Here is a 135551-nt window from a genome sequence, read left to right on the forward strand (position 1 = left end):
AAACAATGATAATAGTCCTATAAACTAAATGACGTGACATGTCATCAATTTGACAATATTTTGTACAAAGGTGTTTTAACGCAATTTTTTTTTTTGACGAATGTTTTAACGCAATTTATGAATATGATGATTGACAATTTGACATGTCATCAATTCACAACCTCCCGTTCAAAAAAAAAAAAAAAAATACACAACCTAAATGTAAGTACTAAGTACAATTATAGGACAACGTTAAGGCTAAACTCAATTCCAGTTTTGGATAAAAAAATTTTGTAAAAAAAAGTACATCTAAATCATACCCTTTATGGCTTTATCCCGCCTTAACTAACAACATGACTTTGTAACTAATGATTGCATAGTAGTCTTCCAATGCAAAGCTTCAACCACAATTTCGGTGTGCAAGTAGTTGACAGCTTCACTAGTTAGCTGTTAGGAGTTCAAGAAATTTAAGTACTTTTGATTTTTTTTTTTTTGTTTTTTTTGTTTTTTTGTAAGGATCTTGTTAATGAACGTTGTTGGAACGTTGGATAACCCTATAAAATAATATAATATTAATTTGGGAATACATGTCAAAATTATGCGTCAATCGGTATAATTAATGTTTATTTCAAATTAATATTTACTTTTAATTATCTTATTCAACACCCCAAAACGTTTGTTATTAGCTTTTGCTTTTTAATGTAAAGGGCCAAATATATTCTCAATCTTAAAAACTTCTAAAGGATTGCTCAATTCATTGGTAAATGAGGGACGCTTTATTTTGATGTTGCTATTAGCTGAACTAATCAAAGCTTTAATGGACCATTAAATCATGTGAAACCTATTGTAAAAGTTAGGGCATGTTCTCTTCATCTTAATTTCAGTTCAATTCAATTCAACTCCAATCAGTTTAGTTCAGTTCAATTCAGCTCCTAATTTCCTTATCTCATAAACAGTTCATTTCAACTCTATTCAGTTCCATTCAGTTCAGCTCCATTCAGTTCAGTAAATCAGAACATGCCCTTACTTGTTTGGTTAACGTAGAAAGTGAAAATTCTCATGAATTTCTAATATATGAGAATTAAGTTCCATAATTAGATTCATGTGAGTTTTTTTAAAGTTATTTATTTAGTAATGATAGACGTAAATTTCCATAGGAATTTAACCAACCGAGGGGGACTAGGTAAATAAATTCTTATATTTCGTGGGAATTAAAAATTCCTAAAAAGTAACCAACTAGTATTTTCCCGTTTTCCCCATTTAACCAAATTTTATTCAACCAAATAGCTTACTCATTTTGCAATATCTAGGAGCTTCTAATTTCCTTGTTTTTTTTAAATGTAAACCAAACAACACCTAGTGAATTAAAATTGAAACCGTTGCTCAATAATAATGTTTAGATGGGTAAAACTGCAAGCTTGTTGCAAATAATAAAAAAAAAAGGTTGAATTTCAATTTGGACATGTTTGTTGATGAATTTTATAGTTAGTTTAGTTTCCTTAAATATATTGTTTGTACCAAATGAATATTCAAAGTTCGTTGTTTTTGGAGTAAATCTTCATAAGTTGTTAAAATTCCCAGTTTGTGAACTTTGTTTGTGTTTAACAATGGATGACATCCATATGAAGATATATGCTCCCTCCGTGTTTTTTTTAAGTGTTACAGTTTGTCCGGTACATAGTTTTAGGCAATTTAATTGACTTAAATAAAATAAGAGGTAAGTGGGGTAGTTGAAGTATTAAAAAATTGTAAAAGAATGATAGTTGGGTTAACAATTTATTGAAAAGTAATGAATATGATATGAAAGATATAATAAAAAAGCAGTGGGTTTGAGTGGGGGCATGAGAGGAGAGAGATATAATATTTTAATGTAACTTTTTGCCAAAAAAAAAGTGTAACACTTAAAAAAACATGGCCGAAAATGGGAAGTGTAACACTTAAAAAAACACTAAGGGCATGGTTGTCCATTCACAATAAATTTTGGCGATTTTGATTTTTTTTTGTTAACGGTATTTAACATCCCCAAAATAATTACTCCGCAAAAGTGATGAAAGGTAGGAAGTAGTCAATTCTCAATTACTCTATAAAGAAGACAAAATACAAAGAATTGTGATATGTGAATGATAGTTTTGATTTGCATTGAAAAACTTTCATAATAATAAATGCTTGCTTGCGTTGTATCAAACACAGTAAAAAAGAAAAAGACAACATTAATTACAAAAAGTCAAGTTAAGGCACGATATAGCCATAAAGGGGATTTTGTTCTGAAACAGAAAAATAAGCCATGGGGATTAGGCCAGGCTAATAAAAATATGTACTTGTAGTAATGAAAGGATATCTTGATTCAAAATGTTTTTTTTTTTTTTTTTTTTTTTTTTTAAAAAAAAAAAGAAGGATAGGGCAAGCCCCTAAAGAAATAAACACACAACTAAAACAAGAAAACGAAAGCTAAAACACTAGCTAACATGATGCCACAACTCACAAGGGCACATCTAACCAATCTTATTAGTAGGCACCATACGAGACAAAGCGACACCCCAAATCCTCCAATTATAGGAAAAAAAGATAATTACCACCGTGTGTATCGCACGGGCCCTAACATGAAAATTTTAAGGTTTAACCGTATGTACCTTGCTTGAAACAGACAAAAAACGCGGAAAGAATATGTAGTGTTTTGTAAAGAACATATATAACTGTTTTATAAAGAACATTCAATTTTATTTTTTTTAAGGAAAAATTGTCAAAAATAATACAAACTTTGAACGGTCCACCAAAAACAAGTCAAACTTTTATTTCTAAATAATACAAACTTTGCAAAGTATCCGCTTTAAACATGTTATTTTACTTGCAACCTAAAAAACCGGTTAATTATTTTTTTCTTTTTAATAAATTGGTTTGACAATGTAATTAACTCTTAATAACAACTTTAATTATGATTAATTAACAATTTAAATATTTTTAAAGTTTTTTAAAAAAATATTTTTAAAATTTTGGGAAAAAGTAAAAAATGCCTCCTCCACCAGCCACATACTACCGGCGCCAGCCTCCCTCCCAAGTCCCACGGCGTCGGCCGCTCTCAGTTCCCGTCGACCCCCTTTCCCTCCCCCGCGCGTCGCAGTACCCCCTTCCCTCTTCCCAGCAACCAACGAACCCCCTTCCCCGACAACCAGCGAATCCCTTTCCCCCAAAACCATTCCTCCTATGCAAAACAACCAAAAACCCATCTCCCACCCTCGAAATTTTTTTAATACTTCAATTGTAAAAGAAAGAAAGTGGTTTTTCGCTGTAGTTTAATATGTTGGGTGAATTTATTTATTTATTTTTTTTGGTTGTAATTAATTGGGAAAAATTAACTTTTTTTTTTTTTGAAGCAATGGCAAAAATTAACTTAAATGGTTGTAAGTTTGTAACCCACAATATGAGTAATGTATTTTTACCGATTATAATAGGCAAAATTTTCTTTTTTAAGTGATACATTAGTTTCTGCGTGGTGTATAAGAGTATTTTTATTAGGTGCTTAAAAAACATTAGAAAATACAATGAAAATGATAGTTTATTCGTGAGAGAAAAATGATACTTTGTACTCTTTTTTTTTTTTTTTTTTTCTTTTAATGCAACTCTGTAGTCTGTACTTCATAGGAAATAATGTACATGCATAGTTTTATTATATTTCTCGTCTCATGGTTTTTTCACTTTACTATCGCACCCCAGGAGAAGTATTGGCGCATAAATCTTATGTATTTTGCAACAAACATGATGGTAAAGTGGTAAATATTAACGTTCATATGTATAAAGTACAATAAATAAGTGAAAAGTACTATTAAAGTCATGTTTTATTTTCTTCACTTTATTTTTATCGAATTGGAATTATTTTAATATCTAAAACTGAAATTATTTTTATTGATCCTCTATAAAATAAATGTTTTCTGTAAAGTTATTGATTTTTATTGAAGTGAAATTATTTTTACTAAACTAAACTGGACTTATTTTAGTAAATTAAATTATTTTTAGTGAGCTAAAGTTATTTCTACTAGAGACTTTCTTATATTATTTTTTTTTTATTTTTTTAAGGCGAAGAGTAGAATAAGGCCTGAATGGTGTAATGTTAATGATATAGATTTTTTTTTAATTAAAACAAATAAATATGTAAGTGAAACGGTACATAAAATATTATAACGTTGTGACATATACTAGTACTAATAAGACAACCTATATTCTAATGGTATAAGATCATTTACTATCAAAAGCAATTTTCGTTCAATGAGTGGCCCCAATTTAAAAAAGTCTCATAATAAATGCCTTTTCCACTATGGGATCTCCCATTTTGAGATCCCGTAATCATTCTTCTTATAATCCCCAGCATCCATTCTCATATCACGCACGGAAGATGCCTTGCTCCCAACAACTTCTTCAAACCAATCAACTTTGACGGTTATGTTTGCAACAACTAAAAGCTCCGGCAAAAATCATCATCAGATATAGCAGCGGAGCACTCATTAAGGAATCTACGTTCAACCTCAATAACGCCAAAGTATTTATAGCAGAAGCTTCAACTCTTCATAAAAGAGTCCAACCAGCTCTTCAAAGTGGCTTTCAGATCATTTAAATTGAAAGTGATAATCTATTAGTCATCAAATCAATAAAAGACATTTAGTCAGTACCTTGGTAGACTGAGCATGTTTATCAAAGACACTCACTCTCAACTCCCCTTTCTCGATTCCTCTATTATTGGATTATATATCCAACACATCTACCGAGAGGCAAATTGCACAACAGATTGGATATCTAATATTCTAATGTAGGTCTTTTAAATTAGTATATAGTATTGTGGTTGTATGGATATTGATGTTTGAAATAACTCAAGTTTGTTTACTATTCTTTCTTCTAAAACCTTTATAGATGTCAAATTAACATGATGATACCCTCCCATACCTGACCTTGATGCATATGTGCCCAGATGCACTCTTGTACACCACTCACACTTCTTTATATTTCTCTTCTCTTAGAGCATACCCAATGGATGACCCAAAATATTTGGTCATGGATTATTATATAATTTATTTCTCTTTCCACTCATCCATGACCAACTCACATGACCAAAGACTCCCAATGGTTGCCCAAAATTACTTTGGTCATGATTTTCTCTCTCCTACTTTTACTATACCCCACCATATAATCTCTCTCTTCTATCCCACCATACAATTAAAATTGTTGTTAAAAACATAATAATTCCTATAATTGTTGCACATAATTAAAATTTAAAATGCTTAATGATAAATATAATTATACAATAATTGTAATCAATGATGTATTATTGAAGCGCAAATGTAAAATACATGGACACTTAATTTAAAAGCTCGTTAAGTAATAATAATAAACGATAGTAAGATAACACATGCATGATTAGAACACATTATTTAGCATTAGCTAAAACATACACTAAGCATAATTACTTAAATAAAATACTCTTAAAGGCTTAATAATACATCATTACTGCCTATTATAAGACTCCCCATATCTAAGCCATAAATGTTCCACTAAATCTGACTTCAAGGCTCTATGGGTAACTTCATCACGAACTCGCCATGTAAGTCTCCAAATTAGCTGGTCGGTTACTATTGTTGCTAAATTGAAATGGTCCTTGAGAGTTTCTTCTACTTGAAGACGGGGGTTCAGCTTGCTCATATTCATTTGGATCATCATACCTTGGATCATAATATCTTGCGTATGTATCTCGCTCATCCTCGACGATCATGTTGTGTAAGATGATGCAAGCTATCATAATTTTTCCAAGCATTGATACATCACGAGCCAGAGCAGGATGCCGCACAATGGAAAAACGAGCTTGTAGTACTCCAAATGCACGTTCGACATCCTTTCGCTGACCTTCTTGCTTTTTGGCGAAAAGACCCTCTTTTTCAATTTAGGGGAGAGATATTGTGGGAATGAATGCCGCCCATGTAGGATATATACCATCAGTGAGATAATATCCCATATTGTATTGGTGGCCATTAACGATATAGTTAACCGAAGGTGCACGACCTTCGAATATATCATTAAATAATGGAGACCTGTCAAGAACATTTATATCATTACATCTACCTGGCGTCCTGAAAAAAGCATGCCAGATCCAAAGGTCTTGTGATGCCACAACTTCTAAAATCATAGTGGGCTTATTAGCTCTCCCGAAAAACATGCCCTTCAATATTAAAGGACAATTCTTCCATCGCCAATGCATACAATCAATGGACCCCATCATCCCTGGAAAGCCTCGACGTTCTCCATCTCGTAGGAGTCTGGCCATATCCTCTTCATCAGGTCTTCTCAGATAGTCGTCACTAAAATAAGAGACAACTCCTTCAACAAAATGTTGTAAGGAGTCTTGCGCAAGAGATGCACTAATCCGTAAGTAGTCGTCAACGAAATCAGCAGCAGTTCCATATGCAAGTAATCTTAAAGCCACGGTGCATTTCTGCAATGCTGATGCTCCAAATCTACCAGTAGCATCTTGCCGTTGTTGAAAGAACTGATGACGTTCTTCTAAAGTATGCACAATACGGAGAAAGACTTGCTTTCTCATGCAAAATCTCCGACGGAACAAGTTTGGAGGGAACACCGGAGGATCAGCAAAATAGTCATTCCATAAACGTTTGTGTCCGTCTTCACGATCCCTTTCGACCAGCGTCCTTGGTGCCCTTGGAACTTGATTAACCATTTGAAAGAATTCAACTGGATTGGTCATTATGAATTCATCCATCATTCGATCAACAAGACGATTTGCTTGCCTCCGTCTCTCATAACGTCGGTTGTAGTCATCATCGAAATTTTGATTTGTGTTGGCAGATGAATTGGAAGAGTTAGAAGATGAGTTGGACGAATTAGAACTCTCAGACATTTTCAAAGCTAAGGAAGCTTCTTTGATGAGAGAGCTAATAGATTATTGGTTGAGTGAAACCAAATTAAAACATATAGCAATATATAGAACAATGTACGAACTTTAATAATAGTGTGTTGTTGTAATGCTATCATTCACCATAAAAAATAATGTACTGAAAAGAAGCTTCAATGTGATTTCATATCAATAGGTTGTGTGGTCATTTTTATGACTTATCAAAATCAATAATTGCTTCACTTTTTCAGAAGAGTAAGTCTTTGGTTTTTCCAGTGAACAATCACATCAAATTATACACCATCATTTATCAGAAAAATACAAATACGTAAGTTCATGTGAGCAATGCACAATTTTTGTTATTGTTACATCACATCAATGTCAGTAATGCCATTAATGCACAACTTTTTAAGAATAGTAAACTATTTAAATATGACAGTCATACATCACATAATAGTACAACTATATTAGAGCTATTTAAAAACAGCATAATGACTACACATTAATTGATAATAAATAACAACTTAAACAACATGATTATAACTTCAAGTACAAAAGCGGTTACTAAACAACAAACTAATCATTCTAGAATATAACACTACTACATTTTGAAGAAATAATTTAATTGGATGGGAATAATATCTTCACTAAATTGTTCCTTCCTTCTTGATCCTCTTCTGATAAGTATGGCTTTGCTTCAAGTAACTTGAACAATTCCAAGTTGATTTTCCTTTGCTTTCGTGCTTCTCTCTCCCTTTCTAGCTGGGCATTTTCAGCTTCTTTCTCTCTCTCGAACCTCAACTTCATCATCTCCATCTCAGTTTCAGATTGCCTTGTTATGTTCATGTTTTGAATAGTAAGCAACCATTGCTGAGAATTTTCCGTCGCCATGTTCATAACTTTGTTCTTACCTTTATTTTTGGTACAATCATCAATAGAGGGGAAGCCTGAACACCCAGCATCACCACTGGTCGGTGTATCTGGGTTTGTTGAAGACGAGTAATTACCAGCTTCATTAATTCAAGATCTCTTTGAAACACTGGACTGGGTTGCTGTCTTCTGCTTACTTGTCTCGACTGGATCTTCATTTTCGCCCATATTTGTTCATTTTTCAGAATATCCCAAGCATGCATATCTTGGAAAACTTTACTGGTATTTTTCCTAGTTTTGTCATCTCTATAAATTCTACGCGCAATCTTAATAACATCGTTGTCAGAGTGACCACTTCCTCTCCTTGATGCAGCATGTGCATACGCACCAGAAAATTTTGAACAATTAGCACTTAGCCTTTTCCACCGACATCTAAGTGGCTCCAAAGCCCTTACACTTAGCAAATCATCCTTCTTAATCTCTTCAGTACCTTGTTCAAATTGCCTCTCTCTAAATAATCTAACATTATTAAACATTGCCTCAACTTTTGCCCAGAATTTATTCCCCTTTTGGTTGGTATTTGTTTTTTTTTTATCTTTACTTACCTCAAGCCAAGCTCTCACAAGGACCTCATCTTCAGCGTGCGACCAAAAATTCCTTCGATCCGTATTGCCTCTACCTCCGCCTCCTACATCCCCACCTTCATTTTCTTCAGCTTCATCATCATTATCGTCATCAGAGTCAGCAGTTGATCTATATGACCAATTAAAGTTTGAATTTGCACCTTCACCTTCTGACATGTTAAAATGTTGCGACATAGGGAAGGATGTTTCATTTTCAGCAAATTGACGATTTTGAAAAGGTGAGTGTCCTTCAGATGGAAGAACATTTTGAGAATATGAGAAGTTAAGAACTTGTTGTGGTCGTAAAGGGAATTGTGATATAGAACTTGGATTTGTGAAATTGATGTTATTCATTCCATAATTTGGAAACTGTGGAAAAATTTGTGAGTTTGGTTCTACTTGAGAGTTGAGATCTATTTGATAATCAGAAAATGAAGGTTGAGTATTTGAATTTTTTTTCGATTTTGAAGGATTTTTTTTCCGATTGGATTTATCCATATTCAATAGTTTTTTGGATTTTGTAGATAAAAAAAAATTAATTTAAAAGGAATGAATTGAGCTAAATGAAGAAAATGAGCGAAATGAAGAAATTGAGCTAAATGAAGGAATTGAGCTTAATGAGAAGTTGTTCAAAATACCTCAATATTGGTCTCTTTTTATAGAGAAAAAAAAATAAAGACGTTGGTAAATTTTTTTTTATTTGTATTTTTTTTATTTATTACCGTTGCAAAAATTTGCAATGATAATAATCTAGCCGTTGTATGCATGTGTGGTGTCATCCAACAATATTGCCGTTGGTGTCATATGTTGCAAGTACATGCAACTTTTCCTTTTTCTTCCTCCAATTATAACATGCCACTTGTCATTTACATTTTCATAAGCACATTTCTAGTTTGGTCATCTTTAAGACCTGGTCATCACTTTTTTCCATCAATTTTTTCTTTGTTTCGTTTTTTTAATATAAAAACTCTACTATCTCTCCTCATGACCAAAGACTTGGTCATCCATTGGCCTCACTCTTATATCCAATATCCATTACTTCATCCGTCCCCGAAAGAACGACCCTTTTGGATTGATTTCGCAGTCTTAGACATATGAGATATCTGTCTAACACGCAGATTTTAAGAAAGTTAAATAAAAAGAAGTAAAAGTATATTGGAAGAATAAATTTATATGGGGTTTGTAAAAAAGTAGAGAGAGAAAGTATTAAAAGTACATGAAAATACAAAATTTTATATGAGAAAGCTAATTTTACGCAAATATTGCTGTAAATTGCTGGGTATTTAAATGCAAATGGGTCGATAATTTTGAGACTAAAATCAGGCCAAAAGACTGTTGGGGACGGAGGGAGTACTAATTAAATAAACTATTCCATCCGTCCCATAATTACAGGCAAATATATCATTTTGGGTATCCTAAAATGTTCGTCTGATTACTAAAAATAACACCCAATCATTACTTACTTTTTACCTTTTCTATACAAAATAAACACATACCTAAAAATCATTAATTACCTTTTTTTTTCATACAAAATACACACATACCTAAAAAATCATTACACGTACTTAATTTTTAACTTTTCCATATAATATTCTCTACTTTTTATTATCCCTATACAAGATTCTTTACTTTTTATCTTTTCAATACAATATTCCTCTACTTTTCCATCCTCTTTAAAACTGTATTTTTTTAGAGTTATTTGCATGTAATTATGGGATAGAGGGAGTACTCCGTACATACTTTGTACTCTATATATATTAACCACAATCTCTCTCTCTCATTATTTTTTTAATTGATTTATAATATGTAATTCCTTAACAAATCAACACAGTATTCTACTACCTCCGTTACATATGATTTGCAACGATACTACCTCCGTTACATATTATTTGCAACGGAGGTAGTAAAATGTTTATCTCAACAACCTAAATTCCGCATGTGTGAAATTGTTGCAATGTTAAAAAATAGAGACGTATAATATATTAATATGTATGCATGACTAATAAGGAACATGAAGAGAGAAAAGTTCAAATAAAGGTACATGGCGCCAAAGGAAAGAGAAATACTACCTCCGTTAATTGTTATCTGCAATTTTGGGGTATTATTTGAGAGATATAAAATATTCCAAAGTTGCAGATAACAATTAACGGGGGTAGAATAATTAAATATATATCATTAAATGTTTTTTTTTTTTTTTTTTTGACAGATCATTAAATGTTTTTAAAAAGAAAAATGCATCACTTTTAAAAGTTGGCCTACCATAGAAAGTGTGAGTAATTTTACTACAAAAGCTAAGTTGCCTAGCTAGCTTTTGCTACAATTCATGTCCAAACTTATAATTTCTCTCCTCTCTTTTGAGATTGAGCTCATACATGTTTGGGATTGAGCTCATACATGTAGTATCATTTTGTTTAGTTACACAATATCTAATCACGTATAAAATGTGGAGGTTGAAGATAGCACAAGGGACAAATGAGCCATACTTGTACAGTACCAACAACTTTATGGGGCGCCAAACTTGGGAGTTTGATCCCAACTATGGCACCCCCGAAGAGAGAGAGGAGGTTGAAAAAATTCGCAGTAACTTCTATGAAAAACGCTTTCAAATTAAGGCTTGTGGTGATCTCATTTGGCGCCATCAGGTTTGATTTTTTACTAATGAACATTATTGCAAAATATTAGGCCACATATATGTATATAACATTAATTGAATAACATTTAATTCCTACGTGAGAAAAACTTCAAGCAAACAATACCTCAAGTGAAGGTGGAGGATGGGGAGGAGATCACACTCGAAGCCGCCTCAACGACGATGAAGAGAGCTGCGCGTTACCTTATAGCTTTGCAAGCTGAGGATGGCCATTGGCCTGCTGATACTGCTTTTCCTCTATTTCACATCCCTCCTTTGGTTAGTTGTACATACGTCTTTCTTTAATAATTTTTGAAAAATTCTAACCTTTAAAAGTTTGATTATTCTTAGAACTCTAATAAAGTTTGTTCGTATTAAACTAAAAGAATTTATTCTTGCATACACGTAAGTATATAATTAACCATGAGAGAATATTTGTTGTGTGTTTTTCATTGATTAAATGTTGATATATATATATATATAAAGTATTCTAGGTTACCCTAGGTTAAAATATGAAGATATACACTAAATAATATACAAATTAAAAAATTATTTACATAATCTTTCAAATTCTTTAACATACTTAACTTTATTTTGCTATAGGTATTTTGCTTATACGTAACAGGACATCTAAATTCTATTATCTCAGCTCAACACCGAACAGAAATTTTTCGTACCATTTACAATCATCAGGTGATCATTCTTGACTTATATTCATGATCAAACTTATACGGCCAAGCGTGCTAGCTAGTCAAAGAGTTAGCTAGAATTGTTATAGAACATTTATTGGAAATGTTGGAACAAGAAAAATATATGCTCATATTATATAACAAGATTATTGTTGTTATGGCAGAATGAAGATGGAGGTTGGGGATTTCATTGTGAAGGACCTAGCACAATGTTTTGTACCGTGCTCAATTACATTTGTTTGCGGATGCTTGGTGTAGGACCTGATGAAGGTGATCACAACGCGTGCCCTAGAGCTCGCAAATGGATCCTTGACCATGGCAGCGCTACACTTATTCCTTCCTGGGGGAAAACTTGGCTCTGTGTAAGTCCTGATGGAAAAATGCGTTTTAGAGACCATAAAATTAGATTTAACAGTATATTATTATATGCTGAAATTCATTATAGAGGCTAAGCCGTGAAGGGAACTCAAGGTTATTAAAATCGGGATTCTACATTGAATTGGAAGGGCCTCTAAAATTAAATCGTAGAAGGTCATTAAAGTCGTAAGATTCTATGGATATGCAATATCAAGATGTCACATCCAAATTTAATTGAAAATATTTAAATTTAAGTTTAAAATCTAATTATTAATATAAAATAGTTGTTTATCCACGTACAAAGGAACCAATAATTGACAATAAATAATGTTGTAGGCATGTTTTGAACTTGTAAGGTGTTCGCTAGTTAAGAGAAATATGTAGAATCGTAAATCAAATCGTATGATATACGTAAATCGTAAGATTCTAAGATTTAAATCGGAATTTTAATGACAATGAGGGAACTTATTTAACTTTAGAATTATAATCCTACTAAATGATCAAGATTAAGAATATTTAATTTCTCTTAGATTTGTGTATTCTTTCAGATACTTGGTCTATATGATTGGTCCGGATGTAACCCAATGCAACCCGAGTTATTTCTTCTTCCAACCTTTCTTCCAATGCATATCGGTCGGTATACATACAGTAATTTTTTATTTTATTTATTTACTGATATTTATTTTTTCTGAAATTAATGAATCGCTTATATAACACTTTCAAATTACACATACTTAAGACTATAATATGATTTAAATGTAGGTAAAAATGTGGTGCTACACTCGAATGGTGCTAATGCCAATGTCATACTTATATGGAAAAAGGTTTGTGGGTCCAATAACACCACTAATTAAGCAACTTAAAAAAGAACTCTACAACGAACCCTTTGACCAAATTAGTTGGAGGAAAGCTCGTCATTCCTGTGCTGCGGTAAGATCCTCCTATATTTTAATTAAAGTATTTATGTGCCCTATTTATTTGCAACAATGTGGCTTACCTACTCTTTAATCAAAGGGGTGATTCATAGCTCGTGTTTATAACGAAGTAAAAAATTTACAATTTGGGTAAGAAAAATATAAGCTTAGAGAAGAACCCTTTCTACTAAACACAAACCTAAATAATATGTCGCGTAAGATCTTGTTTCATTTATTCTTATGCTTTGTTTTAATGCACACATTTAAGTACATTTATCTTTATCACGTGGCATACTCCGTATTAACTAGTATTAATGAATATGCTAGCTTGTAGCCTTGTATGCGATTGATGACAATCAACGATAATAAAGAGCGAAAACAAGTAAACAACAAAGACAAGGAAGATGAGTTATCGTGAGAACTCAGTGTCAGGAGTAAACCCATCAATCCACTATAAAGTAATTTGATGATGATGATTACAAGCTCTCAAACAACCATGAAAGTTCACACCTCTTCTAATTCTCTCTCTTAAACCCTAAGAAGATGAACTAATACAAGTTGCTTTTCTTTCTCTATAATTATCATATCATACCCTAATTAATGATATAACATGAAGTCATGAATATATATATTGTGCAAGGCATATTAAATAATCCTACGCTCATTAAGCATCCATGTCCTTTAATCGCGAATCAGGTAAAACATGGCCAAGTGGATTTGGGCGAACCCACCCTGCTTTGTGCGGGCCCTCATCTTTATTTGTATTTTCAATTTTTAACTTCTTATACATAACCCTCACTTACGAAGTAATATTCTATATTGATTGGATCCAAAAAACTAGTTCAAAATTTTAATACTACCTCCGGTTCAAATTACTCGCAACTTTGGGGTATTATTTAAGAGATATAAAATATTCCAAAGTTGCGAATAATTTTGACCGGAAGTAGTAATACTCGTACAGATTACTTCGTACGGAGTAATATTAGTTATAATTCCAAGGCCAGTAGCTATTCAGTAGTGATATAAAACCTTGATATATAATTAGGAAAAAGATATATGCAGCCCTAAGGGCTGCATATAAGAAGCTAAAAATAGAAAGGAAAAACAATAAATAACCATTTATTACACCAACTCGTGAATTGTCGATAAATTCCCAACTTAATACTAAAAAAGGAAGTATATTAAATACTTATATGCAGCCCTAAGGGCTGCATATAGCATTACCCATATAATTAATATATCCTTTGTTTATTTTTAATTGCATCGTTTTGTATGCTAAAGTATTTACATGCACCCTATATTGACTAACCTTTGGAAATTCATAATTAATATTAACACGTGGGATTTTGTTACATTATTTGTTTAAATTTGTGCTTTAATTTCATAATGAGTAACAACATTTAACTAATGGTCTGAATTTATTCATTGACAAGAATGAAAATAAAATAATTGCAATTATATAAACGTGGAAGTAAAATTAGTTTATTGCGGTACCAATTAGATATTTAATTAAATGATGATCAGTGGCGGAGCTAGGGTGGGTTCATTGAACTCACTGATTTTTTGATAAAAATTAAAAACTTTTTTTTAAAAAAAAAAAAAATCAAAATAGGTTTAAATAGAATATTTGTGTATTATATGACAACAAGTAAAGTTGTAGCCCAGTGGTTATTTTTACCTCCCATCACACAAGAGTTTGTGGGTTCAAAACCCATAACTCACACTTTTTTTTTTAATTTTGTTTCCTGAGCTTTCCCTGCTTCCAGCTTTCCTCTTCCTCATTCCCCCAAATTGCAAAACCCTAACTTCTTCCTCCTTCTCTTAATCTCTTCCCGTTCTTCCTCCTTCAGTCCTTCTCTTCCCGTTCTTCCTCCTTCTCTTCCCGGCGCAACACGGCAGCAGTCAGCAGAACGCCAGAACACGATGGCAGCGGCAGCGCACCAGCCACTCACCCAGCAGGCCAGCAGACCCACCGTCGTCCGTCACAGCACTGACAGCCTCACAGCCGTGTATCGGTGTATGTAGGTAAGTGAATTTGGGGATTTTTTTTTTGCAAATGTAATTTACTTCTCAATTTGGGGATTTTTTTTTGCTAAATCATTGAATACTTGAAATTCATATGCTAAATTGCTAATATACATTACGAATTGCCAATTTTTTGTAAATTGCTGAAGTTTGGTTATAATTATCTAATTTACTTCTCAAGTTCTCAATTTGGGGATTTTTTTTTGTTACATTGTTGAATTTCATATGCTATTTTCTGTATTTCGTTTTCTGCCTTCTAGTTTTCATAATTTCATATGCTATTTCGTTTTCTGCCGTCTAGATTTCGTTTACTAATTGAGTAATTGACTGTAATCTTTAATTACGATAGTTTTAATTTGGGTAGAAATGTTTATAAGTGTCATTGATTTACAACTCCAAGAGCTCAATAGTAGATTTGATGAAGAAAATATGGAGTTACTTATTGTGTGTCATGCTTAAACCCGATCAATTCATTTGCGGCATTTGATATGCAAAAGTTGTTGAGACTTGCTGAGTTATATCCCAAAGAGTTTCCAACTAATGATATGTCGATGACTGCACTTCGTCATGAGCTTCAATTTTATATTAATGATGTGCGCCAAGATGCAAGGTTTGGAGACTTGAAGGGTATTTCATGAGCTTTCTATGATGCTTGTTGAAACAAATAAGCATACTACTTACAACTTAGTTTACTTGCTTATAAGACTAGCATTGATCCTTCCGGTTGCAACTGCAAGCGTGGAACGAGTGTTTTCCTCAATGACATACGTAAAAAATAAGTTGCGAAATAGTATGGGTGATCAACTATTGAATGATAATTTAGTCACTTTTCTTGAAAATAAGTTTATTTTCAAGAGTTAGTGATGATGATGTATTGGAACGCTTCCAAAGTATGAAGACTCGAAGAATGCTTCTGTAGTCTTTTTTCTTTTTTTTCATTTTTCTATGTGTAATCTATTTGTAATCCATAGTTTGAACTTATTTATGTACTGAATATTTAATTATTGTATTTTTATTCCTTTGTTAATTATGATTTCAAATTTCGGAAGTTTCGAACCCACACTTCGAAAATCCTGGTGACGCCACTGATGATGATGACCATACGCAGGAAGATCTCTTTTACCCTCACCAGTTGATTCAAGATTTGATTTGGGACACATTACATTACTTTGTGGAGCCTTTCTTTACTCGGTGGCCCCTAAACCAGTTAGTTCGAAAGAGAGCTTTGGAGGTTACTATGAAGCACATTCATTACGAAGACGAAGACAGTAATTACATAACACTTGCATGTGTGGAAAAGGTAATACTAGTATTTTAAAAAATTTGCTATTGTAGAAGTGTCAATTCAGGTCATCATCAAGACATCAATTGGGTTAGGTTTAAGTTAGGTTTAGTTGGATGCGTGCCTGGGTGGAGTAATTTTGAATTTTAGTACATCTTGTTAAATGGTTGTACTTATCCAGATCATATTATATTCCAGATTGGGATATTTCGTCATTTCTTGTTTGGTAGGTTTGTTTGACTTGTTTTAAAATTAGTCAGTTTTTAAAACCTTTGCTCTAAGCTATATATATATACTTCTTCCATCCGTTTTTTTTTTTCGTTGGTACGTTTCTTTTATCGCATTCGCCTATACACAAGTTAAATGATTAAAATATCTAATTATCAACAAGTAAAATTATTTTTAAAAAAAAAGTTGATGTTAATAATATACTCTGTATATTGAGCCAGGTGGAATAATTCATTTAACCTAGGTTGGTAGATTTGAACAAGATCACGTATAACAATGTTTCATCATAGTTATAAATCACAAATGTTAGGCAAAGAAAAATTTATGAATAATTTCTTAAGATAAAGCGTGTCAACTAAAAAAGAACGAGTATTGTTTTTCAATTTCTTCGGTCTATAGAAACACTCTTAGATTTTCAAAAAGTGACATTAACAGGATTCATCATCAATTGCTCCGTATTTGTTCTTGATTTATAGTCAAACATGTCTAGCTTGGAATGAGATATAGCACGCACAAGCCACGTGCCTACGTACCCATAAGGCGAAATTTTTTGAAAATTCTTTTACTTAAAGGCAAAAGCTAATGAGCGCTCTCGGGACGTTAGATAAGAGAATTGAAGTGTAAATATTAGAGTAAAATTAACATTAATTACACTGAACGACCCGTAATTTTGCCATAAATTCCTAACTTAATACAATTTTAACCAATACAATTTATCCTTATCTAACGCCCCGGGACGGTCGTTAGCAAGATCCATACTTAAATTGCATGTACGGAGTATTTTGTACTACTTTTTCTGTCCCATAATTTCGTGCCGGTATTTTTTTAGGTGTCCCAAGATGTTGTGTCCATTTCTAAAAATTGCGCATAATTATAACTCCATTTACTTTTTATCTTTCCTATACAAAATATACGTATACCAAAAAAATATTACTTATTTTTTATATTTTTCATACAATATTCTCTATTTATCTTTCCAATAGAAATATTCCTCTATTTCCACCATTTTTCTTAATTACCATATTTCTTGAGAAATAGGCAATAAATAATGGAACGAAGGAAGTACTCCGTACCTAAGAGTGATTTTTGTACAGGTGCTATGTATGTTGGCATGTTGGGTGGAAAATCCCGAAGGAGATGATTTCAAGAAACATCTTGCTAGAATTTCGGATTATATATGGATATCCGAGGATGGATTAAAAGTGCAGGGTATTGGGAGCCAACAATGGGATTGTGGACTATCTGTCCAAGCATTGTTAGCTTCAAATCTGGGCCTTGATGAAATTGGACCTGCTTTAAACAAAGCTCACTTCTACATCAAAGAGTCACAGGTACGGTGTTACACATTTTCTTAAACGTGACTAATGATAGTTTTTCTTCACCTTATTCTTACATATTTATCTAATTACCTTATTTATATTCACATGATGCGTACGTTCAGTTCAATTTAGTTCAGCCCCAATCAATTTCGTTCAATTCAGTTATTTTCAATAAATCGGAACAAGCTCTTAGTCTCTAACGTATATTTTAATGCATGGTGTAAATTATCAAACCAAAATAGTGCTTTATTTATTAATTTATGAAAAATTAGTGGTCAACATAAATATAACACGAGTATGTTGGAAAGTAAAAAATAAAAACAATGTATCTATTGTGATTTGTGAAACATATTGTAATTTGTGATTTATATGTTGGGCCTTGTTAGATTCAATTTGATTAAGTTTATCAATATGATTAACAAAATTTGTTTATCAAATGGAAAAATTGTAAATAAATCAACAACTTTTTATTAAATATGGGTCCCACTGTTATTGATATATTTACAAAAATGTCTGGTTGACTGGGTAATTATGTTGTTTTATTTACCATTTTGCCATTTGATAAATAAATTTTGTTTATCAAATTGATTAAGTGGGGCTTCCTCGATCATAATATCAACTTTTATACTTCCTCCGTTCTATTAATATTGCAACAAGGAGGAAATTACGTATCCCAAAGCACATTTTATATGCTAAATATCTATAATTGTGTAAGAGTAAAAAATATAAAAAATTGATATTGTGAAAGTATTTTATGAGACGAATCCAATAAGATCCTACATGACTATATTTTACTTAATGTATAAATCTATATTATAAATTCAAACAAGAGTGATGAGTAGTGCAAAAAGTCCATTATTGCAATATTAATAGAACAGAGAAAGTATATTTTACTAAAATAAAATTATACTCCGTAATATAAATATTAATGGTACAATATCTGCATTGACAAGCGTGGAAATCAAATTATTATAATAATTTATTTTATTTTTTTTAAAAAAGGGGTATGTGCTCTATACTGAACAATCTTAAATTGTAGATAAAGAAAAATCCATCTGGAGACTTCAAAAGTATGTATCGTCACATCTCGAAGGGAGCTTGGGGATTCTCTGCTCCAGATCATGGTTGGCAAGTTTCTGATTGCACTGCTGAAGCTCTTAAGGTAGTCCTTTATCTTTTCATTAATGCAATTGTACCTTTTTAATTTGTTAATTATATAGTTTCCTCTAATTTTCTACTTGTATTTGTTATATCAAGTGTTGCTTAATCTTATCAACGATGCCCCCTGAAATTGTTGGAGAAAAGATGGACACTAAGCATATTTTTGATTCCGTCAATTTCTTGCTTTCTTTACAGGTACGCTATATGTAGTGTTCACATGCATGTACTCTTTTCGTGTTTGAACAAGTGTTTAATAAGTGTTACACATACTAAATGTGACCGTGTTTTAATAAGTGTTACACTATTTTTTTTAGCAAAAAAAACTACATTTTAATATTATATTTCTCTCATTTCATGGTTCCCACATAAATTCGTTACTAATTTTTTTTTTAATTTTATTATTATTATTTATTTTCTCTCACATTCATTACTTTTCAATAAATCATTAATCCTACTATCTGAAGGTGTTACTTACACAAATACACTTTATACATGAACACGGAAATACTCATACTAGTATAATACTACATATTTAACAATATTCTTAATTACCACTCCTTGATTTTATTATTGCAGAGTAAAAATGGAGGGCTTACTGCCTGGGAGCCAGCAAGAGGTTACAAATGGTTAGAAGTGAGTAAATAATTTCCATATTGTTAACAAAATTATATTAGATAGGTTAGAATTATCTTGAAAACAAAATGATTATTATTTTATACGGAGTATAAGATAAAACGACTACTACAAATGATATTTTAGACGATTGGAGTATGTTTTTAACGCAATCTCTAAATATGAACTTATGTTCTTTTGTACCATTTCAGGTTATTAACTCAACAGATTTCTTTGCCAATGTTATCGTTGAGCACGAGTGAGTGTTCAAATTTAAGTGTAAATTAACGTTAGGAAATTCAACATTTGTTATTATTTTTTTGAATGGCTAGCAATATGTACATATATAAGAAGATTGTCCCGTGATGCACATTATATATTTTAGGTACGTAGAGTGTACGAGTTCGGTAATACAAGCTCTAGTATTGTTCAAGAAGTTATATCCAAGCCATAGGAAGAAAGAGATTGAAACTCTAATCACAAAAGCTGTTGAATACCTTGAGAACTCTCAATTTTCTGATGGATCTTGGTATGTAGCTACATTTATATTATTATGTGTATTACATAAAATTGATTAATGTAGTCAATTATAATTTGAATGTTGACAAGGCAAAAATAAAAGGGTTGTGTATACCTCCTAGTTCCTACCAAGATAAAATGCACCCTTACTAAATCTAAACCAAATTACCTATATTTAGATAACGAAATTATTATTTATATAAGATATAACATTACATTGATCGATATAATACTGGGTGTAGGTACGGAAATTGGGGAATTTGCTTCACGTATGGGACATTTTTTGCTCTTAAAGGGCTAGCCGTGACAGGAAAGACATACGATAATTGTGCAGCCATTAGAAAGGGTGTTGAATTTCTTCTCGCAACACAAATGGAGGATGGTGGCTGGGGTGAGAGCTACCTTTCATGTCACAAGGAGGTAATTTAGTTCATAACTTCTTGTTATGAGAAACAAAAACTTATCATGAATTATTAACAAGAGAAAACATTACATGTTTTAGTGAGATTATTTATCCTAACTTTCTTTTTCTTTAAATTCAGTATTTTTCTAAATTTTAGTCCTTTAGCATTTTGCATACTTGTTGAAGTATAATATTTATACAATTATACTTATGTATGTATTGCTCTCATGGATATAACAAAAGAAACTTGTGCCACTTCCAAAATCCAATTTGGTCCAAACTGCGTGGGCTTTGATGGGTCTACTCCATGGTGGGCAGGTACATTCTAACTTATAGAATTATAATTCCTTTGCTTTTTTGAAGTGCTCCACTTTGAAGTTTGAACAATCTACATATCAATGCAAGATTTTTATCAGTAAGATCTTTAATAATCAATAACTATAAATTATGAAATGTAAATATTTGAAGCCATAGTTTGAAAAGATTCTAACAAATATTCACATACCATGTTTAATTAATCTTATATATAAAGCACAAATATTAGTCAAAGAGGGGAAAGTTCACATTTTGTTCTCGTTTTCTTACAAATTTTGATCTTTTTATGATTTTAAAAAATAAATAATTAAAGATTAAAGGTCTTCAATTGATAAACACCTTGTTAAAGTGATTAGAGTAAAATAAGATTAAAAAAGGAGTATTTAAAAATAAGTAAATTTACTAATGGGCCCTTGATATTACAAATATTAATGGGTTTTTATCTGTTTATCTTTGAGTGGAAGAACCATTATTATTTATTGAAATTTCAACTCTTAAAAAATCTATATACACTAAGTGGTGCAAGGTGTACCCAAGTTTTTTTTTTTTTTTTTTTTTCTTACTCGACGATTCATTGAGCAATATTCATCAAAATGAGCAAAATATAGTCTTAGATACACTTTGTATCCGAATGTATATAAAATTGTCCTAGACTCTTACTAAATTTTATATATTTATTAATCTTAATCAGGCAAATAGGGACCTTAGTCCTCTACACCGTGCAGCAAAACACACACACACACACACACACACATATATATATATATATTGATGTTTAGAGAGCCACAAGGGCGATCCCAGGACCTCCTAAGATCGGGAGGGAAGCTCTGACCACTTGAGCTATCCCTCACTCTCCCAAAACATATATATTTAATTGCTCATACTAATTAATTTATCCCACTAATTTATTTACCAATAAGTTTCAATTAGGTGACTTTATTCTCTTTTAATCAACATAATTTGTCAAATCCCACCATATTTTCTCTAATTTCATCAATTTATGATAACAAACTATTTTCACTATTTTCGTGTGAATGGTGTTCAACTTTAATCAACAATAATACCTCTACTAAACATGCTTGTCCATGAAAAATGACTTACGTAGTTTTTGGATATAAAAAAAGTAATATTCCCTCTTTATTATGTGAGGAATAAATGCTCAAAAGAGGCATTGTATTAAGGGACAGAGGGATACGGTATGTAATTTCAATCTAATATATATATATATATATATATATATATATATATATATATATATATATATATAAAGGGGAGTTTTTCCCCAAGTTTTTAGAGAGCCACGTAGGATTTAATTTTCTTAGCGCCATGTAGGATTATAAATTTAAGTGGTAGCCAATTAAATAAGAAATTATTAATTTCTTTTACAATTAAATAATTCAAATGCCACGTAAGCAAAATTGGCGAATGAGATTTTAAAGTTTAAATTAATTAAGTACAAAATATTATCTTTTGAGGTTAGGATTTTTTTTTTTTTTTTTTTTTTTTTTTTTTTTTTTGAGGAAATTAGGAATTTTATCTAATATTTTAAAACTAATATAATAACAATTTTAATCACATATATATGATTTTATTTTTTTTTAAAAAAAAATACTAACAAACCGTGCATCGCACGGGCTTCATAAGTATATATATATAAAGGGGAGTTTTTTCCCGAGTTTTTAGAGAGCCATATAGGATTTAATATTTTTTAGCGCGCCACGTAAGATAAACAGTTTTAGTGGTAGCCAATTAAATACGAGATTATTAATTTCTTTTAGAATTAAATAATTTAAATGACACGTAAGCAAAATTGGCGAATGAGGTTTTCCAGTTTAAATTAATTAAATATAAAATATTATCTTTTGATATCAGGAATTTTATCTAAATATATAAGAAATTTTAGCACATAAATATATTTATAATTTTTTTTAAAATAAAATTTAAACAAACCGTGCATCGCACGGGCTTCATCTAGTGACTTCTATTTTGAAAGTTAAATTAATTTTGTTTTTCATATGTTGTGTATCGTCAAAAATAGGAAATTACGGGAACGTCCTTGAAGACGTGCATATTAAATTATCCATTGTACAGGAATTATTTCTCATTGTGGGCACTTGCTGAATATATCAAGATTGTTCCATTACCTTCAACCAACTCTGTTTAATTATATTTTTATTTATTTCCAAGAATGCCCTTCTTTATTAATTTATGTACCTATTGTTTCAATTAATTTTTCGGGATGAAGAATATATGTAATATTCACTTCTAAATATGAAATAAAACGGCAGAGAGTTTTTCAATTGACATTATTACTTGATGCAATGTATAACATAGTTTCTCCTATCTTATGATCAAATATGTAAGACAAATAGTTTTATGAATTGATACACGTTGTTTGGGTGTCAAAATGGCTTTTATTTTGGTCCTAAAAGACTTTGGCGTCATTGGGCTTTTGATGGTTTAACTATCAGGGCCTTAATCAAATCAGCTTACCAATGCCCAATATGGCCCACGTATTATCTATTAGCTCAATGCTTTAGGCCCATCATTTGTACCTATGCCAAAGGTGTTTTTTTCGGAAAATTTGTCAAGAATAAGCCAATCTTTGCCCGGTTCGCTTAAAATAAGTCAATCTTTCGATTAATTCAGAATAATCCAACCTTTATAGGGTGTCCACTTTAAATGAGTCAAAACTTGTTGTAACCGGTTATTAAGGTTAATTGTGACACGTGTCAGAATGTGATTCGTCATTTTTCTAATAATAGTTAATTAGGAATTATCATATGATTAATTATAAAAAATCTAATAATTATAAATTTCAAAAAAAAAAAGGAAAAAAAAAACCCCAACCCCCCTCCCCTGCCAGACCGCTGCCCACGATGCCCCCCACCCAACCCCCACTTCTTCCTGTTCCCCTTTCCCACCCCGACCCCCCTGCCGGAGTCGATCCCTTCCCCATCGTCAATCGACACCCCAAAACACTTAAACCCCAATTCTGATTTTGTTAGGATTTCGTTAGGGTGGGTTTAAGGGTTTGGGGGGTGGACTGACGGTGGAGAAGGGGAGGGAGGGGTTGACTTCGGCAGGGAGACGGGGGAGGGGGGTCGTTTTCGGCAGGGGGTAAAGGGGAGTGGTGTCGTGTCGGGGTGGGGAAAGGAATGGGGAAAGGGGAAGGGGTTGGGTGGGAGCGTCGTGGGTGGGGGGAGAGGCCGTCGGTGTCGGCGCCGGGGAATTTTTTGGTCGCCGGCCACCGGCGGTCTGGCAGGGAAGGGGGGTGAGCTGGCAGGGGAGGGTGAGGGGGGTTGGGTTAAGGGATGGCAATGTGGGTCGGATGCGGATGATGGTACCTCCATACCCATACCCGCCTAAAAATCTTATACCCATCCCCGCCCCACCACCCATGGCGGGTACAATATCCACATCCATACCCGCCCCACCGGGTACAAGATAGGATCCATCCTCGCCCCATCCCACTTGGATATTCATACCCACCTTATACCCGCCCCAAAATCGTCCCGAATCCGTTGCCATGATGCTCTATTGTATCATATTAATGACGATTATATCAAATTAGGTTAAGAAAATTGGAACTTTCACTATTCAAGCTTATTGGGTCTTAGGGGTATCAAGTTTCATAAATTTTCAACTCTTCAAAAAGAAATATGATGCAGGTATAAGGTGGGTACGGGGCGAGGCGGATATGGGGCGGGTCTACTCTAAAATCCATACCCGCCCCATCACCCATGGCGGGTACACATTTTATACTCATCCCCGACCCATCACCCGCCAAACCTCCCTCCATCCCCCCCCCCCACTTGGGCGGGTCTCCCATTTAACCCGACCCAGTGCCATCCCTAGTTGGGTTGGTTTTTTTTTTTTTTTTTTTTTTTTTTTATAATTAATAGATTTTTTTAATAATTAATCATATAATAATTCCTAATTAATTATTATTAGAAAAATGACGAACCACATTCTGACACGTGTCACAATTAACATTAATAACCAGTTAATAACCGGTTGCAGGTCACTTGACTCATTTAAAGTGGATACCCTATAAAGGTTGGATTATTTTGGGTTAATTGAAAGGTTGGCTTATTTTGAGTGAATCGGACAAAGGTTGACTTATTCTTGACAAATTTTCCTTTTTTTTTATGGTTGAAAACCCTAAAGGATTATAAATTATAATCATATACGAGTACGAAGTATAAATTAGGCATTCAAAGACACCCCACAAAGAAATCTAATTCTATTACCCCGTAGCATTTATCGTATTTCCCTCTGTTCGAAGCCTATTCCTCTTTATTATATGAGTAATAAATTTTAGAAATAGACTTCTAACAAAAGGATGGAGGGAATATCTCTCATATTTTGTCCCTGAGCTAAATTAAGCATCAAGGGGGTTTTATTGAACACACCCCCGAGGTCAGCTAACTTGCTTATTTGTGTAGGTGCTCTGCCCATCAAACACAAGCCTACTAATCAAGGTTTTTTTTTTCCCACTCTAGCTAGAACCTTATTCAAGGTGATCATTTTCACATATAAACACATATACTTTTATATTGGTGGCCGATCAACTGCCAATGTATCACGCAATTTTTTTTTTTTTTTTTTTTTTTTTTTTTTTTTTTTTTTTTTTGAAACACGCCATCTCAATTTTGGAACTACCTCTCTCACCCAAACCGTTTATCATAGATTATGTTGCTCCTATATACTTCTATGATATGTTTCGCTCTGGCCAAACCTTTAAACTACTCCCTCCTTCACTTTATTAGAAGGTCAGTTTCTAATATTTATTACTCACATAATAAAGAGAAATAACTTTTAATTTAGAGACGTAAGGAGTATAATATAGGGTAATACGAAGGGCAATACTAAACATACAAAGGATACTTGTTAAATTAAATTAAATTTATACTTTATTTAGATCAAGAGTTTAAAAATAGTATGAGGAGAATCCCCGAATCCTAATCAAATTAAGCAACCGTGGTTTGAGGATGTGGGAAAAGGCGGACGGGAAGGCCGTGCTCCGGAATAGGCATGGGATTAACAATAACTTTCTCACTAGGAAGCACTTTTTCCCATTTAAACCTCTTGACAATATGGTACATGAACACCAATATCTCTAGTCTTGCATACTCTTTTCCTGGGCACATTCTTGGTCCCCCTCCAAAGGGTACGAATGTGTATGGTGCTGGCCCGGACCCATCGAACCTCGATGGGTCGAATTTCGTCGGTTCAGGGAAAAATTCTGGGTTCAAATGTGTTGTATTTGCACTCCAATATAGCTGCAAATATGTACATTTATACGTGTTAAATAACCTTTAGTTTAGTACAAGGGTCAAAACTGTGAAACATGCATGATTTAAAGTTAAACCTGGTCAAACTGACCTGACTTGTATAGAACTCGAAATAAATAATAAGAAGTCATAGTGAAATTACCTTCCAGCCCTTGGGAATTTGGAACCCGTTGTACATAAAGTCGGAAATGGCTTCTCTAAAACCACCTTGGAGTGGAGGAGCCAAACGCATCACTTCACATGCCACATTCCATGAGTATTTCATCTTTTGTATGTCCTCCCAATTTAGAAGCTCCCCTGGTTTTTTTGAATTTGCTATCTCCATTTGCTCTGCATAGTAAAATTCCAACCACCATTAGATAATAATCAAATCATTAATCTTCTACAAGATCCTCTAAATTTTACGTTTGTTCATTGACTCGTTGTTTAATTAAGGATGCATGCAACAACTTGATATGTAAATAGGGTCTGTTCTCATCAGATTATTTTCAAATTAATTCAGTTCAGTTCACTTTAGTTCAGTTCAACTGTAATAGTGTTTCTTACTATTCCTTCCGAATCTATCCTTTTTATTGTTACATTTTTACTTTGATGATCAATGTTTAAGAACTTTAATATAGTAATAATAGTGCAATACTATAAAAATCAAAATCATATTATATAGGATTTTGATAAAATCTTTAACGAAAATACACTACTTTTGTTGCCGACTGACCATAATGACATGTTGCATTATTAAAATTTCCATATAAAGATTATACTATTATAGCATGATGTCATTATCGTCCCTAGACAACACAAGTAGTACCAAGACTACCAACTACCGAGTGTGTGCGAGTTTAACGAGCGTTGAGAGTAATACGAGTAATGAAGAAAGGACAAAATCAATATTATTACTATAAGAGTATAAGTTGATAAGACCATAAATCATCAACGAGGAGTAAATGCCACAATTATCAAGAAATATTTTAATATACCTCTAGTCAACTAAATTATTGGTTTTGGTTTAGCTAGATGGCCAAGATCCATGTAATTTGGTTTCTTGATTAATTTATTAAAAAATTATTAAATTTATGATTCATACCAACTAAAAAATAAACCTATCAATCCAAAAAAACCAATATGTTTGGTAAAAAGGTGAAAACTAAAACTGATTGTGTTAGCTAATTTTAACTAATTCATAGTTATTTTGATTAACTGATTGCATCGTATTAACTGATTGTATAGAGTGTTTAGTAAATAACTTATTTTCGAAAACCTTGTTATTTAAAACAATTTCTAAAAACTTTTTTAGTATGCAGAATGAAACATTGACATATTTCATCATTATGGTAAATTCTTGAGTTAAATGAGGGTATAATTGTCATCTCACCTTAAATACTTGGATAAACTAATGAATAAGCTCTTGCATACATCTTACTAAAAATGAGCTTATTTGGTTAATTAGGCTCTTTCAATCATCTAATTTTAGTCAAATAAACTATTTCTGTTGTTTAAAAAAAAAAAAAAGCTAATTTTGTCATAGTATTACTTATGGATTTAAGACTTACCATTGTTTAGTCATAGTATTACTTAAGAATGGAGAAATGATTAGCCTTTTTATAACTTTCTATTTTCTTTTTATTCAGTCACACATTCATTAGTCTTTTACTCTTTTATATTTTTCTTTATATCTTTGTAAAAATTATTTCCTTATATAAAAAATTAAAATAAATAGATTTTTCACTCCAAAAATTAATTTTGGCATTTTCATCATAAAACACTGACTCTAACCTTCAATCATAGGAGATATGCCTGGAGTGAAAAAATCATTTCATCTAATTTAATATGGGAAAATCGAATTTATTAACTAGCAAAACGACGAATTTATAACAAGTTACTATACATTAATCCTAGAACTAATTCATGTTTAAGCAAATTAAAGTACAAGTAAAAAATAAAACCATGCACATAATTAAATCAATTAAGGTTATTAATTAGTTACCTTTGTAAACACCTTCATAGATGTGAGGAAGTTCAGCAAGAAACTTGACAATAAAGGTACAAGAAGCACTAGCAGTATCATGTCCACCAATAAGAAGTCCCAAAATTTTATTAGCAATATCCATTTCATTCATAAACTTCCCATCATCAGTAGAAGTTAACAACATATGAGATAGAATATCTTGTGTAGGTGAAGCTTTGCCATCTGCTAAGTCTAATTTCCTTTGCTTGATAATTGCACTCAACTCTTTCCTTACGATTTCAGAAGATTTGATCCCTTTGTGGAACGGTGTCCCTGGGAGATCTATTGGGATGGATATGATCCCTGCGGCTATCTCATTGAAGGGGTCCGCGAACTTGGCTACATGGACCGGGTCCTCAATGCTCAAGAAGAGCCTACAAGCCACCCAAAAGGTGTATCGCTTAGCTAATGGGAACACTTCTACCTTGTCCTTGCCCTCCCACCCGGACTCCATGTGCCTGGTGGCTATGGTGTCCATGATGGGTATGTACCTATACAAGGTAATAAAATCATACATCAGGTAAATATGTACAGTTTTAAACTTTTAATTGAGATGGTTCATTTTAAAAAGTTTGAAGATCGACTTTAAATGTTGTTACCTCACTTCCACCAAAAATAATAAAACATATCAAAGAAATAGAATTTTCACTATGCACGTATATTACTATATCTATGTACATACATATCATATTGTTAAACCATTGATCTAATTAGGTTGATTTAATCCATCATTATGAAAAAATCACATTTAGATGAGGTTGAAAATAATTGAAGTCATACATAGTAATAAATACACATAATGGTACGTATATGCATCACGTACCTTTGTAAAGATTCGGGCTTAAGGAAAAGAGGGATAAGCTTCCGCATAGTCCTAGCTTCTTCTATGGAGGAATGTTGGGTGGCAGCAGGAAAGATCTTGTCAACTGATTTAGGCCACCAAGCTTGTACTAACTTGTTCTCGTTCGAGTACAAGAATTTGTTACCTGTCGCGCCACATAAAATTGCAACCTTTTCACCAAAGATGGAAGTCTTGAACACTTGGCTAGGTTTGTACTTTTTAAGTCTATCAAAGATGAACTTCTCCGGGTATCCCTTCCAACCGGTAGAGAAAAACTCTAGGGATTCGCCCACCACGGGCCATCCCATCGATCCTGGGGGTAGCTTGTACCCCCAGGTCGAATAATGCCTATAGAATAGATAGAGAAAAGGTAGAGATAAGGAGGAAATAAGGGCTATGCTAGCCAAGAAGAAGAGCTCCATGGTTTTTTTTTTTTGGTGGTGGATGCTAATTTAGAGTTAATTTTCACTAATACTTTGAAGGTTGTGTCTATTTATATATTGATAGAGTGTGTGGTTGGATGATATGGGATTTGGGAAAAATACAATATTATAAAACCATATTACAATTAATATCATGTGCCTACATGTATGCTGATTTTATTTTATTATATATATATGTATATATATATTTTGGGTACAAAAGTAAGATAGTGAAAATTTTACTCTATTTAATACGAAGTGTATCTTTCCATGTTGCCCGCTTAATCTTTGTCTAAAAAAAACAAGCAAAAAACACGTAGTAAGTGTAAGATCTGATAAATCATTCAACGGTTAATCAGATAAATCAATGTTTTATCTAATGTTATTTTTTATCATTCAACGGTTAATCAGATAAATCAATGTTTTATCTAATGTTATTGTTGATCATTCAACGGTTAATCAGATAAATCAATTCCTTTCGAAATCATTATGTGTAAAATCTGTTTACATCACGATAACTACATCCAATTTTCTATGTAGTTAATAAAAAATGAGTTGTCTTATCTCAAATTAAAAAAATAAAGGTTGTTAATAAAGATTAATGACCTACTAGACAAATATACCGATATTCATCAAGTAAGAATTTACGCAACCTAAGTTAAATTAATAATAACAAAATAGCCAAGGTTACGGAAAGTAGTGGTAGTAATAAATTAAAGAGAAAGATCCATAAAAATATTCGTTAGTATTGAAAAACATAAATTCAATTATAAATGTTTGATTGATTGCATATAATATTCTCAAATTAAAATATTAGTTATTTGATGAATAAATGAAAAATAAGGCAAAGCAGATTTGATGACCCCAGACTTCCCACGAGGTGCTCGTGGTTAGTAGCTTGAGCAAACATTTATTTTGTCTAGTTGCAAAATTGAGTGATGAACGTCATTGTTATTAGTATTATTTTTCACACAGTAGCATTAGCAAACATATTTGTTCTCGTGGTTAGTACTTGGTAACAATAGCATTATTAGAAAACATTTTTCAAAAGGTTTCGAATGTTGCAATTAAAAAAATGGAGGAAGTAATATGGTGTGTTGTTCTCTGTCATTTTTAATTAGTTGACACATTTTAACAAATTTTAATTATTTTCACTATCTTTTGTGATTCAAAATTATGGTGAACCATATAGACAAGTGAGATCTTGTAAGAATCTTGTCAATGTATACTTTTATAAATATATATACCATTTTTTTTTTTAACAAATGCTGGTATTAGAGATATGAATGTTGAACTTGTGAATTGATAAACAGAATAAAAGAAATGTGTTAACTAAAAAATATTGGAAAAACCTAGTATAGTACTCCATATAAAGTAATACAATACTTTTATAATACCAATTTTTATTTTTAAGGACTGGTTGGTATTTTACGAACATTTTAAAATATGCTTCCCTTTTTTTTTTTTTTTTTTTTTTTTTGTAAAATCATCAATTTGATAAAACACTTAATTAGTTTTAGGACCCTCCCTTAAAAAAAAAATGGAAGGTGGGTTAAATGAACTAAATTATTATGTAAGTGGGATTTGTTGGAAAATTACAATTTAAAAGAAAAAAAATAGTGGGATAATAGTTTTTTTTACTTTCTTCAGTTTCTTAACATCTGCTCACTTTTCGATTTTATATGTTTTTGTAAATTCTACACCGTACATACTTTTACTTTGTATTATGAAAATATTTTATTCATTTTTTTTAATCAATAGCAGGTTTACAACTCTATTTTGTGTGACCTTATCATATTAAATACTTCGTAAATATCTTACTCTCTATTTATTTCCTCTTTAAAGCAAAAGTAGTCACATGCTTTCTACTTTTCCTTGCTTTCAATAGCAATGGTAAATAAGAGTCTCTTCTAATTTATTGAAGTGAGTTGAACTGAATTGTTTATGAGAGAAGCAAATTAGGAACAGAATTGAACTGAATTGAATTGAACTGAATTGAATTGAATTGAATGTAAGAAAAGAAATAAAAATCAATTTAGAAAAATGATGCATTAAAAACTTAAAAAATAAAATATGTAAGTTTGAATAAGAAAATAAAATAGTTGTCATAAATAAATAAATAAGAAAAAAAAAATAATATGAAAAAGGAGGGGTGTGAAAATGCAAAATGTTCCACGTGAGCCTCGAGCACAACTCTGCACAAGAGTCTATAATGGAAATTTTGGTCAATGAAGAGAAGTCAGTGAACATCTTAAAATACTCCGTACTGATTAAGAGCATCATATTAGTTTGAGACTAATTAAGCAATTAGCTATCAATCCAATCATTGACTTCTTTTTTTTTGTTTTTTCAAACGCAAAATCTCGTGTACACCCGATTCTAGAATCTTATGAGCATCCGATCACAAACCAAACCTACTTTGTAAAAATGTTACATTAGTATGTATAATCAACTAGCTTTTAGCCTTTTATCCCAGACGATGCCTTGATTTTTGTAGTATAATAAAAAAAAATGATAAAATAAAGTGAAATGTATTGGTGGTTTTATAGAAAAAAAATTACGGAGTATTTGTTAATCTTTGCAAATATTATTGAACATTAAAATTATTTATTTAATAATTAGTTTTGCTTTATTTGTTAAAAGAATTTTTATTCTTTAGTTGTCATAAAAAAATTAAAATTTTAAAAAAAAAATCCTTCAAATAAACATATATTGTGGTTAAAACTTAAAAGAAAAAAAAAAAATTACGGAGTATTTGTTAATCTTTGCAAATTTTACTATGTATTTTTGGATCACATATTTTAAATACGTAGTAACATAACCAATATAAATTATAAATGAGTAACTTGTCAAAAAAAAAATTATAAATGAGTAATTGAAAGTATTATAATTAATTTTGTAATTGTATTGTTGCATGTTAAAATATACACATATATGTTATAACTAGCAAACATTAGTGATCGGTAAACGCATGACATGACGCCACATGATTTGTCAAGCGATGGAGACACGTGGCGAGATTACAATTCTTGCCATTAAATTTTAATAATATTCTAGGTTTTGGGCCCGGATAATGCCCCAGGTTATTACATGGGGTGGATCATTAATATACGTTGTAATTTATGTCTCAATTTTCTTGTAATTAAATTTATTGCTCAAATTGTCACTTGCTACATATAAATATTTTGCATTCAAATAATAGCATAAAAATCACATAACTTGGTGGTAAGTGAGTTAGTTCTAAAATTAGAGGTTTTGTGTTCAAATCTTGTGGAAATATTTTTTTTTATAATTATAAGTGCAATGAAAAACAAATAAAAGGGAGAGTCGCGTGCCGTAATGAGTAGTTGAGTTGGTGACGTGACGTAGTAAGAGGGTTTACGTGACACATAGACGTTTTTAAGAACGCCTTTTAGTGTATAGATTAGCATAGATATTGATTTTGATACGGATTATTTTAATTAGGAAAAAGCTGATGAGCGCCCCCGGGGCGTTAGATAAGAGAATTAAAGTGCAAATATTAGAGTAAAATTAACATCAATTACACCGAATGACGCGCGTAATTTTGTCATGAATTCCTAACTTTATACCATTTCAACCAATATAATTTATCCTTATCTAACGCGTCGGGACACTCGTTAGCAAGATCGTTTTAATTATACAGTATTTACTTTGTGTAAATAAATCTGAATTTGAGTGAACTTTTTTTTTTCTGACGGCCCATAGGAAGGTCAAACCATCTAATGGATTTTTCTAATTTCATGGCAATAATTCCAAGGTTTTATTTATGGATCTTGCTAACGAACGTTTCTAGAGCGTTGGAAAAACATATAAAATCTTACCTAAAGTATTATTAATTTGGGAAAGCATGACAAAATTACGCGTTGATCGGTGTAATTAATGTTAGTATTAATTTAATCTTTCTACTTTTAACTAGTTTATCCAACGCCCCCGAACATTATTAGCATTTTCCTTTTATTTGTAAAAAATTGAAAATTAATTAGCTTCATTTAGACATTCGACATTCATATGAAGGAAAACTCAATCACTTAAATTGATACCCGAGCAGGCAAGAATCTTACTTTGATGCAAACAATCACATAAACAAATAATATTCGATTAGCAGTAGAAATTGAACATCCAACCATATTATTAAAAGCGAGATTTTCACACTTCGATTGTGTTTGGCTAAAAGATAAACATTGTTTTTTCTTCTAATTTAATGAAAATCAATGAAGGACACTGGAACCCCAAAGAGGAGAGGGAGGATTTGGGTGAGAAGGAAAGACAAGGATGTTGGATAAGGCATAGGCATTTCTTATTTACAAAGGAAAACATTTTGTATTTACGAAACTCATTTTTCAACTTTTTACAAACCAAACAAAGGAAAAATACAAAATTATCTTCATGTAAAATGATTTTCTTCCCATTTCATTATATTATGAGAAGGCCAGACAATACGAATATCACCGAGAAAAACACAATTCCACATACGTTTTCGTTTTTTTTTATCTTCGATAATGCAAGTTAAAATTACATTTAAAAAAAAAAAATAAAAATAAACACCTTACAGTATAGTTACAGAGGCTGAAATTCAACTTCTTTTAGACATGAATCCTCATGCAAAAATTTTACAAAACTCTTATTTCGTAGAAGTTGGCAAAACTATTAATAGAATGCAAAAAGAAAGGAAAACTGTGGTCTTTTTATTCAAAGGTTGGCCATTCTTCTCGGCCTCAATATAGCTCATATCCCAGATTCTTCTCCTCCCAACATACCAAAACCCGAAATGCACAGCTCATATCCCAGTTTCTTCTTCCACAACGCCCCAAAACCCGAAATCAACCGCCAAGTTCACACTTCGTAAAGCCAACAGAGACATCACCACCCTATCTCTCCCCTCTAAACACCTCCATAAACCCTCCAAAACCTCCCCTATTATAATTTTATTTTCGTTACGTTTATCAACCTTCTTAAATTTCGAAACCACCCCTCCTATTTTTGGCATTATATTTGTGTATCCTCTGCGTAATCTCCATGAAAGACGAAGGGGAAAGAGATTGAAGATGAAGATACAACATGAAAGACGATAAAACTAACGAATAAAAACCAAATTTAGCCGTCAACCTTTCAACCTCTGGCGTGAAAGGAAATAAATTACAAACGGCATTACTATCTATCTACCTTCACGTAAAATACATAAATATATATTCCTAAAACTGCTGATGGGCGCGCATGCATTTGCTCCGCTTGTGCGCCCACCATCCTCGTGTTCCTACCTCTTCCATATTCTATCTCTTTTAGCAATAACGGGCATAGGAACACCGGTATCAGGACTCACAGAGGATGAAGCCCTGCTAAAGTTTAAGACATCTCTCACGAATATGGATGCTATTTCCAACTGGAACCCTTCAAATGCTCCATGCTCAGATAAAAAATGGATGGGTGTCATCTGTGAACATGGCAAAATTTGGGGATTAAAGCTGGAAAATATGGGTCTAGGCGGCACCATTGATATTGATGCGATTTCTCAATTGCCTGAGCTAAGGACCCTGAGCTTTAAAAATAACAAGTTTGAGGGTCCAATCCCAGATTTTCGTCGTTTGCCTAAACTGAGATCCGTTTACCTGTCTAACAATAAATTTTCTGGTGAAATTCCTGATGATGCCTTTACTGGAATGGATGCTTTGAGGAGGATAATCCTGGCAAACAATGCCTTCACCGGCAGGATACCATCATCTCTCACCTCATTACCCATCCTCGTTGAGCTGAAACTGGATGGCAACCAATTCCAAGGCACCATCCCGGATTTTCATCAAAAAAACTTGCCAAGCATCAATATGGCTAACAACCAATTGGAGGGTCCAATACCTGCAAGACTCATGCACCTCAATCCAAAACTCTTTTCAGGTAAAACATGTACATCATAGAATTAGGCTGTAATGACAGCACAGATAATGGTAATATGTTAGTGTATAATTATATATCTCATGCTAAAGTCCATGGTAATGCAATTCTACACTCATGCAAATGTTTTTCTTCATAAATTCGCAACAAAAGAAAAGGTATTGCCATGGACATTGGAATTAAACTTTCTTAAAATACCTCCTACAAACTCATTACCACTGCGACATATATTACCACCTACCAATGGACCAATGTTTGTTGCGATACTTGGAAATGTTAAATTTATACTTTTCCTTACAAATCAATGCAGGCAACAAGGGACTGTGTGGGGCCCCTCTTAAGCCATGCAAAGGTAATACAGGGGGTGCAGTATTAAAAGACCTAACCAATTCATCAAGTAAATCCACTGTAATTGTGCTAGTTGTACTACTTGCACTAGTGATCTTGGCAGCAACAATTCTAATAGTATATAAGAAGAAACGCAAGACAAAGCTAAAGAAACTAGATAGTTTTTCATCTCAAGATGGAAACCATTTTGGGGATACACACATGACACCAAACGAGGAGCGCCCAAGGACTGTAAAGAAGCAGTCAGAACCAGGGAAGCTAGATTTCGTGAGAGATGACAGGAAAAAGTTTGATCTCTCTGAACTGTTAACTGCATCAGCAGAAGTGTTGGAGAGCGGAAATTTTGAGTCTTCCTACAAGGTGGAGGTATTTGCAGGAGAGCTCTTGGTGGTGAAGAGGTTTAGGCAGATGAGCAGAGTGGGAAGGGATGAATTTCATGAGCACATTTGGAAAATGGGCAAATTAAGACATCCAAATGTGCTGTCTTTAGTTGCATGTTACTATAGAAAAGAAGAGAAGCTTCTTATCTTTGATTTTGTTGACAATGGAAGCTTGGCTAGTCATCTTCATGGTAAGTAACCTCTCTATTTCTTTGAGAGACATAAATTCAACTGTTATATGGAGTATTGTTAAAACAAATCCCAAATGGTCAATATATATTGCTTCTTCTAGAGCCTGAATTGCTTCCTTTCATTACTATTCCAAGAAGAGGAAACATTAATGCATAAAGAAGATTTTTTAAACATAATGTAGTGAGACTTAATCTGTTTCAGGTAAACATAGTACGAAGGATGAAATTTTTGATTGGCCAATGCGGTTGAAGATTATCAAAGGGATAGCAAGAGGGTTGGCTTACCTTTACAGTGAGCTCCCAAGCTTAATAGTGCCCCATGGATATCTCAAATCATCGAACGTACTTCTTGATTATTCTTATGAACCCCTTCTCATGGACTATGCCTTGAAACCATTGATCAACACAGAGCATGCTAAACAGCTCATGGTTGCCTACAAGTCGCCAGAATATGCTCACCTTGGCCGTCTTACAAAGAAAACTGATGTTTGGAGCCTTGGCATTCTCATACTGGAAGTGCTAACTGGGAAATTCCCGACCAACTTCCTTGCTGTCGGAAATGTCAAGGGTGAAAATCTAGTGGCCTGGGTAAATGATATAGTTAATGAAGAGGAAAAGGGAGAAGATGTGTTTGATAAAGGGATGGGAGGTACTCATTACAGCAAGGTTGAAATGAACAAACTTTTGAAGGTTGGGTTTGGTTGTTGCCATGAGAATATAGATGTAAGATGGAGTATAAGAGAGGCTGTTGAAAAGATTGAAGAGATCAAAGAGACAGACGAGCTCATTTAAAATCCTAATAATTTAGCTTTCCCGTCAATTTTCAATTAGAGAATGTATCAAAGGTCACTTTTTTTTTAACTAGGCATTTTAAACTTAGACAATCATAAAACTTCTATAAATTCTTGCACTTGTTTCTAAATTCTTTTTTTGATTTACTCTTCAAATTTATTTCAGTATTTCACCAAAGAGATTTTTTAAACACCCCCCCCCCCTTTCATCTTACTTTAGGAAGGAACCTCATTAGAGATATTGAAAGTTTTCAAAATTATGGCACGATAACCACCCCATAAAACCAGGAGAAAAAACGATAGAGAATAATGAGACACCTACTAAATATATAGGGTAGCAATCAAATCAAAAGGAAAAAAAGTTCTCACGGCAAGACTATCAATGAGCAATTCATTCTGCCTTTCAATTGTAGCAAACTAGACCCAAAACCTCATGGAATTACACCACCTTCAATATATGATCAAATGTCCACCAACGAAAGGGCCCTACATTGGTAATTCATATTCATTATACCTGTGAAAAATTTATATCTAGCCTCTATGCATAATTCCACACACCTCGTACAGATTTACAATTTATCAATTTCCTTGAAGTTTGATAGTCATCATAATTCATAATTGTCTCTGCTCATATCAAGGCTGGACAATATTTGTATTTAAATTTAAAAAAAAAATAAAAAAAAAAATTCAAATTACCAGTCATTTTCCATGATCCGGATAAGATTTGGATAAAAAATCGATATTGCAGTTAATTAGTTACACAATCAATACAAGTCCCAGACCAATTTGCTAGTATTTTTTTAGCATGGCAAGACTTTCTTTTCTCATTAATATTGTTTGACCTCAAAAGACAAAAAATACAAGTAATATGCAGCTTCAGCCATTCTTTATAGCTTGCAACAATTTCACGCTTGTCAATGCACAAATTTGAAAATTAGTATATGACGTTATGTTTTGAAATAAATTGGAAACCTATACTAACCAATTCTTCCAACTTAGCCAACTATTTATTATTAAAAAAATAGATTCATTGCAATATTAGACAATGAAAATACATTTTAACTAAATTAACTAACTATTCATAATAAAATAATCCTTGTATTTTCTCTTCCTCTAAACAAATTCTTGTATATAAATGCATGTAGAATAGTCCTTATGAATAATAAAAAATCAATCTTTAACATGTACCGGAATACAAACATTAATAACATGGAAAATAATATCAGAGTTTACAATAATATTACTAAATATTTTCAAATTTCTCTTCTTATGTTTGACTTTTTGGAATTACCCCCTTTTATCATGGGATAAAGTAGATTTTAGCTAAATATAAGCACAACATATATGGGTGGGAAAAATTGGATGCCCAAGAAAGCAAAAAAATAAAAGAAATAAGGGAAAAGAAAAAGATGAAGCACATTGACTCGAGGAAATTAAGGTGGATAATTTTCTCTTTCATTTCTTTCTCAAAAATAATGTAGAGAATTAGAAAACAACCAGGAATAACATGAGGCCAAATTTGAGTTTAGATCATTATGCATGCATTTGCATGCATAAGATTAATTAACAGAGAAAGAAAAGGAGGTGAAAAGGGGGAAAAAAAAAAAAAAAAAAAAAAAAGATATAGAAAGGAGGAACGTTTTGCAATGTGGGGATCAAAAGTGAATGCTGGAAAGAAAGCAGAGGACCGCGGGCTGGTGGCTGTGGCAATAGACAAGGATAAAGGCAGCCAATATGCCATCAGATGGGCCACTGACCACCTTCTTGGTCGAGGTCGGCCGGTTGTCCTGATACACGTTTCCGCTGATTCTTCTTATGCAGGTTCCATCCCCAACCCCTTCTCTTCATTTCCATTTACTTGTATTATGACATATATAACTAATGATAATTATTTCAAGATTAGGCCATGGAATTCTGCCTTTTAGCTTGTGCTTAAGATAAGGAGTCAAATCATTGTAGATAATTTGAAGAATTTACACGAAGTTAAATTTGTTAATTTTTAAAAATCTTTTTATACTTGTGAAATAACAATAAGCCAACCAAAAATTACTCTCCGTCCATTCATTTGAAAATTTTAAGCTTTTCTCCAGTATTTCAAGATAGATTATATTGATGACTATGTTTTAATCAAAGAGAGTTTTTTTTTTAAAAAAAAATAATATTCTTGTACAATTTTTATAAATCTTTTTAGCTAGTCAGCTAGTGGGAATTTTTTCTTAAATGAATTAAATAGTTACATAAATTTTCAGCAAAATTTTCAAAACTCAGATCATATTAAATTCAAATGCAACTGTGCATCCATACCAAAGTGTAAATAAAAGAAAAACTATGTCCAAGTAACAATATGTCTTGGTATAACATGCAATGTTGATTACGTTAACATAATAAAAATAAGGCTTTGCACACTTTTATTTTCATGACCATCTGATCCAGATACAATATCCTTCCAAAAATAAATAAATAAAACTACTATATGTATGCAGAATTATTCACCGGATTTTCATAAGCAGCAAGAATTTTATTATTATGAGTATGAACCTTCAGCCTGATATTATATAAATAACAACCAATTACAGCATGAACAAATTGGTAGTAAGCTTACCATTAATCTATAGTAAAGTCCTTCTGATGATAAGCTAGCTCTCTCAATGGTTGGAAATGGGGTGATAAGTGGCAGAGTCATGTGATGAGCCATTCAGCCACACCTTTTGAATAGATGATATAAGTTCCTGTAAGCTTCAATAGAAAAATGAGAAAAGGTTAAACAAAGTAATGAGCCACTAGAAGGCAAACGATACAGGAGAAAATGGCAACAAACATAGGCCATAAAACTAAGTTGTAGTAGATCATAGAAATTATCACCAAAATGATCATAAGTTACACTTTGCTGTATTTTGAATTAAAAGACAGAACCCTACGCAAATAGGCCTTTTCTCATTTGCAATTGCAAACAATAAATATCACCAAGATGTAATCATAATTTCTTTGTTGCTTGCAGCGGGCAGTTCTGCTATTGTATCAACATCAAGTCCAGGCACATCACCAAACTATCAACAAGTTGACAGGAAGACTAAGGACCTGTTCCTCACATTTCGCTGCTTTTGTACTCGCAAGGATGTATGTTTTCTTAACCATACTATTACCATGTAACACTTAATTACACTAGCTAGAATTAACCACACTAGATAAGTCAGCAAGATCTAGACAAAAGAAGTGTAAAGATCAATTATCTAGGTGGTGGAGCAATATCAGCTAACAAGTACAAGTTGATCTCTTACATCTTGACAGGATCTATGAACAAAACCTGAAAACACATAAGCTAGTTGTCATAATTATATCATTATTAGTCTTTTTGCCTTTTGGTATTTGTTAAAGTGCTTACTAATCTGGCTTCTTTTCTGCACTTGGTCAGATACGCTGCATAGATGTCACACTCAAAGATAACGATGTAGGCAGGGCTCTAATAGAATACACAAATTATGCTGCAATTGAGAATTTGGTTCTTGGTGCTTCAAAAGGTGGATTTATCAGGTGATAGCTCCAGACAATGCCCTTTGATAAGTACCAATTCACATTAGCTTATCTATTCACTTATCACAAACAAGAATGGATCAGATGTAAGTATGTATGACAGCTAACTTCACAGATATTGCAGTAAATAGTGCTCTATGAGAACCACTCAGTAAAATGTTTCAGGCAGATGACAATATGACATGTCAAAATGGAATAAATTGTATAGACAAAAAGAGCAATTCCCTGATCTTGTTGACTTTTACCCACCAGTAATAGAAATATAGTTGAAACCTTTTTAATTTGTCATCACATATAATCAAAGCAAGCATTAAGAATTATTTGAAGAAAAATATTTGTCTGATAGACATTGATTACTAAACATTTATTTTATGATGACACAGAAAATTCAAGAGTGCAGATATACCAACAATGGTGTCAAGAGGAGCACCTGATTTCTGCACTGTTTATGTAATCTCCAAGGCAAAGATGTCAAGTGTACGCAATGCATCACGACCAGTTCCACACATGTCCCCTCTTCAGAGCTACATAGAAAACATAGTCAAAGACAAACCTAATGTCTCCACACCTGTTTCAACACCGCCACGACGTAGTATGAGCATTAGAGGTTTCTTTATTTCCATTGTCTTGATATATTACTTAACGCTTCTTCAACTCAAAATAATAATACCTGAATTCTGTAGCAGGGGATAGGCCTTCATTCACACGTACACCTCCAAGAGAAGAAAAAGACTTGAGGTACATCCACTAGCAGGGGAAGCTCAATTTCTATTTGTCAACAGTAGTGTCAATAATCTCAATAATCCTTAATTACTAGATACTGGTATTTTCTTTAAATAAAAGCTTATATATGATGAAACATGAGGCAAAAAAATCATGTTTCACAGACTTCAAAGGTAGAATATAAGCATACAAAAATGCGATCAGGTTTCTAATACTAATTAAATCTCAGTATCCGTATCCAATATTCTCATCCATTCAACAGTACAGAATTATTTTGATGATATTAATTCATGTTTAACAAATATTGTATCAGGTTAGACAGATGGAATGAAAGGCTGATGTTGAGTGAATTTCCAGAAAGTGAAACAGATATATCCTTCGTGAGCTCTGACAGAACAAGTGTTGACCGCCTTTCTATGCAATACGACTACATGGATATAACACGTACACCAAGATTTTCTTCTACTTTAGATTACAGTTATGGGTCTTCTAGGGGTGGACAAAGGATATATGATACTAACCTAAGGCCTGAAATTTCATACACATCACAAGACAGTGGATGGACTTCAGTTTCTTCACAGCATAGTGTAAGTATTTTTTTACTTCAATTGACATATCAATGGACAGCGTCTCCAATTGCAGCAAAACATGAAGTACTTTCACTTAATATCAAATAGTGTATTATCATAAATATATTTTACACAAATAGCGAATATTACCATATATACCTATGCGTTAATCTCCAACAGCTGCCCACCAGGGAACCTAGAAATATTGTCAATAGTATTTGTGAAAAGAAAATATGTATAAAGTAATCTGCCAACAAAGTTTTTTTGTTTTTTTGAAAGGTGAATCTTTTGGTAGAAAAAAGAGCATGTGCAAAAATGCAACTGATAAAATAACAAGGTTGTTTTGTTCTAAAATATCCTTCCATATTCTTTTTCTAACAGAGGCAGCAGACTTTTATGTATCTTGCAAGTATTGTTAACCGGTTTCTCCACTCATGTAGAGAATACAAACCATGTGCCAATGACTTCTATAGTTCTATGCTTATTTGCTTTTTTTTTTTTTGGAAAATCATGTTTGCAATAATATGAATTCTGTTCACGTAAACACAGGAAGATACAGATGCTGAGATGAGGAGGTTAAAGCTTGAGCTAAAGCAAACCATGCAGATGTATGGTGAAGCCTGCAAAGAAGCAGTTTTTGCGAAAGAGAGAGAAAGACAACAAGTACGTTTTATACTAACACACAGACCCCCATCCCCTTTGTCCCAAAATAAAGTTATGTTCTCAAGGATCATTTTACAAATATTTCCACATATCTGGCATTTGATAGTTAGAATGTCAAACAAGTGCAGGCAATGGAGCTCCACCGATGGAGGCTAGAAGAAGACAAAAAATTGAAAGAAGCAGGAACTCCTGAGGAAGTTGCAATGGTGCTTGCTGAGAGAAAAAGAGCAGAAAGGGCAGCAGCACTGCAGGAAGAAAGAAAACTAAGTGCAGGAAACACAGAATACAGACCAACTCATAGTGCCTTAAGTTACAAGAGGTACAACATTGAAGAAATTGAAACAGCAACGGATAATTTCTCTGCATCCCTTAAGGTTGGAGAAGGAGGCTATGGACCTGTATTTAAGTGTTATCTTGATCATACAAGAGTTGCAGTGAAAGTTCTACGTCCAGATGCCTCTCAAGGAAGATCGCAATTCCAGCAGGAGGTAATACATATAGAAGTATTTGTTACTTCAGTAAAATATGAGTCCCTATATCAGAGGCTAGTGTTGTGCAATCTTCCATTTAGTGTTGTAGACAAAAAAAATTAGAATCACCTGTGACAACCTAATCGCACTTGCACCAGATCGATTTCAACCAATGCTGGGGAGAAAATCATGGATAACCATCTTAGTACACTTTATCACCTGAGAATGACTTAATTTGTTTACTGATAATTGTGGAAAAGGATTATGATGACAATGATGCTTGCTTCCTTTACTTCAAAAATAAGCCTCAACTCCAACTGAAATTGATATTATTTTATCTAAGACAAATGTTTTTAAAGAACTGGGTGTACAGTAATTTACTGTGTGGCATTCTAAAGAAAATAAATATGGGTAACTTTTGATAGTTTAAGGGTAATTTTGTTAGAATAAAAGTAAATGGGCAATATGAGTAACTTTTGACAGTTTAAGGGTAATTTTGTTAGAATAAAAAGTAAATGGGTAATGTGGGTAACTTTTGATAGTTTAAGGGTAATTATGTGAGAAAAAAAGTAACTGAGTAATAAGGGTAACTTTTATGGAATTAAGGGTAAATATGGGTAACTTTTGGTATACAATAACCGGATGTAAATTAAATTTACTGTACACCTGATGCATGCAAAAACTTATGTTTATCTAAACGTTTTCCTTCTTTGGATGTCCAACTGATATACCATCAGTACATGTCAAGAGAGTCAAAAGAGTCATTTTTTTGACAATTTTTAGCATTTATACATCAACTTCTACACCTAACATATCATTGCCCCAATGCCTTATTTGGGCATGTAAAAGGGTGAGATAATGTATATAATATATATTCTGGCCCCCCTAAAGTAACTAATAAATAGCAAATATTAACCCTATATATCAAGTTGTTAGTGATAGCCTAGTTAGTTGTTGGAGCTTTTCATGGTGAGGGAGGTCTCAAGTTCGACTCCCCACTATGAGATTTTTTTTTTTTTTTTGGGTTAACTTAATCGTTTTTTGGCCCCCTTAGATTTTTATTCCTGGCTTTGCCCCTGCATGGTCTCATCATAGAAATGAGTAATGTTACTGCTTTAAAGGCTTCATAATATCATAGATGTCTAGAATGAAAAGATGAGAAAAATGTAGCTTGCAAAGACTTTTACAAGGCAGAGACAAAACATTTTGTGCTTAAGAGAAATTATGATCAGAAGCTGAAAAGATGTTGATAGATTTGTGTTTTAGTTTTTAAACTACATATAATGTGGAACATTATAAATTTGTCAAAGGAAAAAACCGCCCTTGAATAGAACATTTAAATATAATTTCAATCGCATGGGAAAAAAAAATTACTAAAGCCTTAAAAAAAACACTAGTTCTCTTCTGTCTACTAAATTCAGTGGAACGCATTTCCCTATCTCACAAGCACATGAAGAGTTCAGTTATCCAAACCAAACTTAAATTGAACTTTTGTAACACCAAATGCAAGAGTTTTAAAATTTATAAACCCATTTAAATGTTAAATCCAGCACATCATTTTTATTTACCTTGAATACGTTGCAGGTTGAAGTACTGAGCTGCATCAGGCACCCCAATATGGTTCTTCTCCTAGGTGCATGCCCAGAATATGGTTGCATTGTTTATGAATACATGGCCAACGGTAGTTTAGATGACCGTCTGTTTCGTCGAGGGAAAACCCAACCCCTTACTTGGCAAGTTAGGTTCCGAATTGCAGCAGACATTGCAACAGGACTGAATTTCCTCCATCAGACAAAGCCAGAACCGCTAGTTCATCGTGACCTAAAACCAGGGAATATACTTCTGGATAGGTATTATGTTGCTAAGATTGGAGATGTTGGATTGGCAAGGCTGGTGCCCCCGTCCGTTGCTGATCACATAACACAATATTGCAAGACATCAGCTGCTGGGACTTTCTGCTACATCGATCCAGAGTATCAGCAAAGTGGCATGCTTGGCGTTAAATCTGACGTCTATTCACTAGGGATTGTGCTTCTCCAACTACTAACTGCTAAGCCACCAATGGGTTTGGCTCACCAAGTGGAACATTACATTGAGAAGGGAACATTTGCTGATATACTGGATCAGTCGGTACCTGATTGGCCGGTGGAGGAAGCCTTAAGTCTGGCAAAGGTTGCTATTCAATGTGCTGAGTTGAGGAGGAAAGATCGACCAGATCTTGAGAGAGTTGTCTTGCCAGAGTTAGAGAGGTTGAGAGACTTTGCTGACGAAAGAACACATCATTTCATGTTTGTTGCCACACCAGAACCTTCCCCTGTCCACAGCCAGACATCCATGTCACAGGTCAGCATTAAGGAAACTTTTTCAGTTTTAATAGCATGAATGCCGAAAGCCTGAAACAATTACATAAATAATATGGCTTCTAGAAGTAAAACTGTCAAGGCCTTCCTAGAAGCTACAACATGATCAGAAAAGGAATAATAGTTCCCCCCCCCCCCCAAACAAAATGCAGTAATAGTAAGCACGCAACTGAGTAAATTTGACTGAGAAAACCAAAATATTAATGATACAAATTGAACTATATACATTCTTCCACAAATTCTCTCAGAGAAACTTGTTCAGTGGAGACAAGCCTCAGAGCATATTACAGTCGTTTATATTTGAAATGTTCATTTTATAGATAGCATATGTTTCATTGTCCATCTCTATTTAACTAGCTGCAAATTGAAACTAGAATTTTAGATAGGACATCACCCCAATATTATGTGTCAGGTGAACTGAGTAAATATATATGTCCCACTTACTACTTACCACATCATAGCTTCTCAATGCCTCTTAAACCCACCCTTGGCAGAATAATATGATCAGATATACACACGTAACCCTTAGACAATCAAGAAGCTAAATATCATCTTCCTTTTATCTGAAATTTAATGGTTGTGTGCTACTTTAAAATCACTTGGACATACATGCAGTTTAAAAACCTATTTTATTTAGTCTTTCATACTCCTTCCAATTTTCTGAGTTCTACTTAGCTACCGCAGGTCCGTAGCTACAAAGACCAGGGAAAAGTAAAAATGGAGACCATGCATGTTGGTACTTTTGCTTTAATGAGAAGTGAGATATAGAGTAAGGGATTTACTAAATACAATTGGGTCCCACAAAGTAGGGTTGTAGATATTAAAAAACTAATAAAAGATTACCATATTAGGAATAAAGTAAAGAGTAGAGATTAGAAAACAGGGTGAAAATGGAAAATGAGTAGAACTTGGGACAACGGTGAAAGTAATTCAAAACTCAAAAGTCTTATATGTTGAATCCTCCACAGGAAAGGGACATTTTATAAGTGCTATTGACTTATGTTCTTGTGAATGTGATGTTAACAAATATTCTAACAAAAAAAAGTTAAAAAATTGCAGAGCGAAGCCTCTAATTCAATTCCGAGCAGCACAAAGGCCCCCTCATCTACAACATCATCAAGAGGTAGATAATAAAAAACATATGTTCTTCAAATCTTGCAACAGCAACAAATTCATTATTTTAAGGTGTTCTCCTCTAAACCTTTACCTTCTTTTATTAACAGCAAATGCAGATGAAACAGAATAAAGAAAAGAGATGACTTACAAGTTTTTGACAACATGTTGAGCTACCCCCAATCAGTTTAGCCAACTTATCTCATACAACATGTCAAAACTGTCAATTGCTGAAGCCTGTTAATAAGCGTAACTAAAGAGCTGATGTTTAGCATGTGCTATAGTTACCTGGAAACATAGATTTAAAGGGAAAAAAAGGAGGGGGGGGGGGATAAACGAAGGATGGATCTCAAGCAATGAAATGTGGCCATTCTGTAATGGATTTTGAAGCTACCATTCTGCAAAATCCTGTTCCAAATACCATGGTAATAATTTCATATATCTTGTGGTGTCAACTGATACATAACAGTAACTCACCATGTTAGAACATATTTCCCGTGATGTATGTTCTTTTGTCAAAAATATTTTATAAATAAATTGTACAGTTCATCAAACAAGCTGTTTTACATAATTATTCTTACATTAGATTAAGAAGGAAAAAAAAAACCACACATACATTGGTATAGGTTTATTTTTATCCTGGTTGGTAAAGGAATGTTTCTAAAACTAAAAAATTGTAAATGAAGCTAAAACCCATTGATGTAACTATTTTGAAAAACTTCACGCCACTTTGACGGTGATCAGTTCAATTCATCTGCCATAAGCCGCTTCTGCGGCAACCCGATCATTACTGCGATTAGTTTTCCATGGTCTCAAGCCCTTAGAGAGCTAAAGACTTCCTTCGAAGTGATTGCAGCTTTAAAAGTATTGAAAGGCATCTAAATGATGACCTAGATTAGTTTTCACCGCTGAGGCTAACAGTGTATCGTGTAATATCATTAACTAGATAGCATTATTTACAAGCCTGTAATGATGTAAATTTCCAAAAGAAGACGAAGCATCTAACCCTATTCCAGTGCTTGTAGATGTGTGTACATAATTCCCCAATATAAAGACAAGAAAGTGTACTCTTTTCCTTGCAATTAATATAACACAATGCTGATCAATATTCATCCCTCTCTGTAAGAAAACCTCCACTACTGCTAACATCGTTCCAAATCTTATTTGCAACTTCTACTCTTGAAATCTTAACAATCTTTATCCCGACCAACCAGATTTCACAATATCAACCGCTACCCACCGAAAATGGTTTAGAAATTTTCGTCATTCTACTCACCTAAAATTATATTTGGTGGACCACAACACCACACATAGGAAAGGTGTAGTCAGAATTTAGAGCTAGGGCAAGGCTAGGTTTGTTATAGCCATAGTTCCCATCAACCCAATTGCAAGAAGACAATTATACTCTAAATAGATATTACTACTAATGCAACAACCAAGCAACCAAGGTTGCTCAATTGAGACTTAGGGAACACCCTCAGTGCCAAGGATCTCGGCCCGGATTCGATACCTAATTACCTACCCCCTCCCCAGTTGCTATAGTGCAGGATTGTATGCTATTGCTTATCTATAAAAACAATACGGTATACTAATAATAGTAATACAAGAACAACATAACCCAGTTTGGATACAAGTAGTACTGGGGTTTGAGAAGATCAACACTTTCTCACTCTAACTACTATGAAATTAAGTGGTACCTAGAAAACAAATTTAGTGGACTAATTCAAAGTAAAAAAAAAATAGCAAAATTGTGGGTAAATTCACATGCAAATTCGATGTTTGTGTTAAAAAATTTAGCAGCATCATATAAAAATTATCTACTAAAAATTGATTAAATTGGGGTGTAATTAATAAATTAAATTTTGCAAAATTTAAAAAAATGAAGGAAGTATTTTGCTAAACTAACAGGCATGAAGAATCTGGGCAAACACAAGAATGCATTGATAGTTGCAATAATTTTGCAATTTACAGTAAAATCAGTTAAATTCATAGCATATGATTGCTAACTGTTATGCATGCAATCCCAATCAAACTTTAATTAAGAACTGGGTTACCTGCAAATTTCCCAATTTCTGAGTTGAACAGTCGAAGTTGAATCCTAATTTTCTCAGTTTTGAAAGATGAACATTGTTTCAGGATTTTGGTGATTTTTCTAAGGGCGGGAGTTCTTTTTTTTTTTTTTTTTTTTTTTTTTTTTTTTTTTTTTTTGTGCAGAGTTGACGAGGTTGAGACTTTCAGTACTCCGTTTTTTTTTTTAATTAAGGGCCTCTTTGGTGGTAGCGTTTTGAGTAGCGGGTAGCGTTTTGAGTAGCGGGTAGCGTTTTGACTAGGTCAAAACACTAGTAGGTATAATTAGTAGTGTTTGGCAACGCAGCGGTGTAAGTAGCGGGTAGCGGTAGAGGTAGTGGTTGGATAGATTTTCACAAACGTTAGGATAACAAGCGTTTTATCCCACAAAAGTAGCGGTGTAGGCAAATTTCTGACTTTTTCTTATTTATCACGTCAAACAACTTTTTGAATTTATCATCCAAATTCCTCCATCATCAAAGTTCCATCTCCTATCAAATTCCTCCATCATCAAAGTTCTCTTGATCACCAATTATCAATTTATCATTGTTCAAGTAAGAGTTCTCTCCTTAAATATATCCCTTTTTTTTTGGATTTTTTTTTTATTCTGATTTTTTTTTTTTTTTGAATTGATGATATGATTTTGTATTCTTTAATTCATCTTTTGGGTATCTAATTGTTATTCTGTGATCACTAATTGAAATTGGTTAAGTGTTCGTTGATGGTTTTCATACTATGCTTATGAATCAAACTGAAACCATGGTGTAAACTGATGTTTACGTTCTTTTTATATATTTTTATTATCAATTATCAATATACATTGTTGTCAACATAATTAAATTGATTGAGCGCATGTAAGTGTAGTTACGTTGACTATGATTCATACATTAGTATTTCGTATTTTAATACGAGTAATTAAGAGCATTTCTTAAATAATTGCGTGTATGTGTGTGTTTTACACAAGATGATAAATTAGAGCCTTTGGTGAAATTTTGATAGAATTTATTCCCGTAGTTTCGAGTGTTATAATTATTACTTCGTATTAGATTTGTTTTTGCCACTACCAATTATTCAAGATTATGCTAATTTTTTTTTTCAATATATGGTCTTTGTAATTATTGATTTGTCAGTCATAGCTCTTTAAGGTTTTAGAAGTGATTATACTAATGGTTGATTTACTCCTATGTTCTGACCTTAGCTTGTATCTTATAATTTATGGTCAAACAAGGCAAGCTTGTAATGTCTATTATTCTTATATGCTAGGCCTTACCTATAAATTGAAATCAGAGTTGCAAAAATCAGAAAGTATTAAATATTTGTTATTGAACTTAAAATATGTGGTGTATGTGCTATTTTGTTAATACTTTGTTGAATTGATGATTTTATGTGCTTGGTGGTTAGATGGCCTCATCATCGAGTAAAAAAAAATAACAAAGGAAACACGGGGCGGTGAAACACGAGGCAGTGGCGGTAGTTTTAAGTGGAGTGACGAGGATTCAATCACCCTATGTGATGTTTGTCTTGCATTTATAAAGGAAAATGGGAAGGCACAATTTTTTAGGTGGAAGGAAATTCAAACGGATGTCGAACAAAAAATTGGTCGTGAATTAAGTAATTCAAATACTTGCAAGAACAAATATGACACAATGAGAAAAGATTGGCGTCTTTGGAAAAACTTAAAACAATCAGAGACGGGTATAGGATGGGATCCAAAGTCGGGAAAAATTGACGCTACAAATGAATGGTGGCAAAGAAAAATCAAGGTGTGTAAAATTCACAATTTAATCTATTATATAATCTTCATTTTAACAATTATAGTATGAAATTATTTTTAATAAAATTTTAATTTTTATAATAATTTAATGTAGGAAAATTCAGATTTCCAAAGGTTTCGACTAAGGGGTGTAAACTTGGAGCTTGAACAAAAGTGGGAACAATTGTTTGGAGATTCTTATGCAACAGGAGAGAATGTTTATGTGCCCTCAATAGACCCCATTGAAGATCTTACTATACAAAATGAAAATTTAGAGGAAGAGAATATTGATAATGATGGTGGTGATAACTATTTTCCAAGTGACCAATATGCTCAAGATTTACTTAATGATGAGGGGAATTTTTTTCAACATTTTATAGAGCAAGCACGTAATGATGCTAACTTAGGTAGTTCGGGAAGTAGGTCATCACAAGTGACTAGTGAAGCTGTAAACAATGACACTCGTCCTTCTAATAAGATTCAAAAGCATCTTCCATTAAAGTCTAATAGTGGTCAAGTGAAACGTACAAGAAGACAATCAGCGGGATCTGCAATGATATCTAAGGGAATTATTGAAATGACAGAATGTGTTAAACGAATTAGTCAAAGCAGTACATCAAATGTGTCCACGATTTCCACAGCAATGAATACCATATGTCGTATGGTGGAAAATGAGTATTTGGAGAAACATAGTGAGTTTTGGTGCTTTGCTACTACTGTCATTGGAGATGCAACTAAAAGAGAGATTTTTTTGAGTATGGAGGATGATGATAGCAGAGCTAAGTGGTTAGCATATCTATATATTAAGGGTAATAACTAGTATTAGTTTAGAAAAAAAAATGTTTTTTTGTTTTCTCTAGTGGTAAAATAAAAATTTAGATTTGTTCTATGTGAAATACTTGGATTATTTGTGTTATGTATGTTTTTCCTAGAGAAATTTTTCAGTACTTTTTATGATAGTTTTATTCATGACTTATTTTTATAATTGGCAGGTTTGTTATTAATATGGATATTGATGAGGAAAGAATGCGCAAACTTTGGATTGCAATTGCATTTACAATATATTTGATGTCTACATATTTTTATAAATACATATATAAAGAACCATGCATGACTTCAATTCTAACAGGAGAGATGTGGGTAAAAGAAATGTTGATTGGCAATCCTATTCGATGTGTCAATGCATTTAGAATGGAGCCACAATTATTTTTAAGATTGTGTAATGATCTATCATCTAAATATGGACTGAAATCTAGTTGTAATATGTCTATTCACGAGAAAGTTGGCATTTTTTTATATGCAGTTGCTCAAGGTGCCTCAAATAGAGTTCTTGGTGAGCGCTTTCAACGTTCCGGTGAAACTATAAGTAGGGCATTTCATGATGTCCTCAATTCAATTTCTTGTCGAAAATCCAAGGGGCTTGCATATGATATTATAAGACCATATGATCCAACTTTTACACAAGTGCCGGCAAAAATAACAACAGATGCAAGGTATATGCCTTATTTTAAGGTAATCTTTTTCCTTTTTTTTTTTGTAGTGTTGTCATTAGATTATGTCATTAGATTATAGTTTTGATATGAAAGACTAATATTGATTGTATTTCAGGATTGTATTGGATGTATTGATGGTACACATATAGAGGCATGTATACCGGAGGCTCTACAAATGCCTTATAGAGGAAGAAAAAGGAATTCCTACATTTAATGTATTAGCTGCATGTGATTTTGATACGTGTTTCACGTTTGTATCAGCGGGTTGGGAAGGTTCCGCGCATGATACTCGTGTATTTCTTCATGCAATTGAATCTCCAGCTTTTAAGTTTCCTAAACCGCCTGAAGGTTATGTTAATATCATTTATATTGTGAATTTGTGATAGGTAAGTACTATTTGGCCGACAAAGGGTATCCAGATCGAAAAGGTTATCTTGTACCATATCCGAAGACAAGATACCATAAGTCACAATTTGAAAACGAGCCTCCAAAAAATGAGCGTGAAACTTTTAATCGTTGGCACTCATCTCTTCGAAGTTGCATTGAGAGATGTTTCGGAGTTTTGAAGCAAAGGTGGAAGATACTAAGAAGTATGCCACAATTTAGCATTGAGACACAAATACGGATTGTGGTTGCAACATTTGCACTACATAACTACATTCGAATAAATTCTCCAAAAGATCCCCTTTTTCGAGTGTTAGAGGATTATCCTAATTTTATACCATCATGTGAGCTTCCTGATGTCCGTGTTACTCCCCAAGGTCAAAATTGCACAGAAAGTTGCACTGAAATGAAAATCATTCGTGACAAAATAGCAGCTGCTTTATGGAAGGCGAGAAATGAGAGATGCGATTATTATAAGAAACACCAGTAGTCTCTTTTATCGAATTGCTTTGTTTATTATTATTATTATTATTATTATTATTATTATTATTATTTATTATTATTATTATTGTTGTTGTTGTTATTATTAGTATTGTTTTTTTATGAGGATAAATGTATTTTTTTTATACTAGTACCTATGTAATTATTATAATTATTATTATTATTATTATTATTATTATTATTATTAGGGCCTTTATTATTTATGACTTTTATTTACCGATTTTATAATATAGTAACTATTTAATTTGTAAATTTTATTATTTTTACATAATCCAACCGCTAAATTTACCAAACACTCATACTATCAACAACTACTTTGACAGCTAACCTTCACCCGCTACTTGTTGACAGCTACCCGCTACTCAACAGCTACCCGCTACCCTCTACAGCTACTTTTGCCAAACATGACCTAAGTACTCCGTAAAAATTAGGTACATTTTATGAATTTTCAAAAATTAAATATGGAGTAAAGAGTCACCAATTTACCATGCCATTGAGAATTTTTCTTAATTAATTACTCTATTTATGAATATAATTAAAGTTAGAATGTGTATTAAAATGAATCTGATCATAGTTTATACCTTATCATTAATCATTATAGACATCCTTGTAAAAAAAATATCATTAGAGACATTCTATGATTTATGTACTTGACCAATATAAACTTGGTTCAGTGGCAAAGTTTGGGATCAAACCCTACTAGTGTTACTTTGAGGTAGGGATTATCTTACCATCCCCCCCCCCTCCACTTTTAAAGTGTCTAGGCTGTTAACCCGTATCGGGAGGACTTGTGAGAGATTTTGACCTGATAGGGCCCTTCTCCTTACCAACAAAAAAACAATAATGGGCACTTGAGGAGTTGAGGGTAAGTTTGTCACTAGTCTTGAAAAAAATCTTTGATAATTGAACAAAGTATTAAGCTGAGTTTTGCTCTGGTAAGACCCTCGTCAAATGGGGAAAGTAAAAAGTGGGAAAAACAAATAATTCAAGATAAAGTTTAAAATTAGAGACGGTTGTAGGGTTCGAATAATAAAAAGTGGGTTAAAGTTAGAAGAAAACTAATACGGAGTATTGTCGAGTCCAAAGTAATGCTCGTCAAAAGGGTTCAAACCCAGCTCTATGCATGTCCAACATGGAACACAGGAGAGGGTCCTCTAAAAAATGGGGGATCCAAATTAAATGCTTGATATCTAATAAGGGATAATTGGTGTAGTATTGTAACATGTTTCCGGTAGAGCCCTAGCGGTTGGCACACGTGAAATCAAAGACTATATGGTTAGGCTTGGGTTGAGCTTTGTTACTGCTTCGATTTCATGGAGTACAAAAAATTACGGCAAAATCTTGAATAATTAATGGCTGTCTACAGCTACTATCACCTAACTAAAAAAACACTACCTTAACTCCTACACTGGACTCTAACTTTCATCTCCCAGCACAGATGGAACTAGAGCGAAATACCCTGTACAAATAGGCTGCATTTGTCAACAATTTTGTCTCCTTCACACCATTACAGTCCCAACTTCCTGCTTACTGAGGAAAAAACGAAGGAGCCTACGTGTACATTAAAGAAATCGATTATCTATAATAATCATCGGAAACCTCATCTACAGATACAGATACACCAATATCTTCATCAACTACAACTTTATCTTTGGGTTTCAATGCTTTAGCTGAAGGCTTTGCCTTCTTCACAGGTTTCTTCACCATCTCTGCCTGTGACTCCAAGACCTTCTCAGAGGGTTTCCGCTTCCTTTTCAAACGTCCACTTGTGTCTTCTGCAGGAGAATTGTCTATACCTGCAAAACAAAATGGCATTCATATCAAAATCATTGACAAGTAATTCTTATAGCATGAACTAGCATTAATATACTTGGCAGTGTCATCGCACTTTCAAGTCACGAGTTCAGCCAGGTCAGTAACGAGTTCAGCAAAAATCGGTTTTAGATACAGTTTTGATCTTACATTTTAAAGTTGGTTGCAGGTTATCTCAGATTAAGTTCTGATCAGGCTTTTTTGGGTCGAGTAAATTTATGCCAGCCCAGCCAAATAGACAGCTCAGAATTGCTATTGATTGATCTATCACATAGTAACATATTAGATGTCATTTAAGTCCTTGCATGCAATTTTAGCATAATATACTTAAATTATCAAGAATTTCAAGTCAATTAGAAAAAATAAACAGATGAATCTAGCGCATTTTGGACTTCATAGTCTTCATTTGTAATCAGTGAATCAGTGATACTCCATATTGTAATTGGGTCTACAATCTCTACATTAAGAAAAAACCTTAAACTGCTGGCTAGTAATTGTTGTGGACTTGTGGGATAGGATAACTTATTTAGTTCCATTGTGAGCTAGGGTGGAAGGAGAATTTAAGAGTTACTAAGATTTGTTCATCAAAATTGGGCTAATATTAAATCTGTTTTTGACTGTTACGAGGGCAACTTGTCCTCTCTTTCTGTTCTTACTGCTATTTGCTCATTCATACAGAGTAATATATGTTCTTTTTTGTTTTTGTTTTTTTCAAAGTAATTGAACACATAGGCTAAACACATCCATTTAAGTTGTATTCCCTCAGTCCCTTTTTGATTTCTCCACAGGGCAAAGTTCACTTGATGAAAAAGTGAGGCAAATTTGAGCGTATGGGTTTGCAAATGGGGTTGGTGTGTGTGTGCGTGTGTTTGTGAGAGAGAGAGAGAAAGAGAGAGAGAGAGAGGAGAGAGAGAGAGAGAGAGAGCAAGTGGGAAAGTTACCAAGGCAATGGAGCAATCTCAAAGGGACACCCCAAAGAGGAACACGGAGCACCAAAAAGGGACGGAGGAATACTTAAGAATTTGAACTGAAACAATACAACAGCATTTTTCAGTAAGTTTGTTTAGTTGCATAAATGCATGAAGTACTTTCAGGTTACTTATAGTAATTCCCACCAAAAGGAGATAATCTAACATAAGTAAGACGCATCAGGCCTTCCAGTCACTTTTAAGTTTTAACCATGAAATACGGCTGCATTGTTTCAGTTCGGCGATATTGTTAAACCAAAAGTCTATTTCAGTATAGGGTGTTTCAAAAACCCGTGATCTCATCCAAATCAAGCAATTCAAAACCCTGATTAGCCCAGCATTGGATGCTGAATCATTTGTTACTTGCTACCCCGTACTTAGAGATGCAATGAAAAGATTCCCCGTCTCCCCAATAATAGATCTACGCCTCTAACAATTTACTCTAACTAATCTAATAGTATAATGTGTACGACTATTATAGAATCCTAAAAAGACTTTGAATTCAAATTATCATGACAGCCACAATTGTTCCTACAATCGCAACCAAAACTGTATTTTCAAACTTTTAGAGCATACTTTTGGCACCTCAATTTTTTCTGTACATGAGCTTTGCCATCAGTCTTAAACTCTTACTTCACTCTCCATGATTCTATTGCAAAAAGGAAGACTAACCCAAAAAGACTGGGAGGCGTATACCTATATAGATATCCTTTTTTCTTTTTTCTTTTAATAGAGGTATATAGATATCTAAACATTTACACTGCTAATTGAAATTAAATAAATCATCATTGGACACATTTCCCATAAATCTGTACATAATGGATTTTTGTTTGGGCCAATAAGCGCAGACCAGTCCATAGCCAGTGCGTTCTATCTATCACACAATTTACCTACATAAGCAAACTCAAACATAAAATCCTCAGATTATGTGAGTGAAACCTGATTAAAGGTAGGTTAGTTTTATTGGTAATTGAAAGGTTAAAACTAAGTCAAGAGTCCAGCTTAAGCAGCAAAGCTTAACAATGAACTTCACTTACTTTCAACATCTAACATGGGGAACATGATTTTAGAACTTTTCACACATATCTAACAATCACTCATCTTTCGGCCTGCTCCTTGAAGTTTCTGAAGATTTTATTTTTATTTTTGCCAAAAAGAAAGTTCTGATGAGCCACAAACAGCTACTTGTCCTTCAAATCAAGTCCCTCTTGACTAGCATGTGGTTATGTCTTTGCCATGAGAAAGTCTGGTCTAGTTAATATTGATAAGGATATGCTGATCTTTGAGTATCCCATAATTAAAGGTTTCTTTTCACCTGTAAAGACCAAAACCCTAACCTATATAGCAATACATATAAACCTAAGTAATACTAAAAATGCTTCAAAAATAAGTATTCTTTGGTCATATTAATTACTAGTCTTTCTGATTTAGCTGCTATATTGTAGCTTTAGTAAGTAAGCCAACATTATTAGTGGCATGACTGGCATCAACTAGTAGCATGATTCAGTTAGCGTGATATATGATTCCTTTGTTTATGGCACTAAGTACTCCAAGATTATTAGTTGGTTTCTTTAGGAAGTTGATTTATTTGGTAACCTATTTAAAGGCACTTTCTTCTAATTTCATTTGAGTAAGAATGCAGCAATATTTCCTCAGTTAATTTCAATCTTTTGCTTTCAAATTTCCAACGCGTAACAAATTTTGAATTACATGCATCTCCAACTTTTCATAGCACCTACTGAGAGCATTTGACAAGAGAAATCTTAACATGATTCAGACAAAATGGTTGATCAAGCATTTACCTTCAACATGACCTGACTCGTGGTTCATAGCTAGCCCATTTTGTGCTGCATCTGCTGATAAAGGAGACGCTGAGAGACTATTTTCTACCAATTTCAGTGAATTTCCAACACCTTTATCCTGTTGCTCAGGAGCGTCAGGACAAGGGGTTGCAGGCAAGAAGCAAAGTTCTTCCTGCGACAAATCCGAATCACTGAAAGTTGAATCATGCTCCACTGTTATAATATCAACCTCTTCGTCCTGGTTAGCCTCTGATTCTTTAACCTATCAATATAACACAAATTAACAACGAGCAAATCAAGAAAAGCAACATAACAAGAACACACAGAAATGGCCATCAGACCTTTTCAGTTTCAGGCATGATATCAAATTCATCTTCTCTTTCTACATATTCTTCATTTTCTTCAAGCTCTTTAAAATCAGGGGCAAAAGCGCTCCAGTTCTCAGTGTAGTCTTTAGCCCATATGAAGATTGAGCCAGTGTAGGACACTGAGACAACAATAGGGTGAACCGGATGCCAAGCCAAATCAATCAAAGCTTCTTTTGGACCTTCAAGGAATTTCACAAGATGTCCTGCCCGGTCCCATATGTATATCTTATGCTCTCCTTTGCTAGCAGAGCCACCAATAACCCATTCACCATCACCACTAAAACCGGGAGCCTTCCAGTGGATTCTGGTTACAGAGTCTTGAAACTCTCGGTATAGGACTAAACTCTTAGATCCAATTGCCTTCAACTTCTCAACCCAACCAAGATCATTCAAAGTTTCATCCATCTCATCAAGTGCTTTCAGACCATCCTTTGTAGGTAGCATATTTTCATAAACCCTAATAATCCGATCACTAGAATTCGTGAGAAGATATTGTCCATTCCTACTAAATACAATGTTCTTGATCACAGCACCCACAGCTGGAGGAATAAGGGCACGTACTTGAGCCTTATCGTGAGCAACTATGAGGATCTCCCCCTTAGAATTTCCCAAATAAACGAGATCCCCATGCTTGTTAAAGCACGCAGGAATGTGAGGAGTAGTTTCATCAAAGACTTTGTTTCGGGAAGGAACAGAAAGCCCATCTCCCCCATCTGAAACTGATGCAGGCAAAGCAGTGATTATTCCAGCTTTCATTTCAATAATCAAAGGAGGCGAATAGACAGGGCACACCAAGCACTTAGATGGAGTAGAAGATCCAGGATAAAGACGGGCTTGCAAAGGAGCTTTTTCCAATGCTGTTTGGGCAACTTTCTCTCCAGTAGCTACATCCCAGAGAATCAATGTTCTGTTAGCAGAAGAAGCTAATATGCGATGGCCACACTTTGACCAACTGACACTTGTAATGGCAGCATTACAATCTTTATCTTGGAGCTCTTTCGCAATCCCCCGAGTTTCAAAGTCCCATATGACACAGCTTCCATTGGAGCAGCCAGCTAAGTAAATAGAAAAGAGTCAAAAGTTATACAGATATATTGGGGTAACAACAAATAGAATAATGACCATAACTCCATAAATGAAATCCCAGCTTGACAGCTTGAAGCATTTTTCAGTTTTGATGAATGCTACTAACCATAAGATACAATTTGGGATACTGGGAGCCACTAAGAAATTAGGATGCAAATGGAGTGTCCACCTAAGTAAATGAGCAATTGAGAACAGTTTCGAAATAAAATACCCTAGATTTCTGATGCAAAAACAAGTCAATAATCGAATGAATCTCTCATACATCTTTACCCATGACAGTACATGAACAAAAGCAGTATTTCAGTGTTCATTCCTATATAGCACTGCAAGGATGAAGAATTTTCAGAGGACGAGATGAGATATTTTTCTTCGTTTTTACTCTTGAATATCAGAATTAGTTCTGGATAGATCAATTAATCATTATAGACAGTAGCTGAACTCCTTCCCAACCTAAATGGCAGTAACATTTAATACATCAAATTGCAGCTATAACCTACTAAGCAGTTACAACAGAAACAAAACAATACCAATATCAATGACTTTGTCCCAAAAGTCCAAGCATTCATCATCAATTCTACGATGCTAACTCCTTAATACCTAATAGCACTACAAACAAGGCAATGCAGGGCCCGAAAGTCGGAGCAACAAATTTCAACTCTAGGATAGAAACATGATAAACCCACATACATTCTCCACCATTTAACCAAAGCTACAAATAAACCGAGTATTTGAGATGCTGGCCTAATATTACGATGTAGTAACAACAAATTTCGGAATTTCAAATCCATAAATCAACCAGATAACCCCACAAATATGTTCTACCACTAAATCAAAGCCAAATTACACTATATTCTAAAATTCAGCAAAGCTATATTCTTTCTTCAGACAAAAAATGCCAATTAAATTAAAGCTCATAACTTCACTATTTTTTTTTTTACAATAATAATTAAACATAGTAAAAGAGGGAAAATTATACCAGCAAGAAGGGTGCCTCGACGATTGAAGGCAATGCATTTCATAACACCATGTTCCAAATACTCTTCTATCACTTCTGGGAAATCCCCTTGCAATGGATCTTCAAACCAACAAAAAAAAAATTTAATTAAATTTAAAAATATTGAAAGAAAAAAAAAAACGAAAGAGAGAAATTGATTACCAATAATTGGGTTATTCATGTTGCATTACTTGAAACAAAACCCTGATAACAAAAATAGCAATTTTATCAATTACCCACTTCAATTTTTGAATTCTTTTGCCCAAATTATAAAAAGAAATAATAAAGTAAAGAAATTTGGAGATGAATTAATGTCGAAGAAACGAAAAACCCAGGAAAAAAGACTAAAAAAAGGAGGAGAGAGAGTAAATTACAGGCGGAAGAGAAGAATGTTGAAATTGAGGAACTCGAATTTGGGGTTGTTTTCTGAAACAACCAAATAATTGATGTTATTTGCAGAGAAAATCGAGGAGGAAATTAAATCTAGTCAAATTTGATAACCGAAATAAGGGGGAAATATTGAAGCTCGTTCTAATTGAGTGATGAAAACCCCAGAAAAATTGGAGATTGAAAGAAAGGAGGAAAGGAACCTGGATTTAGGAGGGAAGCACTAGCAGAGTGAACCTAACCGAAAGAGAACGTCTATGGAAAATACGAGTAGTGGTATGAATAAACTCGGCTATAGATTTAAGGGTCTGTTCTCGTGATCTTCCGTTGAAGTTCAGTTCAGCTCTTAATCTACGTCTAATGATATTGCTAATAATATAAAGCCAAATTTCATTATTTTAAGCTCTTATTACAACGACGCAACCACAACAACAACAACAACAATAATAATAATAATCAATAATTAATTAATAATAATCAATAAATAATAATAATAATAACAATAATAATAATAATAATTGAAATAATAATACTAATAATAATAATCAATAAATAATAATAATAATCATCAATAAATAATAATAATAATAACAATAATAATAATAATAATAATAATAATCAATAATTAATAATAATAATAATAATAATATTATTATTATTAATATGTACATTTGTATATACACATATGTATAGTAATAAATAATCAATAAATAATCAAAGATCACTAATCCGTAGTTAAAAATCACTAATTAATAAGTTCAGTTCAGTTCAGCTCAGCTCAGTTCAGTTCAGTTCAGTTCAGTTCAGCTAAGTTCGGTCAATTGGAACAGGCCCTAAGTGGACCATCGTTAGGAATGGCAACGGATGGGATTCGGGTCGGATGGAGCTCCACCCGCATCCACCCGAATTATCCATCCGCTCCACCTGATCCACCCGTCACCCGCAAAACCCATCACCCACATCCGATCCATCCGTCATCTGCGGATGAAACGGGTGGATCGGATGCTTAGCGGGTGATAATTATAATCCTACTCTAATTATAAAATCTAATACGTTATTATATATATAAAAAAAATGTTAGCCAATTTTAAACTTAAAAAGTAAACCATTGATTAAATTTTTATTCCAAACTACAACAATAATAATAATAATAATAAAATAATAATCATGAACTTACTTTTTTTTTTTTGAACGAAATCATGAACTTATTTCGGTACTACATAATTGGGAATTGAGGGAGGTTTTATATTTTTTTTAAATAAAATTAAAGAATTTTTAGAAAGATTTATTTTTTTAGAAATGTACAGTACATACATAGTGTAGTATACTAGTATATAAGACAATTGGGAATTATTTTTTTTTATATAATACGGATGGACTGCGGATCGGGTGATAAACGGATGACGGATCGGGTGACGGATGAAACGGAGCCCCACCCGAATCCGACCCGATCCGTCACCCGCTTCATCCGTCACCGCCCTTCATCCATTTAATGCGGATTTTCGTCCAGCTATTTATTTTGGGTGGATCGGATTTGCGGATATCCATTTAGAATTGCCATCCCTAACCATCGTTATACGACTTGCGAACCATATGGTTCAAGTGTTCAACTTTATGGATATGGGCTCGAGCTCGAAAAGAAGTTATTGATACAATCCTATTAGGACCGATTGTGTAAAAAAAACTTAGTAGGATCGAAGTTTAATTTCAACTAAATGTATTCGTGTGAATTTGAGAATGAAGATTAGTCTAGTTGGTTGAAGGTTCTCCTTCCACCCCTCATCCCAAACAAGTAGGTTTTTCAATCTCCCCCTACTTGTCAGGAAATTCTCCTTACCTACCAAAAAAAAAAAAAGTGAATAGAACATATTCAAAGTTTTACTAACCGATTAATGTTATGTTTGGTTTACTTGATGAAAATTGAGTGATGATACTCAAGTTTCAAGTAGGGTTAGTAACATATATACAGTCACATTGGTAGAGGTGCAAAACTTTCGTGGCGGTGTTTAGCAAAACTTAACTTTGAAATACTCCCGAACCGACCCGAACTCATCAAACCCAACTTGGGTACTAGAATTGACACATCTAAGGTGATTTTGTGATGATGGTTTTGACGTCAACGTTAGCGGAAGTGATCGATAATGGCAGCTACTTAGAGGTGGTGGTGTATGTGGTGATTAATTTTTAAACAAAAAGGTGGCAAGGTTAATAAATAGAGCTGGAAAAAAGTCATGTCGTGTCGTGTTCGTGTTTGGTCTCGTGTCAATGTCGTGTTGTTCATAAAATTTATCAAAAATTATGTAAAATGTAAGATAAATGCATGATTTGACCACTTTATCTAAACGGTTTGTGTTCGAGTTGATTTTGTGTCATCATGTCGTGTCGACTTTGTGTTTTCTCTCAGTAACTTCGTGTTCGTGTCTTGCAGGCTTTGATCGTGTTGTCGAGTCATGACAGAGATTCTCAGCTCTATTAATATAGGTGACAATGTTATTGAGTTTCGTCTAATACTTCGTGTGTGTTAATGGATATATGCTTTACTGTCAAATTTGATGACACACCTTTTATAAAATGAAAGTAAATACTGGTAAAAAAAATTATATATAATTTAAGAATCGTTTTAATGAGAAGCCTCCAAAACCCCCATGCTAAACTCTTCTAGCATTTTACTTTGTTCCTTTATCAACAATTTACCATAGCACTCAAAATCCCCAACCATTCAATTATATGCATTTTTTTAATAGACTATCCTCCAAACAACTTCCATTTCTCTAATCATTAAAACAAAAAAATGTACAACCACGTTTTTTACGCGACTGGTTTCACTGAATAACTGCTAGCAAAAGAACAAAGTAACTCCTAGAGTACTGATGGAATAACCCCTATGATACTAACCAAGTAAGTAACCAAATACTGAACGAATAACCTTTACAGCTTGACAAATTAAAGTAAACCCTAAAATAACTGGCCACATTGCATGACCACCCACAAGAGTAAGACATTGTTCTTCGAGCTTCTGAGCACAGTAAAAACATCATATTTCAGTGGCTAGGTATTACGAGTAGGACTCTAGAATTAACACATGAACGATGAACAAGTGAGTAACACGGTCAAGTTTCATCGGTTCAAACTTTAAGATCGTGGTCGTGGCATACCCAAACTCTACTAACGTGGCGGTGACATTCATCAGAAGAAGGACAGGTGTCCTTTTATTTAACCAGAATATTCAGTTGAACATATCACCTTTTATAGGACGACCATACTATATCTCTAGTTAACCGTTTCATTTCCAAGTTTAGCAACATCTGAATTTGAAGCAACCGCATGCAAAAAATGGGACAAGGTGAAGAAGTTAAAACTACAAATGATCCTCAAGTTGAAATTCAGGTCTTCTATTTTATCTCTTGTCTCATCTTAATTCATCCATATGGACCATATGTTATTTTTGTTACGTATGTATTTTTTTTCTCCATTACATACTCGAGTGTAAGTTGACGTATATGTATGTGTCATATTCTAAGTTCGAGTAACATAATATTCTAAGTATTTGTTATAATCTACGGAGTATAATGTTAGTATTTGTTGATTGTCAATTTTTTCAGTATGTTACGTGGACAAAACTGTGAGATGTTGTGAATAATGTAATTTTAATTTGTTTGGGTAAGAAGGTTTATACTAGAATTGAAGGGAATGTACGGAAATTTCTATTAATACGAGTTTAGTGAGATTCGAACTCTAACCTTATATCTATAAGTCGGGGAGTTGGCCTCCTAGGCTCCTATAGTTCTATATTCTATCTCATAGGGAGTATTGGTAATTCTAGGACAAATGCATGTTGGATTGATACTACTTGGGTCTATTCTAGTATAATTGTCGCAGCAATGATGTGCATTATCCCTTTATTTATATGTTATTTATCTAATTTGAAGATGATTTATTTGTAAAAACATATAATTTGAACTTAAAACCAGAGTTCTTCCCCTACTACATTCACATTATTAGGAAAATATGATAAAACTGTAAGCTGAAATTGGTGCTATTGCATCCTCTAGAGTCTAAAATGCAGGATCTTTAGTGTTCCTACTTGGAATGTGAGAGTAGAATATGAAATTGAAATGTGATTTCGCGTTGCAGGAAAGAGGGGAGATATTTTTCTTCTACAGGCCCAAGGTAAACAGAGAAGAAGTTCATAGTGTTGATGATGTTCAAAGAATGTACATAGTTTTACGACCTGAATCCGGTGAACGGACAGTGGAGGAAAAACAAGCCCCTGATTCTGGCAAAGAAGGTACCAAGGCAGGGCTTAATCCTAGTTCGAGTCATCATGAGGATGAAGGTGAAAATGATGATGAGAATCGTCGATTTGAAAAGCATCCTGAAGGCGGGCATGGAAAAAAGGTGATTAGTCATATTAGCTGCATCCATAGGCAACAAATGTTATGTATGCTCTGTTATTTGGTACTACCTCCGTTACAGGTTATGTGTAACGATTTGACATAAAGCAGAGAGGGAAAATGTCTAATTGTTACACATAACCTGTAACGGAGGTCGTATTATAAATTTGTGAAACCTGGTATATGCTTCATATTGGACATGGTTATGTAGGAAGTTAACATAGAGAAACAACCACTTCTTCCATTTATTGTAACTGGACGAAAGAGTCTTCCTGATCCTGGTAAGAAGAGCAGGCCTTTTTGGGGATTTGTTGAATTGGTCACCACAAAGATTGATGATGTCAAGGATGCTCTTCGAGGAGGTATGCCAATCCTGTTTCTAATCTTGCTCCAACAATGTTGTTGACAAGAGTACGCTTTGGAATTCTTTTTTAATCTGATTTTTGGTACATTGTGATATGCAGGAGAATATGATACTGCTACAAGGGGACATCGGCACAACCCCAATGCAAGAGCCCTAGGAGAAGGTGTATACCGCATTCTAAGGCACAAGTACTCTGAAAGAAAGATGCACACTCATTTGGTATACAAGCTAGAACTACCTACTGAAGACAAGAATAATGAACCTCAAGAAGAGCTCAACATAGAGCGAGAAGGCTCTTTTATCATCCAGATAAAGAGTCCAGAACAAGGTGGCGCGAGATCTGAATTCCAAGGGGTTGGAAACAAACGCAAAGCTGTGTTTCCAGCACACTTACAAGGGCAGTTTGGGGGTAAGCGCTATGTGCCAGCTGATCCTCCTGATTTTCTGAACTATGAAGGGTGTGAGTTCCTCCTTCTATCAGCATCAGATAACATAGAGGAAGAACTGGGTTTGGAGCTTCACACCGAAACAGAAGTTCCAGACCCCAAGTGCTCAGATTTGGTCAAGACTTTTGGAGCAGATGTTACTCCAACCACTCCGCTTTTTGAAGGTGCTTGGTGTTGATGACTCTCAGGCATCTTGGTGTTTCTCTCTCTCGTATCATAAGACATGTAGTTAAAAGAAGCAACAAATGTAGAATAATAAATTAGGATGTCATCACAGATTTGCAACTGGTGTAAAGTTTATATGTATGCTCTACTGCTCTAGTTTATCAACGAGGTTTTGTCACTCACCATGTTGAGTGCAGCAGGATTATCAAGGAGAATCGGCAAGTGTTATGTGCTTTGTACTCTGTAATTGTGTGCAGCAGGATTATCAAGGAGAATTGGCAAGTGTTATGTGCTTTGTACTCGGTAATTGTTATCGCCTGATTAGATCTATTTCAAACGCAACGCTGTATTAATTTCCTATATTAATACCTTGGGTTGTTCATCACCACTCACCAGTAAGCTTTAAGTTATGACCAAATCAAAGTTCCAAGACTGTATAATGATCATAACCAAATTCCAAGACTGTATAACCAAATTCCAACAGCAATTCAAGTTTTTATTGATTTTTCGAGCTTTTTGAATGTTCAACAGCAACTGAACTAAGATAGAAACAAAGATTATTCGAGCTTTTATCGATTATTCGAGCTTTTTGATTTTTCGAATGCAACTGAACTAGTATAAAGTGAACCGAATAATTACAACACCAAAGTTCATCATTCTAGCAATTTCAACAGCAACAGAACAATTATAGCACCAATTTCATCAATCTACCGATTTTTCCAACCAACAAGAAGGAATTTTTCCAACCTAAATTTATCTAATTCGTCTAAAATCTAACCATCTTAATCAACAAAATTCATCATCTTGCTCAGAAATTTGCCATTACCCTAAATCTAACAATCGCAATCGCCAATATAAAATTCAACGACTAACAAATAAACATCAAAACACGTTAAAAAACACAAAAATCAGCAACAAATTACAGAGTTTCACCAAAAAAAAACTTCTAAAAACTCATCATAAATTTCTCAAAGTTTGAACAATCAATAGTTCAATACTCATAATAAGTAGCATTAATAACATCATAAAATCTCGATAAATCAAAATACAAAAGATTACATAATAAATTAAAAAGGAGAGAGAAGCTGAGAAAGAGTAGGCTTAGGCTCAGAGTTCATCCCAATATAGATAATCAAAGGAATTAATCCATAGTGAGTGACGACTTTAGCCTTCTTCAAGCTCCAATTAGTCCACTCTTGCAAACACTTCATGGTCTTGCAGGCTTCTTCCTCTGCTCGCGCTTTTCTTCCCTTTCCTTTTGGTATCGCCATTTTTCTCTCTCCTCAAGATCTGATCACCGATTTCTTCTCTTTTCCTTAAACCCTAGAATTCGTCTAACCCCTTGATTTTTTTTTTAATTTCTGAGGGTATTTAAATTTGGATTTTGGATATTTTTGGTGTTTTATGGGTTTGGGCTTTCCTCTTTTCTTAGGGTCGTTGATTTTGGGCCTTTTGGCCCAAATTACATTAAAACTTCTTCAGCCAAAAAATAATTTAATAAAAAAAAAACTGTAGTAAGTTAATAACTGCTCTTCGTATTTGGATATGTCATTAAACCTTTCTCTCCTCCATTAAAAGCAAAATGTATGTTTATTTGTTGTTAAAGTTATCAGTATGTTATTAGTATAGTCAATTCAGGTTTATTCTAAGGAGGATTAATTTGGTAGTTTAATTTATTAATCAAATCCTACTCTATGATGAGCGATTTTTAGATGAACGAAAAAAAATGTCATAGATGGGCCTAATGTGAGTTTTGATATAGAACAACAAATGGGAGCCTCTACAAGCAAAGTTCTTAATGATATTGGTGCTGTGATCGGTAACATTGTTGCGACTCCATTCAAATCAATCTTTGGTCGATCATGCCAGTAAGTTTTAATTTCTCTCATTTCTGGCAATTTTCTTGTTATAATCTCAACCGTTTCCATGTGAATTGGACTATATAATACACGAAATTATTTTATTTTAATGAATTTATGTTTTGTAGTCGATACCATAGCGTTAAACTCATACTCATGATTACATATACGTAGTAAATGGTTTTTTCATCGTTCGTTGATGCATAGTGTTTGAATTAAAAATTGTGACACGGTACAGTTTGATTTTACAGGGATGTATGTGATGGAAAATGGGACGTCGTTTGTTTTGTTGAGCACATTTGCATAGCTGACTTGGTCAAATTTCTGCTGGCTTGTTGTCTCTTGTACATATGTAAGACCCTTTTTACTCGACATTCTAGAGTACCAATAATGAATATTTGCACGTGAAATATAATAGTTTTGGTGTTAATTAATAGTTGCATATACTTATAATGTAAGTTTTAATTTGTTGTTAATTGCAGGCCTAGTTTTCTTGTACTTGTTATATAAGTTGGGGTTATGCCAATGTATAGCAAAATCACTATGCAAGATGTGTTGGGCTGCTTGTGAAACTTCATGGTTGACATTAGACTATGTTTGTTGTTTCTGTTGGCATAAGATCCGGTACACCAAACGAGTTTATCGTGGTAGACGACGTCGTTTAAGGCGACAACTAAGTAGGGATGTTGAGTTGGGCTACATTAGTACATTGTCTACTTCAGATGGTGATGAGAGGGGGGATTTTAATAACTATGGTTCAAGTGTTGGTCGAAAGAGAAAGTCGTGTAGAGAACAAGTAAGAAGGAGACGAACGAGCCGTTGCAAGAGTGTTAGGTTGAAGAGAGGAGGGCAAGTGTCTGTTCGTATGAAAGGATGCAAGTCACATAGGAGGAGGAGAAGAAGAAGAAGAAGGGATCAACTCAATGAAGTTCAGATGTCAAGTTTGAGAAAGAGTAGAAGAAGTAACTCAATGAAGTTTAAAAAGCAAAGGACAAGATGATCCTTGGATTTATTAATTATTTTCAAATGTTTTTGCAAAGACTTTGTAATGTGGGGGAGAATCTTGTCATATTATTGTTGTCATTGTAATTTGTGAATATTAATTGTAATTTGTGAATATTAAGTATGCAAGTATTTTTTACATACACTTCAATTATTAGGGATCCTACTTATTTGGAACGAGAATCGAACCTTTCTTATAGTGGTGGAAGGAGGTCCTCCAACCACTAAACCAACCTTGTTTCTCAATTGATGTTGCATTGTGTTAGTTGTAGGCCTATATATGGCCTATATATATAAATATGATCATACAGGTATATGTTGTGTACTTGTGTATAAGTGTAGATTTAGATTGCACATATATCTATTTATATCTTAAAATGAGAAAGCATGGCTCATAACCTCAAATATGGCCTTATGAATTGAAGTGTGTAGAATTTAGTTAAGAGCGCATAATTAGGAAATAATTTTGACACAACTAATGTGTGTCAAATTAATTTTCCATGCCTGTTGGTATGATAAACAATATATATTTTTGGTGTAGGTTTTGTTGTAAACCTAACATAAGGATCGATCCCAATTCTCAAATTTATACGGTTGACTTTGTCCAACTAAACTGAATAGTATCCAATAAGCAAAATGTGTAGGTTAATGCTAGTTGAACCAAATGTTTACACTTAAAATTAATTACCTTCTATTCTTCTAACACCTATCTAGAATGGCAATTAAACACAACAACTAAGAAGGGTAAGAACTAATCTCTACTACAATTCAATAGCTAAATTTTGTTGAAACCTGTAATATATAAAGTATGGCCCTTACCTTGCCTTTATATTCTATTAACAATTCCACAAAAGTTTTTTTCTTTTTTACGCGACCGTCAGAGATTGAATAATACTTATAATTATTTATTTATTTATTTATTTTTTAACTTACTATACAAGGATTGATAACTCATTATCAAATTTGGTCTTATATGATTAAAATTGTTCGATCCATAAGATCAACTTTATCATGCATTTCATGTTTTAATGTTTATGTTAATCATTATTCAACCTAGCTTTGTAACACTAAAACTTTGTACAACTAATAGTTAGAGCATTTGCTTTTCAGTGGGGACATCTTCTGTAATTGAACAAGTTTTTTTTTTTCCTTCATATATTTAGGTGACGATCTCATGTTTACCAACTCAGTCTTATGGAAGACTAATCCCATTATTTCAAACATTGTTATTGATCTCAATAATTTTGATAGTTGAGTAATTTTTGACAAGTATATTGTGAAACAAAAAAAAAAAAAAAAAAGTAATTATCTAATGCATTGCTTCATAAGTCATAACTCATAAACCATTAAATTACGCAAAGTCAAATGTCAACACTATTTTAAGATGAGTATTACTCCGTACAATACGGCAAAACGGGAAAAAATTCTACGTTTTTTTTAAGAGAAAAAAGACAAATTCTACGCTCACAGACTTATCATCAGACACCAAAAATTCTCCCTTTTCTCACTCTCATTTTCTCTCTCCTCCTTTCTCTCTCCTTCAGGAGTTGCACAAGTGACCCACAGAGAAGCCATTGATAATAGCTGCAAAAAGCTTCAACATTATCCTAAGATCTCATCTCACATTTCAATCTTCATCTTCTTGTAAGTTTTAATTTCACTTTTTTTTTGATCAATTTTGGATCTCTTTAGCATTTGACTGGTTTGATCATTGATCGATTCGCATTTATGAAATGTTTGGATTTTGATTTGTAATTTTGTTTGATTTTGTTCGTTGATTTGATTGTTTAAGATGATTTTGTTTTTTATTGCGGAATTTTTGGTGCTATAATCGAATTTCTAGGGCTTTGATGCTGATTGAAATTGTTGTGTTATGAGGTTTGATTTTTTTTTTTCCTTTTAATTCTCATTTGAATTAGTGTTCGTAATGTGCTAAATTTGTGAAGCGTAGTTCGTTTTTTCGGTTCGCAATGGATCCGAAAATAGTATGTGGAGAACGGTTTTTTTTAGAAATAATTCCATTAAAATGATTAATTATAATTGAAGGAAAGTTTTCCATGTAATTTCGGGGTAGAACATTTGATTTTTTTAGTGTGAATGACTATATATGAGGTATATAAGCTAATTTTTGTATATAAATTAAAATGTAGATTGTTTTTCTAAGAGAAAGAGCAATGCTCATATTGTTGTTAGTGTACTGGACTTATTAAATTTATTTGAGTGATTTATATGCACAGAGGTGTCGGTATACGAGAAAAAAAAAAGAGTGGAATTCTTGTTTGAAGTTAGAATACCTGCTTGTAAGTGAGAAGAAGCTGGACAGAAGGATTTGCTAAGGTTTCGTAAGCAGGTTGTTTTGGAGATTTGTATCTGAGAGAGGTGAAGTCCCTTGTAATCAGACTCTCTGGGAGGAGCTCAGGGGTGTGATAAACAGCGTTTCAAGATACAGCGACCAAGTTCAGGGGGTGAGTTCCCCCAAAGTGGCGAGTTCAGTCCATTTCCTGTGGCCAGGAGGGTAAATTCTACTCATTCCATCATGATGGATGATATGGAGAGTGGTTCTATGGGGTCTTACCAAGACCGAGCCCGCACTTTCCCCGACATGCGATCCAAACCTTACACCCCTTTGGTAAGACTTTTTTTTCTCTAGCTTGGCAAGTTTGTTGGGCGGAGATGTTTTGATGTGTCAGTTTAGTTTGCTTGTTTGGTACTTATTGGGGAAAAAAAAAATCAGTTTTAGGGTTGACTAACCTTTTTATTATCTTTTGCTAAGAAAAGACAACAATTTCACGGTCATGAAAACACTGAGCCAATGTTTCTCAAATGTTATACTGTGTTTTTGTGGGTTATATGTTAATGGTTGTGATAATTTTTCTGGATGTTTACGGCATTACCTTTTGCAGGTTTTGGAAAATTTGAGTTTATTTGAGTATGGAATGTTGAGGAAAGTGAGACTGATTAGATTACAGGGTAGGGAGTTTAAGACTTACTGAGATTTGAGTTCTTGTAAATACATGTTTATGGCTTTTCAACTAGAGAGAAAGGACAGAAGGGAGAATAGAAAACTGCTTACGTAGACTCATTATGTGAAACCACTGTAATATGATCGGAATGATAGTGAAATCTCAGATGACAATGGCATTTGGGAAATATAGAGTACAATATTGTGCCCTAGGGCCTAGGCATGATTGTGCTTTTGGTTTTGATTTTAACATCATTGGCAGACCTTTGTTGGTCTGTCGAGGAGCAGCTGTAGCCTGTAGCACCATTTTTTTTTGGGGACTTAGGCTTTGTTGTTGCTTTTGGGGTAATAATGCATTAAGACTTTGTTACAACTTACAAGTATGTACTATTGTACGAGTAATTATTTTGGTTGTTCTCCATTTTAAATTTTCCTGTGAGTATGCTTTTGGCATTCGAATTTACCTGAGTGTACTTCAATTCATTATCATTATCCCAACACTTTAAAGAGACTTCTGTCCAGGGATGGTCATATGTAACTAAAGCAGTGGCAGGTTTTTCCTAGTTGTATGGTTGATCCTTGATCCAATATATAATAATGCTTGCAATCTTACAGTAAATAAGTAACTTAATTAGTTTAATGTGCTATTTAATTTAGGTATATTGCATTCTAATCCAAAAGCCAAAGAATAGTAGACGGACAAAATTATTGTATTCCTAGCACAGATATATAAAGCTTTGCATGACCTATAAGTGTCAAGTACTATCTTGCATGTACATATTTATGAAAATTATTGTTTAATTTTTTGCTGTGGATAATTGAATATTATAAAGATGTGCAGGTGAGACTAAATCACCTGCACATCTTTATAATATTCATTTCCTAGTATTTAAAAAACACTTGTAAGTTGTAACTTATAATTGGCTTTAGCAGAAATTGAGCTTGTACTAAATCAAGATCAATGTGTACAAGGTTGATAGCAGTGCTTATCCCCACTGTTGAATCATTTTTTTAAAAGACAAGCAAAGGCTACTAGTTTTGAGCTTGATGCAAGGGATAAATACTTTTCACTTTACAGAGTGCATTGTGAAATATTGACGGTGAACAGAAAGATACAATCATACAAGCTTCCGGTGTTACGTTATATTTCTCTTTAAAAAAATTGCAAACTGTGAAATAAACTAAATAGGCTAATAGGGAAAGGTTAGTCTAATTTAAAGGTTTGGACAGTGGAGAAACCAGAAACAATCTGGGTGGATGACTGGATGGAATTTTGCAGTGTAGAATGTTCACAGAAACTTGATAGCCTAACTTCCAGTGATTGTTTATCATATATTACTATGTGTCAGTGTCCCTGTTCTTTTGTGAATTTATCTACTACCCTTGATGCCTTATTTAAGTGAATATTCAATATTCAATTTACAAACAGTGTAAATATCTACTTTTGCAGGTTCTCCAACTCATTATGGGGTTAAACACTCGCGTTCTTTATATTCTTATGCTTCTGACCTTCGGAGTTATCTTCTATATTGGAGCTAGCACTTCTCCAATTATTGTTTTTGTATTTTCCATCTGCATCATCAGCTTCATTGTGGCAACATATCTCACAAAGTGGGTTCTGGCAAAGGATGAGGGACCCCCAGAGATGGTCCAGGTACATTCATAGTATATTGTTAATATCTCTCACATGTATTCATTTTGTACACTTCCAGTGCATTTGGTGTTTATCCTCTCTCAATGTACAGATTGTTGGTATGGTAATTTCTGTTAATGTCATTTGTAGTCATTAAGTTACTCTCAATTTTTAAAAAGAGTACAGCAGGGGTTTTCTAATTCCTTCTGCTTGATTGTGTAATACCAAAAAGGTTTATACTTCCTCCTTTTTTTTTTTTTTTTTAATAAATCGAACCTTTTGGTAAGGGCACCAGATTTAAGAAAAAGAGAAGGCAGGGAAAGCCAATATTGCCCATGTGATACAAACACAGTTGGGTAACAATGGATGTTTTCAGATATTTGCAAGGGTAGTTAGGGTGGGGTAACAATGGTTGTTTTCAAATATTTGCAAGGGTAGTTAGGGTAATTGGTGTGTGTACACAAACAAAAATTGAATATAGCATATCATATATGGAAATGGCACAACTAATGTACAACTTCTCATAAACGCAAATGGTGCAATTAAAAAATGGAGGAATATGAATTCAAGGACATCAGTAAATATCCGAACTGTTGGGTGGGGGAAATGGGGGCACCAATGACTGCAATTTTGTGACTAGAGCATTGAAGTCAAGATTTTTTCTTCAAATTATGTTTTGTGGTTAACTTGGGAAGCAGAAAAGAATAAACTAGATAAGTTGACTGTGTAAGGACTCCATTGGCTCTTCTATTACTTTTTCGTTGCTTTAAACGTGAGTCTGAGAGGAAGTGCCCTAATTTTGTGAAAGCTGCGTAGTATTTCATAGTGTTCAGTTCTCCACTGCTTGATCACAGTGATATAAAGATAATTTGACTGCCTCTTAATATGATATTTTGTCTCTTGTTAGATATCATATGCTATACGTGATGGAGCTGAAGGCTTTTTTAGGACCCAGTATGGGACCATCTCCAAAATGGCTGTACTGCTCGCCCTAGTAATTCTCAGTATATATTTGTTGCGGGATAGAACTCCACAGCAAGAAGCTGCTGGCATTGGGAGGTATTATCTAATTTCTTTTTGGTATTACGATGCTTGTTTGGCTGACAAAGAAAACTCGGATATTGAAACTTAATAGGAAGTGGAGGAAGATGGTGTTGTTTGGTTGGCAAAAACATGGGAATTTGAACTTCCTATGAAGCCCTTCCCACAAATTGGAGAAATTTACTGACTTGGGTTCCCTAGGTAAGTGGAAATGCTTGTGGGAAGTTAAAATTTCCTATGATCAACCAAACAAAACTATGCATTTCCTAGGAAATGCTATTACAAGTGAATAAAACTTCCTAGGAATAACTATGTCCTGTATTCAACCAAACAAGCACTAAAACTAAAGACTTTAAGCCTTTGGTTTGTGCTTAATCATTTGATCATTTTCTTTCTGTGTTCTGGTGCAGGGTCTCATCTGCTTTTATTACAGTTATTTCTTTTTTGCTGGGAGCTTTGTGCTCAGGTGTAGCTGGATATGTTGGGATGTGGGTGTCTGTTCGTGCAAATGTCCGTGTTTCAAGTGCGGCGAGGCGGTCAGCCAGAGAAGCCTTACAGGTTGGTGGTGGTGTGTAACTTTTTTTATCCTATAATATATATGCATGTAATATAATGAAATGGGACAATACTTTCAGATAGCTGTTCGTGCTGGTGGTTTCTCAGCCATTATTGTCGTTGGCATGGCTGTACTTGGTGTTGCCATTCTCTATGCTGCTTTCTATGTATGGTTGGGGGTGGATTCACATGGTTCTATGAAAGTCACAGATCGTAAGTGTTCTTATTTCTTTTTCTTTCATATTTTTCTTGTATTTATCTTCGTATGTTTGAGCATGAATGATGTGTTGTTAGACCACTGAAAAGTTGTTGACTACTTGCTTCATTTAGACCACTTCTTTTAGGAGAAAGGGAGCAAAGATCTTCTTGACTATAACAGCTGGTTTAATTTTTTTTTATTTTTATCTTTATTGTGATGTGGTATCTTTATAATTGGTGCAAGATATATAGATGTATCAGTCTCTAGCCCAAAGTTTTATGAGAGCTCTACATCACCCACTAATTATGCTTCTATTACACAAATTGTTTGAGCTGAATACTTGAACATGATGCCATGATGGGTGTTTGCTTAATTTAATGGATATAGAACTTATATAATGGTATTCTTTCACTATTTAACAACAGATGTAATCATATGCTGTTCCTTCTCATATCAGAGGTGAGAAGTCTTTGGGTATGGGGTCTTTTTTGTTTTTTGACAAAAAAAAAAAGTTTACACTAGCTGTCTCTTGGCTTTGCAGAACATGCCTATTGTTATGCTATTTGCTACTAATTTTAGGCTTTAGCTGACCATGATTAGATCATTATTAAAGCCTTAACCCTATAGGCAGGACAATGGAGTTGCTACATATTCATCTCATTCTCATAAACTGGATGAAACCCTATGGCTACAACGCTCAGCGTTTCCAATGTTGGCAGTTACTTGTCACCTTAAATTCACGTTACCTATGACGACCATGAAAATTTAAAATATATACCGGATCTTCCATTGCAAACTTTACTATGTTTGGCTGTGGAAAAAAAAATTGGAGAAGACAAATCCTTTGATTAGTCTCAAACATATGACATAAATTCTGTTTTCTTTACTTTTTAAGCCCTACATGTCTCTGGATAATCATTTCTGAAATCTGAATACTTGAGAAGCTGTCTCACACTCTCACTAATAAAATTCTTCCAAATCTGGACCTGTTAGGGAAACTTGGGAATATTGTTCTCACTATAGCAATGCTACTATGCTAAGGTTAATATGATGAATGCTCATCCAATCGAATTTCCAGTGGTTGTACTGATTTGCACTATTTACATGCAATCTTAATCAACTCTCTTTGCACTTTTCACCTTTGATGTATTCTTCATACTACCTCCGTCTCATAACGTTCTTAGCTTTATTTTATTTTGGCACTATTCATAAAGTTCACTTTGACCATTATTTGTAATACTTCCTTTGCTTTTTATAAGTGCAACATGTAGGGATGTACAGTATTATTGGAGAGAAGAGAGATAGAGAGAGTTAAGGAAGTGGTCCCATGTGATTAGGAGAGAGATAGAGAGAACTCATTTCCACAAGTAGTGATGTTGCAGTTATTATGCAACTTCCAAAAAGGGGAAACGTTGCACTTGTAATGTATCGGAGGAAGTATGTACATAAGGAAATATATACTCATGTGGGATCTTGTTAGATTCATCTCAACATGTATATTTGAACCATCAACTTATTTTAAAAATTATAAATACATAATAAGAGATATACATGTTCAAATTTTCTTATTGGAAAATGTGAAAAAGTGAAATGTTAAGAACAAATTTGCCTCGGCTTGAAGGATGAAAAGTGAGACATAAATGTGATCTTGTGCTGAATTGTTGAATTTCCACACCAGTCACTTAGGTACTAGTTCATTTTTGGGTTTGGTAGTTAATGCAGTTTGGCAAGTGGGTATGTGATCATGTATTGTTCATCCATGTTCCTTGCTTTTTTCACTTAGGTACTATAGGTTATATAATCTTCTGTGTAATTGATTCCTGTATATTGTGCTAAAGTTGGCATGAAAATTGATCCTCCGTAATTTCATTATGCCAGTGCCTCTTCTACTTGTTGGTTACGGCTTTGGAGCTTCGTTTGTTGCTCTCTTTGCACAATTGGGTGGTGGTATATACACGAAAGCAGCTGATGTTGGAGCTGACCTTGTTGGAAAAGTTGAGCAGGGAATACCAGAAGACGATCCTCGTAATCCTGCTGTCATTGCTGATCTGGTAATCTATTTTTAGAAGTTTAACTTATAGTTTTTTAGTTTCTCATATACTTCCTCTGTTCTTTTTTAATTGCCATTCTATAAGGGAGTTGTGAAATAATTGCAACATTACTTTATTTCCAATGATGCTCCCTTTCTCTCTTCATTAGACGGGTCCTCTTTTTTAATCTATCTCTATCTCTCTCCTCACTTCACAAATTGTGTATCCTCTAAAGTTGCAAGTATTGTGATTAAATACTTTGTGAAATTTTTTGATGACTGACTGTGAAATTTGTACTTGGCCAGTTGTCCTGCTAATGTGAGATAATTTAAGTAAACCAATTATTAATTTATGAATTTTGTAGACATGCTAAACTTTTTTGATGGGCTATGGGAGTGAAGTCTAACCTATGTGCTCCCCTCTCTTGGTTTATCTTCTCATTATTGTGTCTAAAGTGCTTCATCTATGCATTAGTGAATATAATATCAAAAGAGAAAGATAAAAATCTTTTGACAAGTACATGAGTCTGGAGAACCAAAGACCTTCCAGTGTCCAATGAAAAAAGAAGAGCATAATCAACATCGATGTAATTAAAATCTATCAGTATGCCAGGAAAGTGGAGTTGCTCCAGCTTTATGTTTCCAAAGGAGGAGTATCCCTCTTTCTCATCTATTTTCTTTACTATGATTTTTCTGTTTGGGGTTTTGTCAAGCTTATTGTTGTCAGCTCGTGGACTTTGTTGCTGTTGGATTTTTTTTTGCAGTCACTTTATTGTTTAACATATCGAGGCTCCTTGGTTAGGGCAACTTGAAAGATGAAACTATTGAGATGTCATTTGCAGGTTGGAGACAATGTCGGCGATTGTGCTGCTCGTGGTGCAGATCTATTCGAAAGTATAGCTGCTGAGATCATAAGTGCCATGATATTGGGTGGAACAATGGCACAGCGTTGTAAAATTGAAGGTAAGTGTACCTGTAGGTTGCGTCACTCCCAATACTTATAGACATACTCACATACATAAATTCATAGCTGTATATATATTTTATATTATTTGCTATTTGAAATCAAACTTTCACCACTTTCTCTCTTATTTCAGAGCTACTTTTAGGCTACTTTTGGAGCTTCTTAATGACAAAATTGCCTCATTAAGTTCTTTTTTATATTTGCAGTTTCTTGCATCTTATAGACTGACTAGCTGCCCTTTTTCTGGTGACAGATCCAACTGGCTTTATCTTGTTCCCTTTGGTGGTTCATTCCTTTGACCTTGTCGTATCTACTGTGGGTATCTTTTCAATAAGAGGCACACGAGAGGCTGGCTTAGCTGCAGAAGATCCAATGAGAATACTTGAGAAAGGATATTCTGTTACAATAGTATTAGCGGTTTTGACCTTTGTTGCGGTAAGATCAATCTTCAATTTCTCCACCAATCCATCCATTTACTCCAGCATTGTATTTTGTTTTCTTTGGGCATAGTTTTCGATTGAGCTTTAGCTACTTACTTCCCTTAGGAAAGAGAGGGGGGGGGGGAAGAAAGGTGCTTTTTGGTTTTGATAATTATGTTCCCCAAACAATAACTTTGTATGCCTTTGTTTATCTGCAGTCAACGCGCTGGTTGCTATACACAGAGCAGGCACCTTCAGCTTGGTTAAATTTTGCATTGTGTGGGCTGGTCGGAATCATAACAGCATATGTATTTGTATGGATCACCAAGTACTACACTGATTATAAGTATGAGCCAGTACGTACATTGGCTCTTGCAAGCTCATCAGGCCATGGGACTAATATAATTGCTGGTGTCAGTTTGGGACTGGAGTCAACTGCACTCCCTGTTCTTGTTATCAGTGTAGCTATTATTTCTTCTTTCTGGTTGGGTCATACTTCTGGATTGATGGATGAAGCTGGAAACCCTACCGGTGGATTGTTTGGAACAGCAGTGGCTACAATGGGTATGCTCAGTACAGCAGCTTATGTCCTGACCATGGATATGTTTGGGCCAATAGCTGACAATGCTGGTGGAATTGTGGAGATGAGCCAACAGGTATCAATGTATTTTTGAGTCTAGATGATTTTATATGCAGTATCAGCTCATGCTAACTGATTATCATATGCTTCTCTCTAGCCTGAAAGTGTTCGAGAAATTACTGATGTCCTTGACGCAGTTGGCAACACCACCAAAGCTACCACTAAAGGTTTTGCTATTGGATCTGCTGCACTTGCATCTTTTCTTCTTTTCAGTGCTTACATGGATGAGGTGTCTTCTTTTGCTCGTGTACCGTTTAAAGAGGTTGGTATTAAGTTGCACCTTGGCTTGTTTGCTTATGTACCTGTAGTGTTTTGATCTTCCTAAATTTATAATTTTTCTATGTTTCAGGTTGACATTGCAGTCCCTGAAATTTTTGTTGGTGGCTTGCTAGGCTCTATGCTTATTTTTCTCTTCAGTGCTTGGGCATGTTCAGCAGTTGGTCGTACTGCTCAGGAGGTGGTAAATGAAGTTAGAAGACAATTTATTGAAAGGCCTGGAATCATGGTAAGTATTTATCTCATCATGTTTGTAGTCTGATTGATGATGTGTCTGGTACCGGTTAATGATTGTCATTCAACTTCAGGATTACCAAGAAAAGCCTGATTATGGTCGATGTGTGGCAATTGTAGCGTCAGCCTCATTGAAGGAAATGATCAAACCTGGTGCTTTGGCTATTATATCACCAATAGTGGTTGGTAAGTTTTTTGTTCTTGTTTTCTGGTATTATTTGTCTACAGAAGAAACTCTTATGTTATAGATTGTTATATTTCTTTCTGGAAAGCTTTGAATATTAGATACTTAATTTGCCAGTTTGCCTGATCATTATTGACATAAGTTTGTTTGTTACAGGTGTTGTTTTTCGTATACTAGGACATTATGTTGGACACCCATTACTTGGTGCTAAGGTTGTGGCTGCAATGTTGATGTTTGCCACAGTTTCTGGCATCCTTATGGCTCTTTTCTTGAATACTGCTGGTGGTGCCTGGGATAATGCAAAGAAGTATATAGAGACTGGGGCTCTTGGAGGCAAAGGAAGTGACTGTCACAAAGCGGCCATTACTGGAGACACGTAAGTTATAATAAATTTTTAATCTCCTTTACAAAGATATCTAAGCTTTTGCAGTTATTTTTTTTACTGATAAATGAGATTTGCTGGTTGGTGTGTTCTGTTCTGTCATTACCCTGTCCCTGTACATGGCAATGATGGCATGCTTATGCTTGCATGCACTTTTCATCAATTGTAGGTTTAATCAACCTTGTATTCTTAATATACTTTCAGTGATCATTATTCTGTGGTTATCAATTTATATGAATGCACACCCTATAAGCCTGCTTAGTATAGCCAGAACAACCTAAATGGGACAGTTATGTTGAATTGTAACAACCTATTGATGTATTGTATGTTTATTGGAGTGGATAGTGAGAAGTATAAACTTCAACTTGCTGTTTATTGAGGATCAGCCAAAGAAAGAGAATGCTAGTTAATGTGTATTAATCTTCAATCTTAATCCTTGTGCGATGGATCAAGTCAGTGTGTTGATCACAACTTTATTCTGTGATCAATTAAATTTCAATGAATCAATTCATTATGTTGTCCACAATTCTCGTCAAATGACAACATAGAAGTCTTAGATGAAAATACAATCGGTAAATCACTGCTTAGCCACAGCCCTTGGCATGATGGCCTGCATCCTCAAAGTGAGGTCATGGCCGCAAAGTTTGGTAGACTGGTAGTAGTGTTGCTGTGTTGGTGGAGGTGGCTGTGGAAGTGGGTATGGGGACAGATGTGGACAATGGATCTAAGTTGTTGGTACTAGAGGAGTACTGGCAGCAGTTAAATTGATGCTGGGTGGTGGTCAAGATGGTGGTGGTGTTAACAAAAAATGTAAGTGTGATATTGAGTTGTGGAGTTATGGCTATGGGAAGTTACCTGTTACTTCCTTCTTCACTCTATGAGAGCAAGTGAGCAACCATTTGGAGTGATAAATATGTCGCTAGCCACTGTAGTTGCTGGCTGTAGGGGCGAGCTCAATTGAAGTGCTAGCTTTTGTTTCAGCTTCATTATATTTTTTTTAATCGTTATAAGTCTAAGCCCTGTTCTCTTCACCTTAAAAAAATAATATTAAGTAAAATAATTTCATTTCAGTAAAAATAAGTTCAGTTAAGTAAAATTAATTTAAGTTGAGTAAAAATAATTTCAGTTCAGTAAAAATAAGTTCAGTTCAGTAAAATTCAGTTTTCTTAAAGAATAATTATAATAGAAAATCAGTAAAAATAATTTAAGTTCAGTAAAATAATTTAAGTTCAGTAAAAATAATTTCAGTTCAGTAAAATTAAGTTCAGTTCAGTAAAAATAATTTCAGTTCAGCAAAATTAAGGTGAATCAAACAGGGCCTAAGTCTTTAAAGACTCATGATCAATATTCTGTAGCAGGACTGACTAAGGTCAAACATTTGTCTTGATTGCTCAATATGTTTTTAGATTATCTATATGTGCTCGAATTTTAGTCAGTACAATGTCTTCTTTTGCTGCTGAACTCATGGAAGTTTAAATTTTGATTTTAATTGCAGTGTCGGAGACCCTTTTAAAGACACGGCTGGACCTTCAATTCACGTTCTGATAAAAATGCTTGCGACAATTACTCTGGTTATGGCGCCTGTATTCCTGTAACTTTGTTGATACGAAAGTGCAGATTTAACTGAGCAGCACCCCTTTCTCGTCCCCCTTCAATGTGGATAAGAGGGTGCCCAAATGATTTGTGGAGTTACTTAGTCACAGAGGAATTCTTTTTGTTTTTCCTAATTTTGAATAAATCTCTCTTTAGGCAGAATCTCGAATATCCTCTTGTATTGGTACTTTTCTGTATATGACAATATAAATATTAACAGTTGGCCTGAGGACAATGGTGAAAGATTTAAATGGAGAGGTTTGTTACCCCAAATGAAATTTGTCCACAAACCTTGTTTTCGAGCTGCACTTGAATATTAGCAATAGCAAAGGGGTTAGTATATAACGGAGTATTCATTTACTAATTACACATTTAAAAATGTCTGGGAGTCGAATGAAATACTTAAACTGGGGTACATGGGAATTTTTTATTTTTATTTTTATTATTTTTATGTTGGAATGTGGATTTGATTACATTTTTTCGTCAAATTTAAAAGTTCTGATGATGAATAATACTTGTGTGATAAAGGCATGTAAGATCTTGTTGAATTCATTTTTAGTGTAATATCGCAATGTTTTATTATTAACTTTTCATTATTCTTATACAGAACTGGATTAATGATTAAGGTGCACCTTGTAATGGAATAGTAAGCTCATTCCAATCTAAAATACCCTCCCCGTCCCAGAATATCAGACTTAGGGCCATTTTTGGTAAGCACAAAATATTTTTTTTTTGACAGTATATGTCATTATATCCTGCCCTTTTTTTTTTTTTTTTTTTTTTTTACAAAGTATATAATACCTCCGTTACACATTATTACGATTAGACATTTTTTCTCTCTACTTTATATCAAATCGTTGCAAATAATATGTAACGGAGGTAGGACTTGTTTTCTTACGTTGAAATTCACTTTCAGTTCAGCTCAGTTCAGTTCAACTCCTAAATCCTTCTCTTATAAAATATTCAGTTCACCTCAGCTGAGTTCAGTCAATGAGAACAGACCCTATGGTGCTTTATTATTGCTCTTAAAACTTCCAAATAAATAAAAATCTTATCTCAAAACACCCATTTACTTTCTCCCCTCTTCCCAATTCCCAAAACCCCTTATTCAATCCAATTTAGGGTTTATCTCTCTTCCATTCCCAACAATGGAGCAACCCCAAATCCCCAATTCCTCAACCTCATCTCCGCCACAACAACCACCATCAACCACCAAAGACTCCGCCACAAACTCCGGCAAAAAACAAAAGCTAAAACTCCCAACCCCACAAGAGCTAATAACCCATTACGAATCCCAAGGAATGAATTCCAATGAAGCCTCCATTAAAGTAATCGACGACCTTCAACAGATGCTTTTTAGGGTTGTTACTTCTGGAAGAGGGAAGAAAGATAAGTTCATGGCGGAAGCTTCTAGAAAGCTTGATACGGCTAATACTCGTCTTGCTATTATTGAAATGAAGCTTGATTCTAAACCTGGATACCCTGAAAGTGTCGCCATTGGTGTTACTTCTGCTGTTGTCTTTCGCGGTGTCGCCGCTGTTTGGCCTCAGCTTGTTTCTGCTGCTTCTAGTCTTTGGAATTCTGTTAGAGGCTCTACTAATACCTAGGGGGTTATGTTTTTTTTAATAATGGGCGGTGATGTAGACGGGATTTGATTTGAGGTACGACTTTTATTGAACTAAGCTAGTTGACGTCCACGAATAAGTGGGTTATATAATTGTAGTGGCTGTAGTTTTTGATTCTGTAGAGCATTGAGGAATGAGAATTATTGAATTTTGAAGTGGTCATTTTTTCTGTATTGTTTAGGTGAATTTTTTTTGCTGACTTAACTTGGTTATTGTATAATAATTCAAGCTATATGCACACAGCACACCATCAATTGAAATATAGCTACTTTACTATTATGTCACTCAAATAGCATGTCATGGTATAATAATTTTATATGATTTTGGTCCAAAATGGAGCTTTTTTGTCATTTCTGTGATTGAGTTTAGACTATTCGACAAGTTGAGTTGAAATGAAGAGTCCGAGTAAAATAGTTTTTGGGTTGATATTTAGGGAGTTAGGATACAATCCTACATACATATTAGGCACTATCTCTTAAAAGTTTGTTGATTTAACACTGATTGCTTGATTGCCATATGCAAATTGTTGACCCCCAAGGACTGAATCATGTATCGATTATTAGCAAAATAACTGCTTAATTTGGGTTTAAGCAAAGCTAGGTACCAGCATCAAGCCATCAATTCTATTGTACATCTAAGTAGCGCGCTTATGTGCCTGTATGTTGCCACACATTGGCACGCGAATGACATGCACTACGCCTAGGTTTATTATAGGCGCGCTGAAACCTGGTGCTTATTTGAGGAATATGTAGAAGGAATACGACCTTAAGATTATGACAGGCCAACTTCTGCAAGTCCCATTGGATATAATGGTGCCTTTGGAAGTTGATTAGCTAGTTTTTGGAGTGGTTGGTGAGAGTGTAAGAAGTTTATAGTATGTGCTGATAAAAAAAAGTGTCTAATCTGATTCATTCAACAGTTAAAACAGGACTACAGACATTCATTTTGTTGATGATGATCCATGATTTAGCATGGACGTCACATATAATGGCCAAGATCATTAAGTGTACCCTAGTATAGCAAAGCAAAAACATATAGGAGCTAGCAAACATTAAAACGATTTTCGTATTTTCTGCAATTAGAGATAGTGCCTTTGGAAGCTGATTACTGCCCACACCAAATTGCCTAACCCAAGCTCTGGCCACAGAGCAGAAGGACTATACAGGAGGCATCTATCGGTCTGCCAAAGAAGGAAGTTGCTGAGTCTTGTCTCTCCTGAACTTCGAACCAAAATGTCTGGCATCGGTCCTACTGCCATGTACATTTGTTTTTCTAGTTCTGCTAACTCGATTTTGAAAGTAGCAAGGTTGTTTTCCTGTTTTCTAATCGTAACATTGTAAGGAATAGATTCTTCTACAGCATGAGCAATTTCGTCTGTTGAAGTATAAGCCACACATACTAGCAGGTATGTTGTTGTATTATTGGCTGTTACTTCCATCGCCTTGTTGGTTGCAACCTGAAGGTCTTCACTTAGCTCCTCCAATTTCCCTACAAAGTATATTCTAACACCATACCTTTTGATAAAACCATCATCCTCAAGAAATGTATCGATTTTTTCTCTCATCCAATTCATCAACCTCTCAATTTCTTCAGGCTTTCTCCTGAAATTGTGTAGGCTGAAGGCGTAGATTGTTATGTATTTTACACCAAGCTCATAGCAATGCTTGATAACTGACATGAGGGCTATGAATCCTGGCCTATGACTATCCTCTGGGTCAATGTTGTTCATCTTTGCATACCTTCGATTTCCATCCATGATAAAGGCGACATGTTCTGGGATGGGACCAACTGATAGAACCTTGTAAGTGCAATTAAGGAAAAAGTTGTAGGATTTCCTCAACAACTGTTTTGCATCACCTTGTTCGTTACCCTCCGCCATTAAAACTCTAGGCACCTTCGCACCATGAACTAGTGCCGAAACAAATGATTTTAAACTAGTAAGCATGACCTGAACATGTAATATAAATTCACATCTGCTTGAAATCATGATAAACTGAATCCCAGTTAAATAGTCAGAAAAGGGAGAGACCTAAAGTGTGTTCCCAAAAGTAGCAGATTCATAGGAAATTTTGCGATGGAATGGCGCACTTAATCTTGCATGCATTTTTCATGATTCATTTACAGTTTACATATTATTCAAAGATAGTTCCTATCTTAGCTTTTGACCACGATTTCTTGCATGTAAATATTGTTAAATGTTGCAAATTTCCCACAAAGTGTAACACTTCTAATTTTCTAGCAATTATTAATTAAGAACTGAAAGGGAAATAAATACAAATATGAGTAGAAGCTTAAAACCTAATTGGAGGTTTTATTTAAATACACTCGTATCACTTGATACATGGTAAAATGATACTAGTATACCTAACACTTTAACAAAATCCCAAATTACTACACATAAAAATAAAATGATCTAATTACAACATAACATACTCGTAATCGATTGTCCGACACAATTGAAAGATAAAACCACAAATTTAGTGGAAAATTGTAAGCCAATTTGTTGGTTTAATCTCATTTGCACAATATATTTACTATGATTCTTTTTTAATGTTACTCTCTATTTTTCCGATAATCCTTTAAAAATATCGTATCAACTCTAGTTGCACATTATTTATATGTTTTCAAATAAAATCACACAAAACACAATGACACACACATAAAGTGTTACGGAATACATATAATTGACATGACCTAACTAAATTTGACCCAATAACCTTATTCGTTGCCTAACTCAAAGCTTGACCCAACTCATCTAGACACAATCGAGCTCGACTCAATAACAACCCAAATTGACACCTCTACTTTTTAAGTAAGTGGCTTTAGGCATAGCTCGTAACTGGGAATCCTGCGATACATAGGGAGACGGAAAGAGAGAGCAAAAGGGGTAAAAATGGCATTGACAAATTTCATATTGACGGTGGCCGGAGTAAGCGCCGCCATACTCATCCTCCGCAGCGACGTCAGAAATTCCTCCGCCATCTTCCGCCGCAACATCCGCCAGATTCGTAATTGGATTGAAGAAGAATCTCTCTCCTCTTCCTCCAAGTATCTCCCTTCTTCCCTCTTTTATCAATTTCTTAATTTATGAATTATTTTGCTTGATTGATCCTAAATAGAACAAGTTATGATTTTGATTTGCTTCAATACTGTTAATGTAGCTCTGTTTATAGTATTGTTAAAATTTTGCTCTGAATTTCATGTTGTGTTGTACTGTTAGTAGTATAACTGATGGATGATTGTGTGTTTGTCCATCTGTTTAATTAAATTAAATATTGTTAGAAAATAATGTTGTAACGTAGGGGTAAGGTTGCGTACATCTAATCCTCGTGTTACAGGAGCAACAGGCCAACTCGTAGTGGATCATTTTATATTTAGGCTTGGTTTATTTTATGAACAAGGTCTACTTGCTTGAACGTCTTAATCCCATTACTGCCATTAGTGGGGTTGGCTACATGAACCATCACGAAGACTTTCTTAGGAGGTCACCCATTTTAGTACTACTCTCAATTACTGTGGCTCATAGGGATGTGACAAATTATTTTATGAACAAGGTCTATGCCAATACAATCACATTACAAAAGGCCTCTAAGAAGGCTTTTGTCCATTTTGAGGGTAAGGCGAGTTGAATGTATACAAATTACAACAATGGTTACAAGGTTATTCATGGGGTAGGTTCACGTTCTTACTTATAAGAAGTTACGTCTTTGTGAATACAATTTACAATGGTTGAGATGTTGCAAGTCTAATTAATAAACGTATGGCATTCAACTTGGTGCAAGCAATTTGGCTATGGTGCTGAACAAATGTTATGGCTTGCTCTTATTGAAATCCTGTACTAATCAGGGTTGTAAGAGGTTGACTTCATTTATTCCTGTGGAATTACGAATCCAAACCAAGATTTACGAGCTTTAGGTCAATCACATGGCTTAACTTTTAAGTACTTGGGGACTGTAAATCAGTCACATTGTCTGGTTCTGCTATAAAACGGTCTTTCTGGGGTTTGATCCGGTGTCTGCTTTATTCATGGAACGTAGTGAACCATTGTGCTGATTAGCTTTTTGTTAAATGGTGAATGCCTTGTTGTGGAGAAACCCTGGTATGGTCTTTGTTTTTGATAGACGATATATTCTTGTTAGAAATTTTGTGTTTTAGGGTGCTGCTTTCTGATCAAAAGCTTCTTATTACAGCAGTCCAATTAATGACATTAAAAACATGCTTTATGCTATCTGGATGGTCTGGATCTAGGGACCATGATTAGGTATATATTTCAGTATATGGATGGAGTCAAAGGTTAGACATGGCCAAATTCATCATGCTCATCTATTATGTTATAACTTGTGTCCGAGCTTCAAGATTTTTTTTGGCTCTGAGAACTTTGGTTGGGAAAGTCCATGTGACATAGAGATGTCTGACTATAGCCTTTGCTCACTGTTTATTGACTTATGTCTAATAATTCAGTGCTATTCTCTAGCCTCCATTCATTTGTATGATTGTGTCTTAGGCACTTGTTTTTTTAAGTGTGATTTACAGAATTTTGGGTTTATTATTTCACCTGTGATTTTTTGTCTTTCCTACTATCTTCACTTTTTTTTTCCTTCTGACTGGAGTGTAACATTTCTGTAGGGCAGCAGAGAAAGTTAAACCCAAGCAAGTTGATGGACAAGTTCATCCAAAGGACACTCCTAAAGACAATTAATACTACAAAGCTGCCTGTTAGAAGAATGCAGATCTACAGAGGTTTTTTCTGGTAGTTGACCTGTACAGGCTATCACAGTTCCAGTTAATGTATGCTCGTATATACCTGTATCTGCATTGTTTCTTATAGCACGCTGAGAATTTTGATATTAAAACGTGCTACAAGTTTGAGAAACTTAAATACCTGCTGCTTATTCCAGATTTCCAGTACTGTTAGGTTGGTGCTCATCTGAAGAGTGAAAAACTTTAGTTGGCCATTGTTTTGGTAATAAGAGCCTAGAAATGTGCAAGTTGGATTGTGTTCTTTTTTCTTAATGAAGATTGAAGAATTAACCAATGCTCATTTTATTGATTATGCATTTTGACAAGGGATGACAGTCCAGGTTATGTAGCTCCCATTCTACTTTATTCTCGAACTATCTAGTCTAGATTTTAGATTTATACCTCGTCGATTTTGTGCTTCACATGTCAGCTGTACATTCTATACTGATTGTAATCTTGATGTGTAATCAAATACATAATTCAGGGACTGTCCTGTTGTTGCTATGAGCCTATGACTAGGTTAAAGTAGCTGGTTCACTTTGGCCTTTGCCCTACTCTTCTGCCTCTACAATTATTTAGGCTGATGTTAATGGTGATTTTCTATACAGCCATTATTTCAATTACCCATTTGAACCCATTATTTCAAATTGCGCTGCTCTGTTGATATACTCGTTCCATTCTATGGGCAACCAATAACTCCCAACATACCAAGGCTTGGTCTAGTTAGGTTTGAATCTTACAATTATAAGGTTGTGAGATCAAACTCCGTTGGAAGGACTCGGCCAAGTTGACGTATGAGATCTCCTAAGGGCCTAGCCCACTAACTCGGGCCAAGTTAACATGTGAAAATTCCCAAGCCCATTCACTCTGGCCAAGTTGACATAAGAGGTTCTGTCTCGGTGGGGTTTTTCTCCTTTGTCTCCTTAAGTGTGTATTGTCTGATTCAATTTAAAATCGGTTTTGTAATTTTCAACATAAAAAATAATATTGTTAGTAGCATTTCAAGAATATCATGTTGAAAAAAAAGGTACTAGTATGTTGAGATCATGTTGAAAAATCAAAATCAAGAATCAAAGATTGAAATGGTATCATCTAGACCATTCGCAATTCAGTCCCGACCGGATAGTACACACCTTTACGGCTCTAATGCCTAATGGCTCAACTCATGGGTCATGAGTCGTAAGACTCACAAGTCATAACTCACAAGTCATGAGCCATAATTGAACTGCCCCGCGAACAAGCACTCGTTAACAAGTTTCTTCTTTATCCATTTCAATCCGTTACTCTCCCTTCATAGTGAAACTGTGGAAATCTACCCAGGAAAACAGCTCTAACTACAATTCTATGGCGGTTTAGCAAGAATCAAACTTTTAAATTCCCAGTATTTTCTTCAATTTTGACCGTTGTTCATCACCCCCTCTTACTTTACTTTCTGGTATTTTTTTTCTTCTTCTGAATTTATAAATATATTAAAAAAAAAAAAAAAAAAAAAACCAAGCAGGTAAAGCCCCGAAATTTTGGTAAGAATTGATAATTGAAGCAACACCCATAAAAAATAATGTGGGTTGCAGCAACCCCATTGAATTACTCAAGCTTCTTTATAATAAAACGCTGCAATTATTCTTCATTTCGTGTTCAATGTTCTGATAATCCTCGTGGATTCGGCTCTGAAGATGATACTAAAAATGTAAACATTAATTTTCTTTTCTTTATTATTGCTTATGATGGTTACTTAATTTGTATATTTTTTTTCTATATGTTTTTTTTATTGGCTAAGTTGGGTGTTTGATCTTTTCAGACCAAAAAATGGAGCAGTTCAAAGCAGCAAAAGGGCATTCTTCCACAGCAAAGGTCCTTTTTTCAACCTCTAATTTGGGTTTTGTTTGTACTTATGTCATGGTTTTTAGTTTTATCTATTGTGAAATTTTTAATTTCTAATTGTATTTATAAAATTATAACATGAAGTATATTATTGTAGTCTTGAATTGGTTGAAATTTGGTCAAATGCATAATTAATTATGTGCAACTATTTTTTTTTAATCACTTAACTAGAATTATTTAAGAATGCTAATATACTAGATACTACAATATCAAAGCAGGAATTTTTGAGCTTTTAGATGGTTGGTAGAATGTAAAGTGTTGGCAAGGTGCCGTAGCCGAGCTGAGATCCATTAGCCTTCTCTACTCTGAAGATAAGATGAAAAGTTGTTTTGAACATAATGCTAGATTTATTTGTAGTTCTTTTTGAGTATTATTCGGTCTTGGACAGTTGGACCAAGGGAGCAATGATTGGGTAGGGTGTGATTTTAAGTTTAGAATCCACGATTTTCAGGGAATTCCAATATTCTATGGTCACTCAATTCCAATTTATGGTTTTTGTCTAGTGTCATACACTTTTATGTACCCGGGAGTTTCAAGGGTTGGACACATGTTTGAGTTTAAGTGAAGTAGATTTGTTGAAACAAAGGGAAGAAATTGTGTCTTGTATACACCAAGGTCTATTTGATATGATTGTGCATATAGCTCCCATGATTTTGTTTTCTACTTCTGTCATACTGTCAGCCCTAGATTTATTTGTCATTTTTTTCATTACTCTTTGTCTCATAGCAATTTCTAATCTTTTCTATATTGCTTGGTGCAGCAAGTCAGCAAGTACGAAATCTAGCTCCATGCCTGGTCGTAAGTGGAGCTTTCCCTCCTCTACTTGTTTTTGATAGATTCAAGCATTTTCCTATTGCTATAGAGGGTTCTGTTTTCTCGAGGTCGAATACAAAATGTTTTATAAAAACTGTAGCTTTAACTGTATGATGTTTTCATTCTGAATATTATGATGTTATTTTATTTCTCATAGTACTTCCCATTTTTGTCTGTTTACCTAATGGGAAAAGATTTGTGGACATCTTCAAGCCAATAAACATATCATATGTTTATAATAAACCAGTTCACCACTTTGTGTACTTTCTTTCTGTGTTCCTTTTTCTACAAAGCCCTCTCTAAAATTATAGACTGTATTTTTGTAGAAGCACCAGGAGTGAGTTCAAGGCCCGACAAAAAGTTTAAGCAAACTCTCTCTGATCTAGAGTTTGAGGAAAAGCTTCAAGCAGTCAAAAGGTGCAATTTTCTGGCATTTTCATAATCTACTGACTTTTACAATTGGTGGTTATGATAAAAAGATTCTGGATGGTTAATCAATATTAGAACTTCAACATTAATTTGTATGACCTTGTTAGCTATGATATTTGCTTTAAATTTTCAGAAAAATGTCTCACTTTGATACATCAACTAGTGGTTCTTGTAAGTCATGTACTTTCTGTTCCACAATTGTGTTGCGTACACATAATTATGATATAATTGCCAAGATATATTCTGCTATACTTTCTAAAGTCATTCACCAAATTCGGTATTGACCAAGTGCTTCTGATAATTGAACATGGTTAGTCTGTTTTGATCCATATGAAGTTGGACATTGGACAAAGATATTCGGCAGCTGAGAATGAACCTCTACTTGTCTAGTATGTGAGTGCTGTGGCCCAATAATTGAGCTGTGATTGTTTATGTTAAAGATCCACTGTTGGGATAACAGCTGTCCAAGTTTCCATTATTAACTAAACTGATGTAATGGGTTATTAGTATATCTGTTATAAAAAAATCAAATTGAGTCTAATTGTTGTTTACTTCTTAGACTTTCATTTTATGCTGCAATGTATGCAACAAAGTGCAAACACAACTTTGTTCCTCTGTTATTGATAAATTAAAACGTTGTCAACTTCTGTTGATGATTAAGCATCTTTCCTTTTTATTCTTTCTCATTTGCTCCATTCTGCTTGGTAGAATCTTAATATCTAAATTCTGATATATTCTATCAGGTCCGCTGTTGAAAAGAAGAAATCAGAGACGACGAATGAGTTTAGGGCAATAGACTATGATGCACCAATTGAACCAAAGCAGAACACAATCGGGCTTGGGACTAAGGTTTGAGTTGGAAAGTTGTCTCATGCAATTATACTAGCATATTGGTGGAGTTTCTCATGATTTGTGGCTATGCTATTTATTGAATGAAATATGAAAATGTGGTAGATCGGAGTTGGAATTGCTGTTGTGGTCTTTGGCCTTGTCTTTGCTTTGGGAGACTTTCTACCGACTGGAAGGTACTCTAGCATCATAAAATTTTCTCTTGTTAGTATAAAGTTGCATTTCATTAGGTCACACTGTTTCTTCTTTTTATTTCTAAATAATCAAAGCTAAACATATCTTCTGAGCCCAAAAAAAAAAAACCCTTCTTAAGTTAAAGGCTTACTATTGTTTTCTCTCTGTAGCTTCACTTCCACATGCTTTAGCATCTTTCACTGAAGTAAACAAGCCTTTTGTTAGAGGCTGCGTAGCAATCTTTATATTCTTCTGGACCGTGGTTTTCTGCGTATGTCTTCATTCTTAATGCTAAATGATTTCAAGATATGACAATGGACCTCTTTTGGTATTGACATCATGATGCTTATGCTTCTGTATGTTTTGGTTTCCTGAGTGATATACTCATATGTGTGATAAATGATATGTATACATGTCTTCTATAAAAAAAGTGTCAATATAATTATGTGCACATTAGTAACAATATTTAATCTTGGTGCTTGTTTTTTTTTTCTTTGGCTTGTCCCATATTTTGCAGCATAACTTCCAGTGAAGACAATGGAGCAGTCAGTAAAAAGTTGTCCAAAGAAGAGACAGCAATTCTTCAGGTAAATTTGTGGACGGTCATTTTCAGCATGCTGCCTTTTCTATAACTTCTAGTAAATTACTGCAAGGCTATAAAGCTGAATGTTCAATCACTTTGATTACACATCTTTTAAGAGAGAAAATGGTGAAGTTGAAGGTGAGAGCATGAATGTAGAATAAAAGAAAGAAAAAGGGGTTAAAGTTGTGAGAAGCTTTCTTGGTTGTATGCCTATGTGACCTAATATTATAGAAATTAGAATTGGGGTAGAACCATTAATAATAAGGTAACATCAACAGGGTCATTGCGTGTTTTAGTTAAATATTATGGAAACACCTTAAGTACCTCCAATCTAGTTTCATCACCTTTCATGTGAGATGAAATCATGGTAGGGACTGGGGATATCACGAGTGAGTGAATAAATTGCAATTACTTGCTGAATATTGTTTGGATCTTGCCACGACATTCTTATATTGATTATGTTGATAATATTTAAGAAAATTCTTCTTTAAGTGTTTCCAGAGTGGAGGAATTTATTGAATTCCCCTCCCTATTGACAAGTTTTGTTTATGTATCTTAACAGAGTAGGCTTCAGCAATATGAGGCAACTCTGAACTCTTCGCCTAAAGATCCAGTTGCTCTTGAAGTGAGTGATTTATTCTTTGAAATTTGTTCCTGCTTAAAAATATCAAATATTCATGCATTATGTTTGTCTTTGGGCATTATTCTACATATAACCGTTAACTATGGGCATCCTTATTTGGGAACGTTAATAGACTATTTATGCTACAATGGTCTATGTTTTTGTTGTACACTGGGTACCTTATACTTTGCTGTACACTCATACGTTTGTTGTTTCCTTTCAAATTTCCTTTTTGTTTTCAGTTTTACCCTATTCTTGATCAAACCTATTTTTTTAGTGGAGATCAAGATCTTTGTGTATTTTATAAGCTTGTAATGAGTCTTATGAGACTCAACCTTCAGCTTGAAATATGGACCATTCCTTACAGAGCATTGTTGTACTACGTATATTATATGATGGTGTTTGTCTGTTGGCATGTATAATATATATCTTGCCCAGCTTGGATAATGATTGTTGTGCACTGGTGGGAATGGGAATTCGATAATGACTTGAAAGCCTATACAGGGGAATGAAAATCTTATAATTTCAGCAAAATCAGTCACTTGTTATTGTATTTCAGCCATAAAGAACATCTGGCAACTTCTTTTATAATATAGAGACATCATGCAGGGAGCTGCAGTAACATCAGCAGAACTTGGAGAATATGCTCGGGCTGCTACTTATCTCGAGAACTTGGCAAAGGTTGTTTGTTACTAGATATAATCGTAACATGATTCAAATAATTTAGACAATCTGAACTTCTGAAGTATGTTGCTCTGACTTCTCAGGAAAAACCAAGTGACCCAGATGTCTTTCGCTTGTTGGGGGAGATAAAGTATGAGCTCAATGATTATGAAGGAAGCGCTGCAGCATACAAAAGTTCAGCAAAGGTCTTTATGCGTGGATTATTTCTTGCATTTTCCATTAGCTGCAGCTTGCAGTCTGTCCAATTGCTTTCACAAACTCTTTTTATCTCATTATTTGGCACTAATTTAAGGATGAATACTTATCAGCTCATCATAGGTAAAAGAGCGTTGCTATGTAGGGGTACTGGTGGAGCTGTCAATTAGGTAAACGGGTCGGGTTTGGGTTGGGTAAGAGTGGGTCGTGTCAACTCGGGTCGGGTCAATTCATATTAATTCCATAACCTATGTGGGTCGGGTTTGGGTTGGGTCATGCTTGAGTCAGGTCATACTTCTTATCGGGTTTAGGTCGGGTTTATAACAGGTCGGGTTACATTCTGGTCGGGTGAACAATAGGTCGGATTTAATTTGGGTTTTCACGGGTTAAAACGGGTTAGGGTAATTCTCGGGTTCGAGTCGGGTTCGGTTCAAGTCAATAATTTTTGGTTAGAATCAGGTCGGGTCATTCTCGAGTTTGAGTCGGGTTATTTGTGGATTATAATCAAGTCGGGTCATTTTCAAGTCGGGTCATTCTCGGGTTCAAGTCGGGTTCGGTTCAAGTCAATAATTTGCGGTATCTAATTAGGTTGGGTCATTTCCAAGTCGGGTTATTCTCGGATTCAAGTCAGGTTATGTCAAGTCAATAATTTGCAAGTTACAATCGGGTCGAGTCATTTCCAAGTCAGGTCATATTCGGATTCAACTAACTATAAATAGATAATTGGCTTGAGTTAATGAAATCGGTGCAAGTTGTAAACCGGTAAATTGGTCGTTTAAAGGCAATTTGGTTGATTCCATCCACCCAATTGGACTCTCAGGGGGTATTAGGGACCATTCCTGGCGAAAAAAAGTAAAAAAAGTTCAAAAATTGAAGGCTAATATCCATGCTTTTTGAGAATTTTGGGATGTTTCGAGGCCCGTGTCGAAATGTTTTGAGATTTTAAGAGATACATCTCGGAGTCATACAATGCCGTTTGGAACCATTTATGATCATTATATGTTGTCATAAATGTTCATGGTAGGCTTGAGTTAATGAAATCGGCGCAAGTTGTAAATCGGTAAATTAGTCGTTTAAAGGCAAATTGGATGGTTCCACCCACCCAATTGGACTCCAGAGGGTTTTAGGTACCATGAAAAATATTTCGGTAATTTTTATTTCCAGGCGAAAAAAAGTAAAAAAATTTCAAAATTGAAGGTTAATATCCATGTTTTTTGAGAAATTTGGAGGTTTCTGGCCCGGTGTCGAAAAAGATTGAGAGTTTAGGGGATACGTCTTGGAGTTATACAATGCCGTTTGGAACCGTATATGATCATTATATGTTGTCATAAATGTTCGTGATAGGCTTGAATTAATGAAATCGGTGCAAGTTGTAAATCGGTAAATTGGCCGTTTAAAAGCGAATTGGATGGTTCCACCCAACCAATTGGACTCTTAGAGGGTATTAGGGATCACGGTAAACATTTCGGCAATTTTTATTTTCGGGCAAAAAAAAGTCAAAAATTCCAAAATTGAAGGCGCTAATATCCACACTTTTTGAGAAATTTTGGAGGTGTCGGGGCCCGGTGTCGAAAAGTCTTGAAATTCTAGGGGATATATCTAGGGGTCATGTAATGCCGTTTGGAACCATATATGATCATTATTTGTTGTTATAAATGATTGTGGTAGGCTTGAGTTAATGAAATTGGTGCAAGTTGTAAACTGGTAAATTGGTCGTTTAAAGGAAAATTGGATGATTCCACCCACTCAATTGGACTCTCGGCGGGTATTAGGGACCCTAGTAAACATTTCGCCTATTTTTATTTCCAGGCGAAAAAAAGTAAAAAAAAATTATAAAATTGAAATCCACGTTTTTTGAGAAATTTAGGATGTTTCGAGGCCCGGTGTCGAAAAGTTTCGAGATTTTATTGGATACATCTCAGGGTCATACAATGCCGTTTGGAACCATATATGATGATTATATGTTGTCATAAATGTTCGTAATTGGCTTGAGTTAATTAAATCGGTGCAAGTTGTAAACCGGTAAATTGGCTGTTTAAAGGCAAATAGGATGGTTCAATCCACCCAATTGGACTCCCAGAGGGTATTAGGGATCATGGTAAACATTTCGGCAATTTTTATTTCTAGGCAAAAAAAAGAAAAAAAATTCCAAAATTGAAGGCTAATATCCACATTTTTTGAGAAATTTTGGAGGTTTTGGGCCAGGTGTCGAAAAGTCTTGAAATTCTAAGGGATATATTCAGGGGTCATAAAATGTCGTTTGGAACCATATATGATCATTATTTATTGTTATAAATGTTCGTGATAGGCTAGAGTGAATGAAATTGGTACAAGTTGTAAACCGGTAAATTGGTCGTTTAAAGGAAAATTGGATGATTCCACTCACCCAATTGGACTCCCGGCAGGTATTAGGGACTATGATAAACATTCCGGTAATTTTTATTTTCGGGCGAAAGTAAGTAAAAAAAATTCCAAAATTGAAGGCTAATATCCACACGTTTTAAGAAATTTTGGAGATTTCGTGGCCTGGTGTCGAAAAGCCTTAAGATCTTAGGGGATACATCTCGGGGTCATATGATGCCGTTTGGAACCATATATGATCATTATATTTTATCATAAATGTTCGTGGTAGGCTTGAGTTAATGAACTCAGCGCAAGTTGTAAACCGGTAAATTAGCCGTTTAAAGGAAAATTTGATGGTTCTACCCTCCCAATTGGACTCCTAGAGAGTTTTAGGGACCATGGAAAATATTTCGGCAATTTTTATTTCCGCGCGAAAAAATGTCAAAAAATTTCAAAATTGAAGGCTAATATCCATGATTTTTGAGAAATTTTGGAGGTTTCTGGCCCGGTTTCGAAAATGATTGAGAGTTTAGGTGATACATCTTGGAGTTATACAATGCCATTTGGAACCATATATGATCATTATATGTTGTCATAAATGTTCGTGATAGGCTTGAATTAATGAAATCGGTGCAAGTTGTAAATCGGTAAATTGGCCGTTTATAAACGAATTGGATGGTTCCACCCAACCAATTGGACTCCTAGGGGGTATTAGGGATCACTGTAAACATTTCGGCAATTTTTATTTTCAGGCAAAAAATAGTCAAAAATTTCAAAATTGAAGGCTAGTATCTACACTTTTTGAAAATTTTGGAGGTTAAGGGGCCCGGTGTCGAAAAGTCTTGAAATTCTGGGGTATATATCTCGGGGTCATATAATGCCGTTTGGAACCATATATGATCATTATTTGTTGTTATAAATGTTTATGGTAGGCTTGAGTTAATAAAATTGGTGCAAGTTGTAAACTGGTAAATTGGTCGTTTAAAGGATAATTAGATGATTCCACCCACCCAATTGGACTCTCGACGGGTATTAGGGACCATGGTAAACATTTCGTCAATTTTTATTTCCAGGCGAAAAAAAGTAAAAAAATTCTAAAATTAAAATCCACGCTTTTTGAGAAATTTGGGATGTTTCGAGCCCCGGTGTCGAAAAGTTTTGAGATTTTAGGGGATACATCTCAGGGTCATACAATGCCGTCATATATGATCATTATATATTGTCATAAATGTTCGTAATAGGCTTGAGTTAATTAAATCGGTGCAAGTTGTAAACCGGTAAATTGGCTGTTTAAAAGCAAATAGGATGGTTCAGCCCACCCAATTGGACTCCCTGAGAGTATTAGGGACCACGGTAAACATTTCAGCATATCCGGGCGAAAAAATGTTTTAAAATTCCAAAATTTAAGGCTAATATCCACGTTTTTTTTGAGAAATTTCAAATTGTTTTGGGGCCTGGTGTCGAAAAGCATTGAGATTTTAGGGGATACATCTCGGGGTCATATAATGCTATTTGGATCCATATATGATAATTATATGTTGTCATAAATGTTCGTGGTAAACTTGGGTTAATGAATTCGGTGTAAGTTATAAACCGATAAATTGGTCGTTTAAAGGCAAATTGGATGGTTCCACCTAGCCAATTGGACTCCCGGAGGGTATTAGGGACCATGGTAAACATTTCGGCAATTTTTATTTTCGGGTGAAAAAAAGTCAAAAACTTCCATAATTGAAGGCTAATATCTACGCTTTTGTGAAATTTTAGAGGTTTCGGGTAGAACTGTCAATTCGGGTAAACGGGTCGGGTTTGGATCGGTAAGAGTGGGTCGGGTCAACTTGGGACGGGTCAATTCGGATTAATTCCATAAACTATGTGGGTTGGGTTTGGGTTTGGGTCACGTCAGGTCATACTTCTTATCGGGTTTGGGTCGTGTTTAGGTCGGGTTAATAACATGTCGGGTTACATTCGGATCGGGTGAACAATAGGTCGGGTTTAATTCCGGTTTTCACGGGTTAAAACGGGCTAAGGTAATTCTCTGGTTCGAGTCGGGTTCGTTTCAAGTCAATAATTTGCGGGTTAGAATCAGGTCGGGTCATTTTCGGGTTTGAGTCGGGTTCGGTTCAAGTCAATAATTTGCGGGTTATAAACAGGTCGGGTCATTCTCGGGTTCAAGTCGGGTTCTGTTCAAGTCAATAATTTGCGGGTTATAATCAAGTTAGGTCATTTCCAAATCGAGTCATTCTCGGAGTCAAGTCGGGTTATGTTCAAGTCAATAATTTGCAGGTTACAATCAGGTCGGGTCATTTCTAAGTCAGGTCATATTCGGGTTCGACTAAATATAAATAGATAAATTATCATTTTTATCAAGCTAATCATTTCTTTTAACTATAATATATATGGCAATATACTAGGGAACTATAGTTTATAATTTAGGAAGATAATTATCTCCTTTGACCATACAACAAATATATACTATATTTAACTCTTAAATTTGAGAATGATGCTCCTTTCTTTTGCTGGCGTGGACCGATTTGGTCTCCTTAGACAAAATGCTTTGATCAACAATAATAAGGTGGTCTTAATTGCATTTAAGGTGATTTGAAATCGAGTTAGGAACAATTTGGGTTGAATTAAGGTCGGATCAATTACAAGTCGTGTTGGTTTCGAGTCAGTTTAGTAACAGATCGGGTTGAATTTTTGGGTCGGGTTAGTAATAGTTCTGGTAAAATTCGGGTCGTGTCAATAACAAGTCGGGTTGAATTTGGGTCAGATCAATAACAAGTCGGGTTGATTTCGGGTCGGGTTTGTCACAGGTTGGGTTAAATTCGGGTCGGGTTAGGAACGTGTCGGGTTGAATTTAGGTCAGGTTAGTAACAAGTCGAGTTAAATTCGGGTTTTGATGGGTTAAAACGGGTTTGGGTCAATTTCGGTTCAAGTCGGGTTCGGTTCAGGTCAATAAGGTCAATTCACGTTCGGGTTCGAGTCTCACATACTCGGGTCAACTCGGGTCTAGGGTTGGTTTCAGGTCGGGTTTGGGTCACCATTTTTTCTGGTTCAGATGGGTCGGTTAATAATCGGGTTTGAGTCGGTATTTTGGGTCGGAACTTTTGACAACTCTAGGTACTAGGAAAGTAGGAAGGAAAATAATTGTAATAATGCAAATCATCAGTCTAAAATATCCTATGCATACTTGCTCCTAGAACTTTTTTTAATGCAATAGAAATATCAATGGCTGTTCTCATTTATTCTTTTGTGTGCTCAGAGATGCTCCATCCTTTCTTGTAAATTTAATTTCAATGAAGATAAATAGTTGTCTAAATAGGGAATTCATATCAATTTTTTGTGTGCTGTGAGCTGTATGTATGCTGAGATTGCTGACAGTAAATAAATTTTGTTTTCTTAAAAGGTGACCAAAGGTATAGATTTTGAAGTTCTGCGTGGCCTTACAAATGCATTACTTGCTGCTAAGAAGCCTGACGAGGTTTGCCATCTGGTTCAATCATAGATTAGTTGTTTCTTTCTGTTGTGTAGAGCAACTCAATATTCAGTACTTTTGCATGCTAGTCTTACTTCAGCATCTTGAGACAATATGAATTGGGGTAAAATTGAAAAATCCCAGTTCTGTAAGATGTTTTTGCTCTGCTGTGATACACAATTTGCATCAACTTGTACACTTGAGTGCATCAATATTGGTTAGAGAGTCTTCCTTGAATTATTAGCTTTATGCTATGAGGGGTTGTAGGTGTTGGTCTACTTCAGCATGGAACATGGTAATCTAGAGTGCTTTGTTCAAGACTTTGTAGTACATTTTCTGCAGTCTTACGTTTTTCCATCATCTTGCCAGCACAAATTTTGCTGCTGCACATGCTAGTGCACTACTTGACTATTAGCTTTTCAATGTGTTGCTATCAATAATGGACATTTTGCACTGACAGGCATTGATGTGCCAATTAATTTTGCTTATTATTTCTTTTAGCCAAGAGACCACCCTTGACTTGTGCATCATGATCTAAAGTTAAATTTTAGCTCTGTGATGTTTTGTAGAATTAGTGTCTAGTTTGTTCCTAGTAGTTCAGCTGGGATTTTCAACATGTTGGTAGCATGAATCAGTCTAATTTTGATTGTTATAGCCGGCTACATGTAGGCAATTTTGCTAGAACCAAACTTGGTATTTCTGTGTACTTTGAGAAACTAAACTTTGAATTAACATTGCATAAATCATTCACTTATCTAAAAAAAAAACTAAATCTTTCATTTGGCTTTTGTTTTCTTCCTGACCTACACCTATATGTTGACTTGGATTTGTTTTATTTTCTGGTTGTAGGCTGTTCAGGTCCTTCTGGATTCCCGTGAACGTCTCAATAATGGTAAATCTAGTGATAGCACTACTAAGACAGAAAGTAGCACAGAGGAAAATGACGCCCAGAATGTGGATCCAATTCAAGTTAGTCTGAATTCATAATTCTTCAGGGACATTGAATTTTCATAAACTTCATAAATATTTCATAATTGCAAAAACTAGTTGTTCAACTGTTCTGAAAATACACTCTTTATACATAATTAAAATAAAAAAAATAAAATAAAATAAAATAACTCCTGATTTTTTCTGTAATTTGTTATTGAAAAGCTGGATTTGACGTCTTTTATACCATGAGAACTTTTTTCTATCTGAATTGGAATCTATTTGTTAAAATTGGGTCCAGGGTATTTATCAATTCATGATATTTGACTATTTGTTGTCCAGGTTGAACTGCTGCTTGGAAAAGCCTATTCAGATTGGGGTCATATCAGCGATGCATTATCAGTTTATGATCAATTGATTTCTAGTCATCCTGATGACTTCCGGGGTTACTTAGCTAAGGTGATCTTTTCAAAATCTTTCATACACTTTGAAAAAGCTGTCATTTTGAGATAGGTTTTAATTTACAGTTATGTCTGGCCAATTTTCTGATGTCTAATGCTCTAAGTTTGTTCTTTCTAAAATAACTGCTACTGGGCTGTAGGGAAGATATTGCAGCTTCCGAGTAGTGTTAGGGTCGCCAGGGTCTTAATTGACCATTTGGATTGTATGTAGCATCAAATTCGTTATCACCATAGAGAAGCCCATATAAGAAAAGGCTATACTTCCATGAGACCTTTGATTTGCGAAAGTAGGAAGGGTTTGTATCATCTGTTGGTCCAAAAAGTCATGCTATATATCTGTCCCTTAAGCTCTTCAGAGTTCTATACCTGTTTTCTTTCCCACAAGTTATTGTCTTTAGTAGTAAGCCAATAAACAGTTCATGTGTTGGCAATGCAGGGGATAATATTGAAACAAAATGGCAATGTTGGAGATGCAGAACGGATGTTTATACAAGTAAGACATTGAAGTCCTTGATTAGCTTCATGCTAGCTATTCTTTGCTTATCATGTAGAGTGTTCATGCAGCTTTCACTTGAGCAAATGCATTTGCTTGTGTGTACGTGTGTGTGTTAATTATGATGCCCTTGCATTCAATTTGCAACCATTTTAATGATCTAATCTTACACATGGGGATGGATAACAAACATCTATATCTATAACTCAGGGTAGTCTCCTAAGTTTTCTGACATATCATGCTCCATAATCTAATTTTCAATTTTTCAGTCATGTGCTCTTATTCAATTATGCTGATAAATCTGCTCTTCATGAATCAATTTAGACATGTAACTGAAAAGTGACAAGAAAGGTAGATGGAAAACCATCTTAATTTTTGTGTGTTAATTCCTATTCTCCATGCTGTCTGGAGCAGTCTTCACCTTTTGTTTCTTTTTCAAGGTATGATAGACTTTAACTATGTATACTTCGTATATAGGATGATTTGGTTGATCATAATTTGACTTTAACTTTCTATAAAAATACACTCTAATAGGATTTTCTGTCTTTTCTGTATATGGTTTGCACCATCTGCGAATATTATTAAGTTTTGTGGATACAACTAGCAGGCCTTGTTTGGGGATTTTCCTTTTCAAAAGGATTCTTATTTATCACTTCTGTCCACTCGTCCAGTCAAATTTATCTGCATGCTCTCACGAAATCTGCAATTTGGGAACATATTTTTTTTCCTTCTAAAAGACAACTTATTTTTGATGTGATGAGCGTATGAGTAACATTTTGGGTGTCATATGCAGGCACGTTTCTTTGCACCTGAGAAAGCAAAGGCATTTGTTGATCGATACTCAAAAACTTAACAGTACATGTACATGTAAGCATATAAACTGCACAAATAACTTTTTCTGTAGCTGATCAACTTAATGTTATTGTGGGTTATATTTCTGACTTTCTAATTCTTTCTTTCGAGAGTATATTTGGGTTGCGTAGTGAGAAAGAAATGAAATCAAAGAAGCTCCTATGTGTCCTATACAAGTAAAAGAAAAAACTGACGGAGAAATGGAATCGCTTCGATATGCTATTCCACAGTATGGTACATTGAACAAATCAAATATAAATATACATCAATGTGCCATGACTGTCCTGGCCAACCTCGCTCTCAGCTTGCTGTGTCGACCACCTCCTTGCTTGCAGTGCCAGCCAACCCCCCTACGCTCTTGAGTGTTGTAAATCTAACTAGTAAAATTTGTTGAGAAGCATTAGATAGTGTTCCTAATATATTGATTCTTTATCTTGAATTCTAGAATTTTGATATTTTTGAGATGTATATGTGTTCAATACTCTGCAATGGTCCATTGATATCATAACGAACGATAGCATATGTTTTTCATATGATTCCACTATTTTCTGTATTTCTTTCTTCACCTATCTTTCTTCATATACTTGAATGAAATTTTAGATTGTAAAATAACAAAATATTGGCTGTAAATATTTCTAACCTCTTGCCCATTTTCTGTTTCTTGTTATCAATGTGGCCTTATGATTTGCTAAGCATTTTGACAGGATCTCCTTGAAGTCATCCTCGTCACAGGGGATCTTCAACCCGCCCTCCTGCTTAAATCCAAATTCTTCAGCGGCTGTCTCCATTAAGCTCTCAAAATCCGGCATTGTCAGATATGCCATAGGGATGACAAACCTCTTCTCGTGTGGCCCTACATAAACAGGTAAGGATCCCCTCGGTATCTTCTCTATCTTTTCTGTCTTTTCCGTTTGTGGTTTGCACCATCTGCGAAAGGATGGTTCATCATAGCTTGTATTCGGACCCTTAATTTTTTTGTATGATACTAGTGAATTACGGTGATGATGATGAGCTCTCAATACTATCAGCCGCCGGATGTGTCTACCCTGCAAAACATTCATAAAGTTTGTCTTGCATAAGGTAGCCATGGGGGGAAGAGCAGGGGAAGGAAAAAGAACCCTCTGTTGGGGAAAGTTGATATCGGTTTATTACAAAGAGATTGACATTAGTTTAATCCTCCAGGACTTGCAAGGGGGGTGCAGGAGGGGTTCGAGTTGTTATATGTCACAAATTATACTATCACGACGAGGGTGTTGGAGAGGGTTCATTGCAATTAGATGCTAGATTATTAAAATTAAGAGACAGATTGTGAATCGCGCGATGATTACTGAATCTGGTGATTTCTATACAAAGGTTAATCTTCAACCATGCAAATCCCTTAAAAACTGGGAGCTTTATACTCTTTGTGTTTACTATTTTTGGACTCTATAAAACAGAACAAAAATATTAAGGATCTTGTCTGTAATAACTACTTTACAGACTTCAAAAACCTGTTTCATGCAATCATACCACAATACCAAGTTGTTTCTTCCGCTTATCAAAGTTGGGACTTTGATGTTATTTTGGCAAAATCGAATAATAAGCAACTTACATTTGTCCTCCGTACAAATCTTTTACAGAGTACAAATTATGTCTACGTATTTCAAAAAAAAATGACGGATTAAGTTAGTTGTTGAAAAGTGAAGACGACTTTTCTTATGGTAACAGCCCTTACAGAGGAAGTAATGCCTTCATTTAAACAAGTTAAATTATTTCATTAATATGCTCATCTTGTTTGTAGCTCCTCAAACCAATGAAATCATGGGTAGCTATAACTCTAAGCAAATGATATACTTCGTATGTCGCATAGTGTATTGCACAAGAGATAAGACGACAGGTTTACATGTTTTTTCATTACTTATATCCTACTTATTTAAATCATGTACTTGTATAATTCCATTTTATTAATAACAAAAATTATGTTAACGACGTCTACTTGATTAATAAGAAAAAAGTTCATTCTTAAGCTAGGAGCCTAGCATGCATTAAATTTCGTATGATGTTGTGACTCATGGACTCGTATTCAATAATACCTGTTTTTTTTTTGAAAAATATCATTAATATCTTTAATTAAGTACTCCGTATAAGAAAATTTATGACATATTGATATATTTAACATATCTACATATGTATTTATATGCTGACAAATATGTATAATATAATCTTACCTAATTTGAGAGTGAGGGATAGCTCAAGTCAAAAACTACCCTCTCGATACCAAGAGATCCTGGGATCGATTCTCATCCCCACCCTTGTGGCTCTCTAAACACCCAAAAAGTTTTAATAAATAATTATAAGTTTTTTAAGTTCATTAACTAATTAATTACAATAATTTATGGGGGGCTGGCCCCGGTGAAAGGTCCCCCTCTGATTAACTAAATAATAATCAGAAGTAACTACATTATCAATAATAGAGGAATATGTTCCCATTTACAGTCTAAAACAATAGTAATTCCGAAATTATTTGTGGATAGATAGAGTATATAAATAACTCAGTAAATTTATTAAATATGGAGGAAAAGGAAAAGAAAACCTTATCCAAGTTTTGCACGGGTATAGTCGCATGCATGATCTGAAAACGATAAACCGAACTCTTTGGAAGTGTGGCGAATTGTATAATAGCACCATGATTTATGCTGCATGGCTGAATAATATATACGCTACAAAAGTTTGTCACGTAAAATTCATAAATATCATCTGAAAAAATGAAAAAAAAAAATACTAATGGCATTAATATATTATCCAATGTCGGTTTTAATTTCACTCATTTAATTGGTTCTTAACTATAACCACCACTTACCTTAGCCTATCAAATACGTGTGCATGAAGTGGGCACCATTTTAACACACATCTAAGCTAAAGGTTTCTTAGCTCAAAGGATGACGTATTGCATAAATGCAGTTGCTACTATCATAAAAATTGGACCAACAAGTGATTGGATCAGTATTATCGTGTTAAACGAATCTGGGCTAAATTCGTTATAACTGTCCATTTTATACGACCAAGAACGTTCCACTTAAAAACCATATAGCAATGAGGGAAGTAGCCCCCCTTAGCCTTATAAAGTGGACACAACATTTTCTTTTCTTCAATATGGGATACTCTTTTAATGTGGAACAACATTTTCACTCACATGCGGATTTTCTCATGTACTCAACAGATCGAAATATATGATAAACGGCTAGTCCGTAATAAAAACATTATCCCGGGGAGATCGAAGATTAACCGTAGCCTGGGAACTGTACTTCAATTGAATAAAAATCTACTGCAAGATGGATCAGCAAAAACATTGGGAAAGTAAAGCATTTCAAAGCATAAAATTTGCAGGAAAACGTACTACGTATGTACATACATGCACACTGAGGCCAGGAACTAAGGATTATTATCCACTGGTGTTTGGGAAAGAACAAATCAAATGTATATAATTTCAGATCAGAAATGAAATGTGTAATACACTGTTGCTTTCTTTGTGTTACACATGTTCTGTTACACCTTTGTGGACGTTACACATCATGCAAATTATGGATAAAATGTTCATAGTTCCAAAGATGGAAGTTATATCAGAGTATGTGGGTTTTAAGTTGTTTATTAAGTACATATAAATTAGTTTGTTTTGCAGAAGTTTATTTGCACGTACAATAAGATAATCAGAATGGTGCAGCAGCTGCTTTTGTGCTTTTCACTTAGCCGTTATGGTTGCTCGTTGCTTATGGTTTGTGGCAATCAAGTGTAGATGTGCTTATAAGATTGGACCACATATGAACTCGTTACATTATTATAATATTATTTCGTACGAATTTATCTTATGTTCAGGTCGGATGTATTTTGCTTCTTGTGTATATGGTCTTGTAGTGTACTGAGGGAGAAGAATGTGAGGGAGCGAATTGAATGTATAGTTACACTTGGGTGTTAAATACTATATGAAAAAAATGATATGCTTCTCATTATTGTTTACTTGAATTGTCTAAATTTTCAAGTATCTAGTGTTTAGTACTTGTTTCCTTAAAAAGTTATGTCAATCTTACTAGCTACAGACCTTATGATAGTATCCACATTGCGGTCATATCATTACTTCTTAATTAGTATGAACGTTTTGGAAAAAAGTCAAAATAAGTTAATGAATCATTGCTAATTTAAGAAACACAAACATTTTTTTCAAACATTCTAAAATAATGCATAAATTACTTCTAGCTATTTCATTCGTTAAAGTCCTTCAAGAAATAAAAGTGTTATACACTTATACTCGAAAAGTCGAAATATTATCATTAAAATAAAATGTTTTTTATCGAGCAGATCTTATCCTTATATTATATTATTGATAAAAAAAATTAAAAATACAATTTTTTTAAGAAATATGAAAAAGAGTTGGGTCCACATGAATAGTGGGGTCCAAATGTTTTTTTTCGGTTGAAAAGAGAGCAGTTAACGTATGAGCTGCATGTGAGCTGATGTTATACTAGTAGTAGCAGTATATTTATGTAGGCTTAAAAATAAAAAAGCCGTAAATAAAAATAATAAAAACAGAAAAATAAAATTGATGAGTTACCAAGTCCACTATGCCTGCATTGCAGCATAACAGCCTGCCTTTACATAGGCATTAGGCAATAATAACTACTTCTCTGAATAGATGCTCATGTGCAACTTTGCGTCCTATTCTCAATTTAATTTAATTTAATTTAATAAGGAAATTACATGTATATATTTATATTGTATACTTATTTATTAAGTTATTATTAATTTGCACCACAAAAATTATTAGTATGTTATAATTATTAATTGCTTGTGTTTATGGGGTGAGAATATACTTAATTGCTTGTATAAGCCTGCATTACTTTAAGCATGATGTTTGATTTGTATCGTGCATGCACTTTCTTCTTGAATTATTATTTTTTATTTATTTATTCTGACTTTTTGATATGGAAATAATTCATGTTGTACATTTAGCTTATATGGATGGAGTACTATAATTCAATCAATAATTTTGGATCAATAGCCTGCATTGAGCCAAATGTATTATGGTTAACGTTTTAAAATGCTGAATTATTAAAGTTTTAAGGTTTAGACGATAAAAGTGTATACACGTGTTAATTATACTGAGAATAGAACAAATGAGTATATGATATCTTCTTACGTTATTTGGAATAACTAAGTTGACCCATGCCTCTATTTTGCATCAACATAGTTTCTATAGTTGTAAAAACAATTAAAATTTAAACTCTCATAAGTTGCCAAATTAATATGAAGAAGACATGTTTTTTTTAATCCAATAAAAAAAATATGTGTAGTAAAGATTTTATTGATCCATCTAAACATATGCTTAGATCCTATTTGAACAAGAATAAGTAATAATCGTTAACTTTAAAGTGAGAAGATTAAACATTTGTTATTCCCTATTAAAGTTTGATTATTGCTTCCCGACTATCATGGGAAAATTGTCTTATAGTGTTTATTAAGAAAATTACAACATGATTACCATATTCTGAATCTATAATCTATGATTAGATATCATAAAATAAAAATGTACAACTTTTACTATATCTTATTCCCTTAGAATGAAAGGACAAATTAGAGGACAATTCTCAATCATTTTAAATATTCAAATCTCAATCATATATCACGGCTTGTTGATTGATAGCAAATGTAGGGAATTAATCTGTTTCTCAGATGAAATTCTAGTTCCTACTTCCTAGAAAATACAACTGAATTGGTATCAAATAATAGACTAAGTTTGCGGAATATTTATTTTGAAGTCAAAATCTATTTTTCCGTCTTTATACGTGAAAATAAACATGTGCGATAATATAAATAACGTAAATACAATATGAATAAAAACGATAATGAATTAATGATACATGAATGACTGATCTATTAAAAACTAATCAACCATTACAAACAGAACAAATTTGTTTTGTTCTAATGAGAAAAATCTACCTCATTCCCCTTATTAAAAACATTTTTTTTTTCCAACAAAAAAATGTTAATAAGGGAAGGGCAAACAAACCCAAAAAAAAAAAATGGCTAAAATTTATGAAAAAAATTTATAACCAAAATTTAATTAGTAGTAGTGAAAATGATCATCTGCACAACTGAGGAAGAGAAGGCTGAAGAATTTGATCACAATCAGGTGAACAACAACCACTCAAAGTAGAACTCATAACATCAATATCAGATGCATGAAACTCAAAACTTTGAGACATTTCATGGAAGTAAAACTCCTCCCTCTTATGCTGTACCATCTGTAAGATCTTCTCAAACACCGCGACGTCGGAAGGGATCTTAAGGACACCTTCTTGATGGAATCCAAACTCTTCTTCTGCTTCTCTTAGCAATATTCCAAATGCTTGATGACCTAAGTATTCTGTTGGGATTACATATCTTTTAAGCTCTTTTCCTACACAAACTGCTAAGTAACCTTTTGGGACATACTCTGTTCCTGAAACAGAGTTGTCTGAAAATGAAAGTGTCTTTTTTAAGAATTTTATGCCTTTGTTTCCACTGCCGCTACCACCACCATTGCTCGCAATGGTGGTGGTAGTGGCCGAGGCCGTGTTTGTTGTGGATACATTGGTGGTAATTGTGTTGGATTTTGATGCATTAGCAACCTTTCTCCATTTCTTGAGGATTTGTTGTAGCCTTACTATATCTCTAATTTTGTTGGATTTTTTTGAATCCATGATTTTTTCTTTGTTGGTTTTTTTTTTTTTTTTTTTTTTCAAAAAGTGAGATGAGGGGATGATTGGTGAAGCAACCATGTTAGGGGGCAATTTAAAGGGGATGGAAAGGGTTAAGGGGTTGAATATTTTAAAGAAATAATATAATATACCTACTAGCTAAACTATAGTTTATATTTATTTTATTGAAAAATGTATATATTTATTATATTATTATATAGTTTGAGAGAGTGGAAGTTTTATTTAGTTTAATTAGTTGGTGTTGCAACTGCCTCAAGAGTCGAATAAATCATTCAGGGGTGTTTAATTTAGAATTTCGATGTAATGGAGTTTCCAGATTTTTCAACAACTAGACAGTTGGCTCCCCTAGGTAGGTATGTTTCCTTTCTTTCCATATTGGCTGTTTTAGATAATTTCATTTATAAAAATTGTTGCAAAATATATATATATATATATATATATATATAAATATAAAATAATAGTACTATCTTTATCCGTAAATAATAAATTACATTTGATTGATATATGGTTGATTTATTCTAATTTCTAATTCAGGTTAGTTTCTTAAATTAAAATTATATTTTTGTATGTGAAAACTAGAAACTGATGATTCCAATCAAATAATGTTGTTTATTGCTCAAATTTAGCAAATTTGACCCTTTGGTGGCTTGGCACCGCGGACCCTAAAGGACCATGCACCAAGCTTTATATTTTAGTAAGACAAGGGTTACGCAATATGTGAGTGTAAAGAAAGAAAAAAGCCTTTGTTATTCATTTCATCAAAATTAATTCTTTTTAAGCGGTTAAATTGGTATCATCGAGGTGATGAAAACATGACCTTGTTGTCAAAGGAAATCGAGATGTTTACATTGACAGTAGTCCTATACTTCGTATTATTTTTTTGAACGGTTTTCTTTTTCTTTTTATTATTATTTTACTTACATGAGGGGATTTTCAATTAGTAAGGGTATTCAAAATATGAGACTTCAAAAAAAAAAAAAAAAAAAAAAAAAGGGAAACAATGCAATTATAAAAATAAACATTTTAAAAGAAAATAGAAACAATATAGTATATATCTCTTGACAACAGAGTTGTTATGTTAAATCGATTGTACAAGTTATTGAGAAATATCATGCGGAGTAATATACAGAATTATCATCATCTTATACAAATAAAGCAAAAACTTATTTACTGCTTCTAGTAGATCTTAATTTCCTAATTTTCATTATTAAAAATTCTTATATGCACTCGGGTGTGGATTCCACGAGCAAAACAAATATTAAATGGACTAAAATTACCCTTTGATGCATGTAAGGTAAAGTACTGGAGTGTACGTAAAAATGTCCAACTTTTCATAAAGTCAAAAGTTAACTAATTTTCACATTAACATGTCATGAAATTTGATATAATGGTTGTTTCGATGAGCGAGACAATTAGGAGGCCCTTCCCCATAATGTTACTGTCTTTGACTATTTTCATGAGGAAGGTAAAAGGGTAATTTGACTTAATTAGTTGCCTTTAACCCAATTAATTAAGCTTAGACAAGAAAGGTCGATTTGGTTGAAATTATGAACCAACTTTAGAACGAAGAAGAAACAAGCATTAGGTAGCAAAAATACAAAACAAACAAATTAAATATACAGTAAAACTTCGTTAAAATTTGACCTATCCTTAACCGCCACATACACGCACGTTGATCTACACTAATTAAACACTATTCCGTATTTGACTATTTTGATTAATTACATATGGTAATGATACGTTTCATCGGTATATGTTGAAACTCATTGTAAACTCACTTGTGAGTGTATAGTCCTACATTGAAGAAAGAGCAAAGATGATTCCACTTTATAACGTATAAGAGTTACTCCTACTATTGTCAATTGGAATTAATATAAAATGTTCTTGAACCTTATTTATAGACTAAACTTCGTTAAAATATTGTCAATAAGGTACGAGTAGCATTAAATGGTTATTATATGTAAACCGTTAGATTTTGAGTAGGCAGAAGAGTGTAACTAAATTTAGTTGCAGCAAAACTACCACATAACAGATGTATAGTATCCCCGGAATACAAGGTAAAATGCCTGGCTTCATACCAGGAGCTGTATTAATTATAAACATATTATACTATCAACATACAGTCAAAAACCATCAAACGCAAATCTCTCTTTCTTTCATGTTAGTAGACTAGTACTCGTAGTATTTCTTCCCTTTTCTTTGCATTGGTGCCTGTGACTCTGTTGTCGTTTATTAAACAATGATGAATTGAACATATACACAAAGGTAATGATACAAATATGAATACAGGTAGTCGTATTGGTCACACAAAAGTAATGATACGATATGAATACAGGTGTGGTGGTATTGGTTCTAAGTTTCCGCTTATATTTTATATTTGTGTATTTGAATTATAAACATTCCGACTTATAAAGATGTCTATATTAGAAGTGTTACTATCTATTTTTTGAATTTGATTTTATATAATAATTATATTTCCGTTGTCACTTTTACTTCAACTCAATTGCACCTTTTACCTTGATTATTTTTTTTATAAGATTGACTTCATGTTATTTTTATTTATTAAAAATATAGTTTGCCAATAATATGTGAATTATTGTCTTATGCTATGAATAACTTCTATCAGAACAAGTAATACGATGACTATGAATAGTGAGTAAGTGGGCGAACAACTTTTTACATGTCAAATTTGCATTAATAGTATTATGGTAAAACTTATGATTTTAAGTCAAAATGTGGCTAAATGCATGCCCGAACATGCTATTATTGTTGTATCAATTTATGCCTATGTATATGGAAAGACGGACATTACTATATCTATTCATTGAGTAAATAACCCAACGCTAATTCAACTTTAAAAAGATACTTTGCATTTCGTCAAATAATAAAACTTAAGGTGATCTAATACCTCGTGATAGTCCAAACTAGCATTATTCACTTAACACTCATACATAATGACAATTCATCTCAATATGTTCCGCAGATAATGACAAATTGACAATAAACCACCAACTAATTCCTCCACCTCTCTTGTACAAGTAGACGAAGAAGTATACGTACATGCACATAACACAATTGTTTTATAAGAGACATCAGAAATTTGGGGAATTGCTTTGAAGAACGTGGAGAAAATGGCAATAGAAAGGGTTCCATGTGAGAACTCCTTACTATCCTGCCGTGAATTAATAGAATTAACAATTAAATAAACAAAAAATTGAATCAAAATAAATAATAATAGACCAACATATAATTATATAATAGACTATATATATTATAGTCCCTATTAATTATATATATTAACAAAATGTTTAAGGTGGGTTATTATTGTTAGCATGTGATAATGTGATTTGGTAGTATTACGTACCTCTATTATGAAGTAGTACTATCATTTTTATCAATTTTAATGCAGTACGAAATCCGTCCTATTAAAGTTGATTAATCATTGATTAGAGAGTAATTATATTAATTTATTATTGTTGATTTTTTTATAGGTACATATCTACCCCAAATCGCCCCGTTATCTATAAGATGATTTGGTGAAATTTTAATCTTTAATTAAGGGAGAGGAGGAGGCAAAAATAGGTTAATCATGTGATCTGCCCAAATGTTAATTTGCAGATGTAGACATATAGTTTAATTAAAAAAAAAAAAAGGAATTTATCCTCCTTTAATTAAGTTAATTAGCACTGTTAACAAGTTTAAAGTGCACGAAAAGTCAATAAAGGGGATTTCTCTAGGGATACCCTAGTGTAGAACATACATGATTGTGTTTGTTTGGTAAGTGGTTATAAATTGTGGGAATGGTAATGAATTTGTATATAAATTTGTAAGGAAACTTTATGTCATCATATAGTATAATGCGAGTTGATTTATCCTTATCAATTAATGCAGTTTTACACAAATGTTCATTACCGTTCTATATGCACTATTTCATTACAATTCGAATAATAGAAATTTGAGAACAAACACGTGTTTGGAGATAAACTTTCTTCACTTTAAGAACATATAGGTTTGTGTTGCCAATTTTACAATACCCTTAAAAAGATACACCGGCGATAATGGCAAGATAACACATGTAGATATTAACATGTCGCTCGGGTGGCTAGGTTTATAATAGAAGTGGCGATGTACCATATAAGTACTTCCAACTCAATTGACAATTTGACATTAACCAAAAAAGGTTAGTTCATGTAGTCAAAGGTCAACAGAGCTGAGGATGGGCCATTAATTGATTCTTATAATTAACTTGTCTTTGTGATAATTTAAAGACAAGTTGAAACATTGCAAGTTGAAATTAATGTTTAATTTAACAAGTTAATTAAAGGGGAAATAAAGGCCTTCCTACATGATTAGCTTAAGCAGCAATTGCCTAGGGAAGTACAATCCTCATTGATCGATCAATATGATTTAATTAATGATCCCAAATTACTGCGTAAAGACCTTAACTTAAGCAACACAATCAAACACATCATGTGCAACCAAAATATTCAACATTTATCTTCATTTTCTCTAAGAAACAAAAATCTTTAGTTTCTAATTTTGTTTCCAAGATTTTAGGGTTTTGATTGTATAGCCATATAGGGTATGCTTTTTTAATTTGTTTTAGTGGAAATCTAAAAGAATGATATCTTATAAGATTTTTTTTACAAAAATAAAAACATTAGGGTTGTATTTTTTTTTTTTGACAAAAGGTTGTATTTTGTAATTAATGATAAGCGTTGGAGTATTAATTATGGAATCATCTCTACTTTGGTTAAGGTTACTATGTACATGTTGCTTTGATTCATTGAACAAGCTAGCGGATCCTATATTAATCACCTAAGATTATGAAATTGTAAAGAGAATTTTACCGTAATACTGATTATACCTTGTATAAGAGTCTATGGAGTATAATATATGGACAAAGATGAAATTTTGATTGTATCAAGCTAAAATGGGAAAAACATTATACTGGAGCACTTTAAAAAGGGGAATTCTAAGTCCATCAGCCTGATTTACATCCCATGTAGATCAGCTGGTATTTTCGTCTTTTACACATTTATGTATGTGGTAAATGTGTCAATTCATGCTGAAGTTATATAAACGGTAACTTGATGGGTTTTTGTGGATTTTTTACGAAACTGAGCCTAATTGAAAAACAATTTACGAAAATAGACGCGTGGCAAAACTATTTTAGAGGTAGGTAAAACGCTGACTCGGTCAGCGTTTTATTCCTTTTTATTTTTTTTTTAAATTTCGTATTTTAAAATGCCAAATTAAAAAAACATGAAATACAATGAAACGCTGACTGAGGCAGCGTTTTTAGGTAGGTCCTAAAACGCTGCCTGAGGCAGCGTTTCATTAACAAGGGAAAGACGCTGCCTCAGTCAGCGGTTTGTGCTGGTATATTGCCACAGAAAACCGCGACATCACATTATTCACTCTACTTCAAACTCTCTCAAACTTGCTCAAACTCTCTAAAACGGATATTCCGTCGTTGTACTAGGCCTCCCCGCCACCGGAAAGTGTGTTATTGCCGCCGCCGTCGCCGCCTTGTTGGTACTCTCTCTCAAACTCTGCTCTTCATTTAATGACATTGTTGGTACTTCTCTTTGTTTTTAAAATTTTAAAACCTAGGTTAGTTTGATAATTATATAGTACATTGTTTTAATTTGATAATGTTGTTGATTATTCTAAGTTAGTTTGATGTAAATTGATAATTATGTTGATAATTCTAAGTTAGTTTGTTGTAATTTGATAATACTTTAGTATAAAAGCCCTAAATTGATGTTAGTTTAGTAAGAAAGTTTATGATGAAATTGTGGAAATGTTTGGTAAAAATGTTGAAAATGTTGATGAAATTGTTGATATTGTTGATGAAATTGTTGTTTTAATTTGATAAAATAGCCTACATTATCGTTTAATTACGAAAATTATGTTATGTAGAATACGTTGGTTGTTAGTGTGAATATGTTCGTTGTGTACTTTGTTTTGGTTGTTATGTGAATTGGAACAATGATGGTTAATTATGTTTGTAGTGTGAATTTCTTGGTTGTTATTGTGCGAATTGGTGGAGATTGCATGCAATTAAGATGTGTTTTTGGTTGTTGTATAGAATATGGCTGCACAAAACGCAGCTTTGTTATGCCGATGGGGGGGTGAATTTGTGTCTGATGGACCGAATGTCCAGTATAGTGGTGGAAATATGGAACCATTGCCACTTGGACCAGACATGACTTTCAACGATCTGATGAACGAGGTTCATAGCATTATTGGCTTAAACCGAATGAATGTACAACTTAACATTCAAATGAGGTTTGAGACTAATAATGCGGTTCAAGTGTTACCTTGTTCTAACGATAGACATTTGAAAGCTTTGAGGAGCGCTGTTTTAATGAGGGGTTATTCACATGAGATATATGTAGAAATAGTGTCTACGTGTACGCAACAAAGTACTCGACCAGATCAACAAACTACTTATTTTTCCGGTTACACAGAGTCCTTCCGAATGCCCTCACAAGACATTCCATCAACTGAATATGGGATAGGGTCCTTCAGCAGACTGCTTTATGACGATCGGTTCCAGATGTCGTTGAGTTCACATATAGCTTCACCTGTATATGGTGGAACATCTACGACAATGTTTGGCCAATCTGGGCCTTCGACATCGAACACAGTTATATCTTCTCCCATGCAACTCCAAAGTTATTCACCTACGCAGCATGATGATCATACATCACCATCTCAACCATTGGTGAATTATCTTGAAAATCTACAACATATGGTGAATAACGAGTTGTCTCTGTATGATGCGCTCCGGGAAACAAATGATGAGGCTGAGAGCGAAGAGGAGGAACCAATTCTGGATAACATGGATGTTGATTCTACAGACGTGGAAGGTGGGGAGGCCATGGTTAGAACTCCTATTCCTTGGTTAAGTCAAGTAAATGAGAATTATGAGGTTGATCAATATTGGGCCGAATCAGGTAGTCATACAACATTTGTGATCGGGGGGAGTTTGAGAAGGGTATGTTCTTTGAATCTAAGAAACTGCTTCAGGAAATGGTGAAGAAGTATTCTATACAAAGGAACCAATTCTACACCACAGTGACCTCGAATGAGAAGGTCCTTCATCTGCGGTGCAAGAAGAATTTTGGTTGGTCTCTACGAGGCACCAAAAAAAGTGAGCACTCTGATGGGCGTTAGAACGGTCGTACATTCCACACTCAATCAAACACATTTATTAACAAACACCTTACAAACCAAGCATAATGACAAGTAAGAGTTCGGTCCACAAGGAACGGGATATGGTTGCCAAAGATCTTTACACTTAAGCTAATTCGAAGTCAATTGGTGAATTGGGGTTCGTCAAGAAGACAAACAAACTATGGTTCTAAATCAATGAATTAAAGATACTAGGGAATGAGATCCACTCAACCAAGGCAAATAGGCAAACGGGGAGTAGAATAGACAAGATATAGCAAGGACTATATGTAAAATCAACCTCATGCAATTAGAAAACAACTCACACTACTAAACTTAGATTCCTCATTAGTTTAGCAATAGATGATACATAATCAAATTACAATAAGTAATGACGTACTCAATTTACACTTCCATGTCAAATTAGGCATATCATACTATCAAGCTCCTTAGTCAAGGGTAGTTAAACCTATCATGAGGAACTAACAAGCAATCTCATATAATCAATTTAATTGCAATACAAACATCAATGCTTCTCCCACATTTGCATAGTTAACCCAAAAGGTCGAGCTTCACCCAACCCCTAGCAAGAAGACTACTCACAACTCATGTTTATCAACATGCAATCAAGAATTAGGGTTCTAAATACTTCAATAATTGGGAAAAGTGGTTAACAATTGAAATAACTATCATCCAATAACAAATTACCAAGAACTAAGAAGATTTAAATAACATGCAAATACCAAATAAAATCTGAAATTAAGAGGAAAAAGGTTGGAGAAATTACTAATTGAAGCTTCAAATGTTGAATACAAATTGCCAAACTTTGAGAGTAATTCTTGAATTTCACTAATACAATGATTTGATTTGATGAAAACTAAGCTAAATTAATCCTAAGGAATGTTTCAAACTAAGAGAGGTTTCTGAAAACTAGGCTACTGTACCCCCCTCTCTAAATGAGCTAAAGGGGAAGTATTTATACTCCCCGAAACACATAGGGAAATCCGTCAAAAGAAAACGGATTCCCAGCGAGGAGCGCCCACTCCACAATGAGGAGCGCCCGCTCCTTTCGGCTGCACGCCCTCTCCAGAATGCTTAAATGAAGGATCAGATTTGAAAGTGTCAGGGAGGAGCGCCCGCTCCTCACATGATGCACGCCCGCTCCCCTGTTCCAGCAGCATGGGCAGATTCAATCTTCAAAGGGAGTAGCGCCCGCTCCTGGTGAGGAGCACGCCCGCTCCTAACAGCACCTGAACTTGGGCAGAATGTAGCTAGAGTCGAGGAGCGCCCGCTCCATGAGAGGTGCACGCCCGCTCCTAACAGCACCTGAACTTGGGCAGAATGTAGCTAGAGTCGAGGAGTGCCCGCTCCATGAGAGGTGCACGCCCGCTCCCCTGGAGCGCCCTCTCCAATCTTCAATCCTCTTGTCTTAAACACGATTCATGCACCGAAAACCTGCCTAATTGAGTCCATAGACCTGCAAAACATGGACAAACACAAACCAAGAGGGGGGGAAAGCCGAGACAAAACATTTTCATTCAAAATTGGGTTAGAAAGAGGGGAAATGATCGCAAAATCGGGTTTAAATTTACACAATAAGTGGTCAAATAAACCACTTATCAAATCCCCCCAAGCTAGCCAAATGCTTGCCCTCAAGCAATTCACATTGCCCAAAAACAAACCCAAAGATCAATTTGCTCAAAGAAAAGCACATGCATAGATATGAGAATCCTTAAGCAATAAAACTCAAGCATGAGGTATATGCCTAAGATCAACCACGGTCATGACTAGCCAAGGCCTAGCTAACCTTCCCGAATGTACTCAACTTTGGTCCATTCAACCAATCTTACCGCGTCCCCAACACAAAGTTCAAATTCCCCCTAATGGTAATGTCTCATGACTCCTCGAAGGAGCCGAAAGAAAAATAGACCAAAGAAGGTTTAGAGCACTCGATATCTCAATGATAAATACCCTCTCCATATGCTTGTGAACCAACTCCCTCCACCGTCTATGGCTTCAACTATTCTACTAACATTACAAGACTCAAGGAATACGACACAAAGTTAAGGCATAGAGAAAACTAGAAGTGCTTTGCAATTAAAGTCAAGCTAAGATATATAGCTCTAAGAGCAAACCTAAAGAGGTTTCTAACTTTGACCCAAAATACAAACTATGAATAAACTTGAAACAAAAACGCACCCCCAAGCTTGTTTAATCGCTAGGGTGGTGGCTATTCATTACTTCTTTCCATTTTATTTTTTTTTTCAAACTTGGGCATTTACATCACAAACTATTATTTATAACAACTTAAAGATTGAACTAAGGAAACAAGAATGACATGCCTTAACTTTGTGCGAATGAACAATACATAACAACTTCATATTACTAAGAGTAGTTTAGGCCGCGATCTTGGGAGTCAGGACTCAAGTTCTCGATCTAGGTACTAAATCAAAGAGGATCCTTGCCACTCATTCAAAATGTAGTAGGCTTGAAAAAAAAAAATTACAACCTCACTTTTGGGAACAATGTGGGATCAATTACTACCTTTCGGGGTTCAAATTCCTTTGATATGGGCGACTCCATCTTACCAAAAACCTAGACTTTAAGTTTCGCACATTCGGGAAAGTTATTCTCACACTAGCCTAAACTAACCAATTCTATGTTCCACCAAGGGCATCTAAACCATGCTCGAAATTTTATTACGAAAAGAAAACAAACATCCACCACATACAATTCAATATCATCATTGCAAACCGATCAAAGGCAAACAAAATCTTTTTTTTTTTTTTTTTTTTTTGGGAAAAGGTTGAAAATAGGGGAAAGAGAAACTAATTAAAGAAATTTGGATATTAAGGGAAATCATCATCAAAATTCATCATCAAGCAAGACCAAGAACAATTCCAATCAACCATGATACCAACCAACAATCAAACCAACCAAAGCATGATCATATCAAAGTCATAGATAAGATGCTCCAAATAGCACACACATAAAGAGAAGTGAGACAAAAACATCAATATGCAATTGTTCTGGCCTAGGCATGCCATAAAAACGTGAAAAGGGTAACAACCAACCTAAAATAGGCATGCAAACTAGAACATAATACCTTATGAGTCCTACCACAAGTCCCAAAGGCTAGACTAAGCCTTTCATGCCAAACATTCCACATACAATCTCAAATTTCTCCATACATAGCACAAAAGGCATCACAAGAAAGCACATTTCCTACCAAAACCGAAAACTACCCTAGACACAAAGACCCCAAGACTTCCCCCAAGCTAGACATTTGATTACCGTTCCCACGATAGATGGACACAATGAGAAACATCTCCCCCCCAAGCTAGAACTCGACACCGGCCTCGGTGTTACACATGATGGGAAAAGAAGAGAAGGGAACGGTAAAAACAAATGTCTAAAGGCTACTCCCGATCATCCTCCCTAGGCGGTGATGGCATGTAGTTATAGTTGAGGTCTACATCGCCGGAAAAGGAAGGTTGATCCACGTATGGAGGAAGATCATAGTTGGGGCTACTACGATAGTGACCGTAGTCCGGTGCATTACTAGTGCCCCACCCACCATCATACCCGGGTGGAAACCCGAAGTATCCCCTTAAGGGGTGGTTATCGATTTCCTCGGGAGTCATATTACCACATGTCTCGGGGACGTGGTAATAAGATGGGTCCCCCCTAAAATCACAACCCCCCGGTTGTGTATAATCGTAGGGAGGAAAGGATCGTAGCTCCGAAACGGAGCTACGAGGTCCTTGCCAATAAGAGTAGGTGGGTTGGTTGTTGTTCCAACCCGCAACCGGCCCCTCTTGAACGGGGCGGTTAGGATAGTTGACATAGGGGAGAAAGTCTCCCCTCTCAACTTAGCTTTGATATGTCATTTGAGACACATAACTTTGATATTCATTTTCTTGGAGGATTCTTTGGTTGGAAAGATTTAGGCGGTGAAAAGCCGATTCAAGGTCGAAGGAGGAAGAAGGAGATGAAGAGGAGCCGCCGAAAAACCTAGGAGCGGTATAAATACTATGGCGACGAGGTTGAGATGGTTGGTCAGGGTTGGGAACATTCGCGGGGAGTGGCTCAATTGGCACTTGCCAAGTGTTCCCCACGGTGTTCATTACCGCCGCATTAGGGAGAAAGCAACGGTGCTTACCCTTGACCAACCAAGAGTATGTGGTGACATTACCACGGATCTCCACAAGCATTTGCATTGAGGCAAGTCCGGCAAGGTCAAGGACATTGGACCCGTTCACCGGGGTTAATTGCTCAACCCAATTAGCGAAACCCAAAGCCTTGGCAATTATTGTGATCATGCCACCACATTTTATCTCCCCTCTAAACTCCGTACTCCTCTTAATCTCAAGGCACCTTTGGATAAACAAGTATCCCATGTTCACATTACCCTCAAGGTCCCCCTCAAATCGGGAAGCTATAAAGAGGCATTTGATCTCCTCTTTTGTTAGCTTCCCGAGATCTTGTTTCGAGAAACAAGCGTACCCCATAATTCTCATGAATATACGGAGTACGGGGTGGACAATGTGGCTAGCGTGGCTAGATCGGGTGGTGAAATTAGGATACTCCGCGATAGTATTCCACCAATTTCGCTCTTCGTAGCTAGAAAGGTAGAAACTATCGGGGTTGTCTATTTGATTATACACGGGCCACTCAAATATTTCATTGAGGCGAGTTAAGGTTAGAGTCTTTTCTTGATTGAAAAGTCTAAACTTAATTTCGCACTCAAGAGGCTCTCCCTCACCATTGATTCGGCGCATGGTTAAGGTTGAAAGGAACTCGAGAGTGATCGATTCGTAGGTTAGCTCCCTCTTCTTGAGGTAGTTTAACCATCCGAAATTATCGGCCACTCGCCGAATTCCTTCATCTATCCCTAAAAGATGGCAAGTTGATTGGTCGTAAAATCTTGTTGGAAGGATTTTTCGTTTTGAAAGCTCGGAGTTATACTTTTTAAATTTTTCGGGGATTCTAATGGGAGGAGGAGCATTGTCTTGGTTTTGAGTTTGGGTTTGGTTTTGGTTTTCGGATATTTGGATGCTGGAAGTCTTTCTTTTCTTTCCTCCCGCACCTCCAAATAATCTTAGCACCATCTTGACAAATTTGGAAAAAGGAGTAAAAAGGGTTCACTCAAAACTCCTCACACAAGCACCAAAATTCAACAAACACAACCTCCTTAACTTCAAATCCCCCAAATTAAACCAAGGTACCTGCTCACAATTCAATAATAATTCCACACAACCAACCAACAATCTTAACACAACAATTCTCACACAAAAATTTACAAATTCACAAATTATAATTAATTTTTCATGCACAAGCCATTCCCTTACTCCACAATAATCCACAAAAATCAACAATTTAATTATCAAAGGCAAGAAAATTTGTTTAAATCACCTAATCATGCAACTAATTACACAACAATCATGAAATAAACAAATTGAGAGAAATATTGAAGAAAAACCCTTAGGTTTAAGAGGGAAAGTGAAGTAAGGAAGAAAATTATACCACTTAGAGTATGAAAATACTCTAAAATCCTCCAATTTACCCAAATTCCTCCTTTACTAGCAAGCTTGCCCCTTTCCCTATTGATTTTCTTCAATTCCCACTTGTGGGTCTTCGAAATTTTTGCCCAAATTTTTGTAAAATTATGGTTTTTGGAGAGAGAATTTGATGTAGATTAAGAATTTGTGAATTTCAGTTGAAGAAAGTTGAGAATTGATAATGAAAATGAAGAGAGAAGTTGGAGAATATGAGGTTTTTAGAGAGGGAAGTAGATGGGAAGGAGGAGGGAGAGTATGAATGTTTGAATGAGTGGTGAGAAATGATGGGTAAAGTGATTAAAAGAGAGATAAGTTCCTTTTTTTTTACCCGGACAGGTAGGAGCGGGCGTGCAGTTGGGTAGGAGCGCCCGCTCCTAACTGAGAAAGAGTTTCTGCCTGTTTTAAAACCGTTTTGGAGCGGGCGTGCAGAGATGTTGGAGCGCCCGCTCCAAGCCGAAGTTGAGAATCTGACTTTCTGACCCAGCAAGGAGCGGGCGTGCAGGTGAGTTGGAGCGCCCGCTCCGTAAATCAATTTTGGCTACGGCATTTGACAGGAGCGGGCGTGCAATGATAGTAGAGCGCCCGCTCTAATGCTGTGATTGAAACCCGTTTGCTAACCCAGAAAGGAGCGGGCGTGCAGTTGAGTTAGAGCGCCCGCTCCTACCAGTCTTGAAGCCTACTGTTTCGTACATTGAGCTTGGAGCGGGCTTGCAGTTGTGTTGGGGCGCCCGCTCCTAGCTGTTGACAGCTTCCTGTTTTGTTTTCTTCGGCTCTTTTTGCTTCAAGTACCTATATCAAAACCACAAGAACAAAATTCAACAATATTGGCCAAAATTAGATATTCCCAACACTCATATTCTTTTCTCATTCATTGTTTTATTTTTCACTCCTTTTATTTTCTTGACTCTCTCTTCTCTCTCTCTTTTTTTTTCTTTTTTTTTTACTCGGGTTGCCTCCCGGAAGCGCTTCTTTAACGTCAATAGCTTAACGACATCCACACTCAGGAGGTAAGATTACATTGAGTTGATTCTAAAACACCCACATGAGCACCCTCGTAGTAAAGCTTGAGGCGATGCCCATTCACCTTGAAAGATCTCTTGCCGTCCATATCCCAAACTTCCACGGCTCCATGAGGAAACACTTCCTTGACAACAAAAGGTCCACTCCACCTTGATAAAAGTTTCCCGGGAAACAATTTCATCCTAGAATTGTAGAGGAGTACCTTATCGCCTTTTAGAAATGCTTTCTTTTCAATGTTCCGGTCGTGGCAATCCTTAGTGCGATTCTTATAGTTGCTAGCACACTCATAGGCTTCCAACCTTAGCTCTTCAAGCTCATGCAAATCAAGCCATCTTTTCTCTCCCGCGCTAGCCAAATCGAAATTAATCTTCTTGATCGCCCATTGGGTCCGGTGCTCAAGCTCCACCGGTAGATGACAAGATTTTCCATACACTAGACGATATAGAGTTGTGCCTGTTGGGGTCTTGTACGCCGTTCTATATGCCCATAGAGCGTCATCAAGCTTTTCTGACCAATCCTTCCTGTTCTTAGCAACCGTCTTCTCGAGGATTAGCTTTATTTGACGGTTAGACACTTCCGCTTGTCCACTTGTTTGTGGATGATAGGTAAGGCCGAATCTTTGGTGGACCCCATGCTTTCTTAGCATCTTTTGAAAAGCACTATGAACAAAATGTGAACCATTGTCACTCACCACCGCCCTTGGAATACCGAATCTTGGAAATATGACTTTTTTGAACATCTTCATGACAACCTTGTGGTCATTAGTTGGGGAGGCAATGGCTTCCACCCATTTTGATACATAGTCGACCGCCACGAGGATGTATTGATTCCCATGAGAATTTGGGAATGGCCCCATGAAATCCATACCCCATACATCAAATACCTCAAGCTCAAGAATCGGTTGTTGGGGCATCTCATTGCGCTTGGATATGTTGCCGGTTTGTTGACACCGGTCACAAGTCTTCACAAATCCCCAAGCGTCCTTGAAGATGTGAGGCCACCACAAACCGCTATGCAAGATTTTCAATGCAGTTTTGTTGGCTCCCATATGCCCTCCACATGGATCGGAATGGCACATCTTGAGCACTCCTTGCACTTGTTCATCCGGGACACACCTACGGAACAAACCGTCTACTCCTCGTTTGTAGAGAATGGGATCATCCCATACATAATGTCTTGTTTCCCTTTTTAGCTTCTTCCTTTGATTCTTGGAGAAATTGGGTGGGCATTCTCCACAAGCCAAGTAGTTTACCAAGTCGGCGAACCAAGGAAGCTCCTTTTCATTCAAGATGTAAAGCATATCATCTCTCAATTCATCACATATAGGGATTTCATCATCACTAGCTTGCACATTCTCTAGTCGGGAAAGATGGTCCGCAACCACATTCTCGGCCCCCTTTTTATCACGGATTTCAACATCAAATTGTTGGAGAGATAGGACCCACCGAAGAAGACGTGGCTTGGATTCTTTCTTTGCAATAAGGTACCTAATGGATGCGTGATCGGTATAAACAATAGTTTTGGAACCAATGAGGTAGTTCCAAAACTTCTCAAAAGCATGAACCACGGCAAGAAACTCTTTCTCCGTTGTGGTGTAGTTCCGTTGAGCTTCATTCAAAGTCTTAGACATGTAGTAAATCACGTGAAGCCTCTTCTCTATCCTTTGCCCCAATACTCCTCCAATCGCAACATCACTTGCATCGCACATAAGTTCAAATGGCAAATCCCATCTTGGCCCTTGCACAGTTGGAGTTGAGATTAAAGCCTCCTTTAATTTGTTGAAAGCTTGGAGACACTCTTCATCAAAAATAAAGATGGCATCTTTTTGAAGAAGAGCATTTAGGGGTCTAGAATTTTGTGAGAAATCCTTGATGAATCTCCTATAGAACCCGGCATGCCCCAAAAATGACCTTACTCCTCTCACATTGATTGGTGGCGGAAGCTTTTCTATCACTTCAACTTTGGCCTTGTCAACCTCAATCCCTTTGCTTGAAATCTTATGACCAAGGACAATTCCCTCTTCCACCATAAAGTGGAATTTCTCCCAATTCAAAACCAAATTGACCTTCTCACATCTTGTCAAGCACTTGCCCAAGTTGGACAAACAATCCTCGAACGAAAGGCCCCCTACCGAGAAATCATCCATGAAAACTTCCATTTCGGCTTCAAGCATGTCCCCAAAAATACTCATCATGCATCTTTGGAAGGTTGCCGGTGCGTTGCAAAGCCCGAAGGGCATCCTCCTATATGCAAAAGTTCCATAGGGACAAGTAAAAGTTGTTTTCTCTTGGTCATCCGGGTTTATAGGGATTTGAAAGAAACCCGAATAACCATCAAGAAAGCAATAATACTTGTGCTTGGTTAGTCTTTCAATCATTTGGTCGATAAAAGGGAGAGGAAAATGATCCTTGTTGGTGGATGCATTTAGACGTCTATAGTCTATGCACATCCTCCAACCGGTCACCGTTCTAGTTGAAATGAGATTACCATTCTCATTTTCAACTACGGTCATTCCTCCCTTTTTAGGGACCACATGAACGGCGGAAACCCATCTAGAACTCGAAATGGGGAAGATGATGCCGGCATCAAGGAGTTTGGTGATTTCTTTCTTCACCACCTCCCCCATTTGAGGATTGAGTTTCCTTTGCCTCTCAATGGAAGGCTTAGCACCCTCCTCAAGTGTTATGTGGTGCATACATAAAGCGGGGCTAATACCTTTGAGGTTATCTATGGTATAGCCTAAAGCACCTTGGTGATCTCTCAAAACACCACATAACATTTGAGTTTGGCACTCGTTCAAAGAAGAATTCACAATAACCGGAAAAGTTGAATTGGGGCCCAAAAACTCATACCTTAGGTGTGATGGTCAAGGTTTCAGCTCTACCATTGGAACACCCTTACCTTCTCTTGAGGTAGCTACTTCTAATGCATCATGTGTTGTGATTCCCATGCACACTTGCTCATTGCTTGATTCCGTACTTCCTTCAAGCATCTCTTCATACAATGCCATCTCTTTGCTTTGGTCACCTATCTTTTCCTTGTTCAAAAGGACATTCTCAAGGGCATCGTTAGTAGTGAGCAAGTGCTCATGCATAGAAGTTACAATAGAATCAATAGTATCAATCATCATGCAATTATCAAGACTAGAGCTTGGATATTTCATGATCTCATTCAAATCAAATTCTATCACCTCACCTCCTACTTTTAGTGAAATTTTAGCACTTTGAACATCTATTAAAGCACCCGAAGTAGCAAGAAAAGGTCTTCCTAGAATTATTGGAATGTTAACATCTTCATCCATCTCTAACACAACAAAATCCACCGGGATTACAAACTTCCCCACCCTTAGAGGAACATCCTCTACCTTACCCTTTGGGAATTTAATAGAGCGATCGGCCAATTGTAGGGTGATGTTGGTGGGTAGAAGTTCCCCTATCCCCGGCAACGGCGCCATTTTGATGGGCGTTAGAACGGTCGTACATTCCACACTCAATCAAACACATTTATTAACAAACACCTTACAAACCAAGCATAATGACAAGTAAGAGTTCGGTCCACAAGGAACGGGATATGGTTACCAAAGATCTTTACACTTAAGCTAATTCGAAGTCAATTGGTGAATTGGGGTTCGTCAAGAAGACAAACAAACTATGGTTCTAAATCAATGAATTAAAGATACTAGGGAATGAGATCCACTCAACCAAGGCAAATAGGCAAACGGGGAGTAGAATAGACAAGATATAGCAAGGACTATATGTAAAATCAACCTCATGCAATTAGAAAACAACTCACACTACTAAACTTAGATTCCTCATTAGTTTAGCAATAGATGATACATAATCAAATTACAATAAGTAATGACGTACTCAATTTACACTTCCATGTCAAATTAGGCATATCATACTATCAAGCTCCTTAGTCAAGGGTAGCTAAACCTATCATGAGGAACTAACAAGCAATCTCATATAATCAATTTAATTGCAATACAAACATCAATGCTTCTCCCACATTTGCATAGTTAACTCAAAAGGTCGAGCTTCACCCAACCCCTAGCAAGAAGACTACTCACAACTCATGTTTATCAACATGCAATCAAGAATTAGGGTTCTAAATACTTCAATAATTGGGAAAAGTGGTTAACAATTGAAATAACTATCATCCAATAACAAATTACCAAGAACTAAGAAGATTTAAATAACATGCAAATACCAAATAAAATCTGAAATTAAGAGGAAAAAGGTTGGAGAAATTACTAATTGAAGCTTCAAATGTTGAATACAAATTGCCAAACTTTGAGAGTAATTCTTAAATTTCACTAATACAATGATTTGATTTGATGAAAACTAAGCTAAATTAATCCTAAGGAATGTTTCAAACTAAGAGAGGTTTCTGAAAACTAGGCTACTGTACCCCCCTTTCTAAATGAGCTAAAGGGGAAGTATTTATACTCCCCGAAACACATAGGGAAATCCGTCAAAAGAAAACGGATTCCCAGCGAGGAGCGCCCGCTCCACAATGAGGAGCGCCCGCTCCTAAGCTGGGAGCGCCCACTCCTTTCGGCTGCACGCCCTCGCCAGAATGCTTAAATGAAGGATCAGATTTGAAAGTGTCAGGGAGGAGCGCTCGCTCCTCACATGATGCACGCCCGCTCCCCTGTTCCAGCAGCATGGGCAGATTCAATCTTCAAAGGGAGTAGCGCCCGCTCCTGGTGAGGAGCACGCCCGCTCCTAACAGCACCTGAACTTGGGCAGAATGTAGCTAGAGTCGAGGAGCGCCCGCTCCATGAGAGGTGCACGCCCGCTCCTAACAGCACCTGAACTTGGGCAGAATGTAGCTAGAGTCGAGGAGTGCCCGCTCCATGAGAGGTGCACGCCCGCTCCCCTGGAGCGCCCTCTCCAATCTTCAATCCTCTTGTCTTAAACACGATTCATGCACCGAAAACCTGCCTAATTGAGTCCATAGACCTGCAAAACATGGACAAACACAAACCAAGAGGGGGGGAAAGCCGAGACAAAACATTTTCATTCAAAATTGGGTTAGAAAGAGGGGAAATGATCGCAAAATCGGGTTTAAATTTACACAATAAGTGGTCAAATAAACCACTTATCACACTCAGACGACTTTACCATAGTCACAAGAGATCGTGTCCCTCTAGATCGACCGGGCACTAATTTTTTATTTTTTCTGTTATCTAGAGTGATGTAGTAGAATAGTACGGTGATTGTATTTCTACATTTCAAATGATTGTAACAGTTGCAGTTTTAGATTGAAGTATGAGATTTTAAATTTTGTATTTTGTTATCGCTTATATGTAATTTTTACTTTTTAATTGTTGGATTATAACTGTTTATGAACAGATACCATGGACACCCGAGATAGGACACCCGGACCCACCGACCCTTTTGTCCTTACACTACAGGACACACGTCGTAGCGTTGACATTTGGAGTCAGTCGGTTGATCCGGCGGGCATACTGACATGCAGGCACTACACTGTCGCGTTCCTTGGCGATTGGGTTATCGATCCCCGCATTCTGCCTTTCGTGGAGTACGCTGGCTTCATGGGTATACATCGGATGGCGTTCAGAGAGGTCGACCCTTTGCTTGTTACTGCGCTTGTGGAGAGATGGAGGCAGGAGACGCACTCCTTCCATCTACCTGTTGGGGAGGCGACCGTGACGTTGCGAGACGTGGCGATACTCACACGGCTTCCCATTCATGGGAGTCCGGTGTCTGGATCTGCGTTGGCCGATCCCCCCGGTTATGTAGCTCAGGTTCTCGGGGTTCAGCCAGGACCGGACGATATCAGGGGCGGCGGATTGAGGACCGGCTGGATACGCGGCACTTTTCGTGTGTTGCCTGATGGTGCTGATGAGGCCACTATTGCGAGACATGCTCGAGCGTACCTTTTTCTGCTCATCTCGGGTGTGTTGTTCGGTGGCAAGAGTGGCAGCCATTTACAGATCATTTACCTGCAGCTGGTAGACCACGACTGGGAGCATATTCGTGGCTACAGCTGGGGAAGTGCTTGTCTGGCGATGTTGTATCGTCATCTGTGTAGAGCATCCCGCCGGGGTTCTCGTGAGATCAGCGGACCGTTATTTTTGCTTCAGGTAACCTACCCATCTGTTAACAATTTAATTCGGAAAGTTCATACTTAGTTTACAATTAACCTAGTTTTGTGTGTTTGATGTCCAGTATTGGTCTTGGGTGCACATCCATGTAGGCAGGCCAGGTAGGCCTGCTATACATCGTCAGGGGCAGCAGGATCAGGACCAGCAGTATGAGCGGTACATTCCTCCACCACGGCCTTCCGCTGACGAGGCGTACGCTTGCAGATGGGCGGTCCCCAAGCTGACATATGCGCATGCGGCGAGGGGCCTGCCGTACGTACTACCGAGACGCCCTTGATCGACTGACCGAGGATCAGGTGAAATCTTTAATTTGTTTATGAAATTGTTATTTATTATGTATACTCTTAACATATTTAATATGCACTAACCTGTTTATTATGTTACTTTTTATGTGTTATCGCAGATGACATGGGATCCGTATGAAGCTGATTTAGTTGCTGCCATGCCTCCACATCTGCTAGATCAACAGGCGCAGTGGCGTTCTAGGGTCCCCCTGATCTGTTTTGAGGTCGTCGAGGGTCACCTACCAGATTGAGTCATGCGACAGTTTGGACTACGACAGACTGTCCCCCAGCAGTGTGACACTAGTGCCCGGCTGCACCGCATTGACCGTCGGGGAAAGAGCGACAGGACTGGCGGACGGAGCATGCCCAGTACATTGACTTGTGGCATCGACGGTTGGAGTTCGTCGTCACTGGTGACCCAATCCACGGCGTTATCGATCCATACGATCCATACATGGAGTGGTACATGCGGATTACACGGCGTTTCATCAACCCCAGCTACACACCGCCATCCGCACATTACCATCCATCCTTTGACGTGATCAGGGGATATGTAAGTGTATTTGATTAACTTATTTTTATCAATTTTAAATTTGTATATCATTCAACTAACTCATCCTTAATTACTGCAGGCGTTGGATATGACGGCGATGGTTGACGCACTGTCGGACGTCCTTCCAGGCATACCTGAGCCGCTCAGAGCACAGGTCGAGCGGGTGCGAGATATGGGCATGGCTACCTTGCAGAGATATGGTCACGCCTATCTCGTCCACCCCCGGGACGATCATGGCGGCCACTCTAGTCACTCATAGTTCGAGGCTGGCCAGAGTAGCTGTGGGGGTGATCCTTCGTTATTCACGGGCGCAGAGGAGTACGACATTCGCAGTTCCGCGCCCCTACGTCATCCTGATGACCCATCTTCCAGCCAGCTGACTCCGCCAGTACGCCCGAACCCATTTACCACGGTCTGTCACTACAGCCGTCGTCAAAGGCCGAGATTGGACGTACAGGATAGAGAGCCGTTACACCAAATTGATGAGTCAAAATAGGATAGAATTATCTGATTTATTTGTTGTAATGACCTTCTCTAGTTTGTTGTACATAACACTTACATTACATTATTATTTTAATAATTATTTGAATGAATTTATGTCTTGTTTGAATTTCAAATTCCTTATTTGTCCACGTTTGACTCATTTCGTTCAAAATAAATTGTGGATGTGGAGGTGGTGGATGTGGAGGAGGATGGGTGGTGGTGGTGGTGGATTTGGAGGAGGAGGGTGGTGGAGGTGTTGGAGGATGTGGAGGAGGAGGGTGATGGTGGTGGTGGATGTGGAGGAGAAGGGTGGTGGTGGTGGTGGTGGATTTGGAGGAGGAGGGTGGTGGATGTGGTGGATTTGGAGGAGGAGGGTGGTGGTGGTGGTGGATGTGGAGGAGGAGGGTGGTGGATGTGGTGGATTTGGAAGAGGAGGGTGGTGGTGGTGGTGGTGGATGTGGAGGAGGAGGGTGATGATGGTGGTGGATGTGGAGGAGGAGGGTGGTGGATGTGGTGGAGGAGGGTGGTGGAGGTGGAGGAGGAGGGTGGTGGTGGTGGTGCATGTGGAGGAGGAGGGTGGTGGTGGTGGTGGAGGATGTGGAGGAGGAGGGTGGTGGAGAATGTGGAGGAGGAGGGTGGTGGTGTTGGTGGATGTGGAGAGGGTGGTGGATGTGGAGGGGGCTGCACTGGCTGCTGTTGGGGGCCTGCTGTTGCTGCCTTCAGCCAGCAGATAAAACGCTGACTGAGGCAACGTTTTATGCTTAGGTGTAAAACGTTAACTCAGTCAGCGTTTTTCTCTGTTATGGATACAAGAAAAACGCTGACTGACTGAGTCAGCGTTTTACTGTATTTTCAATTTTTTTTTTTTTAAATTTGTATTTCACATAATACGAAATTTTATAAAAAATAATAATAACCAAAGTTAAAACGCTGACTTGGTCAGCGTTTTATGTCAGAAGCTCAGTTTCGTAAATAGTTTGGCCACGCGTCTAGATTAGTAAATTGTTTGCCAATTAAGCTTACTTTCGTAAAAAAATCCGGTTTTTGTTGACTAACGGCTTCATGAGTCTATACGTTAGTTTTTCGTGAGTTCACTTTACCTTCTCAAATTGTAAACCCTAAATCATCTTAAGAGCAAAATCATCTTCTCTGACCAATTGAAGATTAATTCCGGTTACTGTAAGGCTAATTGTGAATTTTTTTTTCCTTTCTTCGTTTTGAATCATTATTCGTTCAATTCCCTGTCAAATCAACAAGGAAGATTGTGATACCAATTCCCTTAAACTAGTCCGTTCTTTGTCAAATCAATTGGGAAGATTTTGATACCGATTCCCGTAAATCTAGTCCGGGGAATTACCAGGTTTCTGTGAACTAATTTGGCGACCTCGAATCACTGTAAGCTTGTTCATGGTTTTGATTTTAAAATTGTGGGTATATTTTTTTTCTTGATTTGAATTGGAAGAATTATCCCATTTGCAAATAATTTATCGACTAATGTAGGTTCTTGATCAGAGCTTTTTTCGAGTTACACAAAAGTCGAAATCGTAACTGAGAAGATATGATTTTAAGGTTTCAATTGGAACAATTTCTGAGTTTTTAAGGTCATGAGAGAATGAAATTCTGGGACTCATTCCTCTACTTGAAGAACTTTCTGTATATAATTCAACCGCCATTTTTAATTTTTTTTGGGTGATGAAGAAAAACAGGGGATGATGTAAAGAATGAGGTTTTTATGGCTAAAGTTTCATGTGACGCCGTTAATTTCCCACTGTTACGAAAATCCGTACGATACAATATAATACTCATAAAAAGGACGGTGTATGGCCCACATTTGAGTCCGCCTCCTTTAAAAATTACGAGTGAGAAAGTGAAAAGAGATTGAGTATAAAGTTCAATATAATGTTTATATAGAGCCTAAGCTAGAAGCATATTTTATGTTGCTAATTTAATTTACTTCTCTAACCAAAAGAAACATGTTCAATGTATGCATAAAGCTTAATGCTTCATATTGAGTTTGATCAATCGCAAATCTTAATGCTTCATATCGTATAAAAACAAGTGATGGCATTGGTTCAAGCATCTACTTGATTGTTCACATGGTTGAATGGTTGATGATCCCAAATCAAACTTAATTATTATCCCTTGCCATTCTCATAACACATGTATATTTCGATATTTGATCAACCACTTGCTCACAATTGAATCTTTCCTCTACAATTATTATTATTATTATTATTATTATTATTATTATTATTATTATTATTACTTGCATTTGTTTATTTATTTATTTATTTTTATCAAGATGCACACTTTCTAGAAGCACACTTAGTTATTTTTCAAGAATAATGCAATTTTTTTTTTTGTAAATGTGCACGTTCAGACTATGAACAAGTGAACAACTAACCACTTACTTGTGGAGAAATGAATAATATAATTTCTTTAATATGTTATCTATACATGCAAATTATTTCAAACATTATACAATGCTTGAAATAATTTTATAAATATAGCACACTTAATTATTTCAAACATTTCAAAAAACAATTATGGAGTAAATTTTTTTCTAATAAGTTTACATTATTTAATATTTTAATTTACTATATGTAAAACCATAGGATTGTATTCAATTAACTCAGCTTCTCACGTTGTATATGTCTTTCAAAAATAAATACGTAGTAGCATTTGATAGAGTATAAAACATATTCCTGGGCCTCAACCATCAGCTTAAGTTTTTGGTTGAATTGGTCCTCTAACATAGTATCGGAGCCAACTTGACACAAAGGTCACAGGTTCGAATCTCATCCGCCCCTCCTTCAAAGTGGAATTAATTCGCACCAGGTATGTGTCTCATCCGCCCCTCTCTTCTGGAATAACTATGCATTTTTTTAAACAAACATTTTTTGGATTTATATATTTTTTTTTAGATTTCCGATTGCTTTTTTCAAGGTTTAATTTATATATACTCCTTATTTATCTGATCTATTGTTATATTTTTAGTAGAGAGGTTAAAACTTGTAATCAAACACACCTAAATTAAGTAGTTAATCTAAAAATTCAATATACTCTGATCTTAAACCTAAATATATAAGAAGTATTTTTTTCAAGTATGACAATAATATGATACTTGAACCAATTTACTTGCCTCATTTTCTTATTTGAGGCTTTTCAATTTACTTTGCCTCATTTTCTTTTTAAGGAATTAATCATCACGACTTTCTCTCTTAAATAGATAACCACAATCACCCACTCATATACATTTTCAAATGTATAAAATCTTGTACAGATGACTATTGTGGCTAACTAAATATGATGGACGCGAGCATAATAATTAATTACATAAATAAGGGCATGTTGTGATTTAGGACCGAATTGATTGGAATTGAATTAAACTGAAATGAATTGTTTAAATTATGAGAGAAGGAAATTAGGAAATGAACTGATTGGAGCTGAACTGATTAAATTGAAGAGAATAGGCCCTAAGTGCAAGTATTGTTGGGAGAAACCAAAAATGGGTAAAGGGTAAAACATAGAACATTTATTCTAAAAGGCGAAGATGCTAATCAGTAATCATTATTGGTGGTAGAATGTGCAGTGAGTACAAATGCAATGTACCAAAAAGGCAAAGAGAATGGGTTGTTCATGATCAATTGCAGCATATCTTCATACTGTTCCAAATCTTGACTCTTCGATTGATTAAATGTAACAATATCGAGCTACGTGTTTAGTAAATCCAAGAATTTTATTTTATTTTTAACAAATCAATTGAATTATACAAACTATGGGTTTATGGTGATGGTATTATTATTATTTTCCATAGTTTTGTTTGTGTGGAAAACAGCTACCTGGAAACTTTAACTAGGAGACGACGTAGCCCACTGATACGAACATTTTTCTTTATTTTTTATTTTTCCTTTTTCGAGTAAAATTGTAAAAAGAAAAAAGTAGGAAGGAAAAAGGAAAAAAACAAAAAAAAAAAACAAAAAAAAAACAAAACAAAACTAAGTGGCACTTTGTTATTTTAACTTAAACCATATTACCTAATTAAAACTATAAAAATATCCTTAGAGATTATGCTCACATATTAATAGTTGTCATGTTAATATTACTTAATAACATGGCTTTAGTGACAAATTAGAGAGAAATATAAAATAGAATGGCTTTTGTATTGCTTGATTATTATTCATCAATAGGTTGAGTATTTATACAAAACCTATGCTAATAAGATAGGAAACAATCTTTCCAAAAGATATACCATATATCCTAATGATATATTCACTAAATAATATCTTAACATAAAATAAACCTAAATATATTATTCTCTTAAATGATATCTACAGAAAATATATCACACATATATTTTTCGATATCTCATATGTCTAACATTTAGAGTTTTCGATTGCATTGTTAATTTGTTATTATAAGTGTCGAAATCTCGAATAAATCAGATGGAGTATTGTAGAATGAAATTGGGGTTACAGTAGTTTTGAATTTTGATAGTAGTATGAAATACTTAATGTCTCTGTTTTTTTAAGTTGATTTTTTTTTGTCAATATACAATTTTAACGATTAATATATCTAATTATCAACTTGTAAACTTATATACAAAAAAACAAAAAGGATATTATTTTATTTTATTTTTACGAAAAAAGTAAATATTGTTTAATTTACATTGAAACGACTTAAATACCACACGTGACTATATTTTATCATAGCTATAAATCACAAAAGTTAATCAAAACATAGGTTTTTGAATAGTACAAAATTTAAAGTGTGTTAACTAAAAAAACGTAGGAAGTAGAATTCATTAGAAACAGCTTCAATGATAATTCATATTAAAATTGCGTATGAATTTATCTAAGCTTAATTAATCATTAGGGATGGCAACGGGTCGGACTCGGAGCGGATTATGCTAAATCCGACTCCCCGGATTATGCTAAATCCGACTCCGATCCGAGAGGAAGTCAGAGGTTAAATCCGACATCCGACTCCGACTCCGACTCCGATTTCAATATCCGACCTCCGACTCCGATCCGACCCGACTTCGAGTTTTTTTTTTTTCATTATTCAATATACTTTG

General features: G+C 35.0%; 16 protein-coding genes across 19 annotated transcripts; 10 read left to right on the forward strand and 6 right to left on the reverse strand.

Moving 5' to 3' along the window:
* Positions 1-5551: 5551 nt before the first annotated feature.
* LOC110726649 lies at positions 5552-6874 on the reverse strand. The gene is made up of 2 exons (XM_021906119.1): positions 5953-6874; positions 5552-5892 (listed from the first exon to the last, which is right to left on the reverse strand). The coding sequence occupies exons 1-2, from the start codon at positions 6872-6874 to the stop codon at positions 5552-5554; spliced, it is 1263 nt and encodes a 420-aa protein (XP_021761811.1).
* Positions 6875-7761: 887 nt separating this feature from the next.
* LOC110726650 lies at positions 7762-8715 on the reverse strand. Its single transcript, XM_021906121.1, has one exon. It carries the CDS (start codon positions 8713-8715, stop codon positions 7762-7764), a length of 954 nt encoding a protein of 317 aa, XP_021761813.1.
* A 1757-nt stretch (positions 8716-10472) lies between these two features.
* On the forward strand, positions 10473-22978 carry LOC110726651 (beta-amyrin synthase-like). Its single transcript, XM_021906122.1, has 17 exons — positions 10473-11001; positions 11082-11269; positions 11594-11683; positions 11844-12041; positions 12585-12666; positions 12797-12966; positions 16084-16275; positions 17580-17816; positions 18844-18966; positions 19062-19160; positions 19542-19598; positions 19790-19836; positions 19963-20106; positions 20339-20516; positions 20743-20817; positions 21506-21538; positions 22853-22978. Exons 1-17 carry the CDS (start codon positions 10734-10736, stop codon positions 22976-22978), a joined length of 2307 nt encoding a protein of 768 aa, XP_021761814.1. The 5' UTR covers positions 10473-10733.
* Positions 22979-25619: 2641 nt separating this feature from the next.
* LOC110726788 (beta-amyrin 28-oxidase-like) lies at positions 25620-29451 on the reverse strand. Its single transcript, XM_021906303.1, has 4 exons — positions 28940-29451; positions 28096-28607; positions 26254-26441; positions 25620-26099 (listed from the first exon to the last, which is right to left on the reverse strand). The coding sequence occupies exons 1-4, from the start codon at positions 29377-29379 to the stop codon at positions 25788-25790; spliced, it is 1452 nt and encodes a 483-aa protein (XP_021761995.1). The 5' UTR covers positions 29380-29451; the 3' UTR covers positions 25620-25787.
* A 4193-nt stretch (positions 29452-33644) lies between these two features.
* Positions 33645-37357, forward strand: LOC110726652 (pollen receptor-like kinase 4). The gene is made up of 3 exons (XM_021906123.1): positions 33645-35305; positions 35481-36209; positions 36418-37357. The coding sequence occupies exons 1-3, from the start codon at positions 34605-34607 to the stop codon at positions 36995-36997; spliced, it is 2010 nt and encodes a 669-aa protein (XP_021761815.1). The 5' UTR covers positions 33645-34604; the 3' UTR covers positions 36998-37357.
* A 151-nt stretch (positions 37358-37508) lies between these two features.
* On the forward strand, positions 37509-46750 carry LOC110726653 (U-box domain-containing protein 52-like). Its single transcript, XM_021906124.1, has 11 exons — positions 37509-38817; positions 39995-40113; positions 40409-40527; positions 40911-41134; positions 41214-41265; positions 41564-41837; positions 42369-42482; positions 42611-42970; positions 44537-45295; positions 46372-46435; positions 46536-46750. The coding sequence occupies exons 1-11, from the start codon at positions 38532-38534 to the stop codon at positions 46556-46558; spliced, it is 2394 nt and encodes a 797-aa protein (XP_021761816.1). The 5' UTR covers positions 37509-38531; the 3' UTR covers positions 46559-46750.
* A 3283-nt stretch (positions 46751-50033) lies between these two features.
* Positions 50034-51416, forward strand: LOC110726791. Its single transcript, XM_021906306.1, has 3 exons — positions 50034-50255; positions 50361-51054; positions 51238-51416. Exons 1-3 carry the CDS (start codon positions 50139-50141, stop codon positions 51312-51314), a joined length of 888 nt encoding a protein of 295 aa, XP_021761998.1. The 5' UTR covers positions 50034-50138; the 3' UTR covers positions 51315-51416.
* On the forward strand, positions 51356-52612 carry LOC110726654. Its single transcript, XM_021906125.1, has 4 exons — positions 51356-51757; positions 51854-51893; positions 52000-52011; positions 52125-52612. Exons 1-4 carry the CDS (start codon positions 51356-51358, stop codon positions 52610-52612), a joined length of 942 nt encoding a protein of 313 aa, XP_021761817.1.
* Positions 52613-53939: 1327 nt separating this feature from the next.
* On the reverse strand, positions 53940-60309 carry LOC110726790 (protein RBL-like). 2 transcript variants are annotated; one of them, XM_021906305.1, is made up of 7 exons: positions 60028-60309; positions 59816-59857; positions 59636-59734; positions 57547-58628; positions 57206-57467; positions 55377-55462; positions 54333-54419 (listed from the first exon to the last, which is right to left on the reverse strand). In XM_021906305.1, the coding sequence occupies exons 2-6, from the start codon at positions 59832-59834 to the stop codon at positions 55395-55397; spliced, it is 1530 nt and encodes a 509-aa protein (XP_021761997.1). In that variant the 5' UTR covers positions 59835-59857; positions 60028-60309; the 3' UTR covers positions 54333-54419; positions 55377-55394. The 2 variants fall into 2 exon arrangements, with proteins under 2 accessions (XP_021761996.1, XP_021761997.1); XM_021906304.1 differs by lacking the exon at positions 55377-55462 and having other exon boundaries at positions 53940-54419; positions 60028-60308.
* A 3007-nt stretch (positions 60310-63316) lies between these two features.
* On the forward strand, positions 63317-65706 carry LOC110726792. The gene is made up of 4 exons (XM_021906307.1): positions 63317-63427; positions 64175-64438; positions 64646-64796; positions 64899-65706. Exons 1-4 carry the CDS (start codon positions 63365-63367, stop codon positions 65420-65422), a joined length of 1002 nt encoding a protein of 333 aa, XP_021761999.1. The 5' UTR covers positions 63317-63364; the 3' UTR covers positions 65423-65706.
* Positions 65707-69707: 4001 nt separating this feature from the next.
* LOC110726793 (pyrophosphate-energized membrane proton pump 3) lies at positions 69708-81723 on the forward strand. 2 transcript variants are annotated; one of them, XM_021906309.1, is made up of 15 exons: positions 69709-69914; positions 70508-70899; positions 72683-72886; positions 73773-73924; positions 74317-74464; positions 74542-74674; positions 76539-76711; positions 77532-77652; positions 77907-78088; positions 78291-78728; positions 78810-78974; positions 79062-79217; positions 79297-79408; positions 79563-79782; positions 81284-81723. In XM_021906309.1, exons 2-15 carry the CDS (start codon positions 70807-70809, stop codon positions 81381-81383), a joined length of 2397 nt encoding a protein of 798 aa, XP_021762001.1. In that variant the 5' UTR covers positions 69709-69914; positions 70508-70806; the 3' UTR covers positions 81384-81723. The 2 variants fall into 2 exon arrangements, with proteins under 2 accessions (XP_021762002.1, XP_021762001.1); XM_021906310.1 differs by lacking the exon at positions 70508-70899 and having other exon boundaries at positions 69708-69914.
* A 611-nt stretch (positions 81724-82334) lies between these two features.
* LOC110726794 lies at positions 82335-83168 on the forward strand. The gene has a single exon (XM_021906311.1). The coding sequence runs from the start codon at positions 82530-82532 to the stop codon at positions 82986-82988; it is 459 nt and encodes a 152-aa protein (XP_021762003.1). The 5' UTR covers positions 82335-82529; the 3' UTR covers positions 82989-83168.
* A 721-nt stretch (positions 83169-83889) lies between these two features.
* On the reverse strand, positions 83890-84980 carry LOC110726615 (dehydrodolichyl diphosphate synthase 6-like). The gene has a single exon (XM_021906088.1). The coding sequence runs from the start codon at positions 84949-84951 to the stop codon at positions 84085-84087; it is 867 nt and encodes a 288-aa protein (XP_021761780.1). The 5' UTR covers positions 84952-84980; the 3' UTR covers positions 83890-84084.
* Positions 84981-85775: 795 nt separating this feature from the next.
* LOC110726795 lies at positions 85776-88250 on the forward strand. Its single transcript, XM_021906312.1, has 2 exons — positions 85776-86054; positions 87633-88250. Exons 1-2 carry the CDS (start codon positions 85900-85902, stop codon positions 87703-87705), a joined length of 228 nt encoding a protein of 75 aa, XP_021762004.1. The 5' UTR covers positions 85776-85899; the 3' UTR covers positions 87706-88250.
* Positions 88251-88912: 662 nt separating this feature from the next.
* LOC110726796 lies at positions 88913-103071 on the forward strand. 2 transcript variants are annotated; one of them, XM_021906314.1, is made up of 16 exons: positions 88913-89433; positions 89545-89597; positions 90388-90425; positions 90770-90857; positions 91613-91718; positions 91824-91894; positions 92410-92479; positions 93038-93100; positions 93707-93778; positions 93865-93966; positions 99726-99800; positions 100644-100763; positions 101064-101180; positions 101619-101675; positions 102469-102542; positions 102639-103071. In XM_021906314.1, exons 1-15 carry the CDS (start codon positions 89305-89307, stop codon positions 102526-102528), a joined length of 1221 nt encoding a protein of 406 aa, XP_021762006.1. In that variant the 5' UTR covers positions 88913-89304; the 3' UTR covers positions 102529-102542; positions 102639-103071. The 2 variants fall into 2 exon arrangements, with proteins under 2 accessions (XP_021762006.1, XP_021762005.1); XM_021906313.1 differs by having other exon boundaries at positions 88915-89433; positions 90767-90857.
* A 5301-nt stretch (positions 103072-108372) lies between these two features.
* LOC110726616 lies at positions 108373-109662 on the reverse strand. Its single transcript, XM_021906089.1, has one exon. It carries the CDS (start codon positions 109316-109318, stop codon positions 108641-108643), a length of 678 nt encoding a protein of 225 aa, XP_021761781.1. The 5' UTR covers positions 109319-109662; the 3' UTR covers positions 108373-108640.
* Positions 109663-135551: the final 25889 nt, after the last annotated feature.

This window comes from Chenopodium quinoa, unplaced genomic scaffold, assembly GCF_001683475.1.
Source record: "Chenopodium quinoa cultivar QQ74 unplaced genomic scaffold, ASM168347v1, whole genome shotgun sequence".
Lineage (NCBI taxonomy): Eukaryota > Viridiplantae > Streptophyta > Magnoliopsida > Caryophyllales > Amaranthaceae > Chenopodium > Chenopodium quinoa.

Bases quoted from the DNA above. Each gene is read 5' to 3' on its own strand.
- LOC110726649 (XM_021906119.1), bottom strand. From the start codon at position 6,874: ATGTCTGAGAGTTCTAATTCGTCCAACTCATCTTCTAACTCTTCCAAT. The intron at 5,893-5,952 runs GTATATATCCTA...AAATTGAAAAAG, and splicing joins GGGATATTATCTCACTGATG to AGGGTCTTTTCGCCAAAAAG.
- LOC110726650 (XM_021906121.1), bottom strand. From the start codon at position 8,715: ATGAATAACATCAATTTCACAAATCCAAGTTCTATATCACAATTCCCT.
- LOC110726651 (XM_021906122.1), top strand. From the start codon at position 10,734: ATGTTTGGGATTGAGCTCATACATGTAGTATCATTTTGTTTAGTTACA. The intron at 16,276-17,579 runs GTAATACTAGTA...ATTTTTGTACAG, and splicing joins CACTTGCATGTGTGGAAAAG to GTGCTATGTATGTTGGCATG. The intron at 17,817-18,843 runs GTACGGTGTTAC...CTTAAATTGTAG, and splicing joins TCTACATCAAAGAGTCACAG to ATAAAGAAAAATCCATCTGG.
- LOC110726788 (XM_021906303.1), bottom strand. From the start codon at position 29,379: ATGGAGCTCTTCTTCTTGGCTAGCATAGCCCTTATTTCCTCCTTATCT. The intron at 26,442-28,095 runs GTAACTAATTAA...TTTACTATGCAG, and splicing joins CTATGAAGGTGTTTACAAAG to AGCAAATGGAGATAGCAAAT. The intron at 26,100-26,253 runs GTAATTTCACTA...ACATATTTGCAG, and splicing joins AAATTCCCAAGGGCTGGAAG to CTATATTGGAGTGCAAATAC.
- LOC110726652 (XM_021906123.1), top strand. From the start codon at position 34,605: ATGGGCGCGCATGCATTTGCTCCGCTTGTGCGCCCACCATCCTCGTGT. The intron at 35,306-35,480 runs ATAGAATTAGGC...AACTTTCTTAAA, and splicing joins TCAGGTAAAACATGTACATC to ATACCTCCTACAAACTCATT. The intron at 36,210-36,417 runs GTAACCTCTCTA...AGGTAAACATAG, and splicing joins GCTAGTCATCTTCATGGTAA to TACGAAGGATGAAATTTTTG.
- LOC110726653 (XM_021906124.1), top strand. From the start codon at position 38,532: ATGCATGCATTTGCATGCATAAGATTAATTAACAGAGAAAGAAAAGGA. The intron at 42,971-44,536 runs GTAATACATATA...AATACGTTGCAG, and splicing joins GATCGCAATTCCAGCAGGAG to GTTGAAGTACTGAGCTGCAT. The intron at 45,296-46,371 runs GTCAGCATTAAG...AAAAAATTGCAG, and splicing joins GCCAGACATCCATGTCACAG to AGCGAAGCCTCTAATTCAAT.
- LOC110726791 (XM_021906306.1), top strand. From the start codon at position 50,139: ATGAGAAAAGATTGGCGTCTTTGGAAAAACTTAAAACAATCAGAGACG. The intron at 50,256-50,360 runs GTGTGTAAAATT...AATTTAATGTAG, and splicing joins GGTGGCAAAGAAAAATCAAG to GAAAATTCAGATTTCCAAAG. The intron at 51,055-51,237 runs GTAATAACTAGT...TATAATTGGCAG, and splicing joins AGCATATCTATATATTAAGG to GTTTGTTATTAATATGGATA.
- LOC110726654 (XM_021906125.1), top strand. From the start codon at position 51,356: ATGACTTCAATTCTAACAGGAGAGATGTGGGTAAAAGAAATGTTGATT. The intron at 51,758-51,853 runs GTAATCTTTTTC...ATTGTATTTCAG, and splicing joins GGTATATGCCTTATTTTAAG to GATTGTATTGGATGTATTGA.
- LOC110726790 (XM_021906304.1), bottom strand. The intron at 57,468-57,546 runs GTCTGATGGCCA...TTATATTGATAG, and splicing joins TCATGCCTGAAACTGAAAAG to GTTAAAGAATCAGAGGCTAA. The intron at 54,420-57,205 runs GTAAATGCTTGA...TTTGTTTTGCAG, and splicing joins CGAGTCAGGTCATGTTGAAG to GTATAGACAATTCTCCTGCA.
- LOC110726792 (XM_021906307.1), top strand. From the start codon at position 63,365: ATGCAAAAAATGGGACAAGGTGAAGAAGTTAAAACTACAAATGATCCT. The intron at 63,428-64,174 runs GTCTTCTATTTT...TTCGCGTTGCAG, and splicing joins ATCCTCAAGTTGAAATTCAG to GAAAGAGGGGAGATATTTTT. The intron at 64,797-64,898 runs GTATGCCAATCC...TGTGATATGCAG, and splicing joins CAAGGATGCTCTTCGAGGAG to GAGAATATGATACTGCTACA.
- LOC110726793 (XM_021906309.1), top strand. From the start codon at position 70,807: ATGATGGATGATATGGAGAGTGGTTCTATGGGGTCTTACCAAGACCGA. The intron at 74,675-76,538 runs GTAAGTGTTCTT...TCATTATGCCAG, and splicing joins TTCTATGAAAGTCACAGATC to TGCCTCTTCTACTTGTTGGT. The intron at 79,218-79,296 runs GTAAGTATTTAT...ATTCAACTTCAG, and splicing joins TTGAAAGGCCTGGAATCATG to GATTACCAAGAAAAGCCTGA.
- LOC110726794 (XM_021906311.1), top strand. From the start codon at position 82,530: ATGGAGCAACCCCAAATCCCCAATTCCTCAACCTCATCTCCGCCACAA.
- LOC110726615 (XM_021906088.1), bottom strand. From the start codon at position 84,951: ATGCTTACTAGTTTAAAATCATTTGTTTCGGCACTAGTTCATGGTGCG.
- LOC110726795 (XM_021906312.1), top strand. From the start codon at position 85,900: ATGGCATTGACAAATTTCATATTGACGGTGGCCGGAGTAAGCGCCGCC. The intron at 86,055-87,632 runs GTATCTCCCTTC...ACATTTCTGTAG, and splicing joins TCTCTCTCCTCTTCCTCCAA to GGCAGCAGAGAAAGTTAAAC.
- LOC110726796 (XM_021906313.1), top strand. From the start codon at position 89,305: ATGTGGGTTGCAGCAACCCCATTGAATTACTCAAGCTTCTTTATAATA. The intron at 89,598-90,387 runs GTCCTTTTTTCA...TGCTTGGTGCAG, and splicing joins GGCATTCTTCCACAGCAAAG to CAAGTCAGCAAGTACGAAAT. The intron at 100,764-101,063 runs GTTAGTCTGAAT...TTTGTTGTCCAG, and splicing joins AGAATGTGGATCCAATTCAA to GTTGAACTGCTGCTTGGAAA.
- LOC110726616 (XM_021906089.1), bottom strand. From the start codon at position 109,318: ATGGTTGCTTCACCAATCATCCCCTCATCTCACTTTTTGAAAAAAAAA.